Genomic DNA, 138,378 nt, shown 5'->3' on the forward strand with positions numbered 1-138,378 from the left:
CAAGATTCCATGACTGCTAGACCCAGGCAGCAGCTCTCCTCATTGTGTGTACAGCACCTGGCGCAGTGGGGCCTGCTCCAGGCACTACCCCAATGCAAGCCCATAACGGGGGAAATAGAGGCCGGGGGCAGGGCATGGTCCCCACTGGGGTGACCAGCTGGAAGCAGCTTAGCGCCCATCCGCACTGAGCTCACAGGGCATTGCGGCTGCCTAGAGCCAGTCAGTTAGCTCAAGCCTGTGCTATTTGTGGTGTGCACACCAGCCTGCCCGTGCGGGGCTGTGTCCTGCTCTTTCCATCCATGCCCCCAGGCTGCCCCAGGGGCTTTGAGCTTCATTTTGCAGCATCTCCCCCTCCTCTTTCAGTGGATAAACTAGCAGCTTGTTTCCCAGCAGCCCTAAAATCGCATGAGGAACTGCACACGGCTGAGTAAATGGAGTGCGGAGAAAAACCTCAGCCGAGCATCTGCCTTGAACTCCCAGCCCGGAGCCCTAATTGCATGGCCAGGCTCTGCTTCCTGTGAGCTGGAAGGGGATGTGCCCTCGCCCAGCTGGCTCCTTGCAGGGCTGCTCCCAGTCACCCATAGTCTGTTCTGAAAGACCCTGTCCTAGGCCACCTCCGTCTGCATCACCCAGCAGCCAGGGCTGGGACTGGGCCAGGACCCCACGCCGGCACAGGGATGATGCTGGACAGTGGGGCTGTGGCCCCCACAAGAGTCTGAGCCCCGCTTGCTGAGCTGGACAGATGGGTGCTCTCTGCTGGCACCTCGTCCACGGGGGCGCACTGCCCGTTCCTGCTGCCCTCTGAGGCCCAGAACTGGGAGGGGAAGGAGGCTCTCTGGACTCTTGGGGGGGTTGAAGCAGGCTGGTTAAAGTCGATTGGGGTGCAGTTTAAGCTAAACCAAGCCAAGTCTGAGCTTCCACAGGGGTTTGTGCCGAATTAACCACCGTGCTCAAATGTGTTTATGTTCCACGAGCACGACGTGCAGACAAGGCCTTGATCTCCCCCAGGCCTCCCTACCTCATGGGGGGCTGTAACCCCCCCCCCCCGACCCTGGGCTGCTGAGGGCCCTGGACAGAGTCTACAGCCTGGGCCCCTCCCTGGGGCTCCGAAATGGACGGGGGGGCGGGGAGGGAGGAGGAACAGCAGGATCCACCTGAGACCCTGTGTTCCAGGCCCCCGAGCCCTGGGCCGTGCAGCCTCCCCAGGACTCCCCGGAGCCACTGATCTGATCGGGTCTTGCCCAGAACACAGCAGGCAGGAACTGCATCGTTCGCTCCATCTGTAAATGCAGATTGTGAACTCTTCGGGCAGGGGCTGTGGCCTTGTGAGATGTTTGTACAGCGCCTGATACAACCGGGTCTAGGCGCCCGGGCGGTGCGGTAACACACAGTAAACTAAGACAGAGGCGGCAAGGGAATTGCCTAGACAAATCTGTGGCAGAGTTGGGAACAGAATCCAGGCGTCCTAGCTCGAGAGCATGAGTCTATTTCCTCCCTGACATCTTGGGGCAAACAGGGTCATTCACACAGTCCCAGGCGTTACCAACCAGGGCTGGATTTGAACTGGCAATTGAGGGAGACATTTCTTCAGGAGTAACAATGGCTGGCCTCAGCCAGGTCACAGGTCCCCGTTCCTATAACATCCCCAGTGTTGGTGCACCCCACCGAGAGGAGAGGGCTAGGGGAAGCCACGGGCTGAGGCCAAAATCCTGTCAGGTTGTTAGTGAAAGGTACAGTGACTGGAGAATGCCGGGGAACTGTTGTATACAGGACTCCGGCTTCCCGGTAAAGAGTGTGTGTGTGTGTACACTCACACGTGTCCCTACCATCCCCTGCTGAAAGGGACGAGCCTGTGTGTGTGTCCATGTCCCTGCCACCCCCTGCTGGGGAGGATGAGCCCAGCTGTGTGTGTCCCTGCCACCCCCCTCGCCCACAGCACCCGGACTTTGGGTGTCCGGTCAGTAGTATTGACCGGACACGGTCAGGTTCCCTTTTTGACTGGACTTTGTGGTCCAAAACTGGCCACCTGGCCACACTAGTGTGTGTGTGTGTTTGGGGGGGGGGGGCGTAGTTCCACTTTTCAAACCTGTCGTGCATTCACCATTCAGTGACTGCGGGGCTGCGCCACGTGCTGCCAGGAGAGTTGCTCCCTTGCAGCTTTGCAGTGGTGAGGGGTGCCCAGGTCTGGTGCCTTTAGCAATGGATGCTGCAGCTCAGTGTCTCTAACCTGCCTGGCTCCACCCAGCCTCCAGCTGGGACCATTCGCTCATCTACTCTCCACACCTGCATCGCCCAGGCCAGGTACCCTGCAGCGAGACTCATCACCAGCGTTTGGCTGAAGCAGCTTCCAGAAGGGCAGCCAGCATGGCTCTAGAGACGGGGAATCCACCACGTCCCTCAGGAGTTTACTCCAGAGGTTCATGACTGAAAAGTTTGTGCCTAATTTCTAATTTGACTGTGTCTGACTCCAGCTCCAGCTGTTGGTTCTTGTTTTAAAGAGCCCTTTAGGCCTGGTGTTTTCTCCCGGTGAGGTGCTTAGACACTGTAATCAGCTCACCTCTTGATCAGCTTTTTGACAAGCTAATCAGCCTGAGCTCTTTACATCGCTCGCTGTTGGGCTTTCTCTCCAGCCCTTGGGTCAGTTCTGTGGCTCTTACCCACACCCACCCATTTTTCACTGTCCTCTTTAAAATGTGGACCCAGAACTGGATGCAGTGTCCAGGAGTGGTCTCACCTAGGCTGGACGCAGAGGTAAAATCACCTCCCTGCTCTGGCTCACCACTGCCCCATTTATCCAGCCAAGGGTCGCACCACAAGCATGGCACTGAGCGCTCAGGGTAAGGTGCTTGTCCATTCTGACCCCTAACTCCTTTCCAGAGTCCCTGCTTTCCAGGGCCGTCCCCAGCCTGCGGGTGTATCCAGCTTTTCTGGCTCCTAGTTGTATGTCCTTGTCGTATTAAAACACATTTTGTTTGACTGGGCTCAGTTTCCCAAGCAGTCCAGTTCGCTCTGTGTGACGGCCCTGTTCTCATCCTTCATTGCTACTCCAGTCCTCAAGCCGCCTGCCAAGTTAGAAGGAGCAGCCGCATTAGATGATGTGCTTTACAACCACTAACTGATCAATTCCCCCCTCCCACATACTCTTCTATGTGCAGTCAGCAGGCGGGATCATTAACCCCATAGAATGGAGGAAACTGAGGCACAGTGAGTCACTGGCTGCCAGCCTGGTGCTCAGACCACATCCCACATGAATCCCCATTTCACCCAGAGCTCTCGCTCTCCCTGCTGCATTTACAGTGCCGACAGGCTGGGAAGGGGTTAATAGTTCTCCAGGGGTTAATAGTTCTCCAGGTGTGTGGGAAGCTCAGTTGATTGCAGAGTGGCCTTCATCCCAGCCAACGGGGCTACATAATTACCGCTCATAAAAGCGTTAATCAAGGCTCAGGTGACAGCTGTAAACTGCACAGGTGGCTGAGAGCTAGCCTGCCTCCTCCAGGCCGCCCCGGGCCGGCTCAGGCTCACGGGTTGTGTTCCGCGTTACACAGGGAAGTGGCCCAGTGTCCTTGTACCCGCTCTGCTTAGGGAAGCCCTGAGCCTGCCACAGCAAGAGCTTTGTAGGGCAATAACGTGAATACCTGCTTCCGTTCTCAGGCCTGCCCCACCCCCTTCAGGCACGCGCACACCCCCCCCGCTAACGACTGGCAGGGACCCGCAGAGCGCCCTGCCTGCTCTGCAGTCACTCTGCCATGCACACGGGGAGGTCATGGGTGCCAGGTTTGTATAATTTTTGGTGGTGCCCAGAACGGGTCCAAGCAGAGACGTCCTGTCCGTAGGACAGACTGGGGCAACTGCCCCAGGCCCCGTGCTTTGGGGGGCCCCACACTTCAGGGGGACGTGGGGTCCAGGGTGACCTGGAGGGTTAGCGGGGGGCCTGGTACCGGCAGCAGTGAGCAACCCAGGCTGCCCTGCTCCACCCTGCCCCACCAGCACCTGGTGTCTCTCGGGGGAGGGAAGTGGAAGCCAGAAAGAAGCGGGGTGGGGCCTTAGGGAAAGGGGCGGGAAGAGGTGGGGAGGAGCAGGGTGGGCTGGGGCCGTGTTGCTCGCTGCTGCTGGCACCAGGCCCCCCACTAGCCTCCCAGATCCCCCTGGATCCCGCATCCCCCTGAAGCGCAGGGCCCCGCAAAGCATGGGGCCCAGGGCAGTTGTCCCGGTCCATCCTATGGATAGGACGGCTCTAATTAAATATAAGCCCAAACTTTTGTGGAGCTGGGCCCATGTTCCTGAATATTGGTGGAGCATGGGCACCCTGGGCCCATCTAACTCACCGCCTGTGGGTATGTGCAGCAACATTCGCACACTCGCATACACCCAGTGGTGAACTGGAGCTGGTTTGCACCGGTTCGCGGGAACCGGTTGTTAAATTTTGAAGCCGGTTTAGAACCGGTGGTTAAAGGGGGGGCAAACTCCGGCCCGCGGGCCACATCCGGCCCCCGGGACCATCCTGTCCGGCCTGCCTGAGCTCTCGGCTGGGGAGGCTCCCCTGAGAATCCCTTTTTAATTTTTACTCACCCAGCGGCGCTCCAGGTCTTCGGCGGCATTTCGGCAGCGGGTCCTTCAGTGCCGTCGAAGACCCGGAGCGACTGAAGGAACCGGTTCTTCAACTTTTGGCAGCTCACCACTGTGTACACCTATGCCAGGGGTTCTCAAACTGGGGGTCGGGACCCCTGAGGTTATTACATGGGGGGTCGCGAGTTTTCAGCCTGCACCTCAAACCCTGCTTTGCCTCCAGCATTTATAATGGTGTTAAATATATAAAAAGTGGTTTTAATTTATAAGGGGGGGTCACACTCAGAGACTTGCTATGTGAAAGGGGTCACCAGTACAAAAGTTTGAGAACCACTGACCTATGCACACCACAACATGCAGCTCAGAGCGCACACCAGCGTGACGAATTGCTCGCACACGCACTGACGTGCTGATGAGACGTGTGACTGCTCTGCTGTGTGATAATCTTAAATCGTCAGGAGCGTTTGGACCCAGGTCCAAGTGGACAGCGTGACTCCTTCAGCTGGCGGCAGTAGCCGACTGTTATCCTCCAGCTGGGTGGGATATAACACACCCTCACACTGCACACACCAGGGACAGACCCAGGGTCATGCACTGGTGTCTATTTGAATTTATATGTTTTGCAGCTTAACACCTCAGCCAGCCACTTACAGGCCTGAGCTAACAGGACTCTCGTATTTCACTTCTTGGATGATGGAACTGCTGGGAGGAACCCGGCTGGTGGGTTATTTCAGGGGTGCCTCTCCAGCCCCCCTGAAATCTTAGGAAAACCCATTGGAAAGAAAATCATGAAAACAACCACAGACACATTCAGGGCCCTTCAGGCCCCTGCCCAACAGCTGTGGAAAGCAGTGCTAGGACCCAGGATGGGCAGCAGGAGTCCAAGGCTCTGCTGGGGGATCGTGGGCGAGTTTACCTCGGTTTCCCCATCTATATAACATAGAGAATGACACTCACCCACCTCTGTGATGGGCTTGACCATCTACGGCTTGGAAGCGCTGCGTGGGTGGCAAGCAATTCTTATAGCACGCCCTGACACCATCCCACACAGCCAGCAGGCAGGTGGCAGAGGTTCAGGCCGCAGTGCTGGGTTCGAACACTGCTGCTAACTCATCGAGGTGATCACCATGGATACAGCTGTGGACACACAACAGAGCACGTGCATGTAACTTCAGCGTGTCAATGTGTGTGCAAGAATGTCTCCCTGTCTGTGCTCGTGCTCGCTGAGCTGTGTCTGCACTGGTCTGGATCTAGGTGTGAATGTCTCCCCTGCGTGTACACGTGTGCGTGTGGCGGTGAATTTGGGCACTGAGCTGCACCAGAGAGGAGCCACGCCTTCCCCAGCTGATCAAAGAGCTGCCTGGCTTCCTTCCCTGGGCTGTGACCTGTTAGGGGGCTTATTCCTTCATCCACTTACTTCCCTGGTCCTTCTCGCATGAACGGAGAGCAACAATACCCAAAGTCCAAAGGTGCAAACAATTCGATGTTTATTGGGGTGAACTTCCAGCAAGCATGATTCCAGTTTCCTTCCTTAGTATCCTCCTTCCCAGCTCTGACACCACAGAGCCTTACACCTGTGTCCCTGTTCCCATTCCTACCCTTAGCCAAACATGATTCCAACTTCCTTACTCCCATTCCCTGTTCCCATTTCCCCCTTTAGCAAAGCATGATTCCAATTTTCTTACCCCCATTCCCATCTCCCTCTCACCCACTCCCACTCACTTCCTCATTGACTACAGACTATATAGTAAAACTTGAGTTCTGCTTAGCTATACCTTAACCAATCATTTTCCTGAAATTTAACTAACCAATCCTAACATATTGTAACATGATTATGTAACCAATTATATCCCACCACCTTAATTAGTTTACACCCAGCAAAATTAATTATACAGCAGACAGGAACAATCACAGAACCAGACAGAGATTATACTGACAAACAACAGCAAAGTGGGAACTATAATGACAAAACAATACAGAAGTGAGGATTTCACATCCCAGCTATTGATAAGTGAGTTCTTGCCAGACAGGATGCTATCAAACTAAGTTTCCTTTTACATTTTCTAGGCACTTCCCTTTCTCTGGAGGTGATAGGAATACAATCCTGTCCTGATAGTGCCTAACAGCCCAATAGCACCTGATTTCAATGTGACTAGTTTGGAATGTGAGGATGTGACCTGTCACTTCCCAGCTTATGGCAGCCTCTGCTGCTTAGCCAAAGGCCTTAGCCTGAGAACAGGGCCTCAGACTGTCACAGTAAGAGAAGGCCCTTACACCAGCAGACAGTGATTTTGATTCTTCCTTTTATACCTCTAGAACTAGCCAAGTGATAAGAAGACACCTAAATTCTTAAAGTACAGGCCTTTGCAGACTGGCCTGAATATCTTTATCCTAACATGACCTCTCTTTACAGCGAAGCCGTGTGGCGTTCCCACAGCCCAGGCCTCATGCACTGGGAACGCCCAGCCAGGCCAGATGCTAAAGGGGCACAGAATGGGGACAGCCTTTATAACAGCCTTTGCGGGGGCAGCTGCCCAGGAAGCAGGGAGCCCGGGTTGGCCAGAAACTGGCCCGGGCTGGCCTGGTCTCTGTCAAAAGCGTTGAGGCACCAGCCCATTCCTGTGGAACGCTTCGAGTCCATCTAATCTGTGTCTGCGGGAGGAAAGTGTCAGTGGGACAGGTTTGGAGTGTGTGGTGGGCCAGGGATCTCCAGCAGGAAGTCTGCAGCGAGAGGTGGAGACATGGCTGGACTTTCCGCTCCCCTTTTGCATGTGTTTGACTTGCTCTGTCTTCGAGGAAACGGGATCAGAGGGTCAGGAACCACGACGCCGGCTCTTCCCTGGAAAGGACAGCTATTGCCATTGTTAACAGTATCTAAGAGACTGTCAAACGGGGGCTCCCTGCAAACACTCTCCAGCTACAGGAAAAGGGAAGAAGTACACTTCCCAGGCGTGGACTGTGTTCATTGCTTTCCCTGTATGTTTAATAACAGGTTGAAGGATGATGGGGCTGTTGCCATGGGACTGAGCGGGCTGAGAGCTCTGTTCTTGGTCCACATTTCACCGTCCATTGTTTTGCAGCAGCAGGGTCTTGTGAAGCTCTTGACTCTCTGGTCCCGTTTATTCCAGCAGCTCACCCCGTGCAGGTGCGGTGCGGGGCACAGTGCATGAGGGACGGGCGCTCAGGGGGCCGTGTGCATGCCCTTGCCACACAGACATGCTGGATTGCCAGGGCTGGGCCTGAGGGGACGCACAGGCCATGGACCCCGGTCGTGATGCCGGGCCTGCAGGCCTGGCTGACAGAACTGGGTGGGAGCTTGTACCGGTAGCAGTTAGGAAGTGGGGCAGGGCTGGAGTAATTTGCTGAGCTGTGGCCTGGTGAATCATTCCCAGCCTGCCCTGGAGGCATTAGGAAGTCCTTCTCCAGCGACGGGAGAAGGGGGTGGACAGACTGCTTTTGGCGAAATGCAAACCGTGGGGCAGGGTGCTCCTTACACACTCTGTAGCTCTGCAGGGCACGGTCCCAGAGGGGTGAGCTCAGCCAGCCCGGGCGTCTGGCAAACAGCGAGCTGGGGAAGACAGCCCGGAGGTCAGGAAGGGATCTTACCGCCCCACAACGTGGGCAAGGATCCACCGCTGGCCAGGGGCTCTGGAACCCTCAGCTGCCCGGACGCTGCCAGACGCGAATCTTGGGCCCTCCACTAAGTGTCCAGTGAATACAATGGCAACAAGTTTTACTCCACAGCACCTCTGCTGGGACTGGGGGAGCTGGGGGTCCCCACAGCCAGCACACCTGCCCTGTCCCCCACAGCACCCGTGCTGGGATTGAGGGAGCTGGGGGGGTCTCCCACAGCCAGCACTCCTGCCCTGTCCCCCACAGCACCCCCTGCTGGGAGAGGAGAGGCTGGGATGGGGGGTGACCCTCCTGCTGGGGAGCAGCTCGGGCTGCAGTACCTGAGCTTCCCCACCGCCAGCCCCATTCCCAGGAGACGCGTCCAGGTGCCAGCGACTGGCTGACGGGGGCACTGGTGGCAGGAGACCGGGGGCTTGTTGGACACGGCGTCTCCAGGCAATGGCTGGCGTCTACTCGCCACCCCCTGGGCAGTGCGGAGCAAGCAGCCGCTATTTCGGAGGGCGGGTGCCCCAGGCGGCGGGGAGCAGCCTGCGCTGGTGGGCACTGGCTGAGGGTGAAGGGGACCTAGGGGGGGTCAGGCAGGGAAAGTCGAATGGGAGGGGACCTGGGCCCTGAACCCAGGGTGAGGGGCTCTGTGGGTGAGGGGCCCTGGTTCCGCTCTGCATCCCCCCGCCCGCCCTTCCCTTCAAGGGCGGGAGGTTTCCCAGCTCCCCGGCTACTCCCATGGGCATCCCAACACTAGCGCCGGGGTACCGCCCCCCTGGGGCTGAGTGTGACGCCCCCGCACACCCCTCCAGGGACAAGGTAATGAGGGGTAACCGTGGGTGCTGCGGCCCTGGTTACAGCATACGGGGGAGTCAAGAGGAAGTGGGGGGAGGGAGGACAACACGAGTAACTTGACAGATGGGGATCTGAAAGCACTTCCCAGACATGCGCTAAGCCTCACACCCTGGGGAGGGAGCAAAGTATCATCTCTGCAGGAGAAACTGAGGCACAGAGCAGGGCAGTGACTCGGCTGAGATCACCCAGTGAGGCACTAGCTGCACCCCCCGCATCCTTCCAATTCCTGCCCCCTCCTGCCCTGCTCCTTCCCATTCCCAAAACCCCTCTGCCACTGCTACTGCCCCCCGCTGGCTGGAACCTGAATGGCTCAGCTGTGTGTCATAGGCCCAACACTGTTAGCAGTGATTCTCCCTTCCATCCCTGTTTTTGTATACAGGGACTCTGGGTTCTGGCCCCAGCATGGCTGTGGGGTTCTGGGTGCGCAACAGCATGACTGTGCCTTCATCCCAGCACCGAGGGCTGTCACAGCTCAGTTTAGGAACGTCTGCGCAGCGCCCGGGGTGGAAGGGGCGTCGGAAGCTTTTGTGGGCATAAGCTGCCATCTGATTATCAGCCTGGCTGCCAGCCTGGCTTTGGCGTGTGCTGGCATGTGCCATGCGTGTTCGTGCACGGCTGTGGGCGACGGGAGGAAGGAATATAAAGATGATCTCAGAGCCGGCAGTGGTGCAGAGGCAGCTTTGCCATGCTTGGATTTCCTTGAAGGCGGAAAACACCTGCTGACCGGTCGCCGGGGAAACCGTCACGAGGAACAGAGTCCGGAGTCACTGTGGCTAGGAACGAGCAGCCCTTGGTGCGCCAGGGCCTCTCAGCGTCGACATCAGCGCAGGCTTCCTGCGGGCAAGTCCCCCAGGCCAGCCCAGTTCCAGCCAGCGCCGGACTCTGAGCTTTGAACTCGCCCTCTGCCGAGTTGCAGACGGACAGACAGGAGCGCGGCCAGGGGATGAGGGAAGCGTGTCCGATGGAGCCCCAGCTCAATGGAGCGGACAATGCCCTGGGCGAGGCGCGGGAGCCGTAAGTGGATTTCTCCTTCCAGGCGTTTAGGAGCGGGCTGTCCCTGGGGCCCTAGGGCTGGCCCCAGCCCTTCCATCAGCCTGCCCCTGAGGGACCCCCCCACCCCCGTGCCCTGAGGAGCAGCCTCCGGGAGGGGGCCTGCAGCGTCTCTCGGTGCCCAGCCACCCACATGCAGGCACTGCTAGCGTACGGGCACATGGCAGCAGGGCTTAATTTGTAATGAAAGACACGCCGGGGCTCAAGCAGTTTTTTTATTTTCATAACTGATGCGGCAAGCCCAGAGGTGCCGGGGCTCTGAACTGCCGGGCCCAGAGGTATCAGGGACCAGCCCTGCCAAGCCCAGAGGTGCCGGGGCTCTGAACTGCCGGGCCCAGGTGCCGGGGCTCTGAATGGCCAAGCCCAGAGGTATCAGGGACCAGCCCTGCCAAGCCCAGAGGTGCCGGGGCTCTGAACTGCCAACCAGAGTTCCGGGGCTCAGCCCTGGCATGAATTAAACACTACGCGGCAGAGGCATTGGGACAGCGTTCGCAGTGGGGGAAAACACACCTGTAACCCCTGTGTGAGACGTTCGGATGCTGTCACCCCTAGTTCCAGTGCCCCAGCACGCGCATGTAGGGAGAGAGATCTTGGTCCAGTCTGTCCTCTCCAGGCTAAATTAACCCAGACTCCCTGGGGATTCCTCTGGGGGTGTGTCCAGGGGTGTATTGGGTTTGATTCCTCTGTGTGCTGTGACAGGGCCAGGCCAGATGGCGACAGGAGAGTGAAGGCAGATATATTAGTCCCAGATTAAGCAGGTGCATTTTCCCTGGGTAAGGTAACGGGCAGTTCCAGAACAAGAAGGAACTTGCAATTCAGGCAGGCAGCGTAATTAGGACACCTGGAGCCAGTTAAGAAGCTGCTAGACTCAATTAGGGCAGGCTGGCTAATCAGGGCACCTGAGTTTAAAAAGGTTTCAGAGTAACAGCTGTGTTAGTCTGTATTCGCAAAAAGAAAAGGAGTGCCACAAGTACTCCTTTTCTTTTTGAGTTTAAAAAGGAGCTCACTTCAGTTTGTGGTGTGTGTGAGAGGAGCTGGGAGCAAGAGGCACCAGGAGCTGAGAGTGAGAACACGGACTGCTCAAGGACTGAGGTGTACAAGCATTATCAGACACCAGGAGGAAGGTCCTGTGGTGAGGACAAAGAAGGTGTTGGGAGGAGGCCGTGGGGAAGTAGCCCAGGGAGTTGCAGCTGTCACACAGCTGTTCCAGGAGGCACTCCACAGCTGCAATCCACAGGGCCCTGGGCTGGAACCCGGAGTAGAGGGTGAGCCTGGGCTCCCCCCAAACCTTCCAATGTAGGAGGAGTTGACCTGGACTGTGGGTCCCACCAGAGGGAAAGGTCTCTGGGCTGTTTCCTGACCTACATCGTGGATCAGCGGAGACTGTGGGGATTGTTCTCCCTTTCCCCACGCTGGCCAGTGATGAGGTTAGCTGAGTGAACGGCAGGTTTGAGCCACTAGCAAAAGTGGCCAAACTGAGGGCTGCCGTGAACCTCTGAGGCGAGCAAATCTGCCAATAAGCACAGGACCCACCAGGGCAGAGTAGGAATTCTGTCACCGTACATGTCCTGGGTTCAGTTCCTGTCTTGGCTACAGAGTCCCAATGTAACCTTGAGTAAATCTGTTACCGGCTCCATGCCTGAGTTTCCTCCCCTGGGGGTGGCTGCAAGGCTAGGCCCCCACCTGGAAAGGCTGGGCCATGGAACCTGCTAAAGGCTATAAAGCTCTTCAGAGCCCCTGGGCCGGTAGGGCTGGGGTGTGTTCCTGGAGAGTTTGTCTTGCTCTCGGGGCCTGCAGCGTGGGCCTGCAGCAGACTTGATCCAGGGGCCGGTGGCTGTGGCTGCTTGGTTCTGCGGCAGGTGTGGGCGTCCCAGGAGCTGTGGGTGTTGGGGTGGAGGTAGGGAGGAAGTGGGGTGCGTGGTTTGGGGGGCAGGGTGCGAGTGGGGCTGTGGTTTGTGGGAATGGCGGTGGGAGGGGGTGTCTGAGGGAGGTGGAGTGTCCAGGGGAAGGAGTTTGTGCCCTGGGCTATGCATGTCCCCCACCCGGTGTCTGAGCGCTGCCCCCCTCTGTGGGCTGGGGCAGCTCAGCTGTAACACGCACAGCTCTCTCCTCCCCAGACATTCAGCAGTGCTGGCCTGCCCTGTCTGCTGTGGGGTGATATGACCCCCCCCGCCTCTCCACTGGCATCACCCCATTGTGCCGGGGGTGCCTGTGCAGCGGCCAGAGCCAGGAGGGGAGGGCGCCAGTCACTCCCCTCCGGCAGCCTGGGCTGGGCTTTGCTGTGAGCCCAGCACTTGCCAGCATCACAGGGCCTGACCTGGCACAGGGAGATCAGCGAGCTGGTCGGAGTAGGGACCCTGGTGGCCTGGATGTGCCTGCTCGGCCCTGGGCGTCTCCACAGGGCACAGAGCATGACCTTGTGGGTGAGGCATGAGACCTGGGCTCTGTTCCCAGCCCTGCCACATGCTCCTGGGATGACCCTGAGTAAGTGATGCCCCCACCCCGTGCCTCAGTTTCCCCATCTGTAAAGGAGGGAGAATGATATCTCCACCCCTGGGCATGCTGTAGGGCTTCAGTCACTGACTCATATCAGGGGCCTGCTGCTGGAAGTGTGTGTGTGCGCAAAGGGAAATCACTGCACTTACACAGCCCTGTGCTATTTGCAATGGGGCAGGAGTATAATCTCCCCTGTATCACAGCTGGGAAAACTGAGGCATGGAAAGGGGTGTGACTTGCCCAAGGTCACCCACTGAGTCTGAAACGGAGCTGGGAATAGAACCCAGGAGTCCTGGCCCCACTCCCTTGCTCTAGGCACTAGACTGTAGAGTTTGGGTTCACACAACGAAAAGCACTACATGTAAGGACTCCCTTGCTGGGCCTTCCCGCTTTCGACCACTTTTCCCCCGGACAAGGAAACAGCGGTCAGGTAACCATCGGAAAGGCCAGGCAGATTCAGGCTGGGAGCCATCTAGCCTAGCATCCTGCCTTGGGCAGTGGCCAGCATCTCCCAAGACCAGCAAAGCTCCCTATCTCCAGGAAAAAAACTGGCCAAGCCTGCCATGGCAGAGGGTCCATCATTTGTCCGCAGCGGGGTCCGTGCATGCTCTTGCTGATCAGCAAAACACCCAGCAGCAGCTTGACAACTCAGCGACCCTGGGGTCAGACACCCTCTTCCTCCCTCCGCTGGGGGAGGGGTTTCTCCTCCTCTCCCCTGTCCATGGGTGGGTGCAGTTACCCGGGCGGGGTATCCAGGCCCTCAGAACATGCAGATGGGCCCTGTGCTGAGCTCACTCCCAGCAGGAACATGTGTTTCTGGAGCCTTTCCAGCTAATCATCATCTCGGAGGGGCCAGAGAGCTTGGGAGCAAGGTGCAAACCATCATAAAATCTCAAGGCTTGGGAAAGAGGAAACAACCTTGTGGCAGACGTGGGTAACCCCGTGGAGGGGCAGCTTGTTTTTTCTTTTCCCTGTAACGCTGGGAGAAATCGGACGTTTTGTTGGGCATGAGAGGGGCAGGTGGATTCCGAATCCCGGCTCGGCCCCAGCCCTGCGCTGTCCTTTCACCTCCCAGCCCCACCGTCATGGTAGGTTCCTACCCTGCCACTGTGATGAACCTGAGTCCACAGACACGATCCTCCCTACACACAGCAGAGGGGAGGGGATCCTCCTCCCTGCCCCACACAAGCTGAAGAACTAGCTACTATGTGTAGCAGGGCCCAGCCACTAGAAAGCAGCAGCCACAAAGCACTAGAAGGGGGCTCTGTCAGGGTGCAGTAGCTCAAAGGAATACTGTGGTCCAGTGGAGAGTGCTGGGCTAGAGAACCCCTGGCCGGTCTGGGTGCTTCCCCCCAAAGTCCCCCTGGCCTACAGGGTGGCTTTAAGCAAGCCATTTGGCCTCTTTGTGCCTCAGTTTCCCTGCTTGTACAATGGAGATAATGATCCTGACCTCCCTTGTGAAGCATATACAGATGGACTGGGGTCAGTAATAGTCATCCATCCTGAATTCACAGCTGTGGGCTGGGTTAGTGAATCGTTCAGTGGAAGCCAGCCAAACCCCCAGTAATAAGAGATTCTATCTCGGTGTCTCTCTCGTCCTGTAGCAGCAAGGCATTGCATGCCATTATTCTTCATTATTTAACATTAATGTTGCAGCAACATCTAAAAGCCACAGCCAGGCTTTTGTGCTGGGTGCTTTACAAACGTATAACCAAGGACAGTCATGTTTCATGGGTTGCATAATACCAGGAGAAGACTCCATGCCTGTAAAACTAAAGGGGCTCTTTATTAGGAGGACTATGTATAGAGGAGTTGGAGCTGCAGCAGACATTCCAGCCATGTGCACCCAGACTGACTCTGGGGTGCCTTCCCACAAACTCTTCCCTCCTGCAGCCTGTGTTCCTCCCTCCAAGTTCCATGCCAGTTGCTACAAGCCCCTACCCCAAAAATCACACTCCAAAAAACAGGAGGCTATAGGTGGGTGAGATGAGGAAGATGGGGCAATAAATAAATGAAAGGGGATAATTCCTAGCCAGTCAGTAGAGAGATCCCAGCTCTCCTTTGCATAACCATTCTCACACTGAACTTCCCCCTCCGCATTACCGAGGAGGGCTGTGCAGGACAAGGTGGTGGCTTTGTGGCATCTGCCCAGGAGTGGTTCCTGAGCCCTCTCGCAGGGGAAGCATGAAGGTGGGTTGGCAATAGGTGGCTCTGTAGGGCAGGGGTATGCTGGGGAGGGCTTTCTGTGTGCAGACAAGGAGCGTGTGTGCAATGCAGCATCTCACACACCAGCTGCTTTAAGGCTCTTTGCCATCCCAGCCCACCCCAGGGATCACATCCCTGAGCTGTGCAGCCGTGGATCCGGCCTGCGCTCTCCTGGGGACAGCAACCTCACCTGCCCAAGTCTCCCACCAGTGTCTCCCTGCCTGTCCCCACCCATGCATGGCAAAGCCTCCCCAGCAAAACACATAGAGCTGCCCCAATCCCTCCTGAAGCCTTCCAGCGCTGCCAGTAATGCCCTCCTGCCAGGGACACGCTGGGCCTTCTGCTTTGCTGCTTAACTCTGTCTGCCTGCTGGTGACCTCACCCTCCTGTGGCCTGTCTGACATGTAGATTGCAAGCCCCCAGGGGCTGGGACCTCAAAGGTATTTAGGCACCTAATTGCCACTGATTCCAATAGGAATTAGGCATCTCAATACCTTTGAGGACCTGGGCTTGTCTGCTTTGTTACATCTGAACAGCACCTGGCGCAGTGGGACCTGGTCCTTGGCTGGGGCCAACAATAAATAACAATGGCACAAACTGGCCAGCATGGGCCCAAACCACTATTTCCAGCTCCTCCTGATCCCATTCGAGCTCTGCTGGAAGCCAGGAGATAAGCGTGAGGCCCGGAGCAGTACAGGTTGTTCTCCTCTCTTCTCAACAAGCTAAGATTTTAAAACCCAAAGCCCAGATCCACCATGCGACCCACTCATACCACCAGAAATAGAAACTCCCCAGGGAAGGCAGGAGTCCAAATATACCGCTCATGTCAGGAAAGGGACGTGACGCACAGAGAATGGGCCTGAATTCATCTCCTACCCAGCAGATGCTGCAAAAGCAAAAGGCATTCTGAGTGCAAATGAGCTGTCATTTCTGACTTGACGTGTGTAAAATACAAGGGGTATATTTAGCGGCTTGCCAGACATTGTTCCTACTGGGACATCTAGCTGTGGTGACTATAGAAACAGCTCTGAATAAGCTCTATATGGCCACAGCTTTGCTACCATGTATAGGCTCTTCCCACACTGAAATGTGGCCATCTCTGGGGTAGAACAGCACAGTGCAACTGGAATTTCAGCCATGGCTGCTTCTCCTGCATGAAGGATTTAACCTCGCTGCCCTGGTGCCTTCTCCACCAGCCCCACGCGACGGTCTCTCGGACAGTGGCACTGATTTCCCCTTCCTGTGGGTGCTGCACTGTATACCTCAGACGCTGAAAGCAATAATCATCCGTGGCACAGTTGGCCATCCCCATCTCTGGCCAATGCCTGAGGTGCAAACAAGTAAAAGGCACAGCCCTTCTGCCTGCCACCAGGGGTAGATACAGCTTCTACGTGTGCATGAGAAATTGGAAAGGGCTCCGGCCCCACTGCCTTCTTGAACATAGTGTGCACAAACCACCCTCCGCCGACTGGAAAGCTTGGTGTATGGGTCTGCTTCTTTCACTCCATTGGCTCTTCTGCCTGCGCACGGGCTAATGGCTCCCTCAGAGTCTGGCGCATGGCGGCAGAATCTTCACTGCCCTGCTCAGAGGAAGAGCTGTCCTCTGATAAGTGTCTCTGAGGCTACCTTCTCCCAGGGAGCCTGTGCACTGGATGGCGTCTAATCAGTTACACCAGTGTGAATCCAGAGTCACTTCAGTGGAGTGACTCCGAATTTATGCCTGTGTCAATGAGCAGAATCTGGCCTGCCGGTTTGGTTAGGGGTGTGTGAATTTTATCAGTATAGCCAATCGTGTGGACACAGTTATACCAGAATAAAGGTTTCTGTTACTGGTATAGCTGATTTCCCTTCCCTTATATTGGTGTAACTGTGTCCACATTAGGGTGTTTTACCACCAATACAGACCCAGAGAGCCCACGTTTGTGTGCAAACAAGGCTAAGGCAGGTTATGATGGGCCAGAGTCGGCGTTCAGCTAGTGGGATCCTGTAGGGAAAGCCCTGTGCTCCCCTGCCCACCTGGGCACTGTCCAGCTCCCTGTAGGGTTGCCAACCCTTTAGGGTGTCTAGGAGTCTCCAGGAATTAAAGATTAATCTTTAATCAAAGATGATGTCATGTGATGACACCTCCAGGGATACATCCAAACAAAACCGGCAACCCTGCACCCTGGGAGAGCAACACCCACTCTGCTGGCGGCACCCTGGGAAATGCCACCCCCTCAGCCCCGAGCCCCTCCCACCAGCCCTATGGGGCATGGAGTTGGGAAACAGCGAGGCCTTTCTTTGCTGTGTTGGGGCTGGTCCAAACTTTCCCATCACAACCGTGGTTCGACCGGCACGTGGGGGTTCGACTCGGATTCTCTGCGTGACGAGAGTTCCCCAAACCCCGAAATGCTGCCATGGTGCCTCGGTCGCTATTATCCTCTCTGGGCTGGGCTCCCCAACTGGACTTCATCTCCCAGGATGCCCTGCCTCCCTGCTCAAGAGAAAATGACATTTATTTTCATTTCCACCAACATTTTCTGAGGGAAACCCCCCTGTTTCTCAGCAGCTCGGCTGGGCCTGGCCCCGTTACATCCAGGAGACGTGTATGCTCTGCTTGTGGCTCTTGCTTGTTGAGATTTTTCCCTCGGTAGAGGGGATAAAGCCACCACAAACAGAGAGTGCATGTTTTGCTGGGAAAACACAGTACTCCTGTAGAATCAATAATGCTTCGCTATCCTTTGCCATCTGTAAGGCTCTCGAACTGCTCTTTGAAGATGGTAATGAGTTAAGGGTCAGGGAGGGAATCCCCATCCCCTTTCCATCAGGAAGAAAACCGAGGGGCAGGAAAGGGAAGTGAAATTAGGTAATGCAGTGAAGCAGTGGCAAAGAACCCAGGAGTCCCAAGCCCCTTTCCCCCATGTCCAGAGCTATCAATCCAGCATGACTGAGCTGTCACTGCTGACCGGAAGATGTTGATAAATCGGAGAGGGTTCAGAGAAGAGCCACTGGAGTGATTAAAAGATTAGAATATCTTCCACTGTTGTAGGCAGCGTTGTTGTAGCTGTGTCGGTCCCAGGATATTAAAGGTAAGAGCTTTTCTTGGACCAGTATATGGCTTATTACAACAACCCCTGCTCCTTTTTGTCCTGTGGTTACAGGGGTTGTCATAAATATAAAGGGAAGGGTAAACACCTTTAAATCCCTCCTGGCCAGAGGAAAAACACTTTCACCTGTAAAGGGTTAAGAAGCTGGGATAACCTCGCTGGCACCTGACCACAATGACTAATGAGGAGACAAGATACTTTCAAAGCTGGGGGGAACAAAGGGTTCTCTCGGTCTGTGTGATGCTTTTGCCGGGACCAGAGCAGGAATGCAGGTCAGAACTCCAGTAAAGGGCTAATAAGTAATCTAGTTAGATATGTGTTAGATTCTGTTTTGTTTAAATGGCTGATAAAATAAGCTGTGCTGAATGGAATGTATATTCCTGTTTTTGTGTCTTTTTGTAACTTAAGGTTTTGCCTAGAGGGATTCTCTGTTTTGAATCTGATTACCCTGTAAGGTTTTTACCGTCCTGATTTTACAGAGGTGATTGTTTTACTTCAATTAAAATTCTTCTTTTAAGAACCTGATTGCTTTTTCATTGTTCTTAAGATCCAATGGTTTGTTTCATTGTTCTTAAGATCCAATGTTCACCTATGCAAATTGGTGAGGATTTTTATCAAGCCTTCCCCAGGAAAGGGGGTGTAGGGCTTGGGGGGATATTTTCGGGGGGAGATGTTTCCAAGTGGGCACTTCCCCTATTCTTTGTGTAACACTTTGGTGGTGGCAGCGTTTTACCTAAGCTGATAAGAATAAGCTTAGGGGGTCTTTCATGCAGGTCCCCACATCTGTACCCTAGAGTTCAGAGTGGGGGAGGAACCTTGACAGGGGTGTTTACGGGCCACTGCACCTTGAGCGGGCCCTTGAGATATGTTAACTCCTTATGCTAAACAATCTGTATTTAGCTGGTCCAGTACATTTCCCAGCCCTGAAGAAGAGCTCTGTGTAAGACTGAAAGCTTGTCTCTCTCGCCAACAAAAGATATTACCTCACCCACCTTGTCTCTCTAAAGGACTGGAAAACCTGCCTTACCAAGGAGCTCTATCTATTTAGCTTAACAAAGAGAAGGTTAAGGGGTGACTTGTTTACAGTCTGGGGACCAAATATTTGATAATGGAGGCTTCAGTCTAGCAGGGAAAGGGCTAACATGGTCCAATGGTTGGAAGTTGAAGCTAGACAAATTCAGATTGGAGAGAAGGCATACATTTTTGACAATGAGGGTAATTAACCACTGGCACAATTGACCGAAGGTTGTGGTGGAGTCTCCATCCCTGGCCATTTTTAAATCACGCTCAGATGTTTTTCTAAGTGATCTGCTCTAGGAAATATGTTGAGGAAGTTCTCTGGCCCCTGTCATGGGGAAGATCAGGCTAGAGGATCACAGTGGTGTCTTTTGGCTCTGGAATCTCTGGATTTGTCAATAATCTGCCCAGGAGATGGAGCTGAGACCTTGCAGGGTGAAGCTTTATCAGGTGGAGGGTCTCGGGGGCACAACCCAGGAATCACCAGGTAAAGAATTTTTTCAACTAAAGAATTTTTCATTGAATGCCCTTTTGGGGACCATTTCCCCCAAAATAGGTGTTTTTCAAAATAGCACCACAGAATAAATATTTCCTACTGATTTTTGATCAGCAGCGTTACCTGTGGTTCCATTTTCTGAAATGAGACATTTTAAAACATTGTTTTTTAAGTTTCAAAATAAAATTTGTGTTTCGGGGGGGAGAGGGAAAAAAACCAAACCCCTCCTGCCCTAAAATAACGCCAAAACCCTTTTAAAAAAAATAAATCTTATTTTGAAAATAGATCGGTGATGAAAAATGTTGCTAAAAATGTCTGATCATTCTGGAAAAACAACAACATTCTTTGGAAATATTGTTCAGGTAAATCAGAGCTGCCAAGTCCAGGTGTTCAGAAATCATGAGACTGGCTTAAAAATTGCCTTTTAAAGAAACAGGGTTTTGCCTTGCTTTCGGGCCATTAGGGGTTACCTTTCCAGTGTTTCTCTGCAACCACAAGGGCTAGAAATGACTGTTCTTTTTTTATTACAAGCTGTGATTCTCTCATATTCACATGACTCCAGGGGCTGGGGCTTTAACCAAAACAACAGTTATGGCCAGACTTGCAGGACTGGGACACTGCATCCCCATGCTGTAGCCCTGGGCTGGGGAGTGTTTGATTCAGTGGTTACACACTAAAGGCACACCTGGTCTCTGCTTTCAGAGCAGGATCTGCCCAAGCAGATCCTGGGAAGTGAGGTCAACACTCAAGTGAGAGGAATGTGCTGGTGGGCAAAGGGCCATGTGCTTGCAGCAAGAGTGTTCATTCTCTGGGTCCGGCCCTTTAAGGAAATGGTATTTGGAGCAACGCCTCCCTACAAACTCGACTGGGCTGGTCCCAACAAGCTGGGCCAGCTGAATACAAGGCATCCCTTCCCATTCCCAGCCAGCTGGGAGGAGGCTGAGGGGCAGGAGCATCAGAGCCAGGAGAGGAGTGTGTGAGGCAGACAGGCTGGAGTGCAGCAGGGATCCGGAGCCCAGCAGAGCAAGTGGGAACCCATGGGAGCCGGGGTGGGACGCGACCCCTCAGCTGTCTCAGTGATGAGGTAAAGGGTGTGTGTTGGCTCCGGTGGGCTCTGATCTCAGCCAGGGTGGGGGTGCTTTGGCCCCCACGCAGAGGTGGGAAAGGGCCCCAAGGTACAGCTCTGAGCACCCCCACTCTGCAGCTCAGGCTCGTCTCCTGTTCTCTCCCCCTCCCCCCTTCATGATGCCAACTCCCACTCGGCAACAGAGACTCAAAATCCCTTTGCTCTCAGTAGAGCGTCTCTCGTGTGCCGTGGGATTGCACCGAGGGCTTGTTAGCAATGGGGGAAGCTGAGCCATATGGCAAACCAGTGTCATGGCTGAGACTCGAACGCAGGAGTCCTCTCCCCCACGCCACTCTGTTTACTCTAACCACTAGGTAACTTTTCCTCCCAGAGCTGGCAATCTAGGGATTCCGTCCCCAAGTCCGCTCTCTAATTAACAGGCTGCCCTGCCAGACCTGGGAACAGAACCCAGGAGTCCTGGCTCGCCATCCTCCGCTCTTACCCATAAAATCCCACGCTGTCCAAAGAGGCCTGCGCTAACATAGAGCTATAAATACTCCGGCAGGGCCTTTGATTGTGGTGAGGAGGAGAGGTCAGGCTGGGATGGGTAATGGGCAGCTCTTTTTCTTTTCATGGTTGAGGACACTGGGATGTTTCTATCAGGCCCCAGATGGGTGTTTGGACAGAGCTGTGGACTGATTGAGCTGCGGCTGGTTGGCATGTGCTCAGAGTACCGTTATGCCTTCGCGATGCCTGCGTGTGGGGTGTAGTGTTGCCCTAGAGGGGAGGATGCCCGTGGAAACCAGCACAGTCATTTTAAAGAGCTCAGGGCTTTTGACTGTGGGATTCCCCCCAAGGGTTTTATCACCAGCAGGCACCCCTGCGAGGCTGGGCCGGGTTAGTCTCTCCATTGTCCAGAGGGGGACGTGAGGCACAGACAGGCTAAGTGACATGCCCGGGGGCACACAGGAAGCTTGTGGCAGAGCTGGGAACTGAACTCAGATTTTAAAGTCTCAGGCTCACACCCTAGCCACTGGACTTAACTTCCCCATGGTCCCCATGTCGCCTCCCTATTCCCACTGCATGCTGGCGCCAACAGGAGGCCTGGAACCCCGAGTTCCCAGGCAGTGTCACAGGGCTCAGAGCAGCAGCAGGAATGGTCAGGGTTGAACAGCCAGAGGTTCCCTCATCTCAATGGGCCTGATCCTGGGAGATGTTGATCACCCCCAAGCCCCCACTGACACAGGATGCTGTGCACCCCACATGGGCCCGAGCTTGGGGAGATTGAGGGGATGAAGAGCTCAAACAGAAAAGACATGCTTATTCAGTGCTGCAGGAAACCCAGCTCTCTCCTCCTCCCCTCCCCCCCCCCCCCCCGGCAGCACAGGGCACCCCATTACCCAAGCTCCAGGCCTCATGCTGTTCAGGGTTTTGTGGGGGTGGGGGGAAGAGGTTAATCTGATGTTAAAGGCAAACAAGGCTGTCACAGGGCGAGAGGCAGTGGGAAGGGAACAATTCCACAATGCAGTCTTCTCCCTGATTTAACCCGCTCTGAACACAACCGCCCAAGGGGTAAACTCCTGTCTGGGTCATTTGTTTCTGTAAGAGGGAGCTGGGAGGGGTGACAGGTCCGGCCACTGGGCTGGAGGCCAGGAATTGCTCAGATCCCCTGCCCAGCTGTGTGTATATGGGGGAGAACAGCCCTTACTGCATGGAAAGGGTTGTGAGAATGAATTGATTGGTGTTTGCAAACCTCATTGGAAGGTAAAGGCAGGTTGGGCCACCCTTGCAGTCCTTGCACAGGCAAAATTCCCTTTGACTTCAAGGGGAGATCACGCCCAGTATCCTGTCTCCAACAGTGACCAGTTCCAGCTGCTTTAGAGGAAGTTGCAAGAATCCCTGCAGTGATGAGATAACATTCCCCCAGGGGAAGTTCCCTCCTGACCCCCATGATTCAAGGTCAGGTCATGCCACGCCCTGAAACATGAGTGTTTATCTCCCTTTTGCCTTAGGAAGCAAAAATCAAAGGCTCCATAATCTACTGAGAACCCTCCAGTTCCATTGCTCTGGGTCAGGGCTTTAGAATCTGCCCCGATGCTGTTACCATCTGACATGCAGGGTATTACACAAACTGAAACTGATCTTGCACTGTATCAACACAGTATTATTAACTTCCAGCTAATTACAGCCAATCCTTGTTAATTCCCCTAAGGCAGGGGTGGCCAACCTGAGCCTGAGAAGGAGCCAGAATTTACCAATGGACATTACCAAAGGGCCACAGGAATATGTCAGCAGCCCCCCATCAGTTCTCCCACCCCGCTCCCAGCGCCTCCCAGCCACCGGCAGCCCTGCGGATCAGCGCCTCCCCACACCTCCCAATCAGCTGTTTTGTGGCGTGCAGGAGGCTCTGGGGGGGAAGGAGCGAGGGCACGGCAGGCTCAGGGGAGGGGTGGGGAAGGGGTGGAGTGGGGACAGGGCCTGTGGCAGAGCCAGGGGTTGAGCCGTGAGCCCCCCTCCGGCACATGGGAAAGTTGGCGCCTGTCACTCTAGCCCCGGAGTCGGTGCCTAGACAAGGAGCCGCATGTGGCTCCGAAGCCACAGGTTGGCCACCCCTGCCCTAGTGGGAGGGACACTTGTTGCGAGTGATTACATGTTGTGAGTTAGCAAGTAAATGAATAAACCCCTTTAAAAAAAATAATGAAAAGGCAGAAAAATGGACTTTATGCTTTTGTTCCGCCAGTTGGCGGTTTAACTGGGAATTGGTCCTGCTTTGAGCAGGGGGTTGGACTAGATGACCTTCTGGGGTCCCTTCCAACCCTGATATTCTAGGATTCTATGACGCTAATTGGTGCTGTGCGGGGAGGATGGAATCTGCCGGTGCAGCGTGGTTGGGCTGATAGGGAACTGGAGTCAGCGACAGGACACCTGGGTTCTACTCCTACCTCTGCCATTGGCCTGCTGGGTGACCTTGGACAGGTCACCACCCCTCCCTGTGCCTCAGTTGTCCCATCTGTAAAATGGGGGTAATGATACTGCTCTCCTATGCAAAGCGCTTTCGGGATCTGCTGATGGGACGTGCTCTGTGAGATCTCACAGCAGCCTCCCTCTGCGGAGAAGCAGGAGACGGAGAAGCTCATACAGCTCGTGTGCAGATTGTGGAGGGCTGAGACTCGGCTGGGCCCAGCTGAGTGGCAGCAGCACTGGGATTGGGGCCGTTTGACGCTGCCCTCTCTTGGCTGTGGGATTGTCACGCAGCTTGTTGGCCCTTTCGCTCTGTTCCCCTCCCCCCTTTGCTGTGTCTGTGAATCTGGCTTTTCAGCAGGGGTGTGCCTCACTCCACCCTGCCCCCGGGGCCATCTGATCGGCCTGTCTGAGACCAAGGGAGGGTGGAGGACATCAGAAACGGGGCCAGGTCGTGTTCTGCACCTGGCCACGGAAAGGCCTTGCCACGGTCCATGGCAGGGGGGGTACGAGTCCTAGAGGAGGTGCAGCTGGGGACTGGAGAGCAGGGACCCACCCCCCCTGCTGCAGCCCCCCAGGCTGGCTGTGCTGTGAAGAGAGCCCTGCCCCCTCCCCATTAAGATCAGCCACAGAAACTCTTCCCTGGGGACTCAGCTGTAAAGACCCCCCAGACCCGGGGGGGGGGTTGGGCGGGGCAGAGGGGGCAGGGAGCCAGTGGGCATCACTCAGCTGCCCCACGTGTCTCTGGAGTTTCTCCATGGCCTGGGGTAGCACCACCATTACCTATGGGAGAAAACAGCCTGCAGGTTGGAGTGGGGCTGGCTGGGGAGGGCGGGGACGGCCATCGGCCAGGAAGGAATCGCACCCGTGTCACAGCAGGGACCCCGGGAGTGATGGCAGGGGGTGGGCCGTCTGCACTGACGGTAGCTGCCAGCTGGGGCACTAGGTGAGCAGGAAAATCGAATCCCCCCCTCCATCTTGGGGAGATGAGGGGGCAGGAATGAGGCTCCTTGCTGGGGGCGCCTGTCACCCCACCCTGCTCTCTGCCCTCCCCAGCGGCCTGGCTGACCCTGCCGCCAGCTCCGGGAAACTCAAGAAGAGCAAGAAGAAGATGCTGGAGCTGAAGAAGTGGCAGAGCCTGGAGGAGACGGGGAGCGATGCCCCCCAGCCAAGGAAGCACCCCAGCCTCTCTAGGTGAGGCCCTGCCGCTCCCACAGGGACCTTCCCCAAGAACAAGGCCCCACCACCCCCGAAATTCCCTTCTCAGACTCCGCACACGTGGGCCCAGGCGAGCTACACTGCCCTGGAAAGCCGCACAGTCACAGTGCACCCCCCTCTCCCACCCAGACCATCCTCAGTGCCTCCCTGTGCTGCTAGGGTTGCCAACTTTCTAATCACACAAAACTGAACACCCTAACCCTGCCCCTTCCCCGAGGCCCCGCCCCTTCCCCAGTGCCCCTCCCGGCCAATGGGAGTGCGGAGCCGGTGCTCTGGGCGGCGGCAGCGCGCGGAGCCCTGTGGCCCCCCTGCCTAGGAGCTGGACCTCCTGCCCGCTTCCGGGGCACAGGGCAGAGCCAGGACAGGTAGGGACTAACCTGCCTTAGCCCCGCAGCACCGCCAACCGGTCTTTTACTGGCCTGGTTGGTGGTGCTGACCAGAGCCGCCAGGGTCCCTTTTCGATTGGGTGTTCCAGTCTAAAACTGGACACCTGCTCACCCTACGGCCTGCCTGCCTGCCCCCTGAGTCCAGCCCTGCCCTGTGAGGACTCCCCCCCGCCCCCACCCTGTCCAGGGCTCTGCCTCTCTCACTTTTGGCCTCTGGTGCATTTCAGATCAAAGACCTATGACCTGTCTTTCTCCAAAGAGACCGAACAGGAGCCGGCTCTGAGCAGGCAGAGGGCCACCTCGTCCTCTGTAAGTCCCCCCGAAGCTGGCATGGGGTGCGGGGGGTGGGGATGGACTCTGGGGGTCAGGATCCCTGTGGGGTTGGGGGTTGGGATGGCAACCAGGGTTTAGGATGGATGCTGGGGGGGTGGAATATCAGGGGGGTTGGGATGGGTGCTGGGGGTGGGGTTGGGATACCTGCGGCAGGGGGGTTGGAATGGATTCTGGGGGGTTGGGATCTGTGTGGGGATGGGGATTGGGATTCATAGATTCATAGATATTTAGGTGAGAAGGGACCATTATGATCATCTAGTCTGACCTCCTGCACAACGCAGGCCACAGAATTTCACCCACCACTCCTGCGAAAAACCTCTCACCTATGTCTGAGCTATTGAAGTCCTTAAATCATGGTTTAAAGACTTCAAGGAGCAGAGAATCCTCCAGCAAGTGACCCGTGCCCCATGCTACAGAGGAAGGTGAAAAACCTCCAGGGCCTCTTCCAATCTGCCCTGGAAGAAAATTCCTTTCCGACCCCAAATATGGTGATCAGCTAAACCCTGAGCATGTGGGCAAGATTCACCAGCCAGATACTACAGAAAATTCTTTCCTGGGTAACTCAGATCCCACCCCATCTAATATCCCATCACAGGCCATTGGGCCTATTTACCATGAATATTTAATTACCAAAACCATGTTATCCCATCATACCATCTCCATAAACTTATCAAGTTTAATCTTAAAGCCAAATAGATCTTTTGCCCCCACTGCTTCCCTTGGAAGGCTATTCCAAAACTTCACTCTTCTGATGGTTAGAAACCTTCGTCTAATTTCAAGTCTAAACTTCCTGGTGGCCAGTTTATATCCATTTGTTCTTTTGTCCACATTGGTACTTAGCTTAAATAATTCCTCTCCCTCTCCGGTATTTATCCCTCTGATATATTTAGAGAGAGCAATCATATCTCCCCTCAACCTTCTTTTAGTTAGGCTAAACAAGCCAAGCTCCTTGAGTCTCCTTTCATAAGACAAGTTTTCCATTCCTCGACTCATCCTAGTAGCCCTTCTCTGTACCTGTTCCAGTTTGAATTCATCCTTCTTAAACATGGGAGACCAGAACTGCACACAGTATTCCAGGTGAGGTCTCACCAGTGCCTTGTATAACGGTACTAAATCCTCCTTATCCCTACCAGAAACACCTCTCCTGATGCATCCCAAGACCACATTAGCTTTTTTCATGGACATATCACATTGGCGGCTCATAATCATCCTATGATCAACCAATACTCCAAGGTCCTTCTCCTCCTCTGTTACTTCTAATTGATGCGTCCCCAGCTTATAACTAAAATTCTTGTTATTAATCCCTAAATGCATGACTTTACACTTCTCACTATTAAATTTCATCCTATTACTATTACTCCAGTTTACAAGGTCATCCAGATCCTCCTGTAGGATATCCCTGTTCTTCTCTAAATTAGCAATACCTCCCAGCTTTGTATCATCCGCAAACTTTATTAGCACACTCCCACTTTTTGTGCCGAGGTCAGTAATAAAAAGATTAAATAAGATTGGTCCCAAAACCGATCCTTGAGGAACTCCACTGGTAACCTCCCTCCAGCCTGACAGTTCACCTTTCAGTAGGACCCATTGTAGTCTCCCCTTTAACCAATTCCTTATCCACCTTTCAATGTTCATATTGATCCCCATCTTATCCAATTTAACTAATAATTCCCCATGTGGCACGATATCAAACACCTTACTGAAATCTAGGTAAATTAGATCCTCTGCGTTTCCTTTGTCTAAAAAATCTGTTACTTTCTCAAAGAAGGAGATCAGGTTGGTTTGGCACGATCTACCTTTTGTAAAACCATGTTGTATTTTGTCCCATTTACCATTGACTTCAATGTCCTTAACTACTTTCTCCTTCAAAATTTTGTCCAAGACCTTGCATATTTCAGATGTCAAACTAACAGGCCTATAGTTACCTGGATCACATTTTTTCCCTTTCTTAAAAATAGGAACTATGTTAGCAATTCTCCAGTCATATGGTACAACCTCTGAGTTTACAGATTCATTAAAAATTCTTGCTAATTCTTGCAAGTTGCAGTGGGGGAGGTTTAGATTGGATATTAGGAAAAACTTTTTCACTAAGAGGGTGGTGAAACACTGGAATGCGTTACCTAGGGAGGTGGTAGAATCTCCTTCCTTAGAGGTTTTTAAGGTCAGGCTTGACAAAGCCCTGGCTGGGATGATTTAACTGGGAATTGGTCCTGCTTTGAGCAGGGGGTTGGACTAGATGACCTTCTGGGGTCCCTTCCAACCCTGATATTCTATGATTCTATGATTAATGGGCTTGCAATTTCATGTGCCAATTCCTTTAATATTCTTGGATGAAGATTATCTGGGCCCCCCGATTTAGTCCCATTAAGCTGTTTGAGTTTCACTTCTACCTCAGATATGGTAATATCTACCTCCATATCCTCATTCCCATTTGTCATGCTACCTGTTACGGAGTCCCTGAGTGATGCTCTGGAACTGCTCCCTACGAACCCAGTCAGGACTCTGGGGCAGTCTCCTGTCTGTGAGCAGACTGTCTTCAGGACACACAGCTCACACAGCTTCTACCTTCCTGGGTCTGACCTCGGAGCATTCAGCATCCTCTGCCCCTCCGTGCGCTTCCCACAGCGAGTCCACCCATGCGGGGTCCTGGGGAAGCCAGAGGGCCCTGCACCCCAACTCTGCAGTCAGATGTGACTCTCAGCCAGCCAGTAAAACAGAGATTTATTAGATGACAGGAACATGGTCTAAAACAGAGCTTGCAGGTGCAGAGAACAAGACCCCTCAGCTGGGTCCATTTTGGGGGCAGTGAGCCAGACAACCACGTCTGCCCTTCACTCCATGTCTCCAGCCAGCCCCAAACTGAAACTCCCTCCAGCCCCATGTCTCCAGCCAGCCCCAAACTGAAACTCCCTCCAGCCCCATGTCTCCAGCCAGCCCCAAACTGAAACTCCCTCCAGCCCCTCCTCCTCTGGGCTTTGTCCCTTTCCGGGGCCAGGAGGTCACCTGATTCCCTTGTTCTCCAACCCTTTAGCTCTCACCTTGCAGGGGGGAAGGGTCCAGGCCATCAGTAGCCAGAAAACAGGGTGTTGGCCATTCTCTGTGTCCAGACCCCTGCACACACCTGCCCTCTAGGGCTCTGCAATGATCATACACCCTTATCCCACCCCCTAGATACTTAAGAACTGCATGGGGAAACTGAGGCACCCCCACACTATTCAGAGGAAACATTAAGAACAGTCCCGCTTCGTCACACCTTGTCTCTTTGTCTCCTTGTCCCCCCTCCCCCCTCCCACACACAAACCCACTCTCCTGCTGGTAATAGCTTATCTAAAGTGACCACTCTCCTTACAATGTGTATGATAATCAAGGTGGGCCATTTCCAGCACAAATCCAGGGTTTAACAAGAACGTGGGGGGGGCGGGGAGGAAAAAAAAAGGGGAAATAGGTTACCTTGCATAATGACTTAGCCACTCCCAGTCTCTATTCAAGCCTAAGTTAATTGTATCCAATTTGCAAATGAACGCCACTAGCCGTCACCTTCAGCCCCCAACTAAAACCCCTCCAACGCATTATTAAGGATCTACAACCTATCCTGAAGGATGACCCAACACACTCACAAATCTTGGGAGACAGGCCAGTCCTTGCCTACAGACAGCCCCGCAACCTGAAGCAAATACTCACCAGCAACCACGTACCACACAACAGAACCACTAACCCAGGAACCTATCCTTGCAACAAAGCCCGTTGCCAACTGTGCCCACATATCTATTCAGGGGACACCATCACAGGGCCTAATCACATCAGCCACATGATCAGAGGCTCGTTCACCTGCACATCCACCAATGTGATATATGCCATCATGTGCCAGCAATGCCCTTCTGCCATGTACATTGGTCAAACTGGACAGTCTCTACGTAAAAGAATAAATGGACACAAATCAGATGTCAAGAATTATAACATTCATAAACCAGTCGGAGAACACTTCAATCTCTCTGGTCACGCGATTACAGACATGAAAGTTGCTATATTACAACAAAAAAACTTCAAATCCAGACTCCAGCGAGAAACTGTTGAATTGGAATTCATTTGCAAATTGGATACAATTAACTTAGGCTTGAATAGAGACTGGGAGTGGCTAAGTCATTATGCAAGGTAACCTATTTCCCCTTGTTTTTTCCTACCACCACCCCCCCCCCAGAGGTTCTTGTTAAACCCTGGATTTGTGCTGGAAATGGCCCACCTTGATTATCATACACATTGTAAGGAGAGTGGTCACTTTAGATAAGCTATTACCAGCAGGAGAGTGGGGTGGGAGGAGGTATTTTTTCATGCTTTGTGTGTACATAAAAAGATCTTCTACACTTTCCACAGAATCCATCCGATGAAGTGAGCTGTAGCTCACGAAAGCTTATGCTCAAATAAATTGGTTAGTCTCTAAGGTGCCACAAGTCCTCCTTTTCTTTTTGTGAATACAGACTAACACGGCTGTTACTCTGAAACCTGTCATTAAGAACAGTCTCACTTTGTCACACTACCATTATCCCTAAGATCCTCTTTAGTCTTATTAAAGACTGAGGCAAAGTATTTGTTTAGATATTGGGCCATGCCTAGATTATCCTTGACCTACACTCCATCCTCAGTGTTTAGCGGTCCCACCTCTTCTTTCTTTGTTTTCTTCTTATTTATATGGCTTTTAATTGCCTTTGCAAGGTCCAACTCTACTTGACTTTTGGCCTGTCTCACTTTATCCCTACATGTTCTGACCTCAATAAGGTAGCTTTCCTTGCTGATCCCTCCCTTCTTCCACTCCCTGTAGGCTTTCTGCTTTTTCTCAATCACCTCTCCGAGATGCTTGCTCATCCAGCTTGGTCTACAACTCCTGCCTATGAGTTTTTTCCCCTTTCTTGGGATGCAGCCTTCTGATAGCTTCTGCAGCTTTGATTTAAAATAATCCCAGGCCTCCTCTGCCTTTAGATCCATGAATTCTTCAGTGCAATCCACTTCCCTAACTAATATCCTTAATTTTTGAAAGTCAGACCTTTTGAAATCAAACACCCTAGTTGCAGATTTATTTTTGTTAATCCTTCCGTTCAGTTTGAACTGAATCAGTGCATGATCACTTGAGCCAAGATTGTCCCCTACAACCATTTCTTCCATGAGGTCCTCACTACTCACCAAACCAAATCTAAGATGGCATCCCCTCTAGTCGGTTCAGCAACTACTTGACGAAGGAATCCATCAGCTATCGCATCTAGGAAAATCTGAGCCCTATTGTTATTACTAGCACTCGTCCTCCAGTCTATATCTGGGAAGTTAAAGTCTCCCGTGATCACACAGTTCCCATTAGTATTTACTTCATTAAAAACATTAAAAAGGGCTCTATCCATATCCAGATTAGATCCCGGTGGTCTATAGCACACCCCAAGCACTATCCCAGGGGAGGCTCTAATAGTTTTCTTCCCCAAGAATGATGGGAAGATGGGCACTGTGGTTTAGGATCGGTGCAGGGGGTGGGTTTGGGATACCGGGGGGGTTGAGAGGAGTGCCAGGGCAGGGGGTGGGGTTCGTGCTGGGGGTGGAGTTAGGATACCTGCGGGGGGGTGGGATGCCCGTATGAGGGGTATTAGGATGGGTCGCTGGGTGGGGGGTTGGCACCGTCCATTTGCCAGAGTACCTGGCATTAGCACTGGGCTGTGCCAGCTGCTGGAGAGCCGGCTCTCCTGGACAGGGGTTGGCAGCGTTGGGCAGGTCCCGGGGTACCCATCCCCCCAGCCAGCCAGGGGGAGAACTGGGACAAGTCCCTGTGTGCCCACAGCCTCCATCAGGTCCCGCGTGTGCCTCCTCCCTGCTCCCCCACCGCATGGGATCCGGGGGGCCCGTCCTAGTGTCAGGGCACATCTCAAGGTTGGCTGATAGTCCTTGGGATGGTGCCCAGCATGGGGGTTCTGAGCTGGCCCCAAGCTGCTGCCAGCCCCAGCAGACCCTCGGGCCCGTTCCGGGGATGCAGGGCGGGGGGGAGGGCGTGTTCTCCAGGACTGACGCTGCCCCTGTTCCCTCCCCAGTTAGCCAAGCGCCTGGCGAGCTACCACAAGGCCTTCAAGGAGATGCCCGAGGAGGAGTCCCTACTGGACAGTGAGTGCCGCTCTCCCCAGCCGCCCGCCTGCCCCCCCATGCCTTGCCCACTCACCCGCCTCTCTGCCCCTCGCCCACAGGTGTCTCCTGTGCCTGGCAGAGGGAAGTCCCCTATCACGGGCGCCTCTACGTCTCCCAGAACTACATCTGCTTCCACTGCAGCATGCTGCTCCGGGACGTCAAGGTAGGGCCCCTGCGCCCCACGGTGGCTCACGTGGGCTGGTAGCACGGGGGGGGAGGAGAAAGAGGGACAGGCATGGGACGTGTGGGTTGTGTGGGGGAGGGGGTGGGTGGGATGCATGTAGGGGGCAGGGGGCTGGGATGTGTGGTTGGTGTGAGGGAAGGGAGGGAGGATGGGGTGGAGGTGTGGGGGGGCGGGGAGATGGGATGGGGAGCGGGTGGGGATGTGTGGGGGAGGGGAGGTGGGCTTGGGGAGGGGGTGGGTGGGATGCATGTAGGGGGCAGGGGGCTGGGATGTGTGGTTGGTGTGAGGGAAGGGAGGGAGGATGGGGTGGAGGTGTGGGGGGGCGGGGAGATGGGATGGGGAGCGGGTGGGGATGTGTGGGGGAGGGGAGGTGGGCTTGGGGAGGGGGTGGGTGGGATGCATGTAGGGGGCAGGGGGCTGGGATGTGTGGTTGGTGTGGGGGGGGCAATGTGTGGGGTGGGGGTGTCTGTGTGCGTGTTTTTATCTCCTCTCCCTCTAGCCCCCGAGGGCAGCGCTCCCCTCCCCCAGGGAAGCCAGCCCAGCAGCGGGTTTGCTCACCATCGGCCACCCCAGCTGGGCCCCACGCGCCGGCTCCTCTGGGCTCTCTACAGCTGCCCTCTGAGCTTCCACCCTGGCACAGGTGCCAGGCAGCCTTACTGAGCCGTGGCCGGCCTTCTGTGGTGCTGCCCCGGGCCTGGCACCAACGCCCGGGCCAGGGGCTCAGCACCCAGCTGGAGGTCAAGGAGTGGCCCCCATCAGGCCTATGGAGCTGGCTGGTGTTGGCATGGGATGCCAGTGGCTGCCAGGCGCCCAGGTTAGCTGTTGGTGTCAGAGGCTGAGGAGGCCCCTGGGGGGGGTCTATGTCAGGGGCTCCCGCAGGGACCATGGGGCAATGGCTCAGCCCTCGGGGCACAGCTGGAGGAGGCAATCCCCACCCCCACGTGCCCGACCCCACCCTCGCCGCTCTGGCACCCCAGCGGCTCCTAGCTCCTGTCTCTGCCACCGTGGGGTGCAACTCCCCCGCCTGCCCTGGGTCCTGGGGACCAAAGCAATCAGGGGCATGTCCCTGGCCTTGGGGCCTCGCCCCTCCCAGAGCAGGCGTGATGCCATGAGCGATGGGCCCATCACCCACTGGACCCCTCTCGCCCTGCAGGTGGTGATCCCCGTCTCCTCCATCACCGTCCTCAAGAAGGCCAACACGGCGCTGCTGGTGCCCAACGCCCTCAGCATTCGGACCGTGGAGGGTGAGAAGGTGCGAGCAGAGGGCAAGGCACGTGGTGCATCTACCCGCCCACATAGCACAGGGAGCGGAGTGAGCCCGGGGTAGCCCATGCGGTGCCTTCCCCCGTTTGGCACCGGGAGCAGAGCGAGTCCCAAGCACAGGGCAGATCATGCAGTGCCCCCCTGCCCCTGGCACCAGGAGCAGCACAAACCCCACTGAGGACTGGGGGAGTGCAGTGAAAAGCATCGGTAGTGGTGAGAGGCTGGAGGGATGAACTGGTGGGCAGTGAGTGGACAAGCGAGCTCCTCTGACCAGCCTGGGATAGAGGCAGCCACATGGGTGGGGAACCAGCTCCCAGCATGGGTGGAGTGGGCATGGGAGTGGTGGGAGGGTGGACGCTGCGGCTGTGCGCTCCCCGGGAATCAGGCCAATCCCTTCTCCCTCTCTCCTCCTGCAGTTTCTCTTTGTCTCGATGCGGACCCGGGAGGCCACGTACCAGCTGCTGCGATCGGTCTGCAAACACCTGCAGGTGGGGACTGTGCCAGGCTTTTGTGCCTGTTCTCCCGTGTCTCTGGCTGAAGGGGCTGAAATGCTAATGCCCATCTGCTAATGCCCCGCCATCCTGATCCCCAGCTAGTCCATCCCGGGCTCCCCTTACTCTTGCAGCTCTGTCGGTGCCCCTCAGTCCCCACGGCCATGCCAGACCTTCTTCCCCCCCGCCCCACGCACTGGGCTGATGCCCCTCGTTCCTGCCCCTGGCCCATGTGTTCCAGACCGGAGGGAGTGAGTCAAGCTAATGTACACGCTGAGGAAGAAGGTCCCAGAGGTGACCGATCCTGGGCCTCCTTGTGCCTGGGAGCCGTCCCCCAGGTCAGGGGAAGCCTCCGTCTCCTGGCCTGCCTGTGCACCGTGCACCAAGGGCTGGGCTGGCCAGCGTCTAGCAGGCTCTGCTGCCTGCCGGGGGCTCACTCTCCTCGTTGTTCTTGTCCAGGACGGGAGCACGGGCACCAGCCCCCTGGCCTCGCCCGCCAACACCAGCTCCGAGCAGCTCCACGAGAAGTCTCTGGTAAGGTCCCCGACTCCCTGGCTGGTGGCACAGACTGTGGGCAGCAGGGCAGAGGGGCTGGTGCCGCCGTTAGCAAACCATGGAGATTCCTGAGAGCTGGGCCAGCTGCCCCGAGGCCCTGACAGTGCCCGGGGCTCTGCGCGGTCCAGGCGGCCCAGTACCCACTTGGCGCCATGCTGCCAGGTCACAAAGTGGGTGGGGGTGACTCTTTAAGCCCTGTGTGCGCAGGAACACACCTGCCCGGGCACCCTGGTGGCTTGGACGTGCCCTTGGTCACCCGGCTGCTGCCCAGCTCCAGGGGCTTGGGCTTTCCCAGAACTCATGTTGTCTGGTCTGGGTGGAGGTGGCTTGCGGGCCAGCAGTCCTGGCTGTCTGGGGCTTCTCCGTGCCCCCTTCTGCCGCTCTCGGCCGGGCTGCCCCAGTCAGACACCCCCTGTGGGGGAGCTGGGACCTGTGAACCCAGGGCACACGGAACTGTGGGCAAAGCCCAACCCCGGTTCTAAACTCCCAGGAGTGGGAGGGGCTCTGAATCCAAGCCCCAGGCTGAGCCAGACCCCTGAGCTGGCCCCCTGCTCCTCAGCGGCCTCTCCCTCCCTGCCTTGGGGATCCCTAAGCCGAGGCTTCTCCTTTGCCACTTAAACCCGTTGGCATTGCCAGTGTCTTTGCAAAGCGCACGGGGAGCACACTGAGCAGGGCACTTCCGAATGCAGCAGGGGCCCCATTGTTTTCAGCAGCCCCCTGCCCAGTGTCACCCAGGGCTCTGGCACCCCTGCCCTTCGCCACAAAGCCCTTGGCAATCCCAGCCAGATCACAGGGCATGAATCACCCCCACCCTGGGTTTGATTGGCCCGGAGCTGCGAGCTGGCCTTGTGCTTGTTATCGGACTAGGGCCCTGCCTGAGGGGCGCGGCAGGGCCCGGCTCAGACACGGGCGCCAGGAGCAGCACGAGTGGCTCAGAAGCCACCCTGGGCTGGGGGGAGCCTTGGCGGAGCTGCTGGACGGGGGCTGCCCAGGACTCGGGGCTGCAGTTCAACCCATGTCAGACTGTCCCCTAGCTCAGTGGGTCGAGACCCCTCCTCAGATTCTGTCTGCCCCTCGTCCAGAGATGGGGGAACTGAACCTGGGGGTCCCCCGCATCCCATCAGGGAGCTCTGACCCCCGGGCTAATGGCTAAGGTGGGTGGCAGCAGCTTTGAGTGGGGCCTGGGCCCCCAAACACGCCACCGGCTGGGCCCCGCCAGACGCCCGCCGCCCCTGGGTTTGTGACTCACTCCTGGGTGCAGGCAGGAGGCGGGAATCCAGGTGCCCACAGGGAGGCAGCGGTGCCCAGGCCCAGGAACTTAGGTGCCGAGAGAATTTTGTCCGGCAAGTTGAGGTGCTGAGGGAGGCTAGTCACCGGCAGGGTGAGGCAGGAGTTCTGTGCACCTCCGAGGGGCCAGAGTGAGGACTTGGGGGTCTAACTGCTCTGAGCAGCCAGCCCTGAGCGGTGCTGTGACTCGGAAGCAGGTTGGGGCTGGGGCTGGGGAAATGGCAGGAGGAGGCAGAGACCAGCGAGCAGTGGGGAGGGAGCCCAGGGCCCCTTTTGCGACCTGCAGCTTTTCCCCTTTCAGACCTCGAGCCAATCGGACCTGGAGCTGAACCCCCTCGAGTCTGACGGCCTCCTGGACCAGCAAGGTGAGCCAGGGCCCTCAGCCGCGCCCCCTGCCCAGAGCCTGGCCCCGCAGCCCTCGCACACTCAGCAGCCCACGTGCAAATGAGCGTGCAGCGAGGAGCTCCCTAGGGGCCTCCTTTCTCTTCCGTTCCAGGCAGCATCCTGCGCCCTCGGCCTGCCTCTGAGTGTCACAGCGTCCGGCTAGGAGCATGGCTCCAGTGACAGCCGCTTGTATTAGGTAGAATGAGTTTGACCAGCCTCCACTCAGCCCCTTCCAGAGCCATGGCGGGGCAGAGCTGGTGACTGGTGGCATGTGGCCCCAATCTCCTGCCCTGTCTGGGCCACAAGAACCCCCCAAGGCAGACAGAACACACCATGCCCGGCCCACAAGCCACAGCCCCCCAACCTCCCTGGGGGCGGCACACGGGAGCCTGGCACCTGGCTGGGCACAGGCAGCGCCAAGTGACTGGGTATCCTATTGTGTATGCAGACGGGCTGGGCCCGAAGCAGAGCAGAGAGGGCGAGGAGATGGCAGTGCCGAGCAAAGGTGAGTGGATCCCTCAGGCCCACTCAGGGTCCCTGGCTTGGCTCGGGGTGGGGGTACCCAGGCGGGAGCCCCTGTGTCTGCTCTCCTGTGGGCACTGTGCCCCAGTGCAGAGCTAAGGTGGTTCCATGGGCCCTCCCCGGTGGCCATCCCTAGCACATGTCAACGGGCACCCGTCTGCAGCCACTCAGGACATTGTGACAGGTGTGTCCCTTATAGCTCTGGGCAGCTGGGAAGGGAGGTAGCTGGCATCCCTTGGCTGCTGAGCCCCCATCCCAGCGGGTCCTAGCAGGCTCCAGATGTGCCTCCCAGCTACACCTTTGCCCATAGGGCAAAGAGCTGCTGTTGCGGTGTTTGGTGCCAGGGCATTGGCACATCGCCTCCTCGCCAGCCCTGCTGCAGGGTCAAGGCGAGTCTGACCAGGCTGGCCTCCCTGCAGCCACCCCCGACTGACACCGGGGGCAGAGCTGGGCCAGCTGGCCCCTCTGCAGGCGCTTGGCATGGACCTGGCGCAGGCCGTCCTGCAGCTCCCTTGGCTGCCACCCGTTACACGCACCAGGCACCAGGCAGGGAAGCCAGTCCCTGGAGGGGTCATCTCCTGGCTGCAGAGGGTGGCTGCTATGAAGGCTTCTGAGGGCGGCTGGCAGTCCTGGGGGGCTGTGCAGTGGCAGATCCCCCCGATCCCTCCCAGGGTAGCTAAGGACCACAGCCCTGCCTTCCCCCCATCAGTGACCGCTCCTTTTCCCGGCAGAGGGGGCGTGGCCAGGCAGGCAGACGACGAAGACGCCCAGGGGCTGGTGGGCGCAACTGAGCACCCTCAACGTCGTCATCCTCATCTACCTGCTGCTGTGAGTCCCGGGGCAGTCAGCCCAGCGGGCCCCAACAGGGCCTATTCGAGTGTGGCACTGGGCAGCGCTCATAGCAGGGCACCATATGCCAGTGCCTGCCCCCCCCCCCGTTAGCTCCAGTGCCCCAGACGCAGCCTGGTGCTCCTGGCACAGGGGAGATGTGGTACTGGGGCAGAATGTGCCGGTCTCTGGTTCTGTGCGCCGAAGCCCCGGCCGGCTGGTGCCCTGGCTGCCGGCTCCTGCTGTGCCTTGCACAGACTGACCCTCTCGCTGTGTGCGTGGCACCTGGGGGCAGCAGCCTGCTGCATTCCCTAGCTCCCTGCCAGGCTGTGCCACGCTCGGCGGCTCCCAGCCATCACACGAGAGCTTGGAGTTTGCGGTTCTACTCTGGCTAAACCCAGCTCCTGTGGGCAGTCTGCCCTGGGGTCCAGGCACTAAGCAGCTATTCGTCAGCCCGGCTCTGCCAGGTGAATGCCCCTGCCCGGTGTGCCAGGCTGGCCTAGCTCTCTCTGTTCACACGGGCCTCCCCGCAGGGTGGTGGTGTTGCTGCTGTCCTCGGGGTACATCGGCCTCAGGATCGTGGCCCTGGAGCAGCAGCTGATGTCAATGGGGGCCTGGCCAGAGTTCGACCTGCAGCACCAGTGAGTAGCAGGACCCCGCGGGGGGAGCTGGGAGAGGAGAGAATCAGCAAGCGCGGAGGGCCCCAGCCCCCGTTCCCAGCCATGGTCCAGGGCAACAGTGGGGACCCCAAACCCTGGGTTCCTTGGGCAGGTCACATCCCCTCTTCGGGCTGTTTGAGGGGCGGCTGCTGTCTCTCTGGTGTCTGTGCTGGGCCTGGCACAAGGGGAGAGAGAGCAGCCAGCCAGCCCCTACTGGCTGGGCGTGTTGGGGGACCCCCAGCCCCCCTGGTGGAAAACACAGGGCCCTTAAGTCAAGACTCCCACCCAGAGCCACGGGAGCTGGACCCCAGGGCCGGCACTGCACCGTTTGCAGGGGGCTTTGCTGGGGAGCTGGGGAAGGCAATGCCTAGATCCTGGTGGGCCAAAGGACTCCTCGGTATCTGCTCCAGTGAAAGCCCCTCAGTCCTTTGCCCCCCGCAGGGCTGGGTGTCTGCTGGCGTGTGGCACGCAGCCTGGGCGTGCAGTAAGGGGCATGTGAGGAACTGCCTGCCTGCCATTTTCTGTTTGCCATCGGGTCCTGGGCCGGTAACGTCCATGCAGCCAAATCTCAATTCCCCGACGAGCCAAGGAAGCGGGACACCAAGGGGGGCACGTGGCCTCCACCCGTGACTTCTCCCCACCCAGCCTGGGGCCCCAGTGCTCTCCCCATCCCTGCCTCAGCCCACGTTACCTGGGGGGGCTCTGCCCTCCTGCTGTGGCGGACACTGCCCCCAGCCCCGTCCTCCGGCGGGGCTGTACAGACCCAGGAGATGAGTGTGGAAGGGCTGGGGGGCGGTACAGCCGCGCTGGAGGAGCTGCTGGGGTGGGGCCGTCCCACGGTCACCGCGGCGGTTCTCTGCTGAATGTGCCCTCCACGCTCAGCTGGGGACTTGGGCCTCCAGGCCCCGGGGCAGGGAGGGGAGCAGCTGCCAGAGACAGGAGCCCCTTGCTTAAGTGGGGTTCGCTGGGAGAGACCCAGGGGAGCAGGGGGGATTCCTCCCCCCGGCCCAGCCTGTCTCTGCCTCCCCTGCCCGTGCCTGGCTCCTGCTCCCAGCTGGGAGCTCTGCTGGGACCCACAACTCAGCCCTGGCCCTGGCAGGGAACAGTGGCCACCCTTCCTCCCCATCGCCCTCGGCCCTGAACCGGGGCAGGGCCCCCAGCCCGGCACAGGCCCCATGAGGGAGGGGGAGGGGGAAATGAGGAAACCGAGGCCCAGAGATGAAGTGATTTGCCCCCAGGAAGTGGTGAGGGGGCTCCCCCAGCCCAGCGCTGTATTCCCACATCCGCCAGCTCCTGTGGGCCTCCACTGGATACACGCAGCCCCCAGTCACGCCACCGGCACGAGGCCCAGGGCAGTGCTGCAGGGAGCCCGGCGGGGCTGTGCCCACAGCCCAGCATCTGAGAGGGGGCAGGACGAACGGGGGAGGGTGCCGACGCCCTGGCAGCAGGCAGGATTCCCCAGGGCGCTAACCCCTGCTTTTGGCAGAGGCTCAGCAAAGGCAAACGGGCAGGGAGCCGCCCCAGGTCTGCGACCGACACTGGGCGCCGAGGTACGGGGCACGCAGGACTCACTGGAGCCTGCAGCTGTTGGCCCTATGGAGGGCAGGCGCTGGGTGCAGGGCCAGGCATGGAACCCAGGAGTCCGGGCTCCCAGGCCCAGGGCGCAGCAGGCAGCCATGCTCCTGTCAGTGCTGTGCAGGCTGTGTTTGTTCTTTAGCGGGCGGAAACGAGTGTCAAGTCCCTGGCTCTGGGCCCATGGCTGTGGAGCCGCTTGGCCTTTTCCTGCTGTTCCCTTTACGCTCATTTCACATGGGGTGAGGGGGGCCCCAGCTGCAGAGCAATTGGCTTTCTGCCTCCCTGTCCCCTCCTAGAGAGCCACGGCCCCCACTCCGGGTGCAATTCACCACCTGCTTGGGGTTAACGGGAGGTTGCCTCGCTAGTGCCCGATCACCGTGTAGGGAAACAAAGGCGAGGGGGTACCCAGAGCCCCCACTGGTGGGGCTGGACCTGCTCCTGGCCTGCTGCGCTGTCCCCCCAGCTCCATGCCAACCGGGGGGCACTCATCACCCCCCCCCCCGCCAGCCCCTTGGTCAGTGGCAGTTCCGGGTTGTGGGGGGCAGGCAGGGGGGACTGAGAACAGCGCCTGTGATCGGGGCTAGGGTCGGCACTGGAGCAGTAATTACACCCCATTTAGTCAGCAGCGAGCGATGGGAAGCGACCGGGCTGTTATCCCCAGGGGCTGGGAGGCCGTGTCCCTGCAGCCACCACAGCCCGCCCGATTGTGGCACCGTGTGAGCAGCCACTAGCCTGAGGCTGGCAGGCTCGGCTGCACCAGGAGCCCTGGCCCACGTGGGCTGCGGGCATGGCACCAGTGGGATGCTTCGTCTGCAGCTGGCCCTCGGGTTACTCTCCAGCCGCAGCCTCAGGACCCTGCCGGGAGATTTGTTAGCTGGACGAAAGGTGGCATTACCACCCCCTGCCGGGGGAGTCGGCTGCAGTTTCAGCTCTCGGCCCCCCAGTAACTGGGGGGATTCCATTTGTTTACGGAGGAGGGGTTGAACCCACGCCAGGTGCCCTCTGAGCCAGCCTGTCTTTTCACAATATTGCTGCCCCCCACAGCTGTAGTAATTTGCCCCGCTCATTTGCTTAACCAGTTTTCTCTTGTTTATGTGAAGATACAAGACGACCTGAAACCAGGGCGGAGTCAGGCTGCGCTCAGCGCCAGAGCCTCGTGCCCCCGAAGGACCAGGCTTCCTGCTGGCAGATGCCACCCTTAAAAATGGGCTGGAATCCCATGGCCACGCATCAGCTCTCCCCCCATCCTGAGCTGTGTCTTGCCCTCAGCTGAGCTGGGGCTGATTTTTAAGGAGACTGGGGGAGGGAAATTAACCAACAAGGCCTGGACCAGGAACCACTCCTCGCTGCTGAAATGCAGACAGAGCAGTGCGGATGCAGAGGACAAGTTGAACTTCTCCTTCTGAGCGGTCAGGAGCTTCAACGCTGTGCCTTAAAGACCCCCCTGTGCTGCGTTTCATAGCGCACCAGCTTCCCTTTGGTAACCTGCAGAAGCCCTGGTGCAGCTGATTTCATTGCACGCGGGCTTCCCACTCAGCCACACGGTTTGCAACCTCAGCTGTACCGGACGCAGGGATTGAACTGCACTGAGCAAGCAACTTTCATGCAACCCTCAGCTGAGGCAGCAAAACCGTGATGGAATCGGTCCGGCTGCTGCGTCCTTGTGCCAAAAAGGAAAGGGGCGTTTTCGGCTTCCGCCTGGGGCCCTTGGCGAGAACACGGATCACAGCTCCAGCCGGGCCGGGAGGGGAGCCCTGTCCCGCGTGAGCAGCTGCATGGCTGTCACAGTAGCTGTGCAAGGGTGCTGGCCTGCCGGGCCCCAGAGGCAAGGACAAGTCTCCTGCTGACCTCCCTATGGCGTTTCACTCCTCCAGCACTGAGTGTCACGGGGACGCTCTGGGCCCCAGCGGGGCTCCCTTTGGGCACGGGCTGCTGGGGGGGCTGCTGCTGTCAGACTCCAGGGGCCCCAGCCAGGCCTGGGGGAGATGAGGCTGCTGCTACAGCCGTGGGGGGGGGGGTCCCCTAGCACCACTGGTCACAGCCCCTGCAGCTGCTGGGAGGACTCTGGCAGTGGGTGGGCCATGGGTTCCGGTCAGTTACAGGCAGGGGGCTGGGGGTCCGTGTCATAGCACTGAACCCAGGGGGTATGGCCCCCGCCCGTTCAGGAACCAAGCCCAGCACCCCACTGCCCAACCGGCTCCAAGAGCAGAACAAGGGCCCAAACCCACCTGCTGGTGCCACCCACCCCAGGCTGGGGTGAGAATCCAGGTCAGACTCGCGCCCTGTGCCCATGGGCCAGACTAGCCAGCCCCTCCCCTGCTCTCCGTTGAGCTTGGCACAGTTCCTTCCTCCAGTGCTGCAGGCCAGCGCTCAGAGTCGGGGTAGCCAGGTGATGCCTGGGGAGAGGCTGGGGGCAGCACCGCAGGGCCGTGCCCCAGCCTGGGCAACGCCAGACACTGCCCATGCCCGTGTGGGCACTGTGCCTACCCCTGGAGTTCAACCAGCAGGATGAGCCATTTCCTACAGCCCCGTGCTGCTGTCGGCCGACCCTGGCAGCTTGCCTGTGTCCGTCCCCCACAAGCCCCCGGGTCCGTGAGAGGAGGGTGGGGTAAAGGGCTGGGGTCTGTTGTTAATAAAGACAAGTCAGCCTCACACTCCAACTCGTGTGTCTGCAGCAAAGCTCTAGGCCTACAGGGAGGGCTGGGAGCCCAAAACAGAGGGATCCCACGGGATGGGGGCCACTTGAATCCCTACCATTCCCCTGCCCTGCAGCAGGACCCTCCAGCCTGGACCCCGGGGGATGTTGGGCCCCTGCCTTGCCAGCTCCCAGGACTGGCTCTGGGCAGGGAGAAGCCAGGGATGGGGGCGCTGGTGAGTGAGTGGGTCCTTGAGAGAGCAGGGGTGGGGAGGAGGGCCAGGTAAACCCAGCTGCCCAGGCAGGAGAGGCCTTGGGGGGGGGGGGGGGAGGCCAAGGGGAGGGGGATAGTCTCAGGAAGCTGCTGGCCCTGCTCATCCTTTCATGGCTGGGGCAGAACTGTTATCAGCCCCTGTGGCTGCCTGGAGTGGGAACAAAGCAGGGGTGAGAGGGTGGGTGAGCCCTGCCCCGGGCACGGCCAGCTCAGGGCAGCAATGATGCTGCCGAGGAAGAACAGAGCAGCAAGCCTGGGGGCCCAGCATCAGCCATATCCCCTACAAGGCCCCAAGCCAGTGTAGGGAGGAGCCCAGAGCAGGTTCTGCCCTTGGCCCCTTGTGCCAGGGGAAGGGAGGCCAGGGGACTAGGGGTGGTGGGTGAGCCCGAGAGCACCCTAGTAAGTGCATGTCAAGGGGAACCTGGGCCCAGCCCGGGAGCACAACCAGCCAGGAGCCCTCTTGCCCTGCCCACACGCAGCGCCGGTGCCTGCCCGGGGCAGAAACGAAAGTTCGGGGGTGGGGGTCGCTGCTAACCCCTCTGGCTGCCACCCACTCCGGCCCCAGGGCTCGGCCGAGGGGCAGGGGTTGGGCAGAGCAGGGAAGGCAGCCGGGAGTTTCCCGTGTGGCGATGCTGTGTGCTCCCGGCGGGAGGGGGAGCCCGCTGGGGGTGGCACGGCCCTGGAGGCGGGCGCATGGGTGGGCAGGACCTGCTGCCAGCTCAGCCTGCGCAGACACAGGCCTGCCACGGGTACTCCATGTCCCCAGGGCTGCTGGCCACGAGCCCAGCCAGCCACGAGCCCAGAGCCAGGCTCATTGCAGCAGGACTCCCAGGAGAGCCCCTGGCAGCCCCACTCGCTCCCCTCAGCCCCCCAGAGGCAGCCTGTGGCAGAGCAGCGTTTACTGGTTGGTGGAGGGCTGGGCGCTGAAGAGCGGCCAGGTGCGGAGGTCCCGGGTGGTGAAGGCAGGCCTGTGGGCAGCCAAGCAGGGGACGTAGCCAGCGTGGCCCTTCAGCTCACTGCTGGCGCGGTTACGGTTGACAACTGTCGAGGGGAGAAGAGAGCAAGTGAGTGGGGGGCCTGGGAGAGACTCCGAGAACCACATTGGAAGCAGCCAGGCCTCGCCCATTGATTTAACGCTGCTGGCCCCTTCACACGCCTTCCCCAGGGCGCTCGGGATGGTGCAGGTCTTAACCCTGCGTTGCAGCTGGGGGACAGGAGAAGGGACGTGCCCCACCTGTGAGAGGCCATGGGGACAGGACAGGGGCCAAGCTGCACCCGAATCCACCTCCCCCTTTACAAACATACTCAGGCTAATGGCATGAGACTTAGCACTGCTCCGGGCCTCGCCCCCAGCCCCCCCAGCAAAGGAGGGGCCAGATCACTAGCCCTGCCCCGAGAAGGAAAGCGATTTGCCCAAGGTCTTGCAGGGAGTTGATGGCAGCATGAGGGGCAGAAGCCAGGAGTCCCCCAGCACACTGCCTCTGGGCCCCCTGCGTGAGTGTGTGGGGAGGGGGGGACAAGGAGAAGACTCAGAAGCAGCAAAAGGTCCGTAGGGGGTGGGAGTCAGTGACCTGCTTTGCCCACTCACTCCCCCCAGCCCTAGAGATCAAAGCCACAAGCTCTTACCATACTCCTTTCCGAGGACGGGTTTGTCTTTCCACAGGAAGGCCCCCCACCTGGTACTGGGCTCCAAGTACTGAGCTGGGACCACTGGGTCATACCACGATACCTCCCGCAGGTGCTGGGCATAGGCTGTTGGAGAAAAGCAAGCTGAGCAGAGTCACCGGGATGGGGCCCAGGCGTGGATCGAGGAGATGCAAAGCATGTTCCAGCAAACCCCACGACAGACTGTGTGGGAATGATCTTCACAACAGGCAATGTTCCTGCTGAGCTCAGCCAGTCAGCGAGGGTCTAGTGCCTTGAAACCCGCAGGTTCCCCTGCCTTATAGTTATTTATCCTACTTAACACAGCTCTGGCTAGTCTTGATAATGTGATCCTTTTCTTGTAACCATGTAAACTCCGGGCCTCGTTAATGTCTTGTGGCAAGGGGTTCCACTGGCTGGTTAGGCACCGTCACATGCAAAGGGTAACATTTTACACCTCAATCATACTGCAATCAGCCTCGTGCAAAATACTGGTTTTAAATGCATAGAAAAGACATTTCCCTGGCCCCTCTCCCCACTGCCTCAGCTTGTCAGTTACTTGAAAACTGATTTCCCCAAAACATCCCAAGGAGTCACCAGGGGGACAGGGCCTGGCACGGAAAATTTCAGCCCCCAAGGAGATTTTCCCAGGAGGTCACAAGCGAGTGCCTTTGTGTCTTGCAACCCTCTCGTGAAGCGCAAGAGATTTCAAAGCTGAGCCCGCGTTCCCCAAAGAGGGAGGAGCGGGGCTCTGGAAAGACAGGGTTTAGGTTGGGGTATGTGCAAAGCAGCAGCCAGGGCAAGGGGGCAGAAGGAGTTCTTAGCCCCTGCATTGCAGAAACTCAGGCCCAGCTGATGCAATTTTGCATCACACCCAGTCAGCGTGCATCTGTCAGCATGGATCCGTCTGTGCTGACTTGCCTCATGCCCTGATCCGTGGTGTCCCGGCCCCGGGGCCTCCTGCCGCAGTGCAGAGGAGAGCTCCTTCTCCACCTCCAAAACGCAGGTACCAACCTTCCCTGCACAGCTGTTCAGGTCCTTCCAGCTGTTGCACAAAGAATGTGAGCTCCCTCTACTGGACTGTTGGTGCATCATACTGACGCCGAGTGTCCAGCACGGCCCTGATTCCCCAACGTGCCCCCGAGGGCCCTGGCACGTTCCCACAAGGGGCAAATGCGCAGAAGCAGCAATGGGTGCGTGACTCATGCAGAGCATCAAAGCCTCAACTTGCTCCCACTTCCCATAACCTTGGGGCACCCTCGACCTCCCTCCCCCAATCACTGCCCACAGCCTCGCTTGCGTACGGCACAGCCTTGACGCTGCCTCTGTGGAAATCCTGCATTTCCCCTGGCCTTGGCTACAGCAGCTCTGGAGCAATCCCTTCCCCCACTCCCACGAGGGCCGGTTAGCCAGGCTCCAGCGCACACGCATGGTTAGAGGGGGTCCCATCGGCCCGGCCTGGGAATCAAGGTCAGCTCAAGACGTTCCTTTAGAAAAAACCTGACAGCAATTAGGCCACTGCTCTCATCTTGGACAGTCAGCTCTTCAGGGCAGGGAGCGTCCCCTTGGTCGGTGTTTGTTCCGCGCCCATCACAGTGGGGTCCCAGGTGCTAGGATAACACACTCACTAAAAACTCATCATGTAGGCAGGTTGCCATTGCTACGCTCAGCTCACTCCCTAAAAGGAGCCTGGCACGGAAAGATGCCCCATGCCATTAATTTGAATTTACCCACATCACCTCTGTCTTCATTGTAGAGAGACGAGACTCCCATGGCCTATAAAACTTGATTCCCCCGTTGCACCGATCCCATCGGCTCTCACGCCAGGGCCGAGCGAGCGCAGAACTGGGCTGAAAGCTAATTGGCCTGACGCCCCGTTACCCTGCAGCTAGTGCTGTGCAGACACAGGGCAGCAGACAGCCCCCGGAGCTTTTAGGGCATTGGTTGGGGCTATTATTAAATGGCTGCTCCAATCGTGTGTTTAACACATATTTAGCCAAACAAGAGGAGAAGAATCTGCAAGATAATCAGTCAGGTTTCTTTCAGCACATTTAGTGACATTATTAGTAGTTTTTTTTAAATTAGCGAAGTGCCTTGGGGCATGTCTCCACTGCAAATCCTCCCACCCCCACCTGGCAGTGCGTGTAAGAGGCCAGATCTACAGCCCTGTGCCCCCAGGGTTTGCGCTCCCGGGCCGAAAACAGCTGTGCTGACTATCCCGCTCCAGCTCTGGGACCCGGCGAAGGGGTGGGTCTCAGAAGGCAAATGGGAGTATCTGTACAGCTGTTTCCAGCCCTGGAGCACGAGGCTGAGTTTGAAGCCCTGGACTCAGACTCGCTGCTGCAGGGTTTTCTTGCCATGCCATTGGAGTCCGGGCCCGTGACCGCAGTTTCTGTGCGCTGGGGGCTGGGGACACAGAACATGAGGCAGGTCCCCTGCCGCCACAAGCCTTAGCAGAGATTTTTGAAAAGGACGATTAGTCAATGTTCTATTTCCCAGCATCCTACAAACTCGTCTTAAGGACAATACACATAAGTAGCCAGCCAGCAAGCTGCGATCAAGAGCCCAATGCCTCAAGGAATACAGCACCAATGAAAGCTTTCTGCTCTCTGACACTCAAGGTAGGTTCTGTTTAGGCCCCTGCTCTCCTCTGGATTCCAGTGCCGAGCAGCATAGCCCCGGCTGGGAACCCGGCGTGAGGGGAGCATTCAGAGAGGCTGGCGTGGAAATACGTTTTAAACTTTATCATCAATCATTATCGGCCTTTGAGATCCTCTGATGGAAAGGGCTGTACAAACATTTAGCGTCATGACTCCATTGCCCGGTAGCTCTTGCTGCCGTTTTACAGGTAGGGAAACCAAGGCACAGAGTGGTTAGGTGATTGGCCCACATGTCACACAGCGAGTTGGGGGCAGAGTTAGGAATGGAACCCAGGATTTCTGCCATAGTGCAAGACCCAGAAGTGAGCAGCCACCCGGCACATTCACCCCCAGTTACTGAGTCCGCACTGGGGCTGCACTCCCCTGGGCAAGGTGCTAGGAACACTGGGGTCACCCCCACGGTTCTTGGTGCTGCACTCTATTGTGGGAAAACTCGCCTGGCCTTGCTCAGCACCGTGCCCGTCTGCAGAGTGAGACCTTCTCCAGAACCGTCCCGGGCGATGACAGGAGCCAGCTGTTGGTATCAACGGGATGAGTTTTGGAAGCAGGCGGCTGGTGCCCTGCCCCAGGGGAGGCATTTTGACAGTGGCTTGTCACCCTGTGCAGGCCTTTGCAAGGGGCTCCCGCGGGCTGCAGGCAGACATGGGGCAGCCGCAGGGTTTAGTGGCTGGTGGGTCCCGCTGTGGTGAACGGCTCTGGGAACTGTCTCGATCTGCAGACAGGCAGAGTGCAGGACACGAGACCGAGGGCGGGTTTCAAGTTCCGCACACTGGCGCTCTCTGTCTCTGCACGCAGCCCCCACTCCCAGCCCCACCTCCTTACCAGGGGGCAAGGTCTTCCGCTCCCTCTCGGCATGGGAGCGGGCCCAGCGGTGGTAGGCCTCGCGGCTCAGGCTGTTGGTGAGCGTGTACCAGGCGTCTCGGTTGTCGCTGTTGGTCAGCCCCGTGTACCAGGTCTGGGAGATGGCATCTTGGCCCATGGGGGTGCACTTCCAACGCACGGCCTGCTTCAGGATGGGGGCATTGCGGGGCCCGTGCAGCGTGAGGTACTCGTCACTGCGGGCAGAAAGGAGTCGTCACTGCACTATCTCCCGCTGAGGGAGGGATCGCCTGGCCAGTGGGACAGGGAGAGAACACGTGGGGCCAACCTGTCTCCTGCTCCAGGGAGCGCACACAGGGAACTCAGAGCCAGGCTGCTGGGGTCAGGGCTCAGCGAGCTGGGGCAGGAGCTCAGAGAAAGCTGCTTCCCACAGTGGAGAATGGGGGATCCCTAGGACACCCACATGGGCTCAGCTAGCAGTCAGAACACGCATGCGCACACGTGTCCTAGGTTTGGCCAGGGGTCAGAGGGCACACGCACATGCTAGTGAGTAACCAACTGCTGTCTAAAGAAGGCAAAGGCTGCCTGTCAGCCACACGCAACATACAAGAGCCCAAGATTTACATGGAATGGGAGCAGGGGTCCATTGAGAACCTGGTAATGAGGGAGAACAGCCAGCAGTGAGGGGTACAGCAGACCGTTGGTTTCAGGGTTGCTTCCCATCCCCACCAAAGAGGTATTTTGGTTTCCTCTTGGCGCCAGCTTGGCTGCCTGGCAGACTCAGTGCTACTCACCTTCCGTCACAGACCCCCTCACTGCATTCTGGGAGCAGATCATCATCCCCACTCTACCACCGGGGAAACTGAGGCCCAGAGAGGCAAAGTGACTGAGCTGGGATTGGGACTCAGGAGGGCCTGGCTCCCAGCCCCGCTTCTCACTGCCACCAGCCAGCGAGGGATTCCAGGTATTACAAGAGACAGAGACCTGCAGTCGGACGCCGGCAAGCCTCTCACCTGTACAGTGGTGTCGGGAAGTCTGTCTCCAGCGTCCCCTGAGGGACATATGGTCGGTCTGCCTCCAAATCCATGCCCCCTGTGCCTGCCTTGTCCAGGCCACGCTGCCCCTGCCTGGGCTGCTGCCGGCTCACTGCTGCTGCCAGTCATCTTTCTGGGCTACTGTTGCCCAACACAAAACATGGCAACCATCCCCTAGCAACCAGGCTGGCAAAGCAGGAAGCAGCTAGACTCTGCCAGGAGTGGCAGGTTTAGGGCAGCTGCCCTGGGGGCGGGATTCAGGACCATTCCCTCTGGGGGAATGGGAAGGTCTTCTTCTGGCTCCTCTCAGTACAACAAGGCAGGGTGCCCTAGGATCCGATCTGGCCAGACTCTGCTTTTTTACACACACACACACACACACACACACACACACACACACACACACAGACCCACCCCCGGCTCGATTACACCCTTGTGAGTTTGCCTCGTTCAGTTCCCACACATGTACGCTTCTGGCTGGGCTGCTAGGATTTGCAATGCTTCCCCCGCCAAGGTGTGTGTGTGGGGGGGTGTTATAGCAGTGGGCAGCCTACCTGACTGACACTTTCTGGTCAGTCGCTTTTCTTGATCCATTCCTGCCTGTGGGGCAACGCACAGACCCCTGCCGTCAGTAACCCTCAGAGCAGGAGGGCAGGATAGCTGGGTAGCCTTTTTGCTGCAGGGAATTCAGTTTTCACCCCAATGACAAGATCCTCCCTCCAGCAGAGAAGCCTCCCAGCAGCACCCCACCCGCCTAGACAGGACGCCTAGTACGGCATCGCACCCATCAGAGTAGGGCAGATAGTGCGCAGCTCAAGCCAAGCACAGGAGAAAAGTGAGGTACGGGGACTCCAGCAGCAATCAGCTCCCTAAATTCTCTCTTGCAAGCACAAAGTATTTGAGCCAGTTACCAACTCACAAGGGAAGATTAAACCCTCCTTTAGCTCTGGTGCTTTAGCCAGCCATTTCAAACCTCTCTCCTCCACAAAGGGCACTTGTGCTCTCAACGGGCAAACTGAAATCTGCACTTCTTCCTTCAAAGGGAGACAACGGCCCAATCTATACACAGTGCCCAGCAGCACCTCTGGGAAAAGCATTCCTTCCTGACCCCTGTGATCTGTTTATGTCCTGAAGCATGAGGATTTGGTTGTCCCCATCTTGGCGCACACAGCTGCATGGATTACTATTCTTAGTAAGACAAGGGTGGGTGAGATAATATGGGAGGTCTCACCATCTATAACCTGACCACTACCACCTTGTCTGTCTAATATTCTGGGATGCACTAGGCTACAACTAATCTGCAGACGCTGTTTAATATGTCACCCGCCCTTTAGTGTTCAACCACCACCACAACACAGGCTCTGTCTCCCGGTGTGCAGTGCCTTGTCCAGGGCACTTGCCCATTTCCCCAGTAGTATCGCCCATCTGGTCTCTTAAATCTTTCCTTTGACACAAGTGACACTCATTTCTTTACGCAGGGTGGATGCAAAAATCCTCTGTCAAACACTGCTTAACATCTACAGTGGGGGTAGTCAATAGATAGTCCCCAGTCCAAATCTGGAGACTTTTCAGTGGACTGCAGGGCTCACAGAGGCCCAGGGCTTCAGCCCTGCAAGGGGGTGCTTCAGTGCCAAGGTGCTTCGCGTGGGGCTGAAGCCCTCAGTCCAGGCGCACTTCCCACAGGGCTGAAGCCCCACCGGAGGGGCACCGGGACTCGGAACGTCAGCCCAGGATCCACACAGCACTTTAAAGCATAACATCACTCACAAGTTTCACATGAAGCTTTAAAGAAAGTGACACCAGGCTTAAATTCACAATGTATTTAATGCCAGTTACATTGCTTTACATGAAAAGTTACAACGGTCTCTATATTTCCCCCCCCCACCATATGATGCATTATATGTAACAACGCCACAAGTTCTTAGAATTTACCTGCATAAACTCTGGGGAGACCTTTCAAACTGCCTGAACTGTACAAGTCAGAAACGTTATGGTTCATACATTGAAATAAGTGTACGCAAGTTTTTTTTCTTCCATTTACAACACTATTGAGCACACTCCAGACAGCCAATCGCTTCACACGAGTTGCATACATGAGATTCTAGACACAAATGCCCCCAGCACCCCCTCCCCCCCGAAAGATACCTTTTGAGGACACTCCCCTGGCCCCAGCAAACTACCTCCTTTGGCAACTGCATGGGTAACGGGGAAATTTGTGCTGGTATTTTTTTATGTCCACTAAAGACGTTCTTTAACATTGCTCTCCTCCCCTCCAACCAGGTAGCCGATACATTCAACCATAAACCAGCTATGGGATCAGGAATCAACTATCCATCCCTGCTAAGCAGAACAGTAGAACACAAAGTAACCTGTCCTGCTCCCAAGGCAGGCGTTAGCCCAGCCTTCCGAGCAGGGGGAGGATTAGGAGCGCGATCGTTTTGAAACAGCGTTGACAGAAATAAGGGGCGTGTTGTTAGAAGCAGAGAATGACACATTGAGCCTACCGAAGGATGCTCCCTCTGGACCAAGATCTCTGTCGAATGCAATTCTCTGCTTGAGATTTCAGTGCAACACACAAGAAAGCTCCCATGCGTAACCGCAGCACAGATGCCAGAGCATCTAGATTTCTAATTTCCCTCCACGCCCCATTATATTCCTGGGGATTACTTCAAAACCAAACCCAACGCTGCAGGCCTAAAGGAAGGGGAGGGTCTGCTCCCCTCTCCTTTCCAAAGCAAATCCTCCCCAATAAAAAGCAAAGCTCGTCTCACCATGGGTTCGAATGTTCCTTTTACCAGCTGCTTCAGCAAGGGTGGCTCTCTGATGTAGGGCGCACAAGCCTAGGCTGATCACATGCCTGACAAACAGTAAAGCTTGCTCCTCTCCAGCTTCTGGTATTGGGGCGGGCAGAGGGGATTACTGTCAGTATAGTTACCAGGACCATTGCACAACCTAGCCTGTACCTCTCCTTCCCGCCCCCCACCACGCCTGCACACACCATCAGACACCTTCCGAGTTTCTCTCCTCATTAAGTGAGCACTTTTACACAGCTTGAGCAGAGACAAATTTACTCCCCTTTCAGGGATGGTTTCCTGGTTCCTCTCCATTTAAAGATTTTTCTCCAGGAGGAAAACGTTTGGTGGGTGGTTTGGACATTGAGCTAGGGGTCTGGGGAACAGTTATCCCAAAGAACAGATCGCAAATGAGAAACTAAGCCACAGAAGTAACTTGCAGCCATATTCCCCCTCCTCCCAGTCACTGATTTAAGACATGCATTACTTTCCTCTGGTCCTTTCTCCATTATAATTGCCCCAGGGGGTGGAACAGGCACCCGTGACAGACCATGTTTCACTGCAAGTGATGCCTTCAATTCAGACATGCGTGCCTGGCTTAACGATCTGACAGGGTAACAATTCCCCAGTGCGTTAGCGATGTGATGGTTAAGGATGCCAAACATGTAACAAGCAGCAAGAGAGGAATCAGGAGGCCATTGCAGAACATTTTTACAGTGCCTCAGAATTTTGTGGAGAGAACCAGAGTAAAGCGGATCTGTGATGAAACGCTTTTTCGGAGGAGTGTGGGAAGGAGGCGATGGGAATATGCAGGTCCCATTTTTGGCTTCAAGAGCTCCAAGGCCGTCAGTTTTGCTAAGGAACACAGCGTATTCCGGGCACACTCAAGCCTCGAGAAGCACTTGTAGCACCCAGAGACCAACATCCACGCACTAGCTGTAAATGGCACGCTTGGTCAAGGCTGTAGTGAAATGGAATCACAGTTCACGGCAATTCTCTTTGCCAGACTTGCTACCTGAAATTTGCCCTTTCTAAAGGAGTCACTGCTGCTCTAGAGAAGCAGCTGCCTCCCACACCTCCCCCCCTGCAACCCAGGCAGTATGGTTTCACAAGAAGGTATCTGCCTACACACTATGTACAAGAGGACAAGGTCTATATACACACACATACACAACCACACACACACCAGCCAAGAGAAGAAAGAGGCAGCACTTACATCCAAACATTTTACAAAAGGAGGCGAGGGGGTGGGCCGAACAGCCCGATGCACAGCAGACGAGCATTGGCACATGTACAAAGTAGACAGGAACTGGCTGCTGCAAGCATAACAGCGTCTCTTTAAATTAAAAGCAAGACACAGACACACACGCACACACACACACAAGTGCTTAGCATCACACCTCACTGCATTATTTCAACAAACTGGCAGGATCTCTCTCTTCCTGAAACTTAAAAATGGGCCTCTGGCTCTGACCTAATTGAAGTTTAAAAAAAAAAAAAAAAAAAAGCAACACTTCTCCCTTGCCTAGAACCCCTCGCACACAGACTTCCATACACATGATGTTTCTTCCGTCCCATGTGGAAGACAGGCAACAATCTTACAGAACCTTTGTCTTTGAAAACAGATCCACAATAGTCTTTCTTTCTAAATCCATCTCAACTGCTTTTGTCCTCAGAAAGACACTGCAGCAATCAGTCTGCAATAATTGGCACAGCATAAAGCTCTAAATAAATACTCCTGGGTCTTTAAAAAAAGCCATTGTTTCCCCATTAAACTAAAAGTCTTGAGACCGGCTTTGAATGTGTAATATCAATAATTCTTTTTAAAAAAATAATCTTTGGATTGTGCAGTAATCTTTCCTTCAGAAGAGGCAGCTGCTGTTAAAATCTTTTAAAAAATTCTCAGCTCAATTTTTTTAGCCAGATACTAAGCGTGCTGAAAATTAAACTCTTAGGTGAACGTCCATGTCAAGTATTAGTCACTTCTTTAAACGGAAGAGAAAACTGTGTGCCTGAGGAAAATAAGCAGTTCTTTTTTCTACTTGGAATATTAGTGCCAAGCAAAAACAATACCCACTCTACATTCGAGAGGCTTCTTCCCAGCTCTAACTTTTTGTCCTCTCCCACCAATAAAATTTGATCAAGTCTGACTAACTCAGACTTGTGTCAAATCAGAGAATGATGAAGAACCCAGAGCAGCATTCCAAACCTCTCACAAACAAATCCCACCTCCCACAATACTCATCTCTCACAGAGGTTACAAAGCAGCAGTTGGGATGCCCTTGGCCTAGTCTTCCTTATCATGGTCCACATCACACAAGTTCTACCCTATGTATAAAATTAGATACTTTAGTTTTTCCCTCTTGCACCTGTTCCCCTTTATGAAGAATGTCATATTCTTAACCCTTTGATAATTGCATCACCCTCCCAACCCCACCCCAAATACTGTCCAATATGGTTCGCAATCATGTATTTAAGAAGAATCTTGAAAGTCCAGCCTCCAAACCCACTGGCACTCCCCTTCCCCTCTTCTGGTTGATAGCGAGAGGTTCCATACAAGCCAAGTTAGTGGTTTTTTCCTGGCACATCGTGCCGGGGTCCCCTGGTGTGCAATTACAGAGTTTACCGTATCCTGGTGAAGAGATTTAGAACAGACACAGACTCCTGCAAAAAATGAAGAGAAAAGTTTTGAACCCAAGATCCCCACTCTAAATATTCACTGAGAAAATGAGTTGAGCGCAGACAGCTCCACCACACTGCCTCAGCCCTATCCCCCCACACACTCATTTCTGCCACGAAGCCAGGGCTCGAGGCAAACCAAGCCAAGGGAAATGGTCTGGGGCTCGCCCAACATTAGAGGGCAAACCTTCATAAGCATGCCCGAGTCGGATATTGGTCAGAGATCAACCTTCCTGTGCCCATGCACGTATACAGGGTGCAGGGTGAGCGTGAGCATGGCAGAAGATGGTATGGGCTAGTTTTGCAGTACAAGTTTCTGTGAAACAGGGATTGCTGTGTATATCCTACAGCAGAGCCACCAGAAACCAGATGAAGAAACTGCTGGTCTCTGTCTCTCTGTGGTCCCTCCACATAATATCTCGGTTCCTGGCATCCTCTGCTGTCTCTCCACATCTGCTCAAGATGCCTGGAGACTAACTTTTCAAAAAGAGCCCTCCAGACCCCCATGGAGAAGTCATCTCTGGAATGGTGACGGTTCTCAGAGACTTAAGGGAGTTTGATCCTGTCTCCTAAAGCCATTGTGCCAGAACTGAAGAATACGTATACAAATGACACTGCAATAGTGTATTAAAATGCTAGCAAGGAACAGGCTAAGCCGGACACCCTACACCACTGCTACTTAAAATCAGTGGTGTGGCATGGCACCAGCATAACCACCAACAGTTCAATTTTAAGAATGTAGATACCCACCCTGAAATGGAGACCCATGGGCCTTTAGTTGTGCTAGTTACTTCACGTATTCTGTGCACAGAGGCCTCACAAATCACTACTTTCAAGTGAGAATCACAAACCCCTTAGCATTTGACCAAGACTCAATCCCCACAGCTGCTAAGAGAGAAGCATTGGGTGTCTGATCATTATACACATAGGTAGTGGAGGTATACAAAAGCAGTGAAGTGACTGTCCAATGTCACACAGCAAGTGACTAGAGCTGGATAGAAGATCCACAGCTTCCCTCACTGGGCAGCGCTTGCCGCAGAAACAGGAACTAACTATCCACATACACTAGCGAGTTTACCTTTGTTGAGCGGGTTTTGCTGAAGACATTCCAGAACCTCAGGGTTTCATCTCCTGCTCCTGTAACTATGGCCTCCCCATCAGGAGACATTGCCTAAGGCAAGAGAGAAAACACAGTCTTCAAAATACATGTTCACAGGTCGTTAAATGGTAGTTTAAAATGGAGGCCTCCCCCACACCAGAATACAAACGTTCGATTCCTTCTCTCTAATGGAGGTGAACCAGGCCCACCTGCCTTTGCTTTCCTCCTGCCTCATCACCATTGCCACAGGTAAGATACAGAATTATGGAAACAAATCTCAGTTTATGCTGCTATAGAGTACACAAGGGTCATTCACATTATCTCTGGAATCGCACCTCTCTTTATAAAGCCAGAAGTAAGCTGTTAAGATGCCAACATCCCCCTACACATTGTTAACAAATGAACTAGCCACAGTGTCTAAAACAGTATGAGACAAGCTCAGCTGATCCCATTCTGTGCTGAAGCTTCCTCAAGTACCATGAAAGGGAGAACAAAGCAGGTAAGAGACATAGCTATCAAGAGATGGAACTGGATTAAACAGAACTGAATGTTTTAATGCACAACCATGAAGAGGAAAAATAGCAGGTGGAATAAGGGGGAGGATTAAAAAAAGTCTTCTAACTCTGAAGAAGCTTTTGGCTTTTATAAATTTCCCTTAAGAGCTGTTTGCTGTACCAGGTATCTGTGCTCCTCAGAAGTGAGAGGAGTTGGAGTTTGACAACCTGGGGCTTGTCCAAAGGTTAATGTGTGTCACTTTTTGTCAAGCAGTGCAGAAGAATCCCTCACTCCAGTGTCAGCAAGCAGGGACTGCCAGATCTCAAATGCTCCTGTTGAGTGCAGTGAAGTTTAGTTTTGTTTGTTTCACTAACCAAACCCTGGATAGCTAGGAACCAGCAGACACCAGTACTAGCCAGTCTGGGTTCGGTCTCAGTGCACAACCCAGTCGCAGCAGAAGCAGAAGCAATATAAGAGAGCACTAAGCAAAGGGCATGGGTTATAGCTTACCAGGTATAAGACTCTGTATGAATGCCCTGTTAGTTTTGCTACTTGGGTTAATGAGGGATATTTCCAGACGAGAATCTGGTTCTGCGAGTATCCATGGGTACTCACCTGTAGGGGGAAGACACAAGAATTACAAGAGAGAGTCAGCGCTGACAGTTCCTGATCCATGAAAGCTCAGCAGCAGGACTCCAACCCCATGGTTGAACTTACTAGTTCATTAGCATGTTTGGACCAAGCCAGATTGCACACTTGTGACCCAGTATCAATGCACTGCAAGGGCTGCCCAGTTAGCGTGTTCCAGAACCGAATGCAGCGGTCAGCTGTCCCACCACCAGAGGCCAACAGACCATGCTGGTGTGGAGACCACGCAATAGCTTTCACTGCTGCTAGGTGCTCTGTATATTGCTGGACAGGACTCAAGCTGGAGTGATTCCACACAAGGAGCTGGTGGAGAGAAGAAACAAGACTAATTAACATACAACTCCAACCTCGGCTCCCCTGCCCTCCAAACCGAGGAGACAGCACCGGCTAAAGCCCAGCCTGGTGAAGACTGCCCTGCACAGCTCAGCCAATGCACCTACATCTTAATGATTAGCGATTCCTGTACTGGGGCCTCTCCCTCAGGGATCGCCAAACCTGCTCAACTCAGGGATCCTTTTGGGGCTAGACTAAGAGCTACAAACTCATGTCACTTGGGCTATGTGCAGTGCTCTGGTCTCTTGACATGCAAGACTTTGTAAATAATCCAGTCATAATCTGTTCTCATTCACCGGTGGGGGGTGGGCAGGCAGTGGGAAAGGAATGGAAGAGAGAGAAGAAGTTGAAAGAGCTTGGGATACAGTATATTCCATCACACCAGTGTCTGGGGAGTTAATTGTGCAGGAATCTATCCCAAGGTGCTCTCAGAATTGTTCTTGGTACCATATGTAACCATTATTTGTTCGCTGGTAAATAGTAAACCTGAGTTGTGCCTGCTAAAACAAAACAAACGTGCAGAAGGGAATTTCAGTGTAAACTAAGTTATCTAAAACTGCAAACTTCCTTCACTGCACACTGCCTAACTTCAAGTTTAAGTGGAGACAGTTTAAACCAGCTTCACTGAAATCTAACATCCTTCAGGCCAAACATACAGGTGTAGGTACCCAAGCACATTCGGAGCAACAAAGGATAGTTAAGTTGCCCTACTAATTTTTACTTAAGACAGATACTAGAAAGTTGTAGGATAGTCTAGTTTAGCCACATTGGGGTGGGGGGAATATGGATGGTCTGTCAATCGTCTCATTAGTAACAAAAAGGCATCTTCAGATGAGAGGCTACAATTCAAAAGTTGACATATCTTTGAAAGAAGGCAGCTTTTAAGATTAGGAGTGCAGGTGCAGAGATGAGGCCAAGGCCTACACCAATAGCAATCAGTACTTTACCTTGTTATCATTTCCACCCGACGCTAGGAGCTGGTGGTCTGTGGACCACTTCAGCCCACACACCTCCTGCCTGTGGCCCTGAAGCCGTCGCTCAGACTGTAGTGGGGGGGTCCGGATGTCTCTCTGAAGGATCATTCTGTCCCGACTGCCGGAAGAAAGCTGGTCTGCATTCCATGCCAAAGCACCTGTAATGCAGGCAAAGGAACAGAGTGAAAATTCCATGCAGCTGTCAGTGCAGGATTCCTAGGGGTAAGTATCAAGCCACTATAACCAGAGGAGGCCTACACAAATCTCTTCTTGAGCAACTTTTGTTGGAAGATCAAAGAGTTTTTAACATATACAAAACCTATGGGAGTTCATATTATACCCACTTTACAGCAGGGTAAACTGAGGCACAAATGGTGTAACAACTTGTGTGAGGTCATCAAAACAGAACTTATGAGGTGTCCTGACTCCCAACCCCTGACCTGGTCACCAATCCACACTGCTTACTTGTAAAAGCTATTCCCTGAAAAGCAGGATGAACTGGAATCCTCAAGCAGCCAGCCTGGAGAGTTGAAACCAATGACATTCAACAAGGTGTATTAACAGAACACACCTAGGATGCCTCATCACACAACACCTTCCGCAACTGTATGTGGTGATGATTCATAGTATCACCACCCCCAAGAGCAGGCCAGTGCAATTTAAAAGGACTCTTATACACAAACAAAAAGCTATTTCACAGAAGGCTTGGGGAAGGAATGGCGTGTAGGGGTGGGACAGGACTGACAATTCCCACACTCCCTTTTGGATCATAAATTATAGCAATACTGCAATATTAACATGGCCTCAAGGGATCCCTCTTCTAGGTTAGCAAATGCCACTTTCAAATGGTAAACTTCAGCCCTCTTGCCTCCTGTTCCTCCTTACCCACTCTGGCTGTGTGACCCTCAAGCATGGATAATTTCTTCCCTGCAGCTGCGTCCCAGATCTGTACAAAGCCCTTGTGAGTTCCAACTGCTACCAAGTTGCCCTAAATGCACAAAAAGAAAACTTGCAATCAATAAAGTCAGTAACTAGACGTACAAAGAGATCCAAGAGCCACACAAGAGATTCTGAGGGCTTGTCTTCACTATGGACTAAGTCGACCTAAGCTACGCTACTCCAGCTATGTGAATAACGTAGCTGGAGTCGACGCAGTTTAGGTCGACTTATCCCGGTGTCTTCACTGTGCCATGTCCACAGGAGACGCTCTCCAGTTGACTTCCCTTACTCTTCTGGGATCTCTGCCGTTGATTTAGCAGGTCTTCACTAGACCCTCTAAATCAATCCATACTGCATTGATTGCAGCAATGTCAATCTCCCCATAGTGAAGACTAGCCCTCAGCCCCTAAAAGGCAAACAGATGGGGGTAGGAGTATCATCCCTGGAGATTACACATCTTGTAAGATCTGTCCTGCTCAAAGGAACGCCATCTGTTAATCAGCAATGAGTTGAATGAAGATGCAATTTCTGCAGTAACTTAAGATCTGCTGTAGAAATGAAAACTGAAAAGTATCAATAGATCCTTTTAAAGACAGATAATACTGGCACTTCTTTCTAGTGCACATTTTCCCCAAGGCCCGCTAAGATTTTTACAATCATTACCTAATTACATCTTTTTTACACCCCCAAGCGGTTTTAACAGATAGGGTAAACTGAGGCATGGGCATTAAGTGACTTAGAATCATAGAACGTCAGGGTTGGAAGGGACCTCAGGAGGTCATCTAGTCCAAACCCCTGCTCAAAGCAGGACCAATCCCCAACTAAATCATCCCAGCCAGGGCTTTGTCAAGCCTGACCTTAAAAACTTCTAAGGAAGGAGATTCCACCACCTCCCTAGGTAATGCATTCCAGCGTTTCACCACCCTCCTAGTGAAAAAGTTGCCCAACATCATACAGTGAGCTATTGGCAGAGTTGGAAACAGAACCCAGGAGGCGGTCTTGACTCCTTGTCTTCCACTCTAAACTCCATTTGAGTGCTTGCTAAAGGGACAGCGAATACCTGTTCGCAGAAGCTATTGGTTTAAACAAGATGGGGGAAATGTTGCTGAATTCTTCTGCAATGGGATACATCACTTTGGCCTCAACCAACCAGCCAGGCAGGATTTCATGGCACTATGCAGAACATCAAATAGAGCACCTGGAGGTTCTGCCTCACAAGAGACTTTTTAGTAGGATTCTGGGCTCTTTTACCCCAAGCCTTTCCTGGAACAAGGAAGACAAATCTGGCATGACAGGACTACGGAGAGTAATTGGAGCAAAGACACTAAGCACATCAGTTCATGCAGACCATCTCTCCAGAACAAGCAGTAGACCATAACCTCTCTCTAAGAGCACGGCTCACTCACATACAGATATATTTGTAGTCAATTTAGGAGGCAGTTCTACACTCACAGACCAGTCCAGGTCCATCCCTGCTATCCAGGTAAGGTGCTTTTTTCTTTTTTTTTTTGAGGGGGAGGGGGAGGATGCACATGCCTCAAGCGCATACATCTTAGGCTTTAACAAAAAAGGAGAGAGAAATGCTCTTCGGCATCTCTTGACCGAGGTCAGATGCTGCTCACTGAACTTAATCTAGGTGGTTCTCACTCCAGCATGAGACACGGTGTATTCCTATCGGACTCTAGCGTTGAGGATCAGATGTTCTGAAATGTTGAGCTCTTACAAATGCAACTGAAGTTAACAGGAGCTTTGGGTGCTCAGAATCTCTGAAAAGAATATCTTAACGGTCTGTGTGGTAGTATTATACTGACCCGTTCTGACCAGCCCACTGATGTCACAGAATCGCCTTCCACAGACAAATCACATAACCGGGTCACCTTGAAAATTAGGAAATAAGATGGAAATTAGGACTAAAGAGATTAGCTGCCTAGCAGATTAGGTATTTGGAACTAAGAGCACTAGTATGTTGCACCACATAGATCAGGGGTGGCCAACCTGTGGCTTCGGAGCCACATGCGGCTCTTCAGAAGTTAGTATGTGGCTCCTTGTCTAGGCACCGACTCTGGGGCTGGAGCTACAGGTGCCAACTTTCCCATGTGCCAGAGGGAGGCTCACTGCTCAACCCCTTGCTCTGCCACAGGCCCTGTCCCCACTCCACCCCTTCCCCACCCCTCCCCTGAGCCTGCCATGCCTTCGCTCTTTCCCCCCCCCAGAGCCTCCTGCACGACACGAAACAGCTGATCGGGAGGTGCGGGGAGGGATGGGGAAGTGCTGATCAGTGGGGCTGCTGGTGGGCAGGAGGTGCTGGGAGGCTGCTGACGTATTACTGTGGCTCTTTGGCAATGTCCATTGGTAAATTCTGGCTCCTTCTCAGGCTGGCCACTCCTGGCATAGATGGTACATTCCAGGGTACTGGAAAAAGTACAGCAGCAGAATATAAAACACAAAGGCCGATCCAACTGACCTGCCGTCCATTTTTCTCCTATAGCTGCAAGGAAAGGGCCATGCCTTACCTGGCTAGTACAAGCACTCCATAGGTAAACACAGGTACCAAGGCCAACACTGAGAACATTGAGAGAAGACCAGTCCACTAGGTTCAGGTAGAAGTCATCCTGCAGTTCTGGAGCATCCAGCACTTTGAAAGGAATCTTGGAGATTTTTCTTGTGGGTTTTCGAGGTGATCTTAGCAACTTCTGACTGTTCACACAAATAGAGACGTGATTTTTTTTATGAGGCTTTGAAGGTACAAAGAGATTTAGAGAAATTCCTACTGTTTTGATCATTGCCCTTCTAGAGAAATTTAGAGACTCAAAGAGACAGGAGGGTTGCAGCTCCGAAGGAATAGTACTGAGGTGAGCAGCTAGAGGGAAGTAATGGACACAAAATGAAAAAGAGGGAAGTTGCCCTGTGCCACTGAGCCAGTGAGGGTTAAGCAACCAGCAGGCTAAGTGACCCAAAATCAACCTTTAATAATACATTAGAGGAGTATTGAAATGGTAAACAGGGCTATTTCTTGTAGATCATTATCAAAGCCAGGTTAAGTAGATTTAGGCTTTGTCTACACTAACACTTTTGTCAGTAAAACTTTTGTCTGTCAGGAACATGGAAACCTCCCACCCCCGTCATGGACATAAGTTTCACGGACAAAAGCACTGGTGTGGACAGCGCTATCTCGGCGGAAGACGTTCTCCTGCCAACATAGCTACTGCCACTCGTTAGCGGTGGTTTAATTATGCCAGCAAGAGAGCTCTCTCCCACCGGCATAGAGCGGCTACACGGGAGACCTCACAGCAGCGCAGCTGTAAAGTCTGTAGTGTAGATATAGCCTTAATTCTTTTAAATGTAAACCTATATTGTCAGAGAATTAGAAGTAGATACTAACTGTATTTGTCTGTGTTTACATATATCTGTTGAGTTTGTAGATGATAAACTTCTGTTCTTGTCTGTTACTATATTCTATTGATTAAGAGATCAAAAAGGAATATTAACATTTAGAGGAAACTTGTGGTGTACTAATATCATTGTCTAAATTTTTCTTTGAAGTTTGTAGTAGACGGTCTATGAACTGCTTGAATGGTTAACTACCTTATGCTAATGAATGCAGCTAGTTACTAGTGGAGTAACTAAGTGGCTAAGTCATTATGCAAGGTAGCCTATTTCCTCTTGTTTTTTCCTACCCCCCCCCCCCGATGTTCTGGTTTAACTTGGATTTAAACTTGGAGAGTGGTCAGTTTGGATGAGCTATTACCAGCAGGAGAGTGAGTTTGTGTGTGTATGGGGGTGGGGGGGGATGTGAGAAAACCTGGATTTGTGCTGGAAATGGCCCACCTTAATTATGCACATTGTAGGGAGAATGGTCACTTTGGATGAGCTATTACCAGCAGGATAGTGAGTTTGTGTGTGTGGTTTTTGGGAGGGGGGTGAGAGAACCTGGATTTGTGCAGGAAATGGCCCAACTTTATTATCATGCACATTGTGTAAAGAGTTGTCACTTTGGATGGGCTATCACCAGCAGGAGAGTGAATTTGTGTGGGGGGGTGGAGGGTGAGAAAACCTGGATTTGTGCTGGAAATGGCCCACCTGATGATCACTTTAGATAAGCTATTACCAGCTGGACAGTGGGGTGGGAGGAGGTATTTTTTCATATTCTCTGTGTATATATAAAGTCTGCTGCAGCTTCCACGGCATGCATCCGATGAAGTGAGCTGTAGCTCACGAAAGCTCATGCTCAAATAAATTGGTTAGTCTCTAAGGTGCCACAAGTACTCCTTTTCTTTTTGCGAATACAGACTAACACGGCTGTTACTCTGAAACCAGTTATTAGTGTGTGACTAAGAAACAGATTTACTTCAGAGCAACAATGTATATTACCTATTCTTCATCCAAGGAATGCCTGCTGTGATGTTTGCTGTCAAGATGTAGCCTAGTGGAGAGAACTATAAAATAACTCTAGGGCCTGAAACTTTTTCATCTCAGATCTGCTCAAACTTCGTCAGGGGAAGTTCAAGTCACAAGTCTGAGGTCTCCAGGTGCGCCCTGGACTATCCTTGCAAATTCTCCTGGAATTCTACATATGGACTAACTTATTGAACCGATTCTAAAAGGACTTTTACAAATGAGCAGCTCGCCATCTCTGCTATGAAACTGACCTGAGAACTTTATTCATATCTTACTCTGGGAGAAATCCTGCACTATTGTGCATGTGCATAATTAATTAGCCACACATTTTTAATTTTTTGTTCAGAAAAAAGCTTCTGCTGAAATGTTGCTGCAGTTCCACCTTTTGCCCACCAGAGGGTGATGTGGCAATAGAACAAAGCAGCAGCTCCCAGCTAGCTGAGAAGAGAAAGAGCCTGCCTTCTTCACAGAGCCTGTCAGGAGACAGGGACTATGGGGAAACAGACAGCATGGGTGCTGGGTGAGGGGGTCAGACGGGCTCATAAGGGCTAGTGGAAGAGGACAGACTGGGGCAGGGGCTGAATGGGAGTGGAGGCACAGAGCCACAGGGGGAGGGAGGTGCAGGGCCACATGGGGATGTGAGGAGGTGGTGTCTGAGTGGGGGTGGAGGGACACGTGGACAGGAGCAGACGTGCCTGACTGAATGGGAGAGGCTAGGAGACAACCAGGGTCTGCATCGGGGAAGCTCCCTAACAATCCCTCCTCGCCACCCCCCACAAAAAATCTGTTCCATACTTTTCCCAGCCATACCCAACAAGCCTCCCAGTTCACAGCCAGGCTCCTTCCCAACAATTTACTTCCCTCTCCCTCAGCTCCTCCATTATCCCCGACTCCTCCAACCCTTTGCACTGCTTCTGAGGGGTGCGAGAAATACAGTTCTGTATTATAGTTTAAATGAATTACTACTCAGAGTTCTGTATTACTATGCCTAGTAAGGAATCTATTTTTCAAAAAACATTTCCTGACTCTTTTTTGTTGTCTGTATTGTTACACACATACTTGCTGACAGGTATTTTGAAATAAATGACCAAAAATAATTGAAACTGGTGTGACTATATTGTGTTACTTTGACAAATGACACATGCAGAAATTTGCAGAATTTTAAAATATTGTGCGCATAATTTTGAATTTTGGGGAGCAGAATTCCCCAGGAGTAATCTGTATGTATAATGATCTTTTAACCATAGCAACTGTCTCTTTTTTAAAATAAAACTTAAATTAGTTAATAAGAATTGGCTGTAAGAATGTATTTTGGGTAAGATCTAAAATATTCATTGATCTGGTGGGTAATGTGTCTGGTCTCTTGGGATTGGTAGAACTTTATATATGGTGAATAAGATTTTAAGTAATCTTCACTATATTGGATTTGGCTCTCCGGGTGGGAGCCCAGGGCTGGATTGCTTAAGGGGAACTGTTTTAGCTTCTGGGTAACCAGTGTGGTATTATAGAAGCTGTTTTGTTACTGGCTTGGTGAATCTAATTATAAGAATAAACTACCAGTTTTGGGGATTGTCTGCCCCATCCTTTGCAGTTTGCCCTGACTGATCGATCTCCGTGTGGCCCCTGCACCGACCATAATCACATGCCCAAAAAGGGGAGGCTGCTTAATAACATTCCTGATATTAACAACTTCTGGTTAATAGCAACATTTTGCTGGGGACCAATCCTGTCTCATTAGACTAAAATGTTAATAGGATTCAGATACTAACAGGCATGCTGCTTTCGGACAGCCTTTTGACATGCTTTTCCTGGCTGTAGGCCTGCAAATCTGCCTGCTGTTTGGGAGGAGGATGCTGCGCTTTTCATGGGAGCAGGGGTGTGTGTGTGTCCAAGGGGCTGCACAGTACCACTGTACTCTCCAGGCTGTGCCCTGCCCTGGTACCAGTGGCTCAGGCTTGGCACATCCCAGTGCTTCCTTCCCTGGCTATAGCTATAGCCCTGCACACATGCCTTCAGGGATGTGGCAGAGAAGAGAGCACTGAGACATGCCGAGCACCAGCCACAGGCAGGTTTAGAGCTGGCTAGAGCCTCACAAACCTCCCCATGATTCCCTGCCCACAGCCTCCCCTCCCAGCTGCCAGCACTGCCTTCCCTGGCTGCAGCCCTGCAAACCTGCCTTTCGCTTACCGGCAGCCTCTGGATAATAATAGCAGTTGCTGGGAACCAAGAGGTTGCTAACAAGTGGAATCTACTGCATTTCTAAGGCTGGCTGCACAGAGACAAGATCCTTGCTCCTTAGGTGTCGGACAACTCCTGCTGCCTACTTCCCCTCCTGAAATCCCATAGCTGTACAGCAACCAATTATGACATTAGTCAGAGAGCGCCTTAAGAACCCCAGCCCTCATTTTTTCCCCCACCCATAGGTAGCATTACCTTTTGTTGCTGACAGGTGACAGGGAATACGGGGAGACCTCATTGCCATCATCTGGACTAGAGCGTTTGGTGCTGAGGGAGTACTGCACAAAGAAGAAAGCATTGGATACAAAACCCCCACACAGTACAGGTCCTGACGTGCCAGAGGTTTACAAGATCACCTACAATGTAATTAATTAAACATACATTACCTAGTCAGAGGTCCCTCCAAAACCCTGCACTGTGGTGGCCCACTGTGTTTTACTTTCTACCCTCTTCAGTCCCTTCCCTTAAAGATTCCTTTAAATCTTGCTCTACAGCAATACTGAGAAACTAACTTCTGTTGAATCTCAAAACCTCTCCTTCATTTAGGGAGCACATCAAGACCATGTGTTAAGTTGCCCACATTTTTTCCAAAACAGTCTTTCAAAGCCTCTGTCATAACTCAGGAAAGAAGGATTTCTGCAGCAAGCAGCACTTCCTCATGCTATCTGTGGAGTCACTGAACAGTGTCCACTGGATTTTGTTACTAATACAACCCACCTTAGCCGTTCCATACTATTGATGACCCACTTTAAACCTTGGCTAGACTTCTTAATAAAGCTACTACACTATGCACCTACTAGCATATTTGAGGAATGCCCAACTCCTCTTGCATAAGCAATGCAGAACAATGAATTGTTAGCCAAACTTACCGTGAAGAGACTCTTCTTCTCTGGTGTGGATGGCTGCAGTCTCCTGTCTTCTGTCTGAGGGTCCTGCACTTTCTCAATCCCTGCTCCCAGCAGTTCGTTCTTTAGCAAGGCTGAGTAAGCAAGGCCATCTGTACGAACATACAAACGAGCTCTTGAGCAGAGTCCTACGCTAGTGGTTCTCAACCAGGGTATGCAGTGGTCTTGCAGGTGGGTACGTCAACTCATCTGAATGGGCTGTGAAGACCAAGTTATCATATTCCCTGTGATGGTGCCTCCAGGTCAGGGCTGTGGCCCAATAGCTAGAGCAGCAAGCGAGATGCTTGCACTGCTGCTGCCCATGCTATATTTGAATTCAGTATTGAATCAAAAGCTAGACACAAAGGAACAAGTGGTACAAAACACATCTACCTTTGCCATTGTCTGAGGTAGCATCCTTTGCTTTTCTGTTTTGACTTGGTGACTTTTCGTTTTCCTAGGGGGGGAAAATATATGCTTACAAACACTCCAGTCACTGCAAAGATCTCACAAAATTTACTTTTCTTCCCCCCCTCCCCACAGTAATGGGAAAAGCACTGCCATCTTGAAAAATCTGCAACAATAATTGTGATGCTGAGGCATCAAATACTGAAGCAGCAAAAGAGACGGAGAGCAGAAGGGGAAGGCAATGCTCTACTAGTCCTCTGAAGTAGTTTTCCTGCCAAACAAACTTCTTTAACTCCGTGCAAACTCCCCCTTCCTGATAAGAAAAATACCCTGTGCTGTGTAACACGGGGGTAATACTCACATTTATTCTGTGGAAGTTAATGCTCCAGTTGGCCCCAGCTCTTGAGGGAATGAAACGGTCTCCATGTTTACTGGGGGAGGACATTGGAGAGTTGGAAGGTGTCAGCGTTCGTCTCATCTCAACTACCTGAAGTTTAAAAAGTTACATATGGAGAAACACTGCAAGAACCAGACAGAAAAAATGTTGGATCACAGTGGGCTCTGAAAGACAGACTCCAGAAATCTGCTTTCATTAGGACCAAATAAACCTGGAATGACAGAACACATGGTTTGTCACCTTAAAACTCTAGTAAGCACTCCTTACACAGGCACAATTCCCACTGACAAGTGCTAACAGGAGCACTTAAAGAACCTCTCTCTCCACATGCGCCCTCTCAATAGTGGAGATCAGCTGGTATGCTCTTGCCAATGGTCCCGAGGTTTGAAATCTGGGCAGCTGGAGGCAGGGCACTATGAGGTATAGGTATGACTGGAATCCCTTCCCCTGTTGGTCTGAAAGACCCGAATATTAGCAATTCAAGCCTCACGTAAACATACAGTGTACGGTACCTTATAAGAATATCTCACACACAAAACATGTTCTAGTTAAGGTTGCAGGCACTCAGCCTGGTCTTCTTTCTGTCCTTCCAGAACAGGAGCGCGTTGATCCCTGAGAGTCCCGCAGGGAGATCCCAGTATCTTGCTCCTCCCTAAGCTTTTTGGCTAGCGTGATCTCTGCCATTGCCATGCTGCTGCCATAAGTATGCCAAGGGCCTGCTGCAGCGTACGAACAGGAGTTTGGAGTGGGTGTGTGCACGTTGAAGACAGCAGGTTTTATTAAGGTCAGATAAGTACAGCAATGCTTCCAGGTCCTCTTGGCATTCCTATGGAAGTAAAGTCACGGCCGCCGTGTTGTGTGGGAAAATGTCCCCTTAACACTACTTCCTGGTTTTCTAACATTTGTTTGTTTTCTCCATAATGCTAATGTTCTTGTAGGGGGTACATAAAGGGACCTCCTTTATATTTCTTGGTTTTACTAGAGAGATCATGTGTAACCCAGCAGTATCCTTTCAATGTGCATTCAGCATAGTCATTTAAATTCAGCACTGAACCTAAATCAATTACATCAAGTAGAATCTGGCAGAACTACAGCTAAGTGTGTATTTTAAGATCTTAGTAATGACAAAAGATATTATGGAGTTCGTAGCAGATATGCACCGGTACCAATATACGAATCCTCCTGAGGGAGTTTTACTTCAGTTAAAAGCCATTTACGTGCATCATGTCAGCTGAGGACTCGTTGTTCCAAGACTCAGTAAAATATGAAGATCAGAGATCACGGTCTTTAGAATATTTACACACCTTACCCAAGGCAAAGAAAGCAAGAACAGTGAAATACCAAAATAAGTGGATGACATGGATTAGACTGTGTCACAGACTTGTAACGATTTGAAGGCCTATCCAAGTACAGACAGAGGGTGCAATTTGGGGCCCTTTCACAGCATAGAAGGACCTTAAAATACTAGGGGCTAGCTCAGAGGTGGGCAAACTATGCCCCGCAGACCACGTGTAGCCCGTGGGAACGTCCTGCCTGGCCCCCGAGCTCCTGGCCTGGGAGGGTAGCCCCCAGCCCCTCCCCTGCTGTTCCTCCTCCCCCGCAGCCTCAGCTCACTGCGCCTCTGGTGCAATGCTCTGGGCGGCAGGGCTGCGTGCTCTTGCCAGGCAGCGCAGCTGCAGAGTTGCGGCCTGACCCCGTGCAAGGATAGAGGGCAAGGGACTTCGGGGTGGTGGTCAAGGGTGTAGATAGAGGTTGGGGCAGTCAGAAGGCGGGGAACAGGGATGTTGAACGGGGACAGGGATCCCAGGGGGGCAGTCAGGAAGGATGGGGAGGGGGCGTTTGGATGGGGCAGCGGGGGCACATTCCAGGGCAGGGGTTCTGGGGGCAGTCAGGAATGAGAGGAGGGGTTGGATGAGGTGGTAGGGGGCAGTCGGTCTGGGGGCGGTCAGGGCACAGGGAGGGGTGGATGGGGTAGGGGTCCCGGGGGGGGGGGCATCAGGGAGCAAGAAGCAGGTGGGGGGGGTCAGATAGGGGGTTAGAGCCAGGCCATGCCTGACTATTTGGGGAGGCACAGCCTCCCCCAACCTGCCCTCCATACAATTTCAGAAACCCGATGTGGCCCTCAGGCCAAAAAGTTTGCCCGCCCCTGGGCTAGCTGGAGGACAATTCTCTCAGCACAGGTGTTGTGTTGATAAATGAGAAGTAATGAACACTGGAAAACATAATCCCAACTATACATACAAAATGATGGGGTCTAAATTAGCTGTTACCATTCAAGAAAGATCTTGGAGTAATCACTGATAGTTCTCTGAAAACACCTGCTCAATTTGCAGAGGTAGTTAAGAAAGCAAACAGAATGTTAGGAATCATTAAGGAAAGGATAATATAATGCCACTATATAAATCCATGGTACGCCCACACCTTGAATACTGAGTGTAGCTCTGGTTGGCCTATCTTAAAGATAGATTACAATTGGAAAACATACAGAGAAGAGCAATAAAAATAATTAAGGATAAGGATCTGCTTCCATATGGAGGAAAGACTGGGACTGCTCATCTTAGAAAAGAGGTGACTAAAGAGGGATAGGATAGAGGTCTATATAATCATGAATGGTGTGGAGAAAGTGAATAAGGAAACATTATCTACCCTTTGACATAACTCAAGAACTAGGGGTTGCTCAACAAAAATTAATAGGCAGCAGATTTAAAAGAGAGAGAATTACTTCACATAACACACAGTTAACCTATGGAAGTCATTGTCATGAGATGTTGTGAAGCCCAAAACTATAACTGGGTTCAATTAGATACGTTAATGGAAGATAGCCATCGATGGCTATTAGCCAAGATGGTCAGGGATGCAACCCTATGTTCTACATGGCCTTAAACCCCGACTGCCAGATACTGGGACTGGATGACTGGGGTTGGATCACTCGATAATTGCCCTGTTCAGAGTATTCCCTCTGAAGCATCTGGCCTTAGCCAGCACCAGAAGACAGGATACTGGGCTAGAGGGACCATTGGTCTGACCAAGTATGGCCATTCTTATGCTCTTATGACATATAACACCACAGAAAAGCTGGAAGATCTGCATGCATCTAAAGTCCACCTATCGTATACCCCCAGCATTCAGAAGATTTGCTCGTTTAAAAAAATTCAACTGTCTATATTCCCGTAGTACCTAATGAGATTATGTAGTTTCCTGATGCCAAGTACTGAATAATAAAGATATTATAACCCCCTTAGGCTTCTGAGTATTACATACATATAGAGATTTAACACATTTTAGCTGACAAAACTGGCCAAGTTATGAAATTGTTGGAGCAATTGTTTCCCAGGATAATTCAAAAACTCCGACAGTAGAGCATTTCAGTCCAAGGTTTGGTTTAGTTTCTAATTAAAGGCCTCCATGCTATTAAGTAGCTCATAGAGGAAGCTAGAGAGCCTGTCTGAAAGACAGTCGAGAAAGCATATTACAGCTCACAGAATAAAGTCTGGTCTTTGTTGGGGGATGCTGGGAGGGGCAGGGGCAACTGCGTAAGTCACTAGGAGAATCATTAAGCACAGTGTAAATGTGCTGACTTACACAAGGCATTGTGTTTTCATTCTGGATGTTGATCTGGCGCAGGAGACGTCTCTCATAATCCTGGTCCATGTTGGAAAGGGTGGGGGCTGGGGAGTCTAATGGTCGCAGGACCTTCTGTTCATGAAGTCTAGACAGGAATCAGTCTGCTGCAACAAAACAGGAAGAAAGTCAAGAAATGGTGCACAGTCCCATGTACAAACCCACTGCCACCACCAAATTTAATTTCTATACCACTGCCCACGGGAGACGCTCAAAGCACTTTACACCCAACCAACATGAGAAGTACACCAAGTTTCTGCCACAATCTGTGAAGGGAAGCACAGAGACGCTAAGTGAGTAGCAGGATCACAAATGGAAGCTAGAAGTTCCAACTCCAAATCTTGTGCTTTAGACACAAGACCATTTTGCCTCTCAGTCGCACAGTATTCAGAATTTCAATAGGCAAAGCACAGCACAGAATCAGCGCACTATCTGGTTAGGAACATTACACCACACTATTACCCTCATGGTTGCTGATACCACTTGCCTCTACAATTCTGGGCGGATGGTTGGTCCCAGTCTCCACTGGGACCTGGTTTATGCTTAAAATTAGATCTACCTAGCTATGTTGCTCAGTACTGTGAAAAATTTCACACCCTGAAAACCGCAATTAGGTTGACCTTATTCCCAGTATAGACACAACTAGGTCAGTGGAATAACTTCTCAGTCGATCTAGCTACCACCTCTCAGAGAAATGGATTAAACTACACTGATGGAAAAACCTCATCTGTCAATGAGGAAGTATCCACACTACGTGCTACAGCTGTAGCAGCAGTAGAATAGCCATGCCCTGACTATCTTTCAGTCATAAGATCCGGGACAATGTGATTTCACAACAGATATTCATTAACATTTGGTTGGTAAGATTTTATCAAATGTGTCATACAAAATCAGACATATTAGCCTGCCTTACACTGAAAAATAGCATTAACTTTCAAGTTCTATTCTCACAGTCTTATAGCTTTTCAGCTACCTACAGAATTTATACCATTAGATTACAAGATCACACTTTATCATCTGTTTTTAAACGGAACTCCCCTTTCTTTCAGGCATGAGAAAGGACAACTAAAGACATCAGACAAATTTTTCTCATCTACTGCATTGTCACACTAATGTTGCTTCCTAAATGGACCAGTGAATAAAGGATGCATTTTAGGACTCTGTGGCTACAATATACAGAAAATGGCAATAGCAGTTTGTTGGGAACATACAGGGTCTCATATTTTAGGTTAAATCCTGACCAAAGCAAAAACTGGAAATCTTGTTTGCGCACGATATACACTGACCAATAATACAGAAGGAGATGTTGAAGTTTTGCAGAAAACATGATTTCAGTTAATCACTGAAAGATGAAGGTTTTCATTTGGGAATGTTAACACACTTACTATCCTTTGCTTAAAATAGGCCAAAAAAACACTGCTAGTTTGGTATCAAGTGAATTTAACATAAATGAGAATGGTCTGAAAACATAAACCCATGTTTCCTCATGCATCTGTATCAATAAGGTTAATTTAAACTTTAAACCAATCACTGCTGTTGAAATCAGCTATGTCCCAATTTACAGTGCTCAACCTGTAACACATACAAACAAAAGCTATTCAAGGGAAGATATTTTTGATCATGGATACACATCATTTACTTCTAAAATGAAAGTCAGTTTGCCTAACAGAACACACCAAAACCTTGAAACATATAGCCAGATTTTTGAGTTCACTCAACACTCAGCATGTATTGTAACACTCTGCACACAAAGCATTGCATTAGATTCATAACATTACCGTAATTATCATAATCTTTCATTTCAAGGTTGTGTGATCCCGGAAATTAAGGCTAGAAAACATTATCCAAGTAAAATGTGTTGCTACTTTCAGTAACAATAAGAAGTTTGTGGATTTCTTTTTAACCTTCCAGAAACTAAAGGAATTTTTATTTTAATAAAACCAAGTAAAAATGGTACATTGTTCTCAGTGGCAGCAACTTGGGGCTGAACTCTTGAAAGTACGGCCATCAGGACCTGATTCAAAACCCTCTGAAGTCAGTGGAAAGACTCCAATTGACTTCACAAAACTTTGGAAGAGGCCATACTTTTTGCAAAATTAAGAGTCACTAATGACCTCCGAAAGCTTTAAAAAAATAAACCCCCAATGTCTTACTGCTACTGAAGTACCACATTTTACTAGGATAGCTGTTTCTAGACGTATTTCAAAAGAATTCTTCTGTAACGACTATAACCTACATTCTAGGACACTGCCTACTCGAAATCTAGTCACTTTAAAAATCATTCAGAGCTGTTCCAGGTACCATATCTGCCTTGAGTTCCTTCCACTGCCCAATTTTCATAGAATCATCATAGAATATCAGGGTTGGAAGGGACCCCAGAAGGTCATCTAGTCCAACCCCCTGCTCAAAGCAGGACCAATTCCCAGTTAAATCATCCCAGCCAGGGCTTTGTCAAGCCTGACCTTAAAAACCTCTAAGGAAGGAGGTTTTTTACCATTACATTACCATTTTACCATTACATTTTCCAATAAAATACTTCTCCCATGTCAGTTTTTTTGTACAGAAGCAGAAACAGAGGAAGCCTGACTGCCTGCATCTGACAGCACTGAGTTTGTCTCTTCTGCATAAAGTCTGTAAAAATGGATGTTTCACTCATCTTTCCTTTACAGTAATCTTCAGTGTTACTTGTAACAAAGATAGGTTAAAAAAGCTGCACTTCTCAAAGCTTTATGTTGACGTTGTCCCTTTAAGCTTCCTTTTGGCTTGGTATGTTTGAACGATTCCATGGCAGTCACTCTAGTATCAAAAAAATATTCACTTTTCACACTACTTAGTAGAAGACCATCATCTGTATATGTAGCAATAAAACTAAAGTAATCCAGCATAAGAACACTCCATCTACTCTTAATCATGGTATTAAAACTGTTCAAGATTTTAATCCAAATCACTGTTACACACAAGATTTGTCAGTTATATAACAAGTTAAATACAAAAAGTAAACTTAAGTTTGCAAGACCTGGGACTCAGTGAAGAAGTTCACAAAATTAAGGCTGTGAAAAACCAGTACCTCAGCCACACTTCACATCTTGTGTATTTTATGATACGCTTAAATAACAAAAAGAGTAGCTTTAACACATTTTACAAGGAAGGGAGAAGAGAAAATATTGCACAGAAGCATCAGGGCAAAAAGTGCTAATGGTGCTCAAACAGCTACCTAACTTTCCAGCTTGTGTGTGCTTGAAACCAAAACCATAACATTAGGTGTGTGCATTTAATGGACTAGAATTTTTTTTTAATTACAAAGAGAACAATAAATAGAGGTAGATTGCTTGTGCAGTTTATGAATTCCACTGGCTTTGGTATTCCTACTGTCAAGAATAACATAAATATAACCTGTGTTTGGACCTACATAAACAGTTTAGTACCCATTTTAAAAGGATCACCGCCAACTTCTATATGAATGAAATGGATAGGCAGGGTTTGTTAAACCCAAATGTTCAACTCTTGCACTGCTGGTGTGATCAGGGTCAAGAGAATTCAACTGTGGCTGAGGCGGTGGAGAAACCTGTGTTTGATACCCAATGTCAACATTGCTAAAGATTTACTCCTGAGGGAATTCTGCGCCAAAAAACTAAAAATTCTGCACACAATATTTTAAAATTCTACAAGTTTTATTTGTCAGTAAATAAATGCAGAGGCTCCAGCATGACAGTGGGGAGCACAAGCCATTGGCTGCACAAAAGTGAGAGATCTCCCTGCAGCCCCTCCACCCGCAGGACAGAGACTCAGCGGTGAGGCTGCACCCAACCCCGACACAGCACAAGGCCTGGGCCTACCCCAGAAACACCCTGGAGCCCTGCCCCTTTGCACCAGACACACCAGGTGTGGGGCAGACAGACTCAAATCAGGCAGGATCCAAGTGTGAGAGGTCCAGGTGTAGGAGGCTCTGGATGCACAGAGGCTCATTGGGCTGGGTGGGGGTTCCAGATGCAATGTGACTCCACAGGGGCTTCCAGGTGAAGGTGGCTGGGGCTCAGCTGAGGGCTCTGGGTATGGGGTTCTCAGCGGGGGTATCTGGGTGCTGAGGGAGAGGGGCTTGGTGGGGTGTGGGGTCTGGGTGCAGCTAGTTGGGGGTCAGTGGCATGGGGGTCTGTATGTGGGGGCTCAGGGTGGTACGGGGATGGGGCATCAGGGTTGTAGTTTGAGTGCAGGGAGTGGGAGGTGGTCTGGGTGCAGGGGTGGGAGTCCAGAGGAAGGGGAGCCTGGGTACAGGGGGGCTCCAGATGCAGGGGTTGAAGTTCATTGGCTGGGGTTCAGGTGTAGAGGGCTAGGGGAGTTCTGGATATACCGGGTGAGGCTTGGCAGGAGTGTCTGGGTATGGGAAGTCTGGACGCACATGGGTTGGGTGGAAAGGGGAGCAGCTCCCCGTACAGTCACCCGTTTCCCCCCTCCCCACAGCTGAGGAGTGATGGGGACAGGAAATGGGAGGATGCTGAGCTTCCTGCAGCTGGTGGAGGTTTCTGGGGATGGATCTGACATTTCCCCTGCAAGGAGTTGCTGGGGCTGAGAAAGTCCTGTCCTCTCCTGCCTCCAGCCCAGATGGGACTAGCAGGTGATCTTGGCTCAGGGTAGGAGCCATGGGCTGGGGTGTTCCCAGCCACACAATGATTTACCTCTCCACTGGCTGCTCCGGGTACCTTAAACAATGTACCTCCACTGCTTGGGAGTGGTGCGTGACTGCTCTTGCAGCTTCCTTTGCTTCCGTCAGAAAGTCATTTTTCTGCAGGGAAGCAAAGAAATCTGTTGGGGACATGAATTCTGCGCACATGCAGTGGTGCACAATTCCTCCAGGAATAAAGAGTCCAGGGTAGATACAGCCCACGTGTCAGGACACATATTCCATAAGGCAGCAAGGCATATACAATAGATACGAACACCAGAGTTACGAACTAACTCAGGGGTCTCAAACTCAAATGACGATGAGAGCCACATGAGGACTAGCACATTGGCCCAAGGGCCGCACCACTGACTTCCCCCCCTCCCACCCGCTGCCCCAACCCCACACCCACTCCACCCCTTCCGTGAGGCCCAGCCCCTGCCCCTATTCCCACCCCTTCCCTGAAATCCCCATCCCACATCTGCCTCCTCCCTGCCCCCAGGGGGTGCAGGGTGCGTCGGGGGCTCGGGGCAGGGAGTTGGGGTGCAGGACTTGTGTGGCAGGAGGCTCAAGGCAGGGTGCTGGGGTGTAGCAGGGGGCTCAGGGCAGGGGGTCGGGGTGCAGGAGGGGTTTGCGGGGCAGGTCTGGCCCAGCAGCACCTGGGCGGGGGGGGCGCGGGGGAAAGAGAACCACGGACAATGGAAGCTTCAGGGGAGGTACCTGGAGGAGCAACCAGGGCAACACACAGACCCCTGTGCCTCCCCTCCCCCAGGTCCCGGCCGCTGCCCCAGGTGCGCACCAGGCCGGAGCCGCTCTAGGTAAATGCTGGGGGGGGGAGGGGGCCATGGGGAGCTGGCGGGCCACAGAAAATAACCCTGCAGGCTGCATATGGCCCACGGGCCGCGTGTTGGAGACCCCTGAACTAGCTAGTCAGCCACACATCCCATTTGGAACAATCAGACAGCAGTGTAGAGGTAGAGAGGTGGAGGGAGAGAGAGACAGACACAATAAATACAGTACTGTGTTAAAAGTAAGCTACTAAAAATACAAAGGGAAAGCAGCATTTTTCTTCTGCATAGTAAAGTTTCAAAGCTGAATTAAGTCAATGTTCAGTTGTAAACTTTTGAAAAAGCCACCATAATGTTTTGTTCAGAGTTATGAACAACCTCCTTTCCCGAGGCGTTAGTAACTCTGAAGTTCTACTGTAATTAGAACAGCATTCAAACAAATGCAGTTATTTTGTCAGCTAGTTAAACTGGCATTCCAAATACCATTGGAAAAAGTTTTAAATGCATGGATATGCTCTTTCCTGATCTATAATTTAAGTGATCTTCATACCAATGAAAAGGATCATATTTCAAATGTCTGACTACAGAACATATTATTACATATTATATTTCTTGTCAAAGTTAAGATGAAATTGCAGTCAGATTTTGAGTCAAGAAAGAGCCTTTTCAAATAGTTAAAAGTTGTCTGTTTTAATACTCAAGTAGCACTTTGACAGAGGTTGAGGGGAAAAACAGTTACTGCATGGATAACCAAGCATCCTAGAGATGCCATGTTTTGAAGGAAACATTATCTCCTGGCCTGTACATTCCAGGACTACATTATCTTGCTTTACTGGAATCTCCCCTGATCTGTGCTTCTTTTACGCCACAACTCCCACATGCAGTCTTATGTACAAGCCCCATGTGTCTAATATCCCAAATACTCACAAGCATATACTGTAAAAAGATGAGCTCCATGAAGGCGCTACAAGAGTTTTTACTCAGACAATTATATTTTGTACTTATTGTTTTCTAATGCCTCATGAGAAAAAAAGACATGGAACTGTTAATAGTGCCAACCTACAAAAACAGATCTGCTGTATTGTAATTGAGTCTTACGTTACACCTGCAAATCTAAACCAAAGTTGTAAAATGCACTAAGTCTGTAATACTTTCAGAATTTTGCTGAAAAGCAAACCATTAAAAACAACAAAACACAGATCAACACACCTGATGTTTTAACTACTTAGAATACAATCCAGGCCCAGCCATAAAGAAAAATAATAAATCATAGCATTTATATATATATGCAGCAGCCCCAATCCACAACTTCACAAAATTCTATTTGTACATAAAACACATTTTTTAAATATGAGAAACTTATCAGCATGGGAATTACTATTAGTGATGAACTCTTAAGCATGAAGCACTGTGCTAGCACCAAACACACTATTTCAACAAGACTCAGCACTTCTCCCCAGGAAAGTGAGCATGGTGCCTTCAGGGAGCTACAAATCAAATCAAATTCATTTAAGCAATAAAATGTCAAGATTGGGGCTGTGTCAAATTCCTCCAAAACGATCAAACAGGTTTCATTTTGTTTTAATGACTATTCCAAAGGAAAAGACTCTCCCTCCACTGTAGAAGAAAAGAAGCTGAGTTTAGGATTTCTAGACCCATGAATTACAGAACACGTGCACCATCTCCTTAAAAGAAGACATTCTAATCTTAAAACAAATGAAAGGGGGAATGGTTAGTAAGGAGACTGACAATAAGGTCTAGAGGCCAGGTGGGTGTTGTAATAGCCTCTGCTGGTGAAAGAGGCAAGCTATCAAGCTTACACAGAGCTCTTCTTCAGGTCTGGAAAAGCTATAGAGACTTTTGCCTCTAGGTTGCTTGTTTATATACAGCCTAGGGGCTAATGACACTGTGTTGTTGCCTTTCGATGGCTGTCCAGTAGTTTATGGGAACTGAATTTGGCTCTAGTCCCCAGCTGACAAGTGGAGACCTCTCTCCCAGCGCTGGTGCCACAAACTACAGCGGCACAGCAGCGCTTTAACATTGTTAGTGAAGACACACCCTAAGTGTGCTGCCCTTGTTGTGGAGACTAATAGATATTCCAGTGTGACAATTTTTAACAGCTGTTTTAAAGTGAGATTAAATTTTGAGCCTATCCACTTTGACAACCCCCCTACAAAAAAGGAAATAGTTTTGTGTTATTGAATGGTGCTGGCTTGATATTCTTGGAGAGCAGAATCCTCTATTTGTGTGTAGAATTGACACAGTACAGGCAGCAGTAGCACAAGTTTCCCCTCACACTGCCCCATCTCTAGGTCTAAGGAGCAAATGCAGTCCCCGATAGCCCAGTATAGTCTTGGTCTTTCTGCTGAGATGGCCAACTAAACTGACAGCCAGTGCCAAATGTGTTGATATTTTTCATAACGGGGACACTTGTCACACTAGCACCTGGACAAATTCATTTCACAAAGGATGCTGAAAATGCACGAGAGCGATTTTTGGCTCCCAGGCTCAATACAGAAGGATCCGTGTTTGAAAATAGTGCTGACACACTAGTCAAAGTCAGCCCCTTCTTAAACTCGGTTTGACTACCAGTGACACCAAACCACTTGCCAAAAAACACGTTCTCAAGCAGTTGATGCGTATAAGAAATAAGCAGTTAAAGAAAATGTTCAGATACATCATGCACCGTTATAACCAAAAGTCTTGTTGATTACCTTAAAGTAGGGCTGTCAGTTAATTGCAGTTAACTCATGCGATTAACTCAAAAAAATTAATTGTGATTAATTGCAGTTTTAATCTCACTGTTAAACAATATAACACCAACTGAAATGTATTAAATATTTTGGATGTTTTTCAAATATATTGATTTAAATTACAACACAGAATACAACATGTACAGTGCTCATTATTTTTATAACAAATATTGCACTGTAAAAATGATAAACAAAAGAAATAGTATATTTACCTCATACAAGCACTGTAGTGCAATTTCTTTATTGTGAAAGTGCAACTTACAAATGTAGATTTTTTTTTATTACATAACTGCATTCAAATACCGGCACTTTTGTAGCCCGTATTTCAAGGTATTTATGTGCCAGATATGCTAAACATTCATATGCCTCTTCATGCTTCGGCCTCCATTCCACAGGACATGCTTCCATGCTGATGACATTTGTTTAAAAAAAAAAAAAGTGTTAATTAAATTGTGACTGAGCTCCTTGGGGGAGAATAGTATGTGTCCTGCTCTGTTTTACCTACATTCTGCCATATATTTCATGTTATAGCAGTCTCGGATGATGACCCAGCACATGTTGTTCATTTTAAGAACATTTTCACACAGATTTGACAAAACGCAAAGAAGGTATCAATGTGAGATTTCTAAAGATAGCTACAGCACTGACCCAAGGTTTAAGAATCTGAAGTGCCTTCCAAAATCTGAGAGGGATGAGATGTGGAGCATGCTTTCAGAAGTCTTAAAAGAGCAACACTCTGATGCAAAAACTACAGAACCCAAACCACCAAAAAAGAAAATCAACCTTCTGCTGGTGGCATCAGACTCAAGATGATGAAAGTGAACATGCATCAGTCTGCACTGCTTTGAATAGTTATTGAGCAGAACCCATCATCAGCATAGAACCACAGAACATCAGGGTTGGAAGGGACCTCAGGAGGTCATCTAGTCCAACCCCTTGCTCAAAGCAGGACCAATCCCCAATTTTTTTTGCCCCAGATCCTATACGGGCTTCTCAAGGATTGAACTCACAACCCTGGGTTTAGCAGGCCCATGCTCAAACCACTGAGCTATCCCTCTCCCCGCATGGACGCATGTCCTCTGGAATGGTGGCAGAAGATGAAGGGATATATGAATCTTTAGCACATATGGCATGTAATTATCTTGCAATGCTGGCTACAACAGTGCCATGTGAATGCCTGTTCTCACTTTCAAGAAGTGGGCTGCATTATATCCTGCAAACGTAAACAAACTTGTTTGTCTGAGGCCACATCTACACTACCCACCGGATCGGCGGGTAGTGATCAATTTATCAGGGATCGATTTATCGCATCTAGTGTAGACACGATAAATCGATCCCTGATAGCTCTGCTGTCAACTCCGGAACTCCACCATGGCGAGAGGCAGAAGCGGAGTCGACGGGGGAGCAGTGGCCGTCGATCCCACGCCGCGAGGACGCAAAGTAAGTGATTCTAAGATACGCAACTTCAGCTACAAGAATAGCGTAGCTGAAGTCGACGCATCTTAGATCGATTCCCCCCTCCCCCCAAGTGTAGACCAGGCCTGAGTGACTGGCTGAACAAGAAGTAGGACTGAGTGGACTTGTAGACGCTAAAGTTTTACATTGTTTTATTTTTGAATGGAGGTTTTTTGTACATAATTCTACATTTGTAAATTCAACTTTCATGATAAAGAGATTGCATTACAGTACTTCTATGAAGTGAATTGAAAAATACTATTTTTTGTTTTTTACAGCACAAATATTTGTAATAAAAAATATAAAGTGAACACTGTACACTTTGTATTCTGTGTTGTAATTGAAATCAATATATTTGAAAATGTAGAAAACACCCAAAAATATTTTTTAAAATAGTATTCGATTAACAACATGATTAAACACAATTAATTTTTTTAATTGCTTGACAGCCCTACCTTAAGGCGATGAGAACTACTTCTGTAAATTTTAATTCTTAAATAAATCATCCCCAAAGTACTAGAGCAGTGGTTCTTAAATTTTTGTACTGGTGACCCTTTTAACATAGCAAGCCTCTGAGTGCAATCCCCCCTTATAAATTAAAAACACTTTTTAATATATGTTTAACACTATTAGAAATGCTGGAGGCAAAGCAGGGCTTGGGGTTGAGGTTGACAGCTCACGACACCCCATGTAATGACCCCCTGAGGGATCCCGACCCCCAGGCTGAGAACCCCTGTACTACAAGGCACTGCATTATCTCCGCTGGAGCAGATTTGTGTTTCGCCAACCTGAATAAGGAGGCCCTGTGCACATCTGCCAGCCAAACTGTCTCCAGAGCCAGCTCGAGGGGAGGGCTTGCTAGGCCCCCGGCTTGCTGGGGCCCGACTCCAGCCATTTCACCTCCCTTCCAGACATTCCTGGGGTCCGCTGAGCTCAGGCCACTGGCGCAATTGACCCCTTCGCTCCCGCAGGCTGACCCGTGATGTAACTGGGGAGAGGGGCTAACCTGGATCTAACCCCACCGCGCAGCACACAGACCAGAGCCCTGCACCCTCCGCCCCCCCAGGCCTGGGCCCCTCGCCCCCGTGGTAAGGGGGCCCCGGCCCCCCCCAGGCCTGGGCCCCTCGCCCCCGTGGTAAGGGGGCCCCGGCCCCCCCCAGGCCTGGGCCCCTCGCCCCCGTGGTAAGGGGGCCCCGGCCCCCCCCAGGCCTGGGCCCCTCGCCCCCGTGGTAAGGGGGCCCCGGCCCCCCCCAGGCCTGGGCCCCTCGCCCCCGTGGTAAGGGGGCCCCGGCCCCCCCCAGGCCTGGGCCCCTCGCCCCCGTGGTAAGGGGGCCCCGGCCCCCCCCAGGCCTGGGCCCCTCGCCCCCGTGGTAAGGGGGCCCCGGCCCCCCCCAGGCCTGGGCCCCTCGCCCCCGTGGTAAGGGGGCCCCGGCCCCTCCGCCCCCCCAGGCCTGGGCCCCTCAAGCCGAGCCCCCCACCCCGGGAGAGAGGCCTCCCCCCGAGACGGCCGCACGCAGCCCCCCACCTACCCAGCCAGCCAGCCAGCCCGGCTCCTGCTCCGCCTCCTCCTGTCACTCTCCGCCGGCCTCAGCCCTCAGCGCTCCCCAATATGGCGGCCGCCCCTGCCCGGCCCCTGCGCTCCCCGCGGCTCCGCCCCCTCCCGCGCGGTGCATCACGGGAGCCTCCTCCCCCTCGGCCCGTTCGAATCAATACAGGAAGGAGGCGAGACGCTCGTTGCCCCGAGCAACCACGGAGGCCTCGCGGCGCCCGGCGGAGGCAGGAGCCGGGGCAGGGCCGCCATGGAAAGTCTCTCCGCCCGGGGACAGGCGGAGGGGAGGTTTCGGGCGGCCTGGCGGGTTCAGGGGGTGGCGGAGATTACGGGGTCGGATGTGGGTTCGGGGCACCGTTGGGGGGGGGGTCGTGGGGCTGGGGGGGTTGGGGTCCTGCTGGGGGGGGTTCAGGGGGCTGGGGGTGGGTTTGGGGTCCTGCTGGGGGGGGTTCAGGGGGCTGGGGGTGGGTTTGGGGCCCTGGTGGGAGGGTTCAGGGGGCTGGGGGTGGGTTTGGGGCCCTGGTGGGGGGGGTTCAGGGGGCTGGGGGTGGGTTTGGGGCCCTGGTGGGGGGGTTCAGGGGGCTGGGGGTGGGTTTGGGGCCCTGGTGGGGGGGGTCAGGGGGCTGGGGGTGGGTTTGGGGCCCTGGTGGGGGGGTTCAGGGGGCTGGGGGTGGGTTTGGGGTCCTGCTGGGGGGGGTTCAGGGGGCTGGGGGTGGGTTTGGGGCCCTGGTGGGAGGGGTCAGGGGGGTCAGGGGGCTGGCGAGGAATTGTGGGTTCAGGGGGCTGGATGTGGGTTTGGGGGAGTGGCAGGGAGTTGTGGGTTCAGGGGGCTGGGGGTGGGTTCAGGGGGCTGGGGGTGGGTTTGGGGTCCTGGTGGGGGGGTTCAGGGCGCTGGGGGTGGATTTGGGGCCCTGGTGGGGCGGGGGTCAGGGGGCTGGGGGTGGGTTTGGGGGGCTGGCGAGGAATTGTGAGTTTGGGGCTGGAGGTGGGTTTGGGGGAGTGGCAGGGAGTTGTGGGTTCAGGGGGCTGGAGGTGGGTTTGGGTGGCTGATGGGGGGTTGTGGGGCTGGGGGTGGGTGGATTTGAGGGGCTGGCAGGGGGTTGTGGGCCCATGACTGGGTTTGGGGCCTGGCAGGGATCGGGAGTGTCACAATTGAGAGCTATGACACAATTTCGTCATCATCTCCAGGGCGCTGTTGCCATAGTGCCCACGGGGCAGCCACGAGTATCGCCGGTGGTGTCCTCTGGTCGTGTTGCTGGCTGGGCCCAATTTCTAAAAGCGGAGCCAGGCCTCGTGTGGACACAGTACAGGTCTGAGAGCCGGGGTTGTATTCTACCACCCAGTCTCCCTCCCCGCCATTGTCAACTGGCCTTTCACAGTGGCTGGCACTGGTGGGTGCACGGCTCCCTGCAGAAGCCGGGGGTAACGGTTACTCTGCCGCCCAGCCATGGCATGTAACCGTACCGGATGTCTCTGTGCAGGGAGGCACCGGAAAATCTAGCTTTGCACGGTCGACGCAGTGATATCCGCTCTTATGATTTTTATTGCAACTCACCGATATTTGGTTTGTTTCCTACATGGCCTGCTTCTGCAGTCACATGAAAATCTCAGCTGTTTGTTTTGTTTTGTTTTGTTTTAGTATAGTGCTCAGGGTTACAGAGAAAAAGTGGGGAAACGTGACCTGCGTGAACCTTAAAGACTCGGAAACCTGAAAACAAATAACAAGAACCCAATATTTATTATTAAAATCTCATTAATTTTGAGCCCATCTCATGATGGGTTGGGAGGCGACTCGTGATTTTTGAATGCTTGGGGTTGGCAATTCTGCAAGATGCTGTCACCTTCTTCGGCTGTATGCAATCTGTGGTAAACCCCATGTCAGTGCTCAGTGCACTGTAGCAAAAAGTCCCTACAGTCACAGCTACATGACATCCATGATGCTGCAACACTGAAAACCTCAGTCTCTCTTTAAGTATCTTATGGTGAATGCCTATCTAATGATCTAAAATGAAAGGGACGGTGCATATCTCTTCATTCCGTGTGCCCTGAAAGTTCATATTGGCATGGTTTTGGCTTCTGGTGTCAAAGCAAGTTTTCCTGCCAGCTCAGAATCCTGTAAAAATTGCAGGACTGCCAACACTGGCAATTTTATAGTGAATTTAAGAGATTATTAGTTGCTTTCCCGTGATGCTCCCAGTCATACCTGGAATAACCTGCAGCTCAGAAATTTGGGTTTAGCTTTCTGTCATACATTCTGTAGCCAGCAGAGGCTGCTGATCCAATCCCAGAACAGGGTGGCAGCTAGAGAAGCTCACAATTACTTGTCTCTGCCTCCCCCATCAAGAGGCACTGTATGGGGATGGAGTTGGCATGAAGGCAGTGAGGGACAGCTACTGGACCATTATCCTTTTTCTGCAGGAGGCCACATAGGGAATGCGGTAAAAGTGCTACCTGTGTGGGAACTAACGGCACTGGTTTGCAGACATTGCCAGCAGTGGGTGCTAAAAGGGGGGGTAGAAGAGTAGTGACTGTAGTGGAAGCTCTCAGCTCCTCGAGTATCAGCCTCTTCCAGCAGGAGTCAGTGCACAATACCAATACCAGGGCTGAGCTCAGCCAGGATTCCTCACAGTCCCCAGCTGTGAGCCAGGTGATGAAATTCAGGATCAAAATAGCCAGTGCCTGTTGTGTCAAGATGGCTCTGCCTGGGTTTGGTAAATGTATGTGGGTGAAAAGAGTGAAATATTTTATATGCACAAACAATATATATCTGTAACACCTACATTCTTTTATAGCAGAGTAACTGTTGTTGGCCAATAGTCTCTGCCATATGCCAGCATAACACTGACTACAGAAGATGCGTTGGAAATCATTTTGGTTTTGCTTGAGTGCTTATGGCTCTGATCAATAAACGGAACCAATATGGTTTCCATATTTAATAAAGGACTGACACCCAATCTCTAGCGGTTACTCAAATTCAAATCCCTACTCAAGACCCAAAAGCCAGCCAATGCCTCAGCCTTGCTGATTAACAAATCAGAGAAAACTATGTTTCTTCATTTAAAATAATTCATGTGACTTAGAACCACCAAGCTGTCCAGTCCCTCATACATATAGCTGCATGATCTGATGCTATCACACTCAAACATACTCTTTCTCAGATTCTGGGTGCATTAGAGAGAGAAGGGGGGAGGGTTGGTATCCAAATTCGGAGAGGGGATTAGGGTCTGAGTTCTGTGCAGGTCATGAGGTGGGAGGTAATTTGGATCTGGGTTCTGCATGTACGTTTCAGGGGAGGATCTGCAAGCAGGCTGGGAGGAATCAAAATCCAAGTTCTGGGTGCAGGCCAAAGGGGAATTAGTATCTGAATTCTTGGTGCAGATCAGGAGGAGATTTAGGGTGTGCATTCTGTGTTCAGGTCAGGAGAGGGAGAGGGATCACTATCTGAGTTCTGGTTGATGGGGTGGAGGGAAATCAGGATCCAAGTTCCAGTTGCAGTGTGTTCTCATCTCCCTCTATCCTGGGCAGCACTGCAGGGCCCATTTGGCTGCCTAGGCACCCTGAAGCCAGCTGAAAACAAAGGTGAATGAGCTTAGCAGCAAGGGCACGACTGGAGATCAAAAAATCAGACAGCCCTTCCTTCCTCCTCTTTGCCTGGCCCAGCCCAGTCCCTTGAAGGAGTAGGTGGTAAGGGAAGCCCCGACTTCCACTGATTGGGCAGGAGCCTCAGGTGCACCGGACAGACATTCTCAAACGTGGGAGAAGTCATAGAATCATAGAATATCAGGGTTGGAAGGGACCCCAGAAGGTCATCTAGTCCAACCCCCTGCTCAAAGCAGGACCAATTCCCAGTTAAATCATCCCAGCCAGGGCTTTGTCAAGCCTGACCTTAAAAACCTCTAAGGAAGGAGATTCTACCACCTCCCTAGGTAACGCATTCCAGTGTTTCACCACCCTCTTAGTGAAAAAGTTTTTCCTAATATCCAATCTAAACCTCCCCCACTGCAACTTGAGACCATTACTCCTCGTTCTGTCATCTGCTACCATTGAGAACAGTCTAGAGCCATCCTCTTTGGAACCCCCTTTCAGGTAGTTGAAAGCAGCTATCAAATCCCCCCTCATTCTTCTCTTCTGCAGGCTAAACAATCCCAGCTCCCTCAGCCTCTCCTCATAACTCATGTGTTCCAGTCCCCTAATCATTTTTGTTGCCCTTCGCTGGACTCTCTCCAACTTATCCACATCCTTCTTGAAGTGTGGGGCCCAAAACTGGACACAGTACTCCAGATGAGGCCTCACCAATGTCGAATAGAGGGGAACGATCACGTCCCTCGATCTGCTCGCTATGCCCCTACTTATACATCCCAAAATGCCATTGGCCTTCTTGGCAACAAGGGCACACTGCTGACTCATATCCAGCTTCTCGTCCACTGTCACCCCTAGGTCCTTTTCTGCAGAACTGCTGCCTAGCCATTCGGTCCCTAGTCTGTAGCTGTGCATTGGGTTCTTCCGTCCTAAGTGCAGGACCCTGCACTTATCCTTATTGAACCTCATCAGATTCCTTTTGGCCCAATCTTCCAATTGGTCTAGGTCCTTCTGTATCCTATCCCTCCCCTCCAGCGTATCTACCACTCCTCCCAGTTTAGTATCATCCGCAAATTTGCTGAGAGTGCAATCCACACCATCCTCCAGATCATTTATGAAGATATTGAATAAAACCGGCCCCAGGACCGACCCTTGGGGCACTCCACTTGATACCGGCTGCCAACTAGACATGGAGCCATTGATCACTACCCGTTGAGCCCGACAATTTAGCCAGCTTTCTACCCACCTTATAGTGCATTCATCCAGCCCATACTTCCTTAACTTGCTGACAAGAATACTATGGGAAACCGTGTCAAAAGCTTTGCTAAAGTCAAGAAACAATACATCCACTGCTTTCCCTTCATCCACAGAACCAGTAATCTCATCATAAAAGGCGATTAGATTAGTCAGGCATGACCTTCCCTTGGTGAATCCTTGGTGAAGTCCTGCTGAAATGAGCAGGGTTCTGCGTAAGCACATTGGGGATCCGAGTGCAGAATTGGGGCCTTTGTCAGATTCTCCTTTTATTTGCGTGGGGTTTTCACAAAGCAGCTGGGGAGAGAAAAACCATGAAGCAGAGGGGGGAGGAAAATATGTCAAAACCCCACACGTTGGGAGGGATGAGACCAGAAACTACTTTTACTCACATTTTTAAAACATTGACTGTTTTGCTTTAACCTTTGTAAACCCCCTGGAAGATGAAAGCCATGATAAAAGTATGTGTAGTTTACAACATACCCTGAGGCTCTTGGGAAGGATACTATGTCCATGGGCACTGCATAATATTATACTTTGCGCTGGGGAAAAAATTGGAACTGGAACTTGCTCTTCTGGTCATCCCGTAATACGCGCTTCCAAGACACTGGATTTTGTTCATTTGTTAGAATTCAGAATTGGCTGGGGGGGAAAAGTTCATCGTCCAAACTAATAATAATGAAAAACATGGTATTGGGCCATGTTCTCTTTTACATAGTATCCTTCACAATTCTCTCAGGCTGTGCTGCAAATTAAACACATTAATCAAGATTCAGTCAATTTAGACCAGTTTTTAGCATTTCACAGTTTATCCAGATGCTGGTTCTGCAGCTGTGAAGTAAAACAGAAATATTCAAGACAGGTAGCTGAAAGCCCCAATCCTGTCAAGACTCTTGTTATTAACTTTAAGCACACAAGTAGACCCATGAAGTTCAGAACAGACCCGCTGATTTAATGGGATCGTCACAGTTCAGGGCAACTGCACTTGTATTCCCGATCCATGGTCCAGTAAGGGCACCCACTCTAGGCTCCTGGCTTGTCAGCCATCATCTCTCTTGGGCAGAAAACTGCCTCTCTCTCCTGACCTGGGTTTTTCCAGGCTGCACAGTTCCCTGCATACACTGTGAGTTCCCTAGCAAGCCACACTGCTTAAGCAGGCAGTCTGCACTTTGCTTTCTCCTCAGAGTCTGTGAACAGTTGTAATTGCCCACGGTTCTAAGGTCTACTCAGCCCTTTCTAAGCAAGCACATTTAGTCTTAAGGTGAAAGCATTACAAAGAAAACATTAAAACAATAGAAGAATCCCAAACCTGCTAATAAGTTTCCCAGACATCACCAAGTCCTTCCAACTCTTTCCGGGAAGGATTGGGGCCCCCCATGCTCAGAAGGTCCTGAGTCATAGAATCATAGAATATCAGAGTTGGAAAGGACCTCAGGAGGTATCTAGTCCAAGCCCCTGCTCAAAGCAGGACCGATCCCCGACTAAATCATCCCAGCCACGGCTTTGTCAAGCCTGACCTTAAAAACTTCTAGGGAAGGAGATTCCACCACCTCCCTAGGTAACGCATTCCAGTGTTTCACCACCCTCCTAGTGAAAAAGTTTTTCCCCTAATATCCAACCTAAATCTCTCCCACTGCAACTTGAGACCATTACTCCTCGTTCTGTCATCTGCTGTCACTGAGAATAGTCTAGAGCCATCCTCTTTGGAACCCCCTTTCAGGTAGTTGAAAGCAGCTATCAAATCCCCCCTCATTCTTCTCTTCTGCAGACTAAACATCCCCAGTTCCCTCAGCCTCTCCTCATAACTCATGTGTTCCAGTCCCCTAATAATTTTTGTTGCCTTCCGCTGGACTCTCTCCAATTTTTCCACATCCTTCTTGTACTGTGGGGCCCAAAACTGGACACAGTAATCCAGATGAGGCCTCACCAATGTTGAATAGAGGGGAACGATCACGTCCCTCGATCTGCTGGCAATGCCCCTACTTATACATCCCAAAATGCCATTGGCCTTCTTGGCAACAAGGGCACACTGTTGACTCCTATCCAGCTTCTCGTCCACTGTCACCCCTAGGTCCTTTTCTGCAGAACTGCTGCCGAGCCATTCGGTCCCTAGTCTGTAGAGGTGCATGGGATTCTTCCATCCTAAGTGCAGGACTCTGCACTTGTCCTTGTTGAACCTCATCAGATTTCTTTTGGCCCAATCCTCCAATTTGTCTAGGTCCCTCTGTATCCTATCCCTGCCCTCCAGCATATCTACCACTCCTCCCAGTTTAGTGTCATCTGCAAACTTGCTGAGGGTGCAATCCACACCATCCTCCAGATCGTTTATGAAGATATTGAACAAAACCGGCCCCAGGACCGACCCCTGGGGCACTCCACTTGATACCGGCTGCCAAATAGACATGGGCTCAATGGGTAGTGATCAATGGCTCCGACAATCTACCCAGCTTTCTATCCACCTTATATAGTCCATTCATCCAGCCTATACTTCTTTAACTTGCTGGCAAGAATACTGTGGGAGACCATGTCAAAAGCTTTGCTAAAGTCAAGGAACACGTCCACTGCTTTCCCTTCATCCACAGAGCCAGTTATCTCATCATAGAAGGCAATTAGATTAGTCAGGCATGACTTGCCCTTGGTGAATCCACGCTGACTGTTCCTGATCACTTTCCTCTCCTCTAAGTGCTTCAGAATTGATTCCTTGAGGACCTGCTGCATGATTTTTCCAGGGACTGAGGTGAGGCTGACTGGCCTGTAGTTCCCCGGATCCTCCTCCTTCCCTTTTTTAAAGATGGGCACTACATTAGCCTTTTTCCAGTCATCTGGGACCTCCCCCAATCTCCATGAGTTTTCAAAGATAATGGCCAATGGCTCTGCAATCACATCCGCCAACTCCTTTAGCACTCTCGGATGCTGCGCATCCAGCCCCATGGACTTGTGCTCGTCCAGCTTTTCTAAATGGTCCCGAACCACTTCTTTCTCCATAGAGGTCACCTCCTCCCCATGCTGTGCTGCCCAGTGCAGTAGTCTGGGAGCTGACCTTGTTCACGAAGACAGAGGCAAAAAAAGCATTGAGTACATTAGCTTTTTCCACATCCTCTGTCACTAGGTTGCCTCCCTCATTCAGTAAGGGGCCCACACTTTCCTTGACTTTCTTCTTGTTGCTAACATACCTGAAGAAACCCTTCTTGTTACTCTTAACATCTCTTGCTAGCTGCAACTCCAGGTGTGATTTGGCCTTCCTGATTTTACTCCTGCAAGCCCGAGCAATATTTTTATACTCATCCCTGGTCATTTGTCCAATCTTCCACTTCTTGTAAGCTTCTTTTTTGTATTTAAGAGCAGCAAGGATTTCACTGTTAAGCGAAGCTGGTCGCCTGCCATATTTACTATTCTTTCTACACATCGGGATGTTTTGTCCCTGTAACCTCAATAAGGATTCTTTAAAATACAGCCAGCTCTCCTGGACTCCTTTCCCCCTCATGTTATTCTCCCAGGGGATCCTGCCCTGAGGGAGTCAAAGTCTGCTTTTCTGAAGTCCAGGGTCTGTATTCAGCTGCTCTCCTTTCTTCCTTGTGTTAGAATCCTGAACTCGACCATCTCATGGTCACCGCCTCCCAGGTTCCCATCCACTTTAGCTTCCCCTACTAATTCTTCCCGGTTTGTGAGCAGCAGGTCAAGAAGAGCTCTGCCCCTAGTTGGTTCCTCCAGCACTTGCACCAGGAAATTGTCCCCTAGATTTTCCAAAACCTTGCTGCATTGTCTGTGCACCGCTGTATTGCTCTCCCAGCAGATATCAGGGTGATTGAAGTCTCCCATGAGAACCAGGGCCTGCGATCTAGTAACTTCTGCGAGTTGCCGGAAGAAAGCCTCGTCCACCTCATCCCCCTGGTCTGGTGGTCTATAGTAGACTCCCACCACGACCTCCCCCTTGTTGCTCACACTTCTAAACTTAATCCAGAGACTCTCAGGTTTTTCTGCAGTTTCATACCGGAGCTCTGAGCAGTCATACTGCTCCCTTACATACAGTGCAACTCCCCCACCTTTTCTGCCCTTCCTGAACAGCTTATATCCATCCATGACAGTACTTCAGACATGCGAGTTATCCCACCAAGTCTCTGTTATTCCAATCACATCATAATTCCTTGACTGTGCCAGGACTTCCAGTTCTCCCTGCTTGTTTCCCAGGCTTCTTGCATTTGTATATAGGCACTTGAGGTAACCTGCTGATCGCCCCTCTTTCTCAGTATGAGGCAGGAGCCCTCCCCTCTCATGTGCTCCTGCTCGTGCCTCCTCCCGGTATCCCACTTCCCCACTTACCTCAGGGCTTTGGTCTCCTTCCCCTGGTGAACCTAGTTTAAAGCCCTCCTCACTAGATTAGCCAGCCTGCTTGAGAAGATGCTCTTCCCTCTTTGTTAGGTGGAGCCCATCTCTGCCTAGCACTCCTTCTTGGAACACCATCCCATGGTCAAAGAATCCAAAGCCTTCTCTCCAACACCACCTGCGTAGCCATTCGTTGACTTCCACGATTCGACGGTCTCTACCCAGGCCTTTTCCTTCCATGGAGAGGATGGATGAGAACACCACTTGCACCTGAAACTCCTTTATCCTTCTTCCCAGAGCCACGTAGTCCACAGTGATCCGCTCAAGGTCATTCTTGGCAGTATCATTGGTGCCCACCTGAAGAAGCAGGAAGGGGTAGCGATCCGAGGGCTTGATGAGTCTCGGCAGTCTCTCCGTCACATCGTGAATCTTAGCTCCTGGCAAGCAGCAGACTTCTCGGTTTTCCCGATCGGGGCGGCAGATAGATGACTCAGTCCCCCTGAGGAGAGAGTCCCCAACCACCACCACCCGCCTCCTTCTCTTGGGAGCGGTGGTCGTGGAACTCCCAACCTTAGGACAGTGCATCTCATGCCTTCCAATCAGCGGAGTCTCCTTCTGCTCCCTTCCCTCAGACATATCATCTGGTCCACTCTCCGCATTACTACCTGTGGAGAGAACATGAAAACGGTTACTTACCTGTATCTGCGTTGCTGGTACATGGACGTTCCCCCTTCTTCTTCTGGGGGTCACATGCTGCCAAATTTCTTCACCGTCCTCCTGTCCCCACAGTGCAGCCTGCTCTGAATCTTCAGAACCTTGTGCCCGTAGAAGCCTATCCTAACATCCGCCCAGAAAATCTTCAGTTTCTCTTGTGCAACGCAGGGTCAATACCTGTTGCTCCAGACCTTGAGCCTTCTCTTCCAGTATGGAGACCAGTTTGCACTTTGTACAGACAAAGTTGCATCTGTCCTGTGGAAGAAAGACAAACATAGCACATCCAGTGCATGTCACAACCGCTGAACACCCCCCATCCATATTACCTTCCTTCTACAAGCTTCCTCAGGAGTTGTAATAATTACTCAGAGAATCTGGCAAGATGTAAGCCTCAGTGGGCTCTCCCCAGGCAAACTCCTTTTGTTCGCTTCTCAGCTGGTTTGCAACTGACTGGCTTTTTATGCAGTCAGGCCCACTTAAGGCTCACCTGGAACAAAGCACACCCAGTTCCCGCCCTTTTCAAACAACCAATCAAGCACGCAGCACACAGTCTTTTTTTTTTTTTTTTAGGAAAGAATTTTTTTTTTAAGGCAGAAAAGAATTTTATTTGTGTAACACTTACAAAGAATCACCAAAGAGGATAAAGCAAAACTATGCAACAAAACAAAAGCAAACAGAAGGTATGACACAGCAGCCTTCAGGAGGGAGAAGTGTTCAGGCTAGCCTGGGCCCAGAGCGGGGGGGGGGGGGGGGCTTCCTCGACACTCATGGTCTTCCACCCTCCTGAGTTACCTGGTGGCCTAGAGCGGGGGGGCTTCCTCGACACTCGTGGTCTGCCACCCTCCTGAGTTACCTGGTGGCCTAGAGCGGGGGGGCTTCCTCGACACTCGTGGTCTTCCACCCCCTCGAGTTACCTAGTGCCACGCCCAGTGTCACCGATTATTCCTCTCCTGAGAGTGCCCGACAAGATGGGCACGGCTGGGGGGTGGGTGGTTTGGGGTGGGGGGGGATTACACCCACGTGTTATAGGACCCCTCCTAGGTGACAGTGATGATGGCAGCAACGGCTGGGGTCTCTCGCTCTTCCCCTCAATCAAAGGGTCAGATGGAGGGAACCGGACGAGGTCACCGAGCAGAGAACCTCGGACAGCGCCCACCGCGCAGCACACAGTCGCACTGTCCTCACAACAAACACTCAGATACTCACCAACACAGTCAGTTTAAACTCAGGCCAAAAGTCCTTTCTTTGTCTGTTCGTCTCTGGAGAATCCAGTTTGGATCAGTCCATGCAGCCTCTCTGGAGGTGTTACAACTTGAATGAAGTTGTCTAATCAACCCCCCGCCACACTCACTGTTCTCAGTTCCTGGAAGGCTGTGGTCACCCTTCCCCATGAAATTGCGTACTGTCTCTGGCCATCCATGGTACATATACTCAGTACAGTGAGATCTCCAAAGGATATTGCAGGCAACTGCCATGGCTGTCAGGATTACTAGCGTGCTGAAAATTAAGCACATGCATAAATCTTTGCAGGAGTGCTGCCTAAGGCTGAGACCGTAGTGTTGTCAGCCGTCCATTCCATTGATCCTGTGTTCAGGCCAGGATTTAGATAAATCCTGCCTAATGCCTGTAAGCAGCAGCGGCTGTATGAGCCCATTTGGAAGCTAGAGAGTCAGGGAGAACCACAGGGTCTGTCTGCGTCTAGCTGCTCCATAGCCAACCCCTGGTGTTCTTTACAACTGAGCCCTGTCGCTTCTGTGCTGGGAGAGGCCTTGCCAAGTCCATCTCTCCAGCCCTTGGATTTTTAAATACGAATCGCCTCCATGTTAAAATGGGAGCCGTCAGGGAGCTCAAGCCTCCGTTCGGGTTTTGTAAATACAGAGTTACCAACCAGCATCAGGCGAAACGCTTGTATGTATACGGGGAAAAAGGCAGCCTTTGCAAGCCAAAGATTGCCGCAGAGGGTTAGTGCCTGAAAACCAGAAAGGGAAACCGACCAGGGACACAGGCAAGGAAAGTCCTTGCTGGGGTCTGAATGGGAGACTTTGACCCGCGTCCCTTGACTTCCTGGGGCCCTAGCAGCCGTTCTGGGGCCCGGTCCCCCCGGGCGGCGGCTGGGTGGCTGGGAACCAGCAGATGGAGCTCCGCGTGCAAGACACCTTCCCCCTGCCCGCGCCTTTGTGCTCCCGGGCCCTGCGGGGACCCCGGGCGCTGCTCCGCCAGTTCACTTCCTGCGGGGGCCGGGCTCCGGGTGTGAAAATGCGGGAGTCGCGGCTGCTGCTGCACCTGGTGGTGCACGGCGCGGCCGGCCCCCCGCGGGAGATGGCCGGCCGCGGGGACGAGCCGCAGAGGGCAGCCTGGCTTCGGCAGTACTACACGCAGAGGCAGAAGAGACTCATGACGGTAAACGCCCTGGCGGGGGGACGGGGACGGGGACGGGGTGTCCGGGCCCGGAGCGCGCCGCGGGCAGGGCCCCGGGGGCCGCCGGGCAGCAAAGGGAACGCGGGTGTGGAGCGCCTGGCCTGGGCGGCGGGGGTCGCGCTGAGTTACGGACCGATCGCGCTGGCGGGGACTAGCGGAGACCCAGGGGCGGCAGGAGAACAGGCCGGGGAGGGGGGGGGGACGACAAGGGTTGGGGGTTGGAAGTGGGCGGCGGAGTGCAGAGAAATGAGAAAGGAAATGGGGGAGCAGAGGGGGCACAAGGAGAATGGAGGAAAATCGGGGGGGCTGGGGTAATAATTTAAGACTTTTAACCCCCACCCCCCATCTAGAAAACTTGGGCTGGGGGGACCAACCGCCGGAGACAAAATCAAGCCCCTTTATTGTTCCATTCCGCTAATTCTCCATTAATTCCCATTCATAAACTGGGCCAGGACCATGGGGCTGCATAAAGACTTTCTACCACTTTCTGTCTCCTCACAGCTTCAGGGCTTTGTTCGTCTTATACTAATGACCAAACCAGATCTCAGTTGGAATGGCCAGGTCTAATGCCGGTCACCGTCGATGAGCAAACCAGCCCCACTACAGTACCAGTCACCAACGATTGTTTTGTTTTACAATCCAATTTAACAATAATGATTCAACCTGAGTATCAAAACAAAAATAAAATGTGGGGGAAAGTTGAAATTGGAACATTGCAATTGACCCGAAATGGGGCCCCCGAAAGTTCGTTTTCTGGGACACGTTGACTTTTCATTCCCATTCGGAATGAAATGTTTTCCAATTTTCTGCAGCAGAGAAATTCCAAGCATCACCCAGCTGTAGCGATGACATTCTGCCAGCCTAGAACTCCCTCCGTGCTCTCAGTTGGCTGCAGTGTTGTGTTTCACAGCCTGGCCTCGCATGTGTGCATTATTGCTGTGTGCTGGCAAACAGCGTCTGTGGTGCATCCCAAAGGTGGCTGGGCTAAGGGAGGAGCGGGCTAAGGGAGTTACATAGAAAGAGAGAGAGGCATAGTATGTGTAATATCTTGTAGGCTTTTGACACTCGGTGAGTGAAAGCTGGTATAGGGCTGTAATAATATCTCACTCTTATCTAGCACTTCTTGGCCATAGATCTCAAAGCGCTTTACAAAGGAGGTCAGTATCATTGTCTTCATTTTACAGGTGGGGAAATTGAGGCACCTATAGGCAAAATGACTTGCTCAAAGTCACCCAGCAGGTCAGTGGTAGACCCAGGAATAGAACTTAGGTGTCCTGAGTCCTAGACCAGTGCACTACCCACTAGGCCAGACACTCATTCCATTCAGTATTAGCTTGGCATTCATGTAGACAGCCTGATACAGGGGGCTGGGCTGTGTGCCAGGGATGACTGAGCTCCAAAGCCAACTCAGTGACTAAGTGGGTGGCCTTGGGCAAGTCACTTAACACCTTTTTGTGTCAGTTTTCCCCCTGTGTCCAGTGGGGATGGTGCTGACCCAATACCCAGGGATGCTGAGATGATTAATTGATTGTGCAGCATGTTGGGTTGTTGTAGATGCAGTGCTGTAACAGTGCTGAGCATTGTGACATTGCAGTATACGTGTCTGGAAGGAAATGCTGCCTCATGCCTGGAACTGTCAAATTTCAGCTGCTGATTGCCCGCCGGAGGAGATCCAGCTGTTACTTCCACCCCCGCGCATGGCCCAGCTTCCGGAATGCTGACTGGTGGGAACGGGTGGTCCTGAAAGACTTCCAGCCACGGGACTGGCTGGAGAAATTCCGAATGTCCAAGGAGACCTTCTTCTATGTCTGCAACCAGCTGCGACCCAAGCTGTCCCACCCGAGTACCCTGCCTCTGGAGCAGCGGGTAGCTGTGGCCATTTGGCACCTGGCCACCAACGTAGAGTACCAGATAATCAGCCCCCTCTTTGGGGTGGGTCCCTCCACAGTGCAGAACTGTGTCAAGGAGGTCAGCTATGCCATTGTGCTGCTGCTGAAGCCGCTCTACCTCCGGCTGCCCAGTGAGCAGGAGCTGGAGAACATGGTGCGGATTTTCAGTGCCCGCTGGGGATTCCCACACTGCATCGGTGCCTTGGACAGCCTCCATGTCCCCATCCACGCCCCTGCGCACCTCGGTGCCGACTACTGCAACAGCCAGGGCTGGCATTCTGTCCTCACACAGGTGACGGTGGATGGGCTGGGTCAGTTCTGGGACATCTGCGCCGGCTTCCCTGGCAGCATGGAGAACAACACAGTTCTGGAAAACTCCAGCTTGTGGGTGTTAGCCAGGGAGGGCCACCTCTTCCCAACCCCCCCGAAACATTTCATGGGGAGGGCACAAAAATACGTCCTGTTAGGAGACGCCTCTTACCCGCTGCGGGATTGGATCCTCAAGCCTTACCCAGAAGACGGCACCCTCACACCACAGCAGCTCCAGTTCAACTATCGCCTGAAGCGAGCTCACAGCGTGATCGAGAATGCCTTCCTACGCCTCAAGGCCCGGTGGCAGATCCTCCTGAAATGCGACGACTGCAGCCTGGACCTACTGCCCACGGTCATACTCGCCTGTTGCACCCTGCACAACGTGTGCGAGGCCCATGACAGCCCCTTCAATGATGAATGGCTGGAGGTGATAGAACCCGCTGAGTTCGCAAAGCCCTGCCAGCCTGCGCCCATGTCCATGGACGACAGCAATGCCGAGGAAGTGCGAGAGCTGATGTGCAAATACTTTGAAAGCTGCGGAGAAGGCTGATTGCTACAAAGCAATGCCGCATGCTTTCCAGCTCTCAAACTTTCAGTAACCCTAGTACACCTAACATTGCTCCAGCAATCAAAGGCCACTGAATGGGGACTGTGTGCTGTCCCATACTGCAAAGCCTTTTCTGTGGAATGAAGGCGGCTTGGGGGATTGGTAAGGAGCCAGCCCTCCCCAGCTCAGCCACCAGTTCCCGTCCAGAGGAGGTCGGCCGTGTTGTGCGAAAGCAGTCTTTACCTTGGTGCTGTCGGGCAAGGGGATGGATTTCATGCCTTTGTAATCTGCCAGGGTTTAGATGATCTTGTGACATGGTTTGTGAGATGTAAATAAAACAGGGGGTCTAGGTTTGGACAAAAAGAGGGGTGCATTTTTTTTACTTTCTTTAAGAATAGATCGGGCTCAGTAGCTCAGGGTGATTGGAAAAGGGACACGAAGCCTGTCACGCCTCGGTCACTGGTATGAAGCCAGTTTAGGCTGCAGGCTGGCAGCCAATGACAGTTACCAGCTGATGAGCGCTCAGTGGCCTGTGGGAACAGATGGGTGGATCTCAGTTCAGGAGACAGGTGACCTTCACCCAGTGCTACTGTTACTGTTGGCAAAGTGTCCCCTGCGTGGACAGCCTCAGCAGCAAGCGCCTAGATGCTGTGGTCATGGGTGCTCTCGAAACACATCAGCAGAAAGGCCAAAGGATGGAATAGGTACTATGGTCTGAATCACAATAGCATCTGGATGCCCCAGCTGAGGACAGGGCCCCATTGTGCTGGGTCCTGACCCAGAGATGCCAGTCCCTGTCCTGATGAGCTCACTGAACAGGCAAGATGCACCCAAGGTGGGAGGGGAAGTGAGTTGCCTGAGGCCAGCAGCAGAGCTGGGATTAGAATCCAGAAGTCAAGGATTCCCAGGCTAGCACCCTACCCACTAGACAGCACTACCTCCACGTCCCTCAGGTGGCTGAATTACCTTGCCAGCCTGAGGCTGAAGTTCCTGGCTAATGCTGAGGAACGTCGGTGGAGCACGTGGTGTCTCAGTGCTCGGTGGGTCACCAGACTGGCCCCCTTCAGGAGCACAGGAGCTGAGACAGCAGCAGTTGAGAAAAGCCCTAGGGTCATTTTAAGAGGTATTTGGTTTTCCACAGAGGTATCTGCCTGGCATGGTGGAACCTCTTCAGAGATGCTGCCTCCAGGTGAAATCACGTGATGAAGGAAAAAACAGCAAACTCAACATCGTGGGCCAGATTCAACTGGGGCTTCTGTGAGTGACTCCCATTCGCATCAGGGCTAAGTTTAGCCGCACACATCTGCTTCTGCTGACACCCGTCTCCCGTTTTGCCAATCACGCTGCCTAGCATCATCATTCCTGGGGACACACTGATAGAATCAGTCATTTCCATACTCCCACGCTTCTGCCTGCTGTCCAGAACTCACTTGTTTTCTGGAAATCTAGTGTTTTACTCCAACAATCTGAAAACAAGAATTTGGGACTTTAGCAATATCTGAGGCCTCTCCGTGTGTCTGAAGGGCTGTGGATGTAGCAGGGGCATTAACCTGAGTATCCAGACAAATTCCAATGTAGGTAACTACATTCTGCCTATCTATGGCCCTGAGCCGGCAAAGAGTTACACATATGCTTAACCCTACCTGCATGGACAGACCCACTGAGTCCAAGCCTTAAGCCTCTAGGATTGGAGTCTTTGATTTTTAAGACATGGCCGGATATTTATCTGCTCATAGACTTTAAAGTCAGAAAGAACCATCATGATCATCTAGTCTGACTCCTGCACATTGCAGGCCACAGAACCTCACCCACCCACTCCGGAAATAGACCCCTAACCTCTGGCAGAGTTACTGAAGTGCACGCTATTGGGGATGTGGTTAGCAAAGTCTGGCCATTGCATTACGTAGGGTGGAAGAATCCAGGAGTCTGACTGGTTCTTTATGAACCACATGGGTGGGAACTTACTGCCTTTGAGTCAAAGAAGCCTTGACTGGATGCCTCTCTGAAAGAGATGCTTTAGCTTAATACATGTTATTGGGTTCAATGTAGGGGTAACGGAGAATTCCATGGCCTGTGACATACAGGAGGTCAGATGAGCTAATGGTCCCTTTGGACCTTTAACTCTATGAATATCTGGACTGTACAGTTCGGCGAAAACTCCAGCACTCCCTCCGCACTTTACTTCCTTCCCCAGACTCCTGGCTCTCGCACAGCAGCGATGGTTCAGCAGCTGCCACCCCCCACCTAAACCTACCAGCCCTACCTCAGCAGGTGAGAGGACTTCTCTTGGAGCTGGGTGAATGGCTCCCTAAAGTCTCCCCAAGGCCCTGCCTGTCCCATGAGAGCTTTAGATACACTGTGTGACAGTGTTCCCCCCGGGGTGCCACCTGGAACTGGGGTACCACTGAGCCCCCTGACCCACCAGCCTGGGCTCCCTCTCATTCTGCTGTGACAAGCTGCAAAGCCCTCCAGCCTGCACTTTCACCAGCATTCACACAGGTAGGGACACACCCAGCTGCAGTTACATGCAGGCTCTCTAACCACCAGCTTCCCAGCTTGGGACCCCAGAGCAGTACCATCCTGCCCTGGTCAAATCTGGCCAGTATATGGGTTTAATACCCAGTCTGCCTATCCCTCAATGTGAAGAGAACAATGCACACTTGTGGTAACCAACCAGAGATTTTCCCCAAGCACTCCAGTCAAAGCTCAAAACAAAAACAAGTTTCACTACAAAAGATAGATTTTAAGTGATTATAGGGGATAGCAAACAGAGCAAACCAGATTCCCTAGCAGATATTCAAAAAATGCAAACTAAGCTTAATATATTAGATTGGACATGAATTAGTTAGTAGATTCTCACACTAAGAGATGATACAAGCAGGTTGCTGATTCTTAAGGGGCCAGCTGCACTTACTTTACAGCTTGGAATCCCCAGGTGTTTCATACACAAGCTAGAAATCCCTTTAACCTGAGTCTAGCACTTCCCCCAGATCAGTCTTTGTTCGTCACATGTTTCCAGGAGTCTTCTTGTGTGGGGAGTGAAGAACCCCAGATGATGTCAGTCCCTGCCTTGTATAGCTTTTGCATATGGCACGATCCCTTTGTTCCAAAGCTTGGTTCCCAGACTGGTCTGTGGAAAAATACTGACATCCCGAGATGGAGTCCAGCATCATGTGGCCTGGTCACAGGTCCTTGTAGAGTCATAGCAGCCATCACTCACAGACTGTCTGTATCATTCTCAAGAAGAATCACCAGGTGGGAGATAAGCTTGTGAAGGGTAACAAGAAGGGTTTCTACAGGTATGTTAGCAACAAGTAGGTCAGGGAATGTGTGGGACCCTTACTGAATGGGGGAAGCAACCTAGTGACAGATGATGTGGAAAAAGCTGAAGTACTCAATGCTTTTTTTGCCTCAGTCTAAAGAGACAAGGTGTGATGAAGCGGGACTGTTCTTAATGTTTCCTCTGAATAGTGTGGGGGTGCCTCAGTTTCCCCTAGGCAGTTCTTAAGTATCTAGGTGGTGGGATAAGGGTGTATGATCATTGCAGAGCCCTAGAGAGCAGGTGTGTGCAGGGGTCTGGACACAGAGAATGGCCAACACCCTGTTTCCTGGCAACTGATGGCCTGGGCCTTCCCCCCTGCAAGGTGAGAGCTAAAGGGTTGGAGAACAAAGAAATCAGGTGACCTCCTGGCCCAGGAAAGGGACAAAGCCCAGAGGAGGAGGGGCTGGAGAGAGTTTCAGTTTGGGGCTAGCTGGGGACATGGAGTGAAGTGCAGACGTGGTTGTCTGGCTCTCTGCCCTCGAAAATGGACCCAGCTGAGGGGTCCTGTTTTCTGCACCTACAAACTCTGTGTTAGACCATGTTCCTGTCGTCTAATAAACCTTCTGTTTTACTGGCTGGCTGAGAGTCATGTCTGACTGCGAAGTTGGGGTGCAGGACCCTCTGGCTTCCCCAGAAGCCCGCCTGGGCGGACTCGCTGTGGGAAGCGCACGGAGGGGGAGGATGCTGAATGCTCCGCGGTCAGACCCAGGAAGGTGGAATTTGAGTGAGCTGTGTGTCTTGAAGACAGTCTGCTCACAGAAAGGAGACTTCCCCAGAGTCCTGACTGGCTTCGTAGGGAGCAGTTCCAGAGCATCACCCGGGGACTCCGTGACACAAGGTCAGCTCCAAGACTGCTGCACTGGGCAACACAGTATGGGGAGGAGGTGAGCAGCCCTTACTGATGAAAGAACAGGTTAAGGGCTATTTAGAAAAGCTGGACATGCATAAATCCATGGGGCTGGATGCAATGCATCCAAGGGTGCTGAGGAACTTGGCTGATGTGATTGCAGAGCCATTGGCCATCATCTCTGAAAACTCGTGGCAATCGGGAGATCCCGGACGATTGAAAAAAGGCAAATATAGCTCCCATCTTTAAAAAAGGGATCCATTTTGAAGCACTTGGAGGAGGGGAAGGTGATCAGGAACAGTCAACATGGATTCACCAAGGGCAAGTCATGCCTGACCAACCTGATTGCCTTCTATGATGAGATAACTGGCTCTGTGGCTATGGGGAAAGCGGTGGACGTGCTATACCTTGACTTTAGCAACGCTCTTGACACGGTCTCCCACAGTATTCTTGCCAGAAAGTTAAAGAATTAGGGATTGGATGAATGGACTATTAGGTGGACAGAAACCTGGCTAAATCGTTGGGCTCAATGGATAGTGATCAACGGCTCGATGTCTAGTTGGCAGCCGGTATCAAGTGGAGTGCCCCAAGGGTCGGTCCTGGGGCCAATTTTGTTCAACATCTTCATTAATGATCTGGATGATGGGATGGATTGCACCCTCAGCAAGTCCGTGGATGACACTAAACTGGGGGGAAAGGTAGATATGCTGGAGGGTAGGGATAGAGTCCAGAGTGACCTAGACAAATTGGAGGATTGGGCCAAAAGAAATCTGATGAGTTTCAACAAGGACAAGTTCAGAGTCCTGCATTTAGGCTGGAAGAATCCCATGCACCACTACAGGCTGGGGACTGACTGGCTAAGAGGCAGTTCTGCAGAAAAGGACCTGGGGATTACAGTGGACGAGAAGCTGGATACGAGTCAGCAGTGTGCCCTTCTTGCCAAGAAGGCTAGTTGCATATTGGGCTGCATTAGTAGAAGCATTGCCAGCAGATTGAGGGATGTGATTATTCCCCTTATTAGGCACTGGTGAGGCCACATCTGGAGTATTGCGTCCAGTTTTGGGCCCCCACTACAGAAGGGATGTGGACAAATTGGAGAGAGTCCAGTGGAGGGCAACGGATATGATTAGGGGGCTGGGGCACATGACTTACGAGGAAAGGCTGAGGGAACTGGGCTTATTTAGTCTGCAGAAGAGCAAGGGGGGATTTGATAGCTCAGTGGTTTGAGCATTGGCCTGCTAAACCCAGGGTTGTGAGTTCAATCCCTGAGGGGGCCATTTAGGGATCTGGGGCAAAAATTGGGGATTGGTCCTGCTTTGAGCAGGGGGTTGGACTAGATGACCTCCTGAGGTCCCTTCCAACCCTGATATTCTATGATAGCAGCTTGCAACAACTGGAAGAGGATGTTCCAAAGGTTCCAAAGAGGATGGAGCTTGGCTGTTCTCAGTGGTGGCAGATGACAGAACAAGGAGCAATGATCTCAAGTCACAGTGGGGGAGGTCTAGGTTGGATGTTAGGAAACACTGTTTCACTAGGAGGGTGGTGAAGCACTGGAATGGGTCACCTAGGGAGGTGGTGGAATCTCCTTCCTTAGAGGTTTTTAAGGCCCGGCTTGACAAAGCCCTGGCTGGGATGATTTAGTTGGGGGTTGGTCCTGCTTTAAGCAGCGGGTTGGACTAGATGACCTCCTGAGGTCTCTTCCAACCCTAATCTTCTATGGGTATGTCTACACTACGAAATTAGGTCGAATTTATAGAAGTCGGTTTTTTAGAAATCGGTTTTATATATTCGAGTGTGTGTGTCCCCACAGAAAATGCTCTAAGTGCATTAAGTGCATTAACTCGGCGGAGCGCTTCCACAGTACCGAGGCAAGCGTCGACTTCCGGAGCGTTGCACTGTGGGTAGCTATCCCACAGTTCCCGCAGTCTCCGCTGCCCATTGGAATTCTGGGTTGAGATCCCAATGCCTGATGGGGCTAAAACATTGTCGCGGGTGGTTCTGGGTACATATCGTCAGGCCCCCGTTCCCTCCCTCCCCCCGTGAAAGCAAGGGCAGACAATCATTTCGCACCTTTTTTCCTGAGTTACCTGTGCAGACGCCATACCACGGCAAGCATGGAGCCCGCTCAGGTAACCGTCACCCTATGTCTCCTGGGTGCTGGCAGACGCGGTACGGCTTTGCTGCACAGTAGCAGCAACCCATTGCCTTCTGGCAGCAGACGGTGCAATACGACTGGTAGTTGTCCTCGTCGTGTCCGAGGTGCTCCTGGCCACGTCAGCTGGGAGCGCCTGGGCAGACATGGGCGCAGGGACTAAATTTGGAGTGACTTGACCAGGTCATTCTCTTTAGTCCTGCAGTCCTATTGAACCGTCTTATGGTGAGCGGGCAGGCGATACGGACTGCTAGCAGTCGTACTGTACCATCTTCTGCCAGGCAGGCAAGAGATGAGGATTGCTAGCAGTCGTATTGTACCATCTTATGCCAGGCAGGCAAGAGATGAAGATGGCTAGCAGTCGTACTGTACCATCTTCTGCCAAGCAGCCATGAGATGTGGATGGCATGCAGTCCTTCTGCACCGTCTGCTGCCAGCCAAAGATGTAAAAGATAGATGGAGTGGGTCAAAACAAGAAATAGACCAGATTTGTTTTGTACTCATTTGCCTCCTCCCCTGTCTAGATCACACTGCAGTCACTCACAGAGAAGGTGCAGCGAGGTAAATCTAGCCATGTATCAATCAGAGGCCAGGCTAACCTCCTTGTTCCAATAACAACGATAACTTAGGTGCACCATTTCTTATTGGAACCCTCCGTGCAGTCCTGCCTGAAATACTCCTTGATGTACAGGCACACCCTTTGTTGATTTTAGCTCCCTGAAGCCAACCCTGTAAGCCGTGTCGTCAGTCGCCCCTCCCTCCGTCAGAGCAACGGCAGACAATCGTTCCGCGCCTTTTTTCTGTGCGGACGCCATACCAAGGCAAGCATGGAGGCCGCTGAGCTCATTTTGGCAATTAGGAGCACATTAAACACCACACGCATTATCCAGCAGTATATGCAGCACCAGAACATGGCAACGCGATACCGGGCGAGGAGGCGACGTCAGCGCGGTCCCGTGAGTGATCAGGACATGGACACAGATTTCTCTGAAAGCATGGGCCCTGACAATGCATGCATCATGGTGCTAATGGGGCAGGTTCATGCTGTGGAACGCCGATTCTGGGCTCGGGAAACAAGCACAGACTGGTGGGACTGCATAGTGTTGCAGGTCTGGGACGATTCCCAGTGGCTGCGAAACTTTTGCATGCGTAAGGGCACTTTCATGGAACTTTGTGACTTGCTTTCCCCTGCCCTGAAGCGCATGAATACCAGGATGAGAGCAGCCCTCACAGTTGAGAAGCGAGTGGCGATATCCCTGTGGAAGCTTGCAACGCCAGACAGCTACCGGTCAGTTGGGAATCAATTTGGAGTGGGCAAATCTACTGTGGGGGCTGCTGTGATGCAAGTAGCCCACGCAATCAAAGATCTGCTGATATCAAGGGTAGTGACCCTGGGAAATGTGCAGGTCATAGTGGATGGCTTTGCTGCAATGGGATTCCCTAACTGTGGTGGGGCTATAGACGGAACTCATATCCCTATCTTGGCACCGGAGCACCAAGCTGCCGAGTACATAAACCGCAAGGGGTACTTTTCGATAGTGCTGCAAGCTCTGGTGGATCACAAGGGACGTTTCACCAACATCAACGTGGGATGGCCGGGAAAGGTGCATGACGCTCGCATCTTCAGGAACTCTGGTCTGTTTCAAAAGCTGCAGGAAGGGACTTTATTCCCAGACCAGAAAATAACTGTTGGGGACGTTGAAATGCCTATATGTATCCTTGGGGACCCAGCCTACCCCTTAATGCCATGGCTCATGAAGCCGTACACAGGCAGCCTGGACAGTGGTCAGGAGCTGTTCAACTACAGGCTGAGCAAGTGCAGAATGGTGGTAGAATGTGCATTTGGACGTTTAAAGGCGCGCTGGCGCAGTTTACTGACTCGCTTAGACCTCAGCGAAACCAATATTCCCACTGTTATTACTGCTTGCTATGCACTCCACAGTATCTGTGAGAGTAAGGGGGAGACGTTTATGGCGGGGTGGGAGGCTGAGGCAAATCACCTAGCTGCTGGTTACGCGCAGCCAGACACCAGGGCGGTTAGAAGAGCACAGGAGGGCGCGGTACGCATCAGAGAAGCTTTGAAAACCAGTTTCATGACTGGCCAGGCTACGGTGTGAAAGTTCTGTTTGTTTCTCCTTGATGAAACCCCCCGCCCCTTGGTTCACTCTACTTCCCTGTAAGCTAACCACCCTCCCCTCCTCCCTTTAATCACCGCTTGCAGAGGCAATAAAGTCATTGCTGCTTCACAGTCATGCATTCGTTATTCATTCATCACACAAATAGGGAGATGACTACCAAGGTATCCCAGGAGGGGTGGTGGAGGAGGGAAGGAAAATGCCACACAGCACTTTAAGCACAGCACTTTAAAAGTTTACAACTTTAAAATTTATTGAATGACAGCCTTCTTTTTTTTGGGCAATCCTCTGTGGTGGAGTGGCTGGTTGGCCGGAGGCCCCCCCACCGCGTTCTTGGGCGTCTGGGTGTGGAGGCTATGGAACTTGGGGAGGAGGGTGGTTGGTTACAGAGGGGCTGCAGTGGCAGTCTGTGCTCCAGCTGCCTTTGCTGCAGCTCAACCATACACTGGAGCATACTGGTTTGGTCCTGCAGCAGCCTCAGCATTGAATCCTGCCTCCTCTCATCACGCTGCCGCCACATTTGAGCTTCAGCCCTGTCTTCAGCCCGCCACTTACTCTCTTCAGCCCGCCACTTACTCTCTTCAGCCCGCCACCTCTCCTCCCGGTCATTTTGTGCTTTCCTGCACTCTGACATTCTTTGCCTCCACGCATTCGTCTGTGCTCTGTCAGTGTGGGAGGACAGCATGAGCTCGGAGAACATTTCATCGCGAGTGCGTTTTTTTTTCTTTCTAAGCTTCACTAGCCTCTGGGAAGGAGAAGATCCTGTGATCATTGAAACACATGCAGCTGGTGGAGAAAAAAAAAGGGACAGCGGTATTTAAAAAGACACATTTTATAAAACAGTCGCTACACTCTTTCAGGGTAAACCTTGCTGTTAACATTACATACATAGCACATGTGCTTTCGTTACAAGGTCGCATTTTGCCTCCTCCCACCGCGTGACTACCCCCTCAACCTTCCCCCCTCCCTGTGGCTAACAGCGGGGAACATTTCTGTTTAGCCACAGGCAAACAGCCCAGCAGGAATGGGCTCCTCTGAGTGTCCCCTGAAGAAAAGCACTCTATTTCAACCAGGTGACCATGAATTATATCTCACTCTCCTGAGGATAACACAGAGAGATAAAGAACGGATTTTGGTTGAATGCCAGCAAACATACACTGCAATGCTTTGTTCTACAGTGATTCCCGAGTACGTGTTACTGGCCTGGAGTGGTAAAGTGTCCTACCATGAAGGACGAAATAAGGCTGCCCTCCCCAGAAACCTTTTGCAAAGGCTTTAGGACTACATCTAGGAGAACCGCAAATGCCAGGGCAAAGTAATCCTTTCACATGCTTGCTTTTAAACCATGTATAGCATTTTAAAAGGTACACTCACCAGAGGTCCCTTCTCCGCCTGCTGGGTCCAGGAGGCAGCCTTGGGTGGGTTCGGGGGGTACTGGCTCCAGGTCTAGGGTGAGAAACAGTTCCTGGCTGTCGGGAAAACCGGTTTCTCCGCTTGCTTGCTGTGAGCTATCTACAACCTCCTCCTCATCATCATCTTCTTCGTCCCCAAAACCTGCTTCCGTATTGCCTCCATCTCCATTGAAGGAGTCAAACAACACGGCTGGGGTAGTGGTGGCTGAACCCCCTAAAATGGCATGCAGCTCATCATAGAAGCGGCATGTTTGGGGCTCTGACCCAGAGCGGCTGTTCGCCTCTCTGGTTTTCTGGTAGGCTTGCCTCAGCTCCTTCAGTTTCACGCGGCACTGCTTCGGGTCCCTGTTATGGCCTCTGTCCTTCATGCCCTGGGAGATTTTCACAAAGGTTTTGGCATTTCGAAAACTGGAACGGAGTTCTGATAGCACGGATTCCTCTCCCCAAACAGCAATCAGATCCCGTACCTCCCGTTCGGTCCATGCTGGAGCTCTTTTGCGATTCTGGGACTCCATCATGGTCACCTGTGCTGATGAGCTCTGCATGGTCACCTGCAGCTTGCCACGCTGGCCAAACAGGAAATGAGATTCAAAAGTTTGCGGTTCTTTTCCTGTCTACCTGGCCAGTGCATCTGAGTTGAGAGTGCTGTCCAGAGCGGTCACAATGGAGCACTCTGGGATAGCTCCCGGAGGCCAATACCATCGAATTGTGTCCACAGTACCCCAAATTCGAGCGGGGAACGTCGATTTAAGCGCTAATCCACTTGTCAGGGGTGGAGTAAGGAAATCGATTTTAAGAGCCCTTTAAGTCGAAATAAAGGGCTTCACTGTGTGGACGGGTGCAGGTTTAAATCGATTTAACGCTGCTAAATTCGACCTAAAGTCCTAGTGTAGACCAGGGCTATGACTCTCCTAAGGCCTATTGTTTTCCCTAATGGCTCATTGCCCTGAAGAGGCCCTTCCCAACCAGCTATTCTGACTGAAAGCGTCTTGTCTAGTGGGCGTTACCCAGGTGCGACTACATTTGAAATACAGATACACGGTCAATATTCATAACTTCAGATACAAAAATGATCCATGCACACAAATAGGATACTCATATTCAGCAAACCATCACTTTTCACTGACACCTCCCATGACTTGTACAAAATGCATCATAAGAATATCACTGCAAAGAGCATGGGGTGCAGCATCCCACTGTGCAGCAGCAGTTGCAAGGAGCAACTTCTGGGAGGGCGGCGGTGGGGGAAGGGTAGCAGCCCACCAGCGCACAACACAATGGGTCTGCGGTGTGAGTTTAGACAAACCTATTAATTTTGCAAATGGTGCCAGGAGATCTCCAATGTCCAAACAGAGCAGAGAGGACCTAATTTTTTAAGGTTTCTGAAAGACACAGACACGTACAGTAAATTGTGTAGAAAGAGATGGGACTGCCTCGGGAGGGATAAAAGGCTTAGTCAAAGCAGCGGGGATTTGAAGCTATGCTTGCAGGTAGGTTAGGTACTGTATTTCCACCTTAAGGCTGAGACTATCAAAGCATCCCTTTTACATATCACACCCACATCAGAGCATGCCACATGGATTGCAATACATTTCTGTAGTACACAGCTGAAGTCTGATCTCCGTTATGCTGGTGGGAATCAGGACTAATTCCACTGAAGTCAACTGTATCAATGTAAAATCAGGGTCACCAAGACCAGAATCAGGGCCCTAATGCCCAATTGGATTATTTCCCCACATTTTAAGCAGCTGAAGAATTCATCATATCAGTAGGGCTCTGGCCCTGATCCAGCAAATACGTACGCACACATTTAAGTGGTTGAGTAGGTCAGTTGACTTCAATGGAACAATTTGTGCTTAAAGTTAAGTTTGTGCATAACAATTTGGGGTCTAGAGAGGCTCCTTTCTTCACTTCCCGTCTTAACCTGTTGTGTGGCATTGCTGTACCAGGTGGGTGAAATGCAGTGGCAGATGATGTATGTAGCTTTGGGATCCTCCAGAAGGAAAGGAGGAAACTCCACTCTGAAACCTTTAATAAGATTGTTATTCTTTTGTTACCTTGCCTTTGTTTCACAAATGCCATTGAGTTAAACATTATAATGAAAATACATTTCTTTTCTTGTATTAATAACAACAGCTCAGAGTATTAAATCTGAAAATTAAACACTTTACTTTGCACTGTTTGCTGTTTATTTCCTTTTCTCTTGGCTTGGGCAATGAAAACAGATTAGTCAGTTTCACTTGGGTCTGTGGTCAGTTTTCGCTTTCAGGTTCTCAGGCAGTAAGTAGTATGAGGCTGCCTTTGGGAACCTCTAGAGCCGTGGTTTATATCCTGTGGTCCGTGGACCCCTGGGACCCACAGATTATGTCTAAGCCATCTGTCTTGGATGGTTTAGAGACAACAAATCCTGCATCTTGGCAGGGGGTTAGACTAGATGATCCTTGCGGTGCCCTCTAATGCTATGATCCTGTGATTCTAAGATTTCCAAAGGTTTTCGCATCCCCATTCAAACATTTTTAGGGGGCCACAAATGAAATGAGGTTGAAAACCACTAGTCTAGAGGGAAGCAGAGGAAGCTGATGACTGGGTCTAAGGAAACTGATTCTATTCCCACTTCTGCCACAGACTTGCTCTGTGATCTTGTGCAAGTCAAAGCTCACTGTCCCCAAAGTGGATACTAATTTTTAAGGCCTCACTTTCTGGGGGCCTGACTGAGGGGCACCTTAAGGCCTGCCTTTCAGAGGTGCTGAGTTCCCACTGACTTCAGCTGAAGTTTTAAGCACTCAGCTTCTCTGAAAATTAGGCCAGAGGTGTGGGCTCCAGGAGGGGCAAGGGTTTAAGGGTGCAGAGGCCCAGCAGCACTTATTGTGGCTCTGATGGACTCCATGTGCTGTCCTTGCACCCGCAGGCTCTGCCCCCGCAGCTCCCACTGGGTGCAGTTCCCAGCCAATGGGAACTGCAGGGCTCCCACTCAGGGCGGGGGCTGCAGGGACCTGGCGGCCACTTCTGGGAGCTGCAGGGAGTCCACCTTAGCCCGGTCGCCAATGTTGACAGGAGCCACGATGGTCCCTGTTCGACTGGGTGTTCCGGTTGAAAACAGGATGCCTGGCAACCCTAGCTGGGGGCAGGTCTGGGGCCAGGAATGGAACCACGGCTAGGGGCCAAGTCTGGGGGTAGGGCTGCTGGCAGTGTGCACAGGGAGTATGCTACGTGGAGTCTAACTTTGGCCTTGATCCAGTAGAGCTCAGATCAGGGACTGATTGTGCTGAGTGCTGTACAGACAGAGTAACAGAGAAGTCCTGCCTCACCGAGCTCGCAGGCTAATTCTTACTGGTTATTTGTTTGCAATAAAACTGTTTCTATTGGGATTACAGATGACAAATCAGGACATATTTCTACTGACCATAGGTTTGGCCAACAGTTTACAGACGTGCCGAGGGCACAGAAATCGCCCCGACAAGCTCAGAGCTACCAGCTCCTGCAATATCACTGTGAGGGTCGGAATATTTGAAGTTTCTCATGATCCCGATTTCCTCCATCAAACTCCATGAATTATGCATTTAGTCTAAATGGCCCGTTCCCTGTACTTTCAGTAGGCCCAAAGCCACAGCCTGCACTCAGTTAAGGTGGCTGCCATGTCCCTGTGGCAATTGCAGGGAACTTCCATCATTTCCAATGGGACAGAAGCCAGGCTGCCCTTAGAGAAAATGGCCATCCTCTGCCCTCCATGGTTAGGGAGCTGGGCAGGAAAATGAAGAGAGGAAAGGGGGAGCGGGGGTGACAGGTGACTGCTGGGGTCAGCAGGGAATAGCAGGGTCCGAGAATATGGGGGTCAGCAGGGAATGTCAGGGTGCGGGGGATATGGGGGGACAGCAGGGAATGTCAGGGTGCGGGGGATATGGGGGTCAGCAGGGAATGTCAGGGTGCGGGGTGACATGGGGGAGCAGCCGGGAATGTCAGGGTGCGGGGGGATATGGGGGGGCAGCCGGGAATGTCAGGGTGCGGGGGGATATGGGGGTCAGCCGGGAATGTCAGGGTGCGGGGTGACATGGGGGAGCAGCCGGGAATGTCAGGGTGCGGGGGGATATGGGGGTCAGCAGGGAATGTCAGGGTGCGGGGTGACATGGGGGAGCAGCAGGGAATGTCAGGGTGCGGGGTGATATGGGGGTCAGCCGGGAATGTCAGGGTGCGGGGTGACATGGGGGAGCAGCCGGGAATGTCAGGGTGCGGGGGGATATGGGGGGGCAGCCAGGAATGTCAGGGTGCGGGGGGATATGGGGGGGCAGCCGGGAATGTCAGGGTGCGGGGGGATATGGGGGGCAGAGAGGGAGACTGAAGGAGACGGGTGCAGGAGCAGGGCTAAGGGGGGGTTGGGAAGGGATGGAGTGACAGCTCCCCCCATAATAAGAGCGACCCCTCTGCAGCTCGCAGGGGGACCCACGTTGTTTTCCGTGTACGTTTAAAGCAGAATTTCCGCCTTCGGCGTTGCCAGCTCCAGTGACTTGCCCAGGACATTGGGGGCCCCTCGGAAACCCCCAGCTCCTGGAGTCCTGGGATCGGCACCCCCCAGCCCGCGGGTGGCAGCCCAGGGCCAGTCACTGCGAGTGGGGATCCCAGCTGCTCGCGAGACCAAAGCTGGGGGGCTGGGGCCAGGACCCCCCGGTCCCGGCCAGGCTCACGGTCCGGGCAGACTGGAGCCTGCCCCGCACACAGGCCACGTGCGGCCGCCCGGCTCCTCCACTGCAGCCGGGGGGGGGGGGTGCGGGCCCGGCTGCCGCCCCCCAGCTAGCGGCGGGGAGATGAGCTGCCCCCTGCAAAGCGCCGCCCGTGGCGCTGCTGGGGGAGAGGCGGCTCCCCCCGGCACGGGTCGGGAGTGGTACGATCCGCCTGGGTGGAGGCGGCTCCCCCCGGCACGGGTCGGGAGTGGTGCGATCCGGCCGGGAGGAGGCGGCTCCCCCCGGCACGGGTCGGGAGTGGTACGATCCGGCCGGGAGGAGGCGGCTCCCCCCGGCACGGGTCGGGAGTGGTACGATCCGGCCGGGAGGAGGCGGCTCCCCCCCGCACGGGTCGGCAGTGGTACGATCCGTCTGGGTGGAGGCGGCTCCCCCCGGCACGAGTCGGGAGTGGTGCGATCCGGGCGGGAGGAGGCGGCTCCCCCCGGCACGGGAGTGGTACGATCCGGCCGGGAGGAGGTGGCTCCCCCCGGCACGGGTCGGGAGTGGTGCGATCCGGCCGGGAGGAGGCGGCTCCCCACGGCACGGGTCGGGAGTGGTACGATCCGCCCGGGAAGAGGCGGCTCCCCCCACGGGTCGGGAGTGGTACGATCCACCGAGCGGGTGAGTGCGGGGTCGGGCCCGGCGCGCCCCGGCTGCGCCCCCAGCCCCCGCCTGGCCCCGGGAGCCCGGCGGCGCGTTTCGCTCCGGGGGGCCGGGCCGGGCCGTGGGGCCGCCGGGACCGGTGAGCGACAGGGCCAGGCTGAGCGTCCCGCAGCGCCTACCCCGCAGCCCGGTCTCCGCGCCCCCAGCTCCGCGCGGCCGGGGTGCGTGAGCTGGTCCCCGGCCCTGCTGGGAGCGCCGGGGGGGCAAACCCGGTTCCTGCCTGGACCCGGCACGTGGCCGCACCCCAGTGTCCCGTCCCCCGGCGGGCGGTGCTGCGTGGGCGCTCCCCGGCTCCCGCAGGGGGCAGTAAGGGGCCGAGCCCTGGGGCACTGCGCCTCCGTCCCGCAGCCCCCTCGCCCCCCGGGGCGGGAGCAGGGGCGAGAAGCCCAGGGCTGTTTGCTGACGAGGGGTGGTGCGCACGGGGGGGCCTCTCCTCTGGCTGCGGCTGCTGACTGAGTCCCAGAGCGGGGGCAGGGATCGCTCGGTGGGGTGAGCTAAACGCAGGGTTGTGAGCTCCACCCTTGAGGGGGCCATTTAGGGATCGGGGGCAAAAATTGGGGGTCGGCCCTGCGTTGAGCAGGGGGTTGGGCTCAGTGACCTGCTGAGGTCCCCTCCAGCCCTGAGATTCTCTGATTCACTGTGACAGCAGCCAGGGGATTAATCCTAGAATATCAGGGTGGGAAGGGACCTCAGGAGGTCATCTAGTCCAACCCCCTGCTCAGAGCAGGACCGATCCCCAACTAAATCATCCCAGCCAGGGCTTTGTCAAGCCTGACCTTAAAAACCTCTAAGGAAGGAGATTCTACCACCTCCCTAGGTAACGCATTCCAGTGTTTCACCACCCTCTTACTGAAAAAGTTTTTCCTAATATCCAATCTAAACCTCCCCCACTGCAACTTGAGACCATTACTCCTCGTTCTGTCATCTGCCACCACTGAGAACAGTCTAGAGCCATCCTCTTTGGAACCCCCTTTCAGGTAGTTGAAAGCAGCTATCAAATCCCCCCTCATTCTTCTCTTCTGCAGGCTAAACAATCCCAGCTCCCTCAGCCTCTCCTCATAACTCATGTGTTCCAGTCCCCTAATCATTTTTGTTGCCCTTCGCTGGACTCTCTCCAATTTATCCACATCCTTCTTGGATCGAGCCAGTGACCCCTGGAGTAAAGGCATCAGCTCCCTAGCTCAGCTCTTTCTTCTGGGGAGGGCACTAATAAGGCGGGCGCGAGGCTGAGCGGTTGTAAAGCGCTTTGAGATGCTTGGCTGAAAGGTGCCGAAGGGGGGCAAGACGTCATTCACAGATACAGAGAGCACCTTTCCTCTCCAGGGGCTTCCCACGCGCAGCAGAGCCTGCCAGCGGGCCCTCTGTCAGCTTGGCCCAGGCCAGCACTAATGGCTATATGCCCGCTTCCCTTTTCGGTCTTGTTTAACGCACTCACTAGCAGGGCTGTAAAGTCTGGTGTCGACACTCACGGCCAGGCTAAAGGGCACTCCACCTGCTGGGGGCCTCACTGGGAGCCGAATGCGGCCTCCAGAGACGGACAGGCAGCACTAGAATAGCTGGCCCTGAGTTCTTTGGAAATTCTGGCCCCCTGTCGCCGGCAGAGGCCAGGTTTTTAAAAATGCATCATTGGTAGGGAAGACAAGGCCCAACAGTCCGTATAATCCTTAGCCCTTGTGGTCGTGGCTGGAGCAGTGCTGGGTACTGTGTGCCGCTCTGCCTGAATATGAAAAAAATCTCTCCCACCCGAACTGGGTATCGTGGAATCCTAGAATCTCAGGGTTGGAAGGGGCTGCAGGAGGTCATCTAGTCCAACCCCCTGCTCAAAGCAGGACCCATCCCCAATTTTTGCCCCAGATCCATAAACAGCCCCCTCAAGGATTGAACTCACCTCCCTGGGTTTAGCCGGCCAATGCTCACGACACTGAGCTATCCCTCCCCCACAATAATAAGTTCTCCTTCTGATTTCCCTGCATGCCTCCCCATGAACCAAACCGTGAATCTCCCATGCGGAGCTGAAGACCCCAGCTACCTCGCATTTATACCTGCTGCAGGTTTACACCTGTGCTTTCTACCTTTGCTCCCAGACTGGCACCTGCTGTCAGGTGTCTCCAAATGCCCTAGGTCTACTCTTGAATTTGAGGTTGGGCTTGAACACATGTTAACTAGCGGGATTGTAAATGGCAGAGCGGATGCTACCGAGAGGCCCCCGGGCACAAACTAGGGTTAAACATGACTAGCACAGAGCGGTTGTGTCCTGTCCACACCAGAGTTTTCAATTCTGTTAGTGAATGCGTTAAAACGTGACTGTGGAGTTTGATCTACCCCAGAGTATTGGAGACCTGACCCCTCTTTCTCGTGCCTAGGTTCTTGCAGTGCCTGGTTTGTGGGAGCTGCTGGCTGTAGATTAAGAGAAACTGCCTCTAGCTGGAGACCCCCGAGACTCTCCACCCAGGCACCATGGTGACCGAGGAGGAAGTGGAGGCCATCGGCCGGACACTGGTGGACACGATGCAGCCCCTGAAGGCTCGTTTCCGAGCCCTCTTCACCCTGCGCAATGTGGGCGGCCGTGCCGCCATTGACTGGATCAGCCGGGCTTTCGGGGATGAGTCTGCCCTTCTGAAACACGAGCTGGCGTACTGCCTGGGGCAGATGCAGGATGAGCATGCCATCCCCTGCCTGGTCCGGGTACTGCAGGACACCAGCCAGGAGCCCATGGTGCGCCATGAAGCAGGTACGAGAGCTCAGGGCGTGAGTGGGACTCTGTCCTGGTTCCATGGGCACAGAGGCCCTTGCCAGTCCAGTCCGAAACGGGGGCTGACGTAGCCAGGCAGGGCAGGGATGGATGGAATTGTGGCTGTGAGTCACAGCGTGTTCCTGGTGGGGCAAGAACATGTGCCAACCCTTTCCAGGTGTGTCTTATTTCCAGCTCTGGGCTGGCTGGCACCTTAGGGGGAGAGCCAATGCTCCACTCCACATTGCTGGCTCCCCCCAGTGGCTGGCGATGTGAGGAGCAAGGCGGCTCCCAACTCCCCTGCACAGCCCCCCGATGGAGCTCAGGGCTGCTGGGGCAGACCCCACATGGTGATGCATGTACCGTGAATCCACGCTCCAGGGGTCGATGCTAAACTCACTGGGGTGTGACGTTGCAGACATCTCCTCAACGCCAGGCCGAAGCTGCTTCCTGTCCCCGCAAAATGCCAACTCGTCTCTACCCTGGTGCCCGTGCTGCGTTTCCCTCTCCCTTTTCGTAGCTCGGCTGCCGCTCTTTAGAAGCGCCACAGCCAGGCTTATGGCAGGGCTGTCCCCCCGTTCCCCCCCACCCCGCCTCCAACCCCGGGGGAGGGGCAAGGCCTCGGTAATAGGGACAGCAGTGCGATAACTTGTCTCTGCGAGCGCCGCAGAACCCCGGCCACCCACTGGCTGGCTTCGTCTCCTCCTCCGCTCTGTGTTCCAGGGGAAGCTTTGGGAGCGATTGGGAACCCCCAGGTTCTGGATGTTCTGAGATGTTATTCAGAAGACCCAGTGATCGAGGTAAAGCTTTCTCTGCATTCACCTGCCAAGGGCAGCCGTCAGCACTGATCATACCGCCCAGCAGCCTGGGCCAGTGGGCAGAGCTCCACACTGGGACTGCAGAGATCTGGGCTCTATTCCCAGCCCTGCCACTCACCTGCTGAGTGACCCTGGGTAAATCCCTTCCCTGCTCCGTGCCTCAGTTTCCCCTCCCATGTTGGTCTGTTGAGGCTGAGCTCTTCAGAGCAGAGACTCTCTTCCTGTTTGTCTGGTCAGCGCCTGGCCTAGCGGGAGCCTGATCTGCTGTAACGCTGGCACTGATGCAGGGGTCCCCAGGTGGCAATCAGTGGGGCAGTTGTTGGGGGTTGTTATGCTGATGGGTGCACATGCCTCTTGTCTGTGCATTTTTTCTCATGCAGATAACAGCCCTAGTCCTGCTGGCAGTGCCGCTTTCCCCCATCCTCCCCCTGCCTGGGAGGGGCCCTGTCTGTGTAGCCCCATTTGATACTTGGCACGTCTGCTGCCATTGGGATTCCTGCTGACCAGGAACTGAACTGGCTCCAGTAAGGGGGTTATTTGTACCCCAGAAGGCCCAGTCACCCTACACAGAAGCAGTTCCTGCCTTTGTAAACCTCACTGGACAGCCGGACCCCGTGGAAGTGGAACGTCAGAGCTGCATGTCTGACCATTGGCCGCTCCATCACTCCTTTTGGGTGAGGCTTGACAGAGCTGGGGACGAGCCCTGTTGTGCCAATGGGCAAACTGAGTCGCAGAGGAGGATGTGACTTGTCGGTGGTGTCCCAGTGTGTCGGTAGCAGAGCTGGGGTTGGAGCCAGGAGCTGGGACTGCCAGTCCCATGCTCTGACCACTAGACGCTACTGCCTGGCTGGTGGGACTGCTCTCCACAGGGGATCCCAATGAAGGTGTGTCTGTCCCATTCTGCTGCAGGTAGCCGAGACCTGCCAGCTGGCAGTCAAGAGGCTCGAATGGCTGCAGAAGAACAAGGAAGCACCCGGCGCCGGCCCCTACCTGTCTGTGGACCCGGCTCCCCCTGATGAGGAGAAGGACGTCGCCAAGCTCCGGGAGACCCTGCTGGATGAGTCGCGCCCGCTGTTCGATCGGTACCGCGCCATGTTCGCCCTGAGGAACGTGGGGGGCGAGGCCGCGGCGCTGGCTCTGGCTGACGGTGAGAGAGCCCCGGATTGCCGATGCTGTGGCTTCTCCTCGCCCTCTCCCCTGGTCCATACTGAGTCCAGAGATCCCCAGTCGGGGGCCCCACTGCTGTGCTGTCCCCGGGACCCATCCCCACATGAGCAGCTGGGCTCCCCAGCTGGGTTGTATCCCTGCTATTCCCAGCACCCTCCACCAGGGGTCACCCTAGGGAGTGCCTCACTTTCCCCGGGCACAGGGCATGGGCTCAGCAGCAACCCCCCGCCCCCCAAGCCTGGGCCAGGGATGGGAAGAGCAGACGTGGCCCCCTGTTTCCCCCCCATGTTTTGTAATCCACTTACCCCCGGGACTTAGCTCCACTGGAGCCTTTGTCCTGTTCCGTGCCTGCTGGGCGGGCGGGTGAGCCCACAGCGTGAGTCGCCCACTCCCCGAGGAACCCCCCGGGGGCCGTGTCCGAATCCAGGATCCTCCATGGCAACGGTCTGCGGCCAAGACTCGCCCTGTGCCGCTGGAATCCAGAGACGCGGGGCGGGGGAGCCGACGACAGAGCCCCCGCCCTAGTGCCCTTGGCAGGGCCAACTCCCTGCCCCCTCGCCAGGAATCGCCACCAAACTGTGGCATCTCGGCTCCCTGAAAGGGGGCCAGTCGCTCGTGCTCCTCCCCTTCTGATGGGCATAAGAATTCCCTGGGGCAGGCAAGAGCAGGGGCTCCCAGTGTCTGTGGGGGGACCCCCTGCCCTTCCCGTGTTGGGGCGCTCCTTACTGAGAACCATTGCTCTAGGGAGCGTGCCTCTTCTCCCCCCCTCCCCAAGCTGAGTGCGGAGCCCCCCTGAACCTGCCCCTGTCCCGGGGGGGTGGGGGGGTTCTCTGAGCTGGCTGGTGCAATTGGAGACGTTCAGAGCGTTTCCAGCTGCACTCTGGGCGTCCTGCTGCCCCCGCTGCTGCCACCAGAGGGGGCCGGTGAGCCCGTCCGGCTCTGGGTGAGCAAGCAAAGGCCGGCTTCAGCGCTGTGGGTGGTTCTGCAGATCCAGCCCCTTGGGAGGGACCCACCCGCAGAGCCTGAGAACCCCAGGCTTGACCCAGTTAGGGATGAGCAGAGCTGTGTGGACCCTTCTGGAGTGAAATCCAGCCCCACTGCAAAGTCCGTCAGGGCTCACTGCCTGGGGTCACTTTCCCTGCCCCCCTAGGGTCCTCTGCCTTCCCGCTGGATGGGTGCTGCTGAGCGCAGAGGGCCCAGGCCTGTCTGGCAGACCACTACGGAGCAGGGCAAGCGCATCCCCTCAGCCCTGCCTGGAGGGACCCTTACGGGGCCGTTGAGTCTCCATGGCCGACACAGCATCTGGTGGGAGGGTGCAGGCGGACCCTGGCTGACCCCCACTCATTCCCCCAGGCTGGATTTGAACTCGCCGTGGGGCCAGGCTGCACCTGCCACTATTAGCCCCCGAGCGGCTGAACCCCCAGCAAGTCGCTCCCAGCCGCCCCAAGAGCAGTCGCAGCGGGAGGGTCTCTCCCTTCAGATCTATGCGGAAGGTGGGGCCCAACATCCCAGGGTGCTTTGGGTCACCACCTCCGACCCGTCTCTCCCCAGGCCTGGCGTGCGGCAGCGCCCTCTTCCGCCACGAGATTGGCTTCGTCCTGGGCCAGATGCAGCAGGAGGCCTGCGTGCCCCAGCTGACGGCAGCACTGGAGAGCATGGCGGAGAACCCCATGGTGCGGCACGAGTGTGCGGAGGCGCTGGGCTCCATCGCCAAGGCGTCCTGCCTGGAGACGCTGCGGGCGTTCGCCCAGGATGGGGAGCGGGTGGTGAGGGAGAGCTGCGAGGTGGCCCTGGACATGTACGACTACGCCAACGGCCCTGAATTCCAGTATGCCGACGGGCTGAGCAAGCTGCAGGCCTCGGGCTGAGCCGGGAGTCTGCCTCGGCCTCTGCGGGGAGCTGGGTCGCTGCCGGAGGCAGCCCCAGGGTAGGGGAGCCAGGGCCTGATTCACCCCTGCCCTGCACGACTGCTTGCACCAGGGCAGAGTGGGTGGGAAGCCAGATCCGCATAGTCCTGTGTGCTCTGTGTCCTGGGGAGGTAGCAGCATGGGCCGGCAGCAAGCCTCTAGCGCAGCTTGTTTCTTTGAGTCCCTGGGATGGGTCAGGATCTGTGCTGGGGTCCCAGGGCAGAGGTTTCAAAGAGCAGCTCTCTGGCCTGCCCGGGATCCAGGGTCTGGGTGTGTCGGGTGGGGCCAGAAGGGAGAGCAGGGCTCGTCTCTCAAGTCACGGGGGGTGGGTGGGTACAAGGGACTGTCACTTAGCTGCACAGACTGGGCCTGGGGCGGGACTCTCAGCCAGGGCTGGTTCTGCAGAGACTCCCTTCTCCATGGCTGGGCCTGTGCTCCAGCTCCATTGCTGCTGGGGGCCTCGTGTGCTGGGCTGTTGGCAGGCGTTTCAGGAGGCGACGCGCTGCTCGCCGCAGCTGCAGCCTTGCCAGACGCCAGCCAGAGCCTCTGCCCGCCCGGCCCCAGCACCGCTGGCTGAGTGTCCGCCCCCGGGCGCGGCTCAGACAGAGCCGGAGAGCACCTGGGTTTTCAACCTGCCCCCGGGCCTTTGCAGGCCCAGCTTTGTACTCACAGTGACGTGTGCTGTGCGGGGGGTGGCTGCCGTGCGGTGAGGCTGGGTGCCTGCTCTGGAAATCTGGCCTCCCATTTCCCTCCTGCCTGGGCAATGGCGGCAGAGAGGGAAGCTGCATTGCCCCAGAGCTCCCCTCCAGTGCCAGCCAGGGAGCAGACCTGCCAGGGCAACACAAACCCTGGCCACGGCTGCTTTCTCTGAGCCCTGGCCTGTGGCCAGAGGAGTCGGGGGCCTGTGGAGGCACTGCTATGGGGTCTCCCCCGAGCGGGTCGCAGCCAGCCTATAGCGCTGTGGGCATGTAGGAGGGTGGGGATGTAGGGGCTGGAGGTGGGAGCTTTGCAGCAATGCGCCAGCGAGTTCCCAAGGTGATCCCGTGGGGAGCCCTCTAGAACTGCCGTCCCTCGGCGTGTGCAGAGTGCAATGCCGAAGGCAGAGCTGGTCTAGTCTCTGCGGGGATGGGGCCGTCTTGCAGCAGATGGAGCCTGTGGGGGCCTGTTGGATACAGCCATTCACTTGTACTGGGGCTTGGAAGGGCTTGCGGGGAATAAATGGAATGGGGGGAAGTCTGGCATTGGCCTGCCTCCTTTCAGCACTGGACCAAGGGTGCCTCTCTTCCTCCGCTGGGCCTTTGCCCCCCTGCCAGCAGCCGTGCAGCCGGGCTTTCCGCTGTCTCACCTTCTGGGCCTTAGTCTCCTGCCACCAGCCCTGCGGCCAGTGTTCCTGCTGTCTCACCCACTGGGCCTTTGCCCCCTGCAACCAGCCGTGCTGCCAGGGTTCAGATTGTCTCACCCACTGGGCCTTAGCCCCTGGCCAGGAGCCATGCGGCCAAGGTTCACTAAGCTGTTCCACCCCTGGGCACAAAGGGCCATGTGGCTCTTGGAAGGAAGGTGTGAACGCTGCCCTGGCACAGAAGGGCTCACCCTGAGGGCGGGAGCCGTGCCAGTCAGCACCAAGCTGGTATAACGATAGCACCTAGCAGCCCCAGCTGAGATCCAGGCTCTGCTGTGCTGGGCGCTGATCAGCGTCAGCGAGGGTACCTGCCTTGATTTACCAAGGGGGCAAAGGGATGTTACTGCCGTGGGAGTTGGAGGGAGGGACACAAGGAGGGAGAGTGTTGGAGCAAACCGCTGGTCAGCACAGGGCAGAGAACTGCTGGAATGAAGTGGCTGGGCACTGGCTGCCAAGGTGTAAGTGGGGTGGGTGCTGGGGAAGCCCCTGGGCCCTAACCCCCCTGGGCCCTGCACTTGAACACCATAGCTTGGACTCATGCAGCCGAGCCTGGGTCCCCGCTGCCTGGTGCCTTGTGACGTCACTGGCCCCAGGGCACAGCTGGGTGGGTCACTGCCCATTGGCATGGTGCAGTTTTCACGCTGTCATCCCAGCCTGCAGGCAGCGGGGAATGGGGCTGGGCGTGGTTTGGCCATGAGTTTGCTCCAGTGGGGTGGGTTGGACACATTGCCTGGGCCCTTCGACTGCCTGTCTCTGGCGTCTGAGCTCCCCTGCCAAACACCAGCACTCACGGATTCCCAGGGCCCAGCCGCTCTGACCCGGGCGACACAGGCCAGAGACCTGCCCCCGAATCCCTCCTAGCGCAGAGCTCGTAGAAAAACAGCCCGTCCTGATTTAAAATGGTTGGTGACAGAATGCAGCCTGCCCCTTGGGAAATCGTCCCCATGGTTAATTACATGCACCTTTAACGTCCACCTATCTTTCTAGTGTCTGTGTCTGGCTTCGGCTTCCAGGCACAGGGCTGTGTGAGCCCCTCTCTGCTAGACGGAAGAGCCCAGCATTAAATACCTGTTCCGCGCGTAGATACTTGGAGTGGCAGCAAGACCCCCTTTAACCCTCCCTGGATTAAGCTAAATGGGTTGTGCTCTGAGTCTCTTGGTACGTGGCAGGTTTTCTAACCATCATCCTCATGGCTCTTCTCTGACCCTCTCCAATGATCAGCGCCCCTGGACTGGGGGCACCAGGCCAGGACAGCAGCTCCCCAGGGCTCTCTGCTTTCAGGGCCGAGGGGCACTGGGCTGTGATGCCAGGTCACTCGTGGATGCTTGGAGCGATCCCCGGCGTGAGCCTGGTGGTTTGTGTGGCAGCAGGGCCTGGTGGCTGGGGTGGCTTTGGCCTTTCCCCTCCTTCTTTCCCGGCTGCTCCCAGGCCAGCAGCTGTGTCCGGTTTGTTCACAGATGCTTTTTCCTCAGCAAAAGCCCTTTGTGAGTCACTCTCCCTCAATCCTCTTATTTCCTAAACCCTCTAATGCGGCTGCTGCACTTTGCTCGGGTGGGAGTGGGGCAAAGACCCGCAGCCTGCCCAGCTCCTGGGAGGGGAAGCGTGTGTCCTGCCAGGGGCCAATGCACTGGGTGGGCGGGGGGGCTGGAAGAGCCATGCCAATGGCATCGGATGGGCAAGAAACTGGCAAAGGAAAGTGCTGTGGCCAGGGGGGTTGCTGGGTATTGAGGGGGGCATGTATTGGGGCTGTGCTGGGTATGGGCTGGGTGGAGCCGGTGTCTGGTAGGGCCGGGGATCCTGGGGTGGTCGGGAGCCGGCTGAAGGGGACAGTTCTCCGTAGTGTTGTTCCGCAGGGGGATGGGGCCGAAGCCCTTCAACTGTTTCTGCGACCCAGACTGTGCAGCTGAGCATTCTGGCTTCGGGGGGCGAGGGGAGATTCTGACCCTCTCTCGCCCTGGGGGCTGGGTCCCTGCCTGGCTGGGGAAGGCCTGGGGACTTGAACCTGGGTCACCCACATCTGGGAAACCAAGAAGTCTCCACGGATGGTTTGGGCTTCGACACAGAGCACATGCTGGCAACGTCACTTCGCTGGCAATGTTCGGCGCAGCCCTTGAGCTGGGTCAGTAGCTGACCTGCCAGCGGGGGCCGCCGTGCCCCCCGGGGAGCATTAGTGCCAGAGGCTGATACGACTCTCGGATGGTTTAGCTGTTAGAGCTCTCGGTATCAACTGCCCTGGGAACAGCCCCAGGCCCTTTGACTGAGTTGCTCTCGTTGGGGGGGGGGGCACAGTTGGGTCCCTGTCAACAGCAGGACACCAGCTGGATCCAGGGCCCCAAACCCAAGGAGTCAGATTCACTGGTATCATTTGCTTGGCAGGTGGGCTGGCCCCGGAGCTGCCTCCCCAACCCTCTCAAAGGAGCCCCCTGTGCCCCCCCAGCCCAATGCCAGGAACAGACGTTCCCTGTGCAGGGACGTCCCTTGCTGGTCTCACACCATCTGTCCAGGAGATTCCAGCCTGGGAGGGATTAGCTCCGCCTGGAGGGAGCCGTCCCTCCCCAGAGCTGTGGGCACTTGGCTTTGACCCGCTAGCCCAGGGCCAGTCTGCCGAACCCAGCCGCTAAGCGCTCATCACCGGCTGTGTGAGATCCCATAGGGCAGCAGCAGGGGCCGACGTGCCTGGCACTTGGGAGCCCTGCGGCATCTCGGCCACTCCTGGGGGTAAGATTTCCAGAGGTTCTGAGCCTGGCACAGCCAGATGCAGACGAAGGGGTTGGGGACGTGGCTCAATCCTGCCCAGCTGCTCTCAGTGCATCCAACGCAAAGCCTGGCCAGAGGCCCCGGGTCCAGCCTCCTCCTCCTCCTCCCCCGGCCGGGTGCTGGGAGCCACTGTGGGGAGCTCATCCCCTTATCCTAGGAGTGGCCTGGGGGCTGGGGGCTGGTGGGACACGCGTGGCACCTAGGAGGCAAGGGTCGGTGCAATCCTGACAGCGCCCCCAACTGCCTCCCTCTTATGGCCACACTGAACTTAGCCCAGGCCGTCCAGTCCCCCCAGACCCCACTGGGGGTAGAGAAAGGCCTGAGGGGCCCCTGGGCTCCCCCTGCCCGGGCACAACTTGCAGATCCCATCTGAGAGGGGAGTTCGTGCCTCCCAGCTTTCTTCTTCCTCCATGCGTGGGGCTTGCTGAGCAGAAGTTGGGGTGCTGGGGACAGATGGGACCCCCTCCTTCCACAATACTGGGGCCTCCGAATCTGAGTCACCACTGACCTAGCAGGGGTCGCGCCTGCTGCATTCCAGCTGCACCCTGGGGCTCTTCGGCTGCCTGCCCCGTCGCAAGAGCTGTGAGTCCCGCCAGGCCCAGTGACAGGGCCGGGGAGTCTGCTACAGGCTGTTCACGGACGCTCGTCTCCACCTGGCAAGATCTCACGGGCGGCAATGCCTGGGAACCAAGTGTGAAGCCGCTGCCTGGCATTGCCTCTGGAACTGGGCCCAGGGGCCAGCCAGCAGGAGCTGGGGTGGCAGCATCGGGCAGTGCGGGACGTCGAGGAGGGCTGCATAGACTCAGAGGGCAGGCGGGGGCTGGCATGACCTTTTCAGGCAGCAGCGGGAGCCTGGCTCCTGGCAGGGGCGCGGCTGATGGCACGCTGGAGATGCGGCACTTGCTGCGGGACACCCCAGAGCGGGAGGAGGCCCTGTACACAGACTACAAGCCCCCAGCCCTGGACGCCGTCCGCCTGTCCTGCTACGTTCTGTACCTGCTGATGGCAGCACTGGTTGTGGGGCTCGTCGCCTATGCCATCGTGGGCCACTTGATCAAGGACCTGGTGCACGACTTCGCTGGTGAGTGTCCCCGGGACGTGCTGGGCAGAGCCCATGGGGCGGGTGGGTGTGAGCAGTCAGTGGACAGGGATGTGGGCCTGGGGCATGGATCGGGTGGCTCAGAGATGGGGAATGAGACATGGATGTCCCAGCTTGAGATCAGCTGCTCCAGGTACCCTGCATCAGCGCTGGCGGAATGCTGCTCTCATCTCGTGGCTGCCAGGCAGCCTCCACCCAGGGAATTGGGGACCTTGGAGGACGAGGTTGGCATTCACTGATCCCTTTGCTTGTAGCCTCAGTGCCAATGCCAGGCTAGTCGTGGGTGAGGCGTGGGTGCCAGGAGTAGCCGATCTCAACCCACCATGGTTGGCTCCCAGTCCGTCTCCCCTTGGCTGACGCCCCAGCTCTGAACGTACAGCACCCAGCGCCAATGCGGTGCAGCCCCCTCTGGGGTGGGACAGAGCAGCTGTTAGTGTTGCAGCGCAATGAGGAGTGACAGTGTGTGGTGGGGCACAGCGAGGCTGCCCGGGCTGGCTGAAGAAAGGCGGGGTCCGTCTGGGCTGTTGGGGGAATTTGGGCAGGACACTGCGGTCACCAGACCCGCTGCTAGGAAAAGCCCCAGGGATCCTTCATGAGAACAAGTGTCAGTGACCCCTCAGCCTCCGCTGCCCGGGACCCAGGGCAGGGCACCTACTGATCTGCACCTACTGATCTGCCAAGGCTATTGCCTGCCTGTGTCTGCAGCACTCGGCCGGGCGGCCCTGCCCGCCTGCCCTGGGCCCAGCCACCCGCCTGCCCTGGGCCCAGCCACCTAGCGCCCGGGCTATTTCCAGGTCGGGCCCTTAGGCTGCCCCGGGCGTTATTTCAGGGCGGGCGAGGGCGATACCCCTTCTCATCTCTATGTCTCTGTGTTTAGACTGGGCCTTTGGGCCGAAGCCAGAGGAGCAGCTGGAGGCCGGCGGGGGGGCCGCTGTGGGGAAGGCGATGGGGGTGCAGGAGAGGCGAGAGGAGGAGATCGCCATGGCGGGGCAGGGCTGCCAAGCTCCCTGCACCCTGCCCGGGATGGAAGCCCCCCTGGCACCACCCCCCATCGCCGGAAGAAGTTCTTCTAAGGCGCAGCTTGGCGCAGGCACGGGGGGCAGCTCAGCCAGTGGGACCGGCAGAGCAGGCATCGGGGCTGGCCAAGTGGGTGATGGGGACAGTGGGGGCAGAAGGGCCAGCGGAGTGGGTGCTGTGGGCAGTGGGTCTGCTGGAGTGGGTGCTGGGGCTGGCAGAGCAGACACTGCAGGTAGGGCCCATGGTACATGCCCCCTTAGCCAGAGAGGGGTGTGAGCTGGAAAAGGCAGATCCAGCTCCAGACTCCAATCCCCCCACCCTGGGCTGGTGCTCTCTGGGGTCTGGCGTGGGCCCCCTAGAAGGGAAGGGCCGTGTGCCCCGCGAGGACCCTGCCCCCTTCCAGAGCTGAGACCTGGCTCCCAGATCTGGCCCCTCTCTCCTTCCACACGCCCCCTCGGGGCCCCTGCCCACCCGTTGTCTCCCTTGTGCTGACAGTCCTCACACGGCCCCTCTGGGTCTGCTCGCTCTGTGCTGATCTCAGTAATGTTGCCAGGGCAGCGAGGCCTAGTGGGCAGTGCCAGTCCCCTAGGACTTTCACTGTCCCCATGAAGGCAGGGTTTTGCCTACAGATGGCACTGGGAGCTAAGGCACCCAAGTCTGATCCTGGCTGGGCCGTTGACTCGTCCTGCACCCTGGGGGACAGTGGGATGAAGGGGAGCTGAGGGGACGCGTGACTGGGGGTATTGGGGTCTCTAAAGCACTTAGCATCCATCTAGCCTCCTCAGAGGGGTAGAGGGGCTTCCACTGTCCACTAGGGGGCAGCGGCTCCATGGGGCTGGCAGGGCAACTTGCCCCTTCAGCTCCAGCTGCCAGCATGGGCCTGTGGGGCTGGGCAGATGCAGACTCCCTGGCAGAGGGGCCTGGTCAGGCCAGGGCCCAGCCTGTCAGGGCCCAAAGCCAGGATCAAGACTGGCAGGCAGAGAAGGAGCCACTCGACCCGTGCTTCACTGCGCCCACTGCTTGTACTGGGCTGTCAGTGCCACGGCAGAAGGGTTCACTGCTTTCGACAAGTGGCTCCCGTCTCAGGCTGGACAACTTGTGACACCAAATCCATACGGGTGAGCTCTCTCTCAAAAGCTGGCGCCCTAGTGCTGGTCATACTCCCAGCGTGGGAATAACGTAACCACACTGGAATTTACGCCCATATGGGTTAAGGTTAAAAGCAGCGCCCGGCAGTGATACAGGATACAGTGATGCAGAAGCAGCCACCCTCCCCAGTTAGCCAGTGCTGTAATGCATGGCTCAATTCTCCCCCATTGTGCCATCCCAGAACAGTCACTGGAAACCCATCCCAAACAGCCACAAACAATCAGAACTGCTGGGGGTAAACTGGGACCAGTGTAACAGCCAGGGGGTCGCCCTGCCTGGGACCAGGAGGACACAGTGTGGGGAGAGGCTGAGGAGATGGCGTGTTCGGCAGAAGGTTCGTGGACGGTTGATTCCTGTGACACCGGCTCTGCAGTGGCAGGAGCTTGCGGCGGGCATCCACTGTGTTAGGTAGGACAGGGAGCAGGTCACAAGTGCAGGCCCTGCTTTGTGTGTTATCCATTTGTGTCCAACATGCTCTCTGGCTTCTAGGGGTCCCTCTGCTCTTTCCTAGATACACCTCCTTTGGTTTCATGACAAGGAGCAGGGGGGTTACAGGGACCTAGAAAACTGGGCAAACTGCTCCCTTTGTAGGCAGAGGGTCTGGACACCCATGAGTAGCCAGTGTCAGGGGGATCACAGGGGAATGCTCCAGAAGGCCTTGTGGATGCATTTGCAAGGAAAGGAGAGGGCAAGTGGCCGAAAGGCTGGTAGTGTTAGCTCCCACCCGCTTACTCCAGGCAAGACTCCTTCCTGCTGGGGCTAGCAAGGTGTCTCCCAAGCCCAGGCACCCCTGAGAACTGTGAGACACTCGCCATAGCTCTTGGGAGGGCAGGCCAGGGCTAGTTAGCCAGTGGACTCAGGGCTGCCTGGCCAGAGTCAGCTGCTCTCTGGGGTGGGCTCCCCCTGCAATCAGAGCAGCCCAGCGAATGCTGTGCATTTCCCACCAAAAGGGAAAAGAAACAAATACAAATGGGGGGTTTGGAAATCTTCGTAGATTTTCCCAATGTTTAGACCAAACGAAAGCCAAACGTTCCCAGCCCCCAGCCCCCTTCCCCACAGTCCCCGCCTTTCTCTCCCTTCCGTTAGTTTTATGGTTTTCATTTTAAAAAATCAGCAAATGTAAGTGACATGTTACCCAATTCTCAGTGATCGCGTTGGGTTCGGGGGAACAAAATCCGCCCTTGGGGGAGAACATTTTGGTCAATAAAGCTCTGCACAAAGACCCTTGGACCCCTAGGACTCCATCTGGGGCACTTAAGGGTGGTGGTGGGGGGGGGGTTGGGACTCCATTGACCGCCCTGGGGTTAGCCAGGCCAGCCTGAGCAGGGCAACCCTTCCACTCCCCTGCCCACCCCACGGCCGGAGCGCTGTGTATGGGGGTTATGCTGCCCAGTTCTGCCCTGGCTGCCTGGATGACGATGTAGACAGCTGGGCAAGGAGGCCAGGTTTGCGAGAGAGCTGAGCACAGTTGGAGCCAGATGCAGGTTTGGGTTCGGTTCTCAGACAGGGCTGTGGGAGTCCGCCCTGAATCGGCCCCTGTCACGGAGTCCCAGGGCGATGCTCAGGAACTGCTCCCTATGAAGCCAGGCAGGACTCTGGTGAAGTCTCCTCTCTGAGAGCAGCCTGTCTCCAGGGCAAGAAGCTGACACGGCTTATCATAGAATCATAGAATATCAGGGTTGGAAGGGACCTCAGGAGGACATCTAGTACAACCCCCTGCTCAAAGCAGGACCAATCTCCAACTAAATCATCCCAGCCAGGGCTTTGTCAAGCCTGACCTTAAAAATATCTAAGGAAGGAGATTCCACCACCTCCCTAGGTAACGCATTCCAGTGCTTCACCACCCTCCTAGTGAAAAAGTTTTTCCTAATATCCAACCTAAACCTCCCCCACTGCAACTTGAGACCATTACTCCTTGTTCTGTCATCAGCTACCACTGAGAACAGTCTAGATCCATCCTCTTTGGAACCCCCTTTCAGGTAGTTGAAAGCAGCTATCAAATCCCCCCTCATTCTTCTCTTCTGCAGACTAAACAATCCCAGTTCCCTCAGCCTCTCCTCATAAGTCATGTGTTCCAGTCCCCCAATCATTTTTGTTGCCCTTCGCTGGACTCTTTCCAATTTTTCCACATCCTTCTTGTAGTGTGGGGCCCAAAACTGGACATAGTACTCCAGATGAGGCCTCACCAATGTCGAATAGAGGGGAATGATCACGTCCCTCGATGGGCTGGCAATGCCCCTACATATACATCCCAAAATGCCATTGGCCTTCTTGGCAACAAGGGCACACTGTTGACTCATATTCAGCTTCTCATCCACTGTAACCCCTAGGTCCTTTTCTGTAGAACTGTTGCCCAGCCACTCAGTCCCTAGTCTGTAGCGGTGCATGGGATTCTTCCATCCTAAGTGCAGGACTCTGCACTTGTCCTTATTGAACCTCATCAGAATTCTTTTGGCCCAATCTTCTCATTTGTCTAGGGCCCTCTGTATCCTATACCTACCCACCAGCATATCTACCTCTCCTCCCAGTTTAGTGTCATCTGCAAACTTGCTGAGGGTGCAATCCACACCATCCTCCAGATCATTTATGAAGATATTGAACAAAACCGGCCCCAGGACCGACCCTTGGGGCACTCCACTTGATACTGGCTGCCAACTAGACATGGAGCCATTGATCACTACCCATTGAGCCCGACAATCTAGCCAACTTTCTATCCACCTTATAATCCATTCATCCAGCCCATACTTCTTTAACTTGCTGGCAAGAATACTGTGGGAGACCGTGACAAAAGCTTTGCTAAAGTCAAGGAACCACATGTCCACTGCTTTCCCCTCATCCACAGAGCCAGTTATCTCATCATAGAAGGCAATTAGATTAGTCAGGCATGACTTGCCCTTGGTGAATCCATGCTGACTGTTCCTGATCACTTTCCTCTTCTCTAAGTGCTTCAGAATTGATTCCTTGAGGACCTGCTTCATGATTTTTCCAGGGACTGAGGTGAGGCTGACTGGCCTGTAGTTCCCAGGATCCTCTTTCTTCCCTTTTTTAAAGATGGGCACTACATTAGCCTTTTTCCAGTCGTCCAGGACTTCCCCCGATCGCCATGAGTTTTCAAAGATAATGGCCAATGGCTCTGCAATCACATCCGCCAACTCCTTTAGCACTCTCGGATGCAGCGCATCCAGCCCCATGGACTTGTGCTCATCCAGCTTTTCTAAATAGTCCCGAACCACTTCTTTCTCCACAGAGGACTGGTCACCTCCTCCCCATGCTGTGCTGCCCAGTGCAGTAGTCTGGGAGCTGACCTTGTTCGTGAAGACAGAGGCAAAAAAAGCATTGAGAACATTCGCTTTTTCCACATCCTCTGTCACTAGGTTGCCTCCCTCATTCAGTAAGGGGCCCACACTTTCCTTGGCTTTCTTCTTGTTGCCAACATACCTGAAGAAACCCTTCTTGTTACTCTTAACATCTCTTGCTAGCTGCAACTCCAGGTTTGATTTGGCCTTCCTGATCTCACTCCTGCATGCCCGAGCAATATTTTTATACTCTTCCCTGGTCCTTTGTCCAATCTTCCACTTCCGTTAAGCTTCTTTTTTGTGTTCAAGATCAGCAAGGATTTCACTGTGAAGCCAAGCTGGTCGCCTGCCATATTTACTATTCTTTCTACACATCGGGATGGTTTGTCCCTGTAACCTCAATAAGGATTCTTTAAAATACAGCCAGCTCTCCTGGACTCCTTTCCCCCTCATGTTATTCTCCCAGGGGATCCTGCCCATCAGTTCCCTGAGGGAGTCAAAGTCTGCTTTTCTGAAGTCCAGGGTCCGTATTCTGCTGCTCTCCTTTCTTCCCTGTGTCAGGATCCTGAACTCGACCATCTCATGGTCACTGCCTCCCAGGTTCCCATCCACTTTAACTTCCCCTACTAATTCTTCCCGGTTTGTGAGCAGCAGGTCAAGAAGAGCTCTGCCCCTAGTTGGTTCCTCCAGCACTTGCACCAGGAAATTGTCTCCTACCCTTTCCAAAAACTTGGACTGTCTGTGCACCGCTGTATTGCTCTCCCAGCGGATATCAGGGTGATTGAAGTCTCCCATGAGAACCAGGGCCTGCGATCTAGTAACTTCTGCGAGTTGCTGGAAGAAAGCCTCGTCCACCTCATCCACCTGGTCCGGTGGTCTATAGCAGACTCCCACCACGACATCACCCTTGTTGCTTACACTTCTAAACTTAATCCAGAGACTCTCAGGTTTTTCTGCAGTTTCATACCAGGGCTCTGAGCAGTCATACTCCTCCCTTACATACAGTGCAACTCCCTCTTTTCCATCCCCTTTTCTGCCCTGCCTGTCCTTCCTGAACAGCTTATATCCATCCATGACAGTACTCCAGTCATGTGAGTTATCCCACCAAGTCTCTGTTATTCCAATCACATCATAATTCCGTGACTGGGTCTGACCTCGGAGCATTCAGCATCCTCTGCCCCTCCGTGCGCTTCCCTCAGCGAGTCCGCGCAGGCGGGGTCCTGGGGAAGCCAGAGGGTCCTGCCCCGCAACTTCGCAGTCAGACGTGACTCTCAGCCAGCCAGTAAAACAAAAGGTTTATTAGAAGACAGGAACATGGTCTAAAACAGACCTTGTAGGTGCAGAGAACAGGACCCCTCAGCTGGGTCCATTTTCGGGGGCAGTGAGCCAGACAACCACGTCTGCACTTCACTCCATGTCCCCAGCCAGCCCCACACCAAAACTCTCTCCAGCCCCTCCTCCTCTGGCCTTTGTCCCTTTCTGGGCCAGGAGGTCACCTGATTCCTTTGTTCTCCAACCCTTTCACTCTCAGCTTGCAGGGGGGGAAGGGCCCAGGCCATCAGTTGCCAGGAAACAGGGTGTCGGCCATTCTCTGTGTCCAGACCCCTGCCCACACCTGCCCTCTAGGGCTCTGCAACGATCATACACCCTTACCCCACCCCCTAGATACTTAAGAACTGCACAGGGGAAACCGAGGCACCCCCACACTATTCAGAGGAAACATTAAGAACAGTCCCTCTTCATCACATCTCTCCCCCCTTCGAGACCGAACTGAGTGGGATCACTTTAGCGGGTGACCTGGGGAAGTTCGACCCCACCAACGTTTCCATGGATGCCCCAGCATCTCTCCCATTCCTTAGCATTGGCTTGCATCAGCTCCGCACCCAGCCCTGTGTCTGAGGCGTTGGTGAACACTATAAAGACCTGAGCAAAGTCTGGGTTTATCAGATTTACCGGGACCTGGATTAGAGCCTCCTTCAAAGCACAGAGAGCCCTCTGGCACTGCTCGGTCCACACCAGCTCGTCTGGCTTCCCCTTCGTACACAGCTCAGTGATGGGGCAGCTGGGGAGCTCACGTGGGGTACAAACCTCCAATAGTACCCCGCCTTCCCAATAAAGGCCTGGACCTGTTTCTTGGTCTGGGGAACAGGTCACTCTCTGATTATCTCCACCTTACACTTTTCAGCTTTTACCATCAGTCCTGCCTCCTTGAGGCAGCCCAGCACCCTCTTCACCTGGGACACAGACTGTTAGCATGGACTTACAGAACTAGCATGGAGACATTCCTTTCTCAACAACCTTGTCCCCCCAACAAGCTGGCCAAACACAGCCACTTGGTTACAGGACTGTGTAACTTTCTTAACAGCTTTCACTCCATATGAGACTTTCTCAAAGCTCTCCACACTGGATCTTTCAACAGGAAGGTCAGTGGCTTCATTCACAACCGAAAATTTCTGGCTGTTAGGAACTGAAACTTTCTTGATTAAATCACTTTCACACCCTTCAGTTGTAGTAAACTGCTTGCAAAGACTCCATGAGGATTCCTTTCCCTAGGACTTTTCAAATGTGCAACAAATCACCCTTCACAGAAATTCTGCCCTTACCCTCTTCACCTAGGGCTTGCTCTAGAGGAACACTTACCTGAGCAACAACAGACTCTTTCTTTACATCCAGAATTACCTCTGGCCCATCCGGTGGATTCCTATACAATCCCCTTTCAGGCAAACTTACAGACTTCCTAGATAAAAGGTTAGAAGCATTCTCCTTCCCTTTGCCACACACAAGTTCAGGAATCTTTTCCTTCTTGCTACAGGTTTCCACACCCTCAGTAGGTAACAGAAGCAAATCATCTTCATGCTCTCCTTGTGCCCTGGCTAGGATCTCACCCTGATTAGACAGAGTTGCTACACCCTTTCCCAGCCACACACTAGCAACAGGCAAAATACAAGCACCAGAATTGTCTGGTCTCTGGGATTTTACATAGATACTAACTGGATGCGACCTAGTTACAGGGCCATTCTCCCAAGCAGACACAAACTTAGGACCCTTCCCTTCCTGGGCTTTAGTTGAATCCAGAACCAACTCTGAGACAACTGCACTATTCTCAACCATCACAGGCTGAAAGGCCCCTTCTGTCTGCTCCACAGACAAAGAAGAGCCAGACACACTTTCTCCTTTCCCAGACACACAGCTTGGGATCTCATTTCCCTGGTCCCAGCACACAAGGCTGGTCACAGACAACTGCTTGGAGACCGGAGTAGCTCCCTCCATAGGCAAGTCAATACCCCTGACAGACACAGTCACATTCCCTTCACTGTCACAATTCTCCACCCAGCTAACAGGTAAGGTCCAGGGACACTCATCTTCCACTCTCCTCGCCTTCCCACACTGCTGACTAGACAAAGCCATCAGCTCACAAGGCTGCCTAGGCTCATCCAGACTTTCCTTACCAGGCACCTTGTGTGATGATGTGACCCAGCAGGGAGGGGGGAGTGTTGACCTGGGAATGTGCCCTGGGGATGGGAGACCTGAGAGCCTGTCACCTGAGCCAGGAGGGGGAGGGGGAGGTAACACTCTGCCCAGGAATGTGGACAGAGGCTGCAGGAGAGAGCTGCTGGGTGGATTTAGTTTCAGTTTGGGGCTGGGTGGAGGAACACAGGGAACCCCAGGGCTGGGGTCTAAGCTCCCTGCTCCCCCAGAAGGACTTGACTGAGGGGTCCTGGGTGTACCCACAAGCTCTGTTTTGGTTTGTGTTCCTGTTGTCCAATAAACCTTCTGTTTTACTGGCTAGCTGAGAGTCTCAGTGGATCCCAGGAAGAGGGGTGCAGGGCCTGGACTCCCCCACACTCCGTGACAACTGGTGGCAGAGTTGGGATGTACTGCACCCCGTGAACGGCGCTTCCTGCAGTAAGTGACTGGGGAACAGTAAAACGAAGGGGGATTGATGGGGACCAGGCGTGCTGAAGATTCAGAGAGAGATGGTTGCAGGGGGTGGTTAACCCCTGGGAGTGTGTGACCAGAGAGAAGGACTTTTGCAGTAACAGGGTCCCCCGGGGGATTGCAGCGAGCGGTCCCAGGGGCGGAGGAGTCTGCAGCTTGACCCTGGCAAAGAGGTGGTGACCTCAAGAAGGACTGGCACATGAGGGGTTTTTCCTGGAAACCGTGGGAAGCTGCCCAGCCTGCGAGTGGCGAGCAGGGAGATGTACGCTAAACGCCTTAAGAGCGACCTGGTGGAGCTGTGCAGGCAGAGGGGGCTGCGCATCATTGGGAGGTCCACCAAGGAACAGCTGATTGCCCAGCTGGAGGAGAGGGATCGCTTGGATGACCCGATCCCTGTCCCTGAGGGAAGCCGCCCCGCCGACGGACGCAGCTTGGGCCCTGGGGCCTGACCGGGCTGGGAGGGGTCAGACTGCTGCCGAGGACATCCGAGACCCTTCCTACCTAGGTCTGGGGGAGGGGTTGGGGGAAGCCCGGCGAATACCAAGGGCACCCTGACCCCAGCAGCCAGCAGGGATCCTCCCGGCGGAGCTCCCCATCCCTGGAGCAGATGCGGCTGGAATGGGAGAGGGAGATGAAAATGAGGGAGCTGGAGGATCATGAAAAACAACGTCAACATGAGGAGAAACGTCAACATGAGCAGGAGGAGAAGGAGAAACAACGTCAACATGAGCAGGAGGAGAAGAAGAGGGAGCGTCAGGAGAAGGAGAAACAAAGACAGCATGAACTGGAGCTGGCCAGGCTGAGGAGCAGTGGGGCCCCGGCTGTGGTGGGTGACGGGGGACCCAAGACTGCAAGGAGCTTTGATAAGTGCTTCCTGGCCCAGCGGAAGGAGGGGGAGGACATAGATAGCTTCCTGACGGCCTTTGAGAATGCCTGCGAGATGCACAGGGTTGACCCTGCAGACAGGCTCCAGTTCCTCACCCCCTTACTGGACCCCAAGGCCGTGGAGGTGTACAGCCGGATGACAGGGGCTGGAGGCAGGGGACTATGAACTGTTCAAACAGGCCCTGCTCCGTGAGTTTGGGCTGACCCCCGAGATGTACCTGAGAAGGTTCCGGAGTCAGCGTAAAACGCCTGAGGTCACCTACCTACAACTGGTCAACCGGATGCAGGGGTATGCCCGCAAGTGGACAGCTGGGGCCCGAGCTAAAGAGGACCTGCTTGACCTAATCGTACCGGAGCAACTGTATGAACAGTGCCCTTCCGACCTGAGGCTGTGGCTGGTGGACAAAAAGCTCGAGAACCCCCAGCACGCAGGGCAGCTGGCCGACGAGTTTGTGAACAGTCGGTCGGGGGTAGCCGGGAGGAGTCCCAAAAGAACAGGCCCCCCCCGATGCAGAGAGAGATTCACCATGGGACCTCCCAGCGGGGAAATAGGGAGAACCCCCTCCCAAGGGGAACGCCTGGCGTCGGGCCCCTCCGACCTGCTCAAGGGACCAACGTGACCTGAGCTGCTATCACTGTGGCCAGAGAGGCCACGTACGGTCCCAGTGCCCCGGGCTCAGAGACAAACTGAGCAGACCCAACCTACCTAGGGTTAACTGGGTAGGGACTCAGCTGGACGAGGGGCAGACGACCCAGGAAAGGGGGGCTACCAGTTTACCACCTGCGCAGGAGGGAAGAGTACCCCAGGCCAGCTCCGCCAGAGGGCTGGAGGCTCTGGACTCAGGGTGCTCGGTTTACAGGGTGGGCACGGGGCTGTCCCTCTGGAGAGAGTGCCTTGTTCCCCTGGAGATGGATGGGAGGAAGGTCAATGGATACTGGGATACGGGCGCGGAGGTGACGCTGGCCCGGCCCGAGGTGGTGGCCCCAGATCGGGTGGTGCCCAACACCTACCTGAGCCTGATGGGGGTGGGTGGGACCCCATTTAAGGTGCCCGTGGCAAGGATACACCTGAAATGGGGGGCCAAGGAGGGCCCCAAGGATGTGGGGGTACACCACCATTTGCCCACTGAAGTTTTGATGGGGGAGACCTAGAGGACTGGCCAAGCAAGCCCCAGACCACCCTGGTTGTGACCCGTAGCCAGAGCCGGCGAGGGGCACTGCACCCTGACTTTGGGGAGGGTACCACACCGGAGGCGCAGGACCCTACCCTGATGGGGAGGGAGCGCCGAGGGGCACGGCTCAGAGAGTCGGAGGCCTCAGACCTGGTCACTGAGGGGGAACCAGGCCCCGTCCCTTCCCCAGCCGCTGAGTTCCAGGCCGAGTTGAGGAAAGACCCCTCCTTGCGGAAGCTCAGGGACCTGGCCGACCTTGGTGTGGTACGGACCATGAGGAGAGGCTGCCAGGAGAGGTTCCTGTGGGAGAAGGGGTTCCTGTACCGAGAATGGGCTCCCACAAGGGAAGTAGAGTCCTGTGGGATCAGGAGGCAGCTGGTGGTCCCCCAGAAGTATCGCCGCAGGCTCCTGTACCTGGCCCATGACATCCCCCTCGCAGGGCACCAGGGAATCCGGCGCACCCGGCAGAGGTTGCTACAGAACTTTTACTGGCCCGGGGTCTTTACCACGGTCCGGCAGTATTGCCGATCCTGTGACCCCTGTCAGAGGGTGGGGACGGCCCGGGACAAGGGGAAAGCGGCTTTGAGACCTTTGCCCATCATAGAGGAGCCTTTCCAGAAGGTGGCCATGGACATCGTGGGGCCTCTCAGCAAGACGACCCGGTCGGGGAAGAAATACGTTCTGGTGGTGGTAGATTTTGCCACCCGCTACCCCGAGGCAGTGCCCTTAGCTTCCATTGAAGCCGACACCGTGGCCGAGGCGCTCCTGACCATTTTCAGCCGGGTGGGGTTCCCCAAGGAAGTCTTGACAGACCAAGGATCCAACTTCATGTCGGCCCTGCTCCGGTGCTTGTGGGAGAAATGTGGGGTCCGGCACGACTGGGCCTCAGCGTATCACCCCCAGTCCAATGGGCTGGTGGAGAGGTTTAACGGGACGCTAAAGATGATGCTGAAAACCTTTATGAACCAGCAACCGCAGGACTGGGACAAGTACTTACCTCACCTGCTGTTCGCGTACAGGGAGGTGCCCCAGGAGTCTACCGGATTTTCGCCTTTCGAACTGTTATATGGCAGGAGGGTGAGGGGCCCCCTGGACCTGATGAGAGACGAGTGGGAGGAGAAGGCCACTCCCGATGGAGAGTCAGAGGTGGAGTATGTCCTGATCTTCCGAGAGAGACTGGCTGAACTCATGGGCCTGGCCAGGGAGAATCTGGCCAGAGCCCAGAGGAAGCAGAAGGTCTGGTATGACCGCACGGCGCGGGCCCGTGCCTACGCCACCGGGGATCAGGTGATGGGTCTCATCCCAGTGAGAAAGAACAAACTACAGGCCGCCTGGGAGGGCCCTTTCAAGGTCGTCAAGCAGCTCAATGAGGTAAACTATGTGGTGGAGCTGTCAAACCGGGCGCACCACCGCCGGGTGTACCATGTGAATATGATGAAGCCATATTATGCCAGGGGGAATGTGGTGTTGGCCGTGTGTGGACAGTGGGAGGAGCAGGGAGATGACCCTTTAGTAGATCTATTCCCTGGGACCAGAGCTGGTTCCCCCCTGGAAACAATTCCCCTCTCGAATCAGCTAACCCCTGCCCAGCAAACTGAGGTCAGGGGGTTGCTGCATCCGTACCGACAGCTGTTTTCCAACCAGCCTGGACGCACTAATCTGACTGTCCACCGGGTGCAGACAGGGTCGCACCCGCCGATAAGATGCTCCCCCTTCCGAGTCACAGGGAAAACTGCTCAGGACCTGGAAAGAGAGGTCCGGCACATGCTGGCTTTGGGGGTGATCCAGCCCTTGGGCCTCGCCGGTGGTGCTGGTCCCCAAAAAGGATGGGTGGGTCCGATTCTGTGTGGACTATCGGCAGCTCAATGCCATCACTGTATCTGATGCCTACCCCATGCCTAGGCCTGATGAGCTCCTAGACAAGCTGGGAGGAGCTCGGTACCTTACCACCATGGACCTTACAAAGGGCTACTGGCAAGTGCCGCTGGATGCTGATGCCCGGCTGAAATCGACCTTTATCACCCCTTTGAGGCTCTATGAGTTCCTGACCCTGCCTTTCAGCCTCAAGGGAGCGCCGGCCACCTTCCAGCGCCTGGTGGACCAGCTCCTGAGGGGGATGGAGAGTTTTGCCGTGGCGTATATTGACGACATCTGTGTCTTTAGCCAGACCTGGGAGGACCACGTGTCCCAGGTTAGACAAGTGCTGGACCGACTCCAGGGGGCTGGGCTGACTGTAAAAGCGAAGAAGTGCAAGGTGGGGATGGCTGAAGTATCTTACCTGGGCCATCGGGTGGGGAGCGGCCGCCTAAAGCCGGAACCAGCCAAGGTGGAGGTGATCAGAGACTGGCCCGCTCCCCACACCAAAAAGCAGGTCCAAGCCTTTATTGGGATGGCAGGATACTACCGAAGATTTGTGCCCCGCTTTAGCGCCATAGCTGCCCCCATCACTGAGCTATGCAAGAAGGGGAAACCAGACAAGGTGGTCTGGACTGAGCAGTGCCAGGAGGCTTTCCGGGCGCTGAAGGAGGCTCTGGTCAGTGGCCCAGTTCTGGCAAACCCAGACTTTGATAAATTCTTTGTGGTGTTCACTGACTCCTCAGACACAGGACTGGGGGTGGTGTTAATGCAGGAGGATGAAAAGTGGGAGAGACACCCCATCGTGTACCTGAGCAAGAAGTTGCTACCCCGGGAGCAACACTATGCGGCCATCGAGAAGGAGTGCCCGGCCATGGTGTGGGCCCTCAAGAAACTAGAGCCCTATCTCTTTGGGCGACACTTCACCGTGTACACCGACCACTCTCCCCTGACCTGGCTGCACCAGATGAAAGGAGCCAATGCCAAACTCCTGAGATGGAGCCTGCTCCTGCAGGATTACGACATGGACGTGGTCCACGTGAAGGGAAGTGCCAACCTGATAGCGGACGCGCTGTCCCGGAGAGGGGGCCCCGAACTTCCCCACGTCACTGGTTACAGTGACCCCGCTCAGTTCAGTCTTGAAGGGGGGAGAGATATGACGATGTGACTCAGCAGAGAGGGGGAAGTGTTGACCTGGGAATGTGCCCTGGGGATGGGAGACCTGAGAGCCTGTCACCTGAGCCAGGAAGGGGAGTGGGAGGTGACACCTCTGCCCAGGAATGTGAAGACAGGCTGCAGGAGAGAGCTGCTAGGAGGGTTTAGTTTCAGTTTGGGGCTGGGTGGAGGAAACAGGGAACCCCAGGGCTGGGGTCTAAGCTCCCTGCTCCCCCAGAAGGACTTGACTGAGGGGTCCTGGGTGTACCCACAACCTCTGTTTTGGACTGTGTTCCTGTTGTCCAATAAACCTTCTGTTTTACT

General features: G+C 54.0%; 5 protein-coding genes and 1 long non-coding RNA gene across 14 annotated transcripts; 3 read left to right on the plus strand and 3 right to left on the minus strand.

The window, feature by feature from the left end:
• The first annotated feature begins 9,707 nt into the window (after positions 1–9,707).
• On the plus strand, positions 9,708–41,914 carry LOC140903111 (uncharacterized). 4 transcript variants are annotated; one of them, XM_073323887.2, is made up of 14 exons: positions 9,725–10,053; positions 20,092–20,473; positions 24,473–24,610; positions 25,248–25,329; positions 31,416–31,485; positions 31,566–31,669; positions 32,844–32,960; positions 33,370–33,441; positions 33,904–33,978; positions 35,588–35,651; positions 36,119–36,175; positions 36,924–37,020; positions 37,554–37,661; positions 40,355–41,914. In XM_073323887.2, the coding sequence occupies exons 2-14, from the start codon at positions 20,427–20,429 to the stop codon at positions 40,368–40,370; spliced, it is 1,047 nt and encodes a 348-aa protein (XP_073179988.1). In that variant the 5' UTR covers positions 9,725–10,053; positions 20,092–20,426; the 3' UTR covers positions 40,371–41,914. The 4 variants fall into 4 exon arrangements, with proteins under 4 accessions (XP_073179989.1, XP_073179986.1, XP_073179988.1 ...); XM_073323885.2 differs by lacking the exon at positions 20,092–20,473 and having other exon boundaries at positions 9,720–10,053; XM_073323886.2 differs by lacking the exon at positions 20,092–20,473 and having other exon boundaries at positions 32,844–32,942.
• Positions 39,024–48,487, minus strand: TEKTIP1 (tektin bundle interacting protein 1). Its single transcript, XM_073323889.1, has 4 exons — positions 48,300–48,487; positions 47,290–47,522; positions 43,790–43,915; positions 39,024–43,204 (listed from the first exon to the last, which is right to left on the minus strand). Exons 1-4 carry the CDS (start codon positions 48,371–48,373, stop codon positions 43,062–43,064), a joined length of 576 nt encoding a protein of 191 aa, XP_073179990.1. The 5' UTR covers positions 48,374–48,487; the 3' UTR covers positions 39,024–43,061.
• Positions 48,488–50,125: 1,638 nt separating this feature from the next.
• Positions 50,126–81,524, minus strand: FZR1 (fizzy and cell division cycle 20 related 1). Of its 3 annotated transcripts, none has more exons than XM_073324697.1 (14): positions 81,408–81,524; positions 70,187–70,329; positions 66,569–66,694; positions 66,193–66,256; positions 65,785–65,912; positions 65,111–65,193; positions 60,793–60,976; positions 60,091–60,156; positions 58,226–58,328; positions 57,314–57,498; positions 56,103–56,336; positions 55,896–56,000; positions 54,870–54,962; positions 50,126–53,776 (listed from the first exon to the last, which is right to left on the minus strand). In XM_073324697.1, the coding sequence occupies exons 2-14, from the start codon at positions 70,253–70,255 to the stop codon at positions 53,735–53,737; spliced, it is 1,482 nt and encodes a 493-aa protein (XP_073180798.1). In that variant the 5' UTR covers positions 70,256–70,329; positions 81,408–81,524; the 3' UTR covers positions 50,126–53,734. The 3 variants fall into 3 exon arrangements, with proteins under 3 accessions (XP_073180798.1, XP_073180796.1, XP_073180799.1); XM_073324695.1 differs by having other exon boundaries at positions 70,187–70,332; XM_073324698.1 differs by having other exon boundaries at positions 70,187–70,332; positions 81,404–81,524.
• Positions 81,525–88,432: 6,908 nt separating this feature from the next.
• On the minus strand, positions 88,433–93,545 carry LOC140903176 (uncharacterized). The gene is made up of 3 exons (XR_012156176.2): positions 92,504–93,545; positions 91,475–91,552; positions 88,433–91,248 (listed from the first exon to the last, which is right to left on the minus strand). It is a non-coding gene; the product is annotated as an uncharacterized LOC140903176 (long non-coding RNA).
• LOC140903175 (uncharacterized) lies at positions 92,966–102,476 on the plus strand. 2 transcript variants are annotated; one of them, XM_073324043.2, is made up of 2 exons: positions 92,966–93,697; positions 95,363–102,476. In XM_073324043.2, exons 1-2 carry the CDS (start codon positions 93,431–93,433, stop codon positions 96,464–96,466), a joined length of 1,371 nt encoding a protein of 456 aa, XP_073180144.1. In that variant the 5' UTR covers positions 92,966–93,430; the 3' UTR covers positions 96,467–102,476. The 2 variants fall into 2 exon arrangements, with proteins under 2 accessions (XP_073180144.1, XP_073180145.1); XM_073324044.2 differs by having other exon boundaries at positions 93,641–93,697; positions 94,217–102,476.
• Positions 102,477–111,502: 9,026 nt separating this feature from the next.
• Positions 111,503–121,317, plus strand: DOHH (deoxyhypusine hydroxylase). Of its 3 annotated transcripts, none has more exons than XM_073324349.2 (5): positions 111,503–111,667; positions 114,073–114,440; positions 115,164–115,240; positions 116,168–116,405; positions 117,977–121,317. In XM_073324349.2, exons 2-5 carry the CDS (start codon positions 114,167–114,169, stop codon positions 118,291–118,293), a joined length of 906 nt encoding a protein of 301 aa, XP_073180450.1. In that variant the 5' UTR covers positions 111,503–111,667; positions 114,073–114,166; the 3' UTR covers positions 118,294–121,317. The 3 variants fall into 3 exon arrangements, with proteins under 3 accessions (XP_073180450.1, XP_073180451.1, XP_073180452.1); XM_073324350.1 differs by lacking the exon at positions 111,503–111,667 and adding an exon at positions 111,683–111,788; XM_073324351.1 differs by lacking the exon at positions 111,503–111,667 and adding an exon at positions 111,850–111,870.
• Positions 121,318–138,378: the final 17,061 nt, after the last annotated feature.

The sequence above is a fragment of the Lepidochelys kempii genome, chromosome 25 (assembly GCF_965140285.1).
Source record: "Lepidochelys kempii isolate rLepKem1 chromosome 25, rLepKem1.hap1, whole genome shotgun sequence".
NCBI lineage: Eukaryota > Metazoa > Chordata > Testudines > Cheloniidae > Lepidochelys > Lepidochelys kempii.

Bases quoted from the DNA above. Each gene is read 5' to 3' on its own strand.
- TEKTIP1 (XM_073323889.1), bottom strand. From the start codon at position 48,373: ATGGATTTGGAGGCAGACCGACCATATGTCCCTCAGGGGACGCTGGAG. The intron at 43,916-47,289 runs GTAAGGAGGTGG...TTTCTCCAACAG, and splicing joins GCGGAAGACCTTGCCCCCTG to CCTATGCCCAGCACCTGCGG. The intron at 43,205-43,789 runs GTAAGAGCTTGT...TCCCCTCGACAG, and splicing joins CGTCCTCGGAAAGGAGTATG to TTGTCAACCGTAACCGCGCC.
- LOC140903175 (XM_073324043.2), top strand. From the start codon at position 93,431: ATGGAGCTCCGCGTGCAAGACACCTTCCCCCTGCCCGCGCCTTTGTGC. The intron at 93,698-95,362 runs GTAAACGCCCTG...GTCAAATTTCAG, and splicing joins GGCAGAAGAGACTCATGACG to CTGCTGATTGCCCGCCGGAG.
- LOC140903111 (XM_073323885.2), top strand. From the start codon at position 9,983: ATGAGGGAAGCGTGTCCGATGGAGCCCCAGCTCAATGGAGCGGACAAT. The intron at 24,611-25,247 runs GTGAGGCCCTGC...GGTGCATTTCAG, and splicing joins AAGCACCCCAGCCTCTCTAG to ATCAAAGACCTATGACCTGT. The intron at 35,652-36,118 runs GTGAGCCAGGGC...TTGTGTATGCAG, and splicing joins CGGCCTCCTGGACCAGCAAG to ACGGGCTGGGCCCGAAGCAG.
- FZR1 (XM_073324697.1), bottom strand. From the start codon at position 70,255: ATGGACCAGGATTATGAGAGACGTCTCCTGCGCCAGATCAACATCCAG. The intron at 60,977-65,110 runs GTAATGCTACCT...TTGTGTGAACAG, and splicing joins TCACCTGTCAGCAACAAAAG to TCAGAAGTTGCTAAGATCAC. The intron at 58,329-60,090 runs GTCAGTATAATA...TTGTGCATTTAG, and splicing joins CAGTGGGCTGGTCAGAACGG to GGCAACTTGGTAGCAGTTGG.
- DOHH (XM_073324349.2), top strand. From the start codon at position 114,167: ATGGTGACCGAGGAGGAAGTGGAGGCCATCGGCCGGACACTGGTGGAC. The intron at 115,241-116,167 runs GTAAAGCTTTCT...ATTCTGCTGCAG, and splicing joins CAGAAGACCCAGTGATCGAG to GTAGCCGAGACCTGCCAGCT. The intron at 116,406-117,976 runs GTGAGAGAGCCC...GTCTCTCCCCAG, and splicing joins GGCGCTGGCTCTGGCTGACG to GCCTGGCGTGCGGCAGCGCC.